At 41.3% G+C, this 121,896-nt stretch overlaps 2 protein-coding genes and 1 long non-coding RNA gene across 5 annotated transcripts; 2 read left to right on the top strand and 1 right to left on the bottom strand.

Moving 5' to 3' along the window:
- Positions 1 to 207: 207 nt before the first annotated feature.
- NARS1 (asparaginyl-tRNA synthetase 1) lies at positions 208 to 24,277 on the top strand. Of its 2 annotated transcripts, none has more exons than XM_081263762.1 (15): positions 208 to 351; positions 1,346 to 1,428; positions 12,033 to 12,098; positions 12,194 to 12,286; positions 12,593 to 12,682; positions 13,746 to 13,824; positions 14,626 to 14,696; positions 16,615 to 16,701; positions 18,710 to 18,931; positions 19,036 to 19,235; positions 19,620 to 19,755; positions 20,091 to 20,204; positions 22,408 to 22,539; positions 22,836 to 22,967; positions 23,531 to 24,277. In XM_081263762.1, the coding sequence occupies exons 1-15, from the start codon at positions 309 to 311 to the stop codon at positions 23,660 to 23,662; spliced, it is 1,680 nt and encodes a 559-aa protein (XP_081119888.1). In that variant the 5' UTR covers positions 208 to 308; the 3' UTR covers positions 23,663 to 24,277. The 2 variants fall into 2 exon arrangements, with proteins under 2 accessions (XP_081119888.1, XP_081119889.1); XM_081263763.1 differs by having other exon boundaries at positions 248 to 351; positions 1,349 to 1,428.
- Positions 23,532 to 35,019, bottom strand: LOC308632092. The gene is made up of 3 exons (XR_014018424.1): positions 34,842 to 35,019; positions 28,215 to 28,303; positions 23,532 to 23,672 (listed from the first exon to the last, which is right to left on the bottom strand). It is a non-coding gene; the product is annotated as an uncharacterized lncRNA (long non-coding RNA).
- Positions 35,020 to 35,104: 85 nt separating this feature from the next.
- Positions 35,105 to 67,492, top strand: FECH (ferrochelatase). 2 transcript variants are annotated; one of them, XM_081263764.1, is made up of 11 exons: positions 35,107 to 35,326; positions 39,079 to 39,205; positions 44,605 to 44,724; positions 46,016 to 46,164; positions 52,374 to 52,508; positions 55,414 to 55,520; positions 58,841 to 58,939; positions 62,427 to 62,534; positions 62,806 to 62,970; positions 65,834 to 65,893; positions 66,361 to 67,492. In XM_081263764.1, the coding sequence occupies exons 1-11, from the start codon at positions 35,260 to 35,262 to the stop codon at positions 66,493 to 66,495; spliced, it is 1,272 nt and encodes a 423-aa protein (XP_081119890.1). In that variant the 5' UTR covers positions 35,107 to 35,259; the 3' UTR covers positions 66,496 to 67,492. The 2 variants fall into 2 exon arrangements, with proteins under 2 accessions (XP_081119891.1, XP_081119890.1); XM_081263765.1 differs by lacking the exon at positions 39,079 to 39,205 and having other exon boundaries at positions 35,105 to 35,326.
- Positions 67,493 to 121,896: the final 54,404 nt, after the last annotated feature.

Genomic DNA, 121,896 nt, shown 5'->3' with positions numbered 1-121,896 from the left:
TGGTTTCCAATAGAGCCCGGCGCAGCTAAGCTAGGCAAAGAAGTGAACCACGGGACCAAATTGAAATCACGGCTGGTTCTCAGGGAGGCAGGGGAGGGGCTGGGCAGCTCTGGAACCGGAAGTTATCTCTGCCCTGACAAAAGATGGCGGCCGTGGCGCCTCTCGCCCACCTACCGTAGCCAATGGAACCCCGACGCTCGACTGACTCACACCTGCGACCTGCGGCACTACGTTGCATGATGCAACCCTGGAGTCAAGGAAGCCTTTCGCGCACGTTGGGGTGACTGGGCGGTGGCGGTGTTGGGACCATGTCCTTGGAAGTGACCAGGGCGACTGCAGGGATGGTGCTAGGTGAGTGAGGGGCGGTGTGTGGCGCCAGGCTCCCTGCTTGGCGAGGAATGCCAGGGCTGACTTTAGTGCCTGGCGCAGGGTGGCCGCTCCTCAAATAATTGCGGAACGACTGGAGGGAAGGAGGGAGGGAGGATGGGGCCTGCACCCTCGCTGGACCGGAACGGGTTGGGCCAGAGCGCGCACCCCCGGGCCCTGTGTGTCCCGGGGTTGCCGTGGCGGCGGCGGCCGGCGCTGCAGCGCCACGAAAATCCCGAGATTCCAGTGAGACCTCGGCGCTGTGAGAGGCTCAGACATAATGAGGTTCCCAGATAAAAATTTTTCCAAGGGGATCTTCAGGAAAGGAGTAAGAATTTTAATTCCCTTCCCAATAGCCCCATGCACTGAGATTTCTAATAAGAAAAAGGGGAGGGGTGATCTGGGATGTCGCTAATGTCTCAAGGAGGCTTCTACCTTATGCATTTTGTATAACTTCGGAGTTTCCATTTCTTTGAAAGACCATAGTGGACTGCTGTGCTTTTTGATTTTTTTCCCCTATCTGCATATCAATACTGGGATGTTTATTTCGCCCTCAGTACAGCCCCAGGGAGATAGATGTCGTTTTTTCTCATTTTATAAAGATAGAAGTTGAGAAAGGTTAACTAAATTCCCCAGAGTAACTCTGGCTTTTAAGGTACAGCGTCCAAGATCCAGTCTAAGTTTGGCCAACTTCAAAGCCTTTGCTGTATTACTCAGGTAAATGGAAGTAGTATCACAAGTTAAAATGACCCAAAGTTTCATTTTGAAAAGGTAAATTTGTAACACGTTTTTAGGAGGCAAATATCCTTGAAATAGGGTGTTGGAGAATAATTGTGATATTAATTTCTTTCTGACTGTTAAGTTCTTCCAGTCATGTGCTTGTTCTGTTTAAAGAATTGAAAAATGAATGAAGTAGTTACATAATCAAGTGGCAAGGTTATTAGCCAAGCAAATAACTTACTCTCCTTTTATAAAACAGCAGAGCTGTATGTCTCAGATCGAGAGGGAAATGATGCCACGGGAGATGGAACCAAAGAGAAGCCATTTAAAACAGGCCTAAAGGTAGAGTCTCTTCTCATTAGGAAAATAACTCTTCATTTGTTAGTGGCTTATATAAATGATTATGTAACTTGCCAAGAATTTACTTCAAGCTCTAGGTTGTTTTGTGAGATAGAGTTTGTAAGTCATCTTCATTGCTGTAACCAAAATACCTAACAAACAATTTCAAGGAGGAAAGATTTATTTTTGGCTGTTTCTCAAAAACTTTTTATTTTTAGCTTTTTAATTTTTTTACAGTGATGGGATCCAACCCAAGGGCTCACACTTGCCAGACAAGCACCTTACCATTGAGCCACATCCCCAGCACTTGTAGAAGTTTAGTTCATGGTCAGTTGACTTCATTGCTTTGAGACTGATATGAGGCAGAACATCATTGAGGAAAGCACAGGAAAGCCACTTAGCTCATGACAACCAGAAAACAGGGAGAAGAAGGGACCATGAACAAGATTAGTCCCCAAGGGCCCACTCTAAGGACCCATTTTATCAAATAAGGTTCCACCTCCTACATTTTCCACAACTTCCCGATAGTCCATTCAAATTATGAATCCATCAGTGGATTAATCCAGTGATAAAGTCAGAACTCTCTTGTCCAGTCATGTTCCGAAAGCTCCACATCTGAAAATCGCTGCATGGGGACAAGCCTTCAACACACGAATCTTTGGGACATTCTAGTTCTAAATCATAACAGGGTCTTACTATGTTGCCCAGCCTGGCCCTGGGATCAAAATGATCTGCTTCAGCATCCCAAGTTTCTGAGACTGTAGGTACATGCCACTATGTCTCACTAAAGCATCAGGTTTTGAAGGGATTTTTTCAAAAGAGGGAAAATATGGTAGAACGTATATAGATATGTGTCTTTAAAAGTGTTAGATAATCAAGGCCAGGTATGGTGGCACATGCCTGTAATCCCAGCTACTCAGGATACTGAGGCAGGAAGATGGCAAGTTCAAGGCTAGCCTTGTCAATTTAGCAAGACCCTATCTTAAAAAATACGAAGGGCTGGTGGTGTAGATCAGTGCTAGACACCCCCTGGGTTCAGTCCCTGGCACTGCAAAACAAAAGTGTTAGATGATCAAAGCCTAAATTCTTTTTTTTTTTTAATATTTATTTTTTAGTTATAGGTGGACACAATATCTTTATCTTATATTTATGTGGTGCTGAGAATCGAACCCAGTGCCCCACACATGTTAGGCGAGTGCTCTACCTCTGAGCCACAACCCCAGACCAAAGCCTAAATTCTTTTGAACATTTAAAATAAGTTTCTTCCTTTCTTTTTTTTAACCACAAGGCATTGCATGTTGGAAGTTTTCTCTCTAACAACTCAGGTTGCCAGTTTTTCTAAGAATGAGAAACACCTTTCCTCAGTCACACTGAGCTCATATCCGGATGGCTTTTTGGTGAATTTTCCACAGTCCTGACTATTTTCTGGAGCCTTGAGACTCAAAGCCCTGATTTATATAAACACACCAAGAATGGACTCATTTCTCAGAGCAGCCTTGTAGATCTGAAGTTTGAAAATGGATTACTGTCGCGACCCCCTTGCCCGCAAGGAAGACGCAACAACAGGAATCTTCTTTCAGCCGTTTATTCAGGTCCTTGATATTTCTTCTTCTTCCTCTCGGACGCCCCTCCCAGCCTTAATAAAGCATCTCAAGCCCCAATGCGAAGCTGCCACGTGGAGCTTTCTCATAGGGTGTTAAAAAACCACGCACCAACTCTCCCAATTAAGGAGTTGTTTGTCACAAACCACAGTCGAGCCAGCGCCATCTTGTAATGGCGACCGCAGCCCGCAGAAACGGCTCACTACAGTTCCCCCTTTTGTTTTCTAAAAACAATACAGGCGAGAGTAGAGGTCCTATCCCACTGTGCATAAGTGGCTGCATAGTATGGCTCAGGCCCAAGGAGGGCCCTTCCCCAGATCTGAGACCATATCAGCCGACGCTTTTCTCGTGGGACGGGGCGTGGACGCGTCTAACCCGCATGCAATAGGACATGCTCTCCTTGAGGTCCACTTCAAGGATCACTCAAGTGCAATGCCTTGCCTCGCATCCTGTATCGTGATGGACGAAGGGGGATAGCCGAGGCTGAACTGTGGCTGTTTAGAAAAACAACGACAAACAAGTTGGTAACACCCTAAAAGAAAGGCACGGGTCGTAAAGCGATAGAAAAGCACTAGTGTGGAAACCCTTCTGCGTGCAATGGCAGCAAAGCCGGCAGAGTGCAAGGGCTTTCCAACACCAAGAGAATAACAAAAAAAGACATGTCGTTCCCAGTGCAATGTTCGTAAAACTTGGGGTGCAACGACCATGTCAAAGATTTACTGTTTAATCTACGCAAGCCAGACTTGAGGTGAATTGCCATTACTCATACTAAGCCTTCAACCAGGAACCTTTATCAGACCCAAGCAGATCAGGACGTTCCCACATGACCGTTATTGGCTGAATATGAAAACAGACACCACCAATCTTTCAAGGCCTTGTGAGCTGGCCTCTTTGGCGTGCACACAAGAAACCAGGGCCGGTACCAAGCCCCGGGGGCCAGGGGGAATCCGAGCCAGCAGTTCCCCCTCTTTTGTTGCACGTCAAAGGGAATCAAGTAGCCCCTGTCTTAGGTCATCCACTGCCCTTACACTGCTTACCCGTCTTTGGGGAGGCCCCATTCCCCTGTCTTAGGTTGCAGTGCAAGCGTGAAAGTTGCCCGTCTCTGGGTACTACAAGATCAGCTTGTTGTTGCCAAGGCGTTCAGTGGTATCTATTCAGCCAGTCATTATAGGGTCTTTAATTGGTTCCGGTTCGACAAGGCATAGAGTCAGAGGAGAGGAATAATAAAAGTAAAGAAGAAAAAGGGTAAAAGGAGGAAGGCATGAAGCAGGGATTATTGTAAGAAAAATCATCTTCGAATTGGTCGGAGACAAACTTCGTCTGTGTCATCGGCACCAGCACCAGTGCCAGAGCACTCAGCAGGATGAAGATCCTCATCACGGGATTGCTGTGGTGTTTCTTGTTGCTGGGTAGCTGGCGTCAAGACTCTTCTTGTCAGACGTTCAGGAACCCAAAATGGTTCCGTACGGTCCTGGGGGAAAACACATACAGATCCTCGTGCCCATGTCAGCACGGGGTCGGGACCGTTCCATTGGCCCGTAAGAACATCTTTCCACTTAACATAGCCAATCACAGAAGGCTGAGGGGACACATGTCTATCGGCCGCAGAGCGACCATGAATGTCCAAATTCAAAAAGTTGATGGTAAAAAGGGCTAAGGACAGGCGTTCTTTAGGAGTATGTTCAGCTCCTATTCCCCCTTTTTGTTTTTGTAAAGTTTCCTTTAAGGTGCGATGAGCACGTTCAACAATGCCTTGTCCTTGAGGATTGTAAGGCAAACCATGAGTAAGCTGCACTCCCATAGCAGAACAAAAAGATGTGAATTGTCTGCCAGTATAAGCAGGTCCATTATCAGTCTTAAGGGACGTGGGCGCACCCCACGCCGCCCAGGCCTCCAGGCAATGAGTAATGACATTACGTGCCTTTTCTCCTGATAAAGCAGAAGCATGAATAATTCCGGAGTACGTATCAACAGAAACATGGACATACTTGAGGTTACCAAAGTCGGGTATGTGTGTCACATCCATCTGCCAGACAACCAATGGCTTCAATCCCCGTGGGTTCACTCCATAAGTAGGGGGATGAAGAAATGTGACACAATGGGGACAGTGTAATATAATCTGCCGAGCATCTGCTCTTGAAATGGAAAAACGCCTGCGCAGCGTCAAAGCATTAACATGGAAATTTTGGTGAAACAATTTAGCCTCCTCTAAGGAGGAAGCCAAACAGATCAACTTACCTCTAGTGGCTGAGTCCGCACAGGCATTACCCTGCGATAACAGACCAGGGAGAGAGGAATGAGCTCGGATATGCACTGGATAAAAAGGAGCAGTGCGGCTACAGATAAGCTGTTGAAGCTGATTAAAGTAAGCAGATACATTACGGGTATCACTAATAGCTCCCACAACCTCCAAGATTTTTAGTGCTTGCACCACATAGATGGAGTCCGAAATGAGATTAAAGGGAAAAGGACACTGTTTAAAGACTTCAATAACAATTTGCAGTTCTACCCATTGTGGATTTCCAGGAGCAAATTGATGCTGAACAGGGGGAGAATCATTAATTACATAAGCTCCCATTCCAGACTTGGAACCATCAGTAAAAATGTTAGCAGCCCCCGGAATCGGACTGGATGAAGTTACTTTAGGGAAAATGATAGGATGTTCCTTAACAAAATGAAGTAACGGATGAGAAGGGTAATGATTATCAATATCGCCTTGAAATGAGCAACACAGAATAGCCCAGTTATCTAAAGTAGCACACAAGACGCTAAGTTGAGCTTTAGTATAGGGTATAATAAGAGAAGAAGGTGACTGTCCAAAAAATTGAATGCTTTGTTGAATCCCTTTAAGTGCTAATGATGCAACAGCATCAGGATAATATTCTAAGGACTTTCCTGGGGACACATGTGGATGTATCCATAGCAACGGTCCTTCTTGCCATAGTACTCCAGTAGGCTGCCGCCTAGTGGCAAGCACACATAACTGGAAAGGTTTATCACTCTGGAGCCTGTATAAAGTAGCATGTTGTATAGCCTCTTCTACTGTCATAAGGGCTGCTCTAGCCTCTTTAGTGAGGCCACGAGGGGAAGTAAGATCTGGATCACCCTTAAGAATAGCATACAAAGGCTGCAGCATAACATTAGAAATCTGTAAATATCCTCGTATCCAATTAATATCTCCCAGCAATTTTTGAAAATCATTTAGAGTTTGGAGATCTTGAGTTCGTATGGTAATTTTTTGTGGTCGTAGTTTGTCACGCCCAATTGTTGCTCCCAAATATTTAATAGAATCCCCTGTTTGAACCTTCTCAGGTGCAATATGCAGTCCATATTGAGCTAACAACCTCACTAGGTCTTCATAGGCCTCGTGAACTGTCTGTTCTGATTTAGCAGCCAATAATACATCATCCATATAATGTATGATTTTGATGGAGGAATACTTTTGTCTGAGAGGTGCGAGTGTCTTCCCCACATACATTTGACACATCGTGGGACTATTAGCCATCCCCTGCGGCAACACTACCCACTCAAACCTTTGATCTGGTTCCTCGTGGTTACACGAGGGAAGGGTGAAGGCAAAACGCTGCGAATCTTTAGGATGCAGGGGAATAGAAAAGAAACAGTCTCTGATGTCAATAACAACAATGTGCCAGCCTTGAGGAACAGAGGAGAGCATAGGCAGTCCTCTTTGAATGGGCCCCATAAGTTGCATTTGAGCATTAACTGCTCGTAGATCATGCAGTAGGCGCCACTTTCCTGATTTTTTCTTAATGACAAATATGGGAGTATTCCATGGAGAAGTAGAGGGCTGAATGTGACCCAAGTCAAGTTGTTCTTTAACTAGAGCATGGGCTGCTGTCAATTTAACCGAGGGAAGAGGCCACTGAGGCACCCAAACAGGCTCCTCGGTGAGCCATGTTATGGGTATTTGAGTCTCAGCGGCCCCTAAGAAAAACCCAGACCAAATCTATCAAGCTTTTGATGATCCTGTATAGGATGTTTGCGTCCCTGCAAATGTTTTCCTAGTCCTAGACCTGGCTTATATCCCATATTTTGCATAATTTGTTGGGACACTGGGGAATAGTCATTACCAAGAGTGAACCCCATGTCCTTCATCAGGTCACGGCCCCATAAAGAGATAGGTAAATCAAGCACATAAGGCTGAAAACTACCACTATGTCCTTCTGGGTCCTTCCAGAATAGATGTCTGCAGCTAATCTGAGGAGCTTGGGCATATCCAAGTCCTCTCAAAGATTGATCAGAAGTCTGCACTGGCCATCCCTTAGCCCAGTCCTTAAGAGCAATGACGCTACGGTCTGCACCTGTATCGAGTAAGCCCACAATAGATTTACCCTCTATGCTTAATTCCAGAGTAGGGCGATTGCTCATATCCAGCGACAAATAAGCACAATTCCCTCCGGTGGTACCATTCTCATTCCCTGTTCGTGACCTTGAGTCTGCAGGGAAGTGATCATGTAGATTAGGCAAAACTAGTACTTGAGCAATCCGATCTCCTGGAGAGATGGACACAATGCCCTTTGGAGCTTCCACCATAACCTTTACTATCCCTACAGTATCAGGACCTATGACTCCAGGGAAAACATGAAGACCTTGCAAAATAGAGGATGCACGTCCAATTAGCAAACCTACAGTGCCAGGTGGTAAAGGCCCTTTGAACTCAGTTTCCACCAATTGGACTCCCATCTTAGGTGTTAATACGAGTCTGGAGGTGGAACAGAGGTCCAATCCCGCGGCACCTGTAGTGGCTCTCCGCGTTTCATGGGATGGCGTAGAGATGGCCATGTCTCGGGTTCGGGTGTAACATTCTCCACTGCCCCATATATTTGTGGGCCCTGGGGTCGAGGGCCCCGTCGGCCGTTTTTTGGCCCAGCTGAAATAGGTTGTCCATGAATGTCCCTCACTGATCTACACTCTTTTGCCCAATGCTTCCCCTTTTTGCATCTTGGACACAACCCCGGTAGACGAAAGCCATTGGAAGGGCCACCGTGAGGAGGTCCAGTAAAATTGTCTTTTTTGGGACATTCACGTCTGATATGACCGGATTGACCACATTGGAAGCATGTTCCAGCGGCAGGACCGCCCTTTTTTGCAATCCGAAGGACAGTAGCTGCAAGACCTGCATTAGTTAAAGGTCCTCCAATCTCTCTGCACACCTTCATCCATGCTTCTATGCCCCTGTTCTTATAAGGAGCGATTGCTACTTTACATTCCTTGGTGCATTGCTCAAAGACCAATTGCTTAATAAGGGGCATGGCTCTATCAGGATCCCCAAAAATCTTTCCAGCAGCATCCACCATCCTTGCTACAAAATCTGAAAAAGGTTCTGTAGGGCCTTGTGTAATCTTGGTCAAATTACCAGATACCTCTCCTCTATTTGGGAGTGACTTCCATGCCCGAATGCAGATGTTATTAATTTGATCATATACCTCAGGAGGGAATCCTGTCTGTTGATTAGCAAATCTGCCTTGCCCCAAAAGCATGTCCTTATCCCAATGCGGATGTCCTGCTGCATGGTTTTGGGCGGCTTGTTCTATTGCGCCCTCTAGCATAAATGCTCTCCAGTCCAAATATTTACCTGGGGAAACACAAGCCCGAACAAGACTAGCCCAATCAGAGGGAGTCATACAGTATCTAGACAGACTCTCCACCTGAGTTAGTGTAAAGGCGGCGTCCACCCCATAAGTGCGCACAGACTCCGCCAGGATCTTTACAATTTTGAAATCTAAAGGCTCATGGAATCTTCCCCTATTATCGTCCTGAAAAACTGGATAAGCAAGACCCATCTCAGCGTGAACAGCCTTCCATGTTTGAGCATGGAAAGCTCTCCCCGAAACACCCCCACCATACGGCGGTGGATCCGGAGGATCACATTTCTTGAGCCCCTGCTTATCTTTGCTCCCTTCTCCTACAGCTAAACTCCCTAGCTGGCGAGAAAGCCTTCCAAGCTCCTCCTCCTCATTCTCCTCTTCCTCCGACCCACTTTCACATGGGGGCGCGCGCAGCGCACCGAGATCTGGATACAAGTGTCTCCTCCCCTGTTTCACGCTCCGTATGCTTCCATCCTCCCGAGATACCTCATTTCCTGCCGTCTCTGATCTCTCCTCATGTAATTGTTCTAGAACTTCCTGTCCTTCAATAAGTGCGTCATGATATCCATCACCTGTGAGGCAACCACGGACTATTCTCCAAAGGGGCATCACCCCGCCCTCCAATATGCCCTGCTCAGAAGCAAAGTCAAGATCCCTGCCCAATTCATCCCAACTAGGTATGGTAAGGCTGCCCGAAGCTGCAAACCACGGTGCAGCAATACCTATCTTCTGCAAAAATTTCTGTAAGGTACGATGCTTCACCTTCAGGCCCCTGGAACGTAACAGACCATCTAGGGCCGAGAAAAGCGGATTTGAAGATGCGGCACCCTTGACACAACAGCAAGAAAAACACAGAAAACAAAAGACACAGACGACAAAAGAAACACAGAAAACAAAAGTGAAAGTACACATTGCAGCTGCAATAAAATATGAGGCTCTCTCTTTCTTTGTAGAGGAGCTGACCCCGCTTTGGTCGCGGATCCCACTTACTGGGACTATCCCCGCTTTGGTCGCGGGTCCCACTTACCTGGGACTATCCGGTGCACCACCCCTGACGACTGAAAGTTCTGGTTCCCGGGTCTCGGCACCACTTGTCGCGACCCCCTTGCCCGCAAGGAAGACGCAACAACAGGAATCTTCTTTCAGCCGTTTATTCAGGTCCTTGATATTTCTTCTTCTTCCTCTCGGACGCCCCTCCCAGCCTTAATAAAGCATCTCAAGCCCCAATGCGAAGCTGCCACGTGGAGCTTTCTCATAGGGTGTTAAAAAACCACGCACCAACTCTCCCAATTAAGGAGTTGTTTGTCACAAACCACAGTCGAGCCAGCGCCATCTTGTAATGGCGACCGCAGCCCGCAGAAACGGCTCACTACAGATTACCAGTTTATTGACTTTCTGTTAGATTCTAGGTCTAGAATCTTCCCATGCATTTGACACATTCTCTCTAAGCAGATTTTTTTGGAAAGCCAAATAGTGTCAAAGTGGTTCTTCAAGAGCTAGGACTCACGGTATGCATATTAGGTAACTAATAGTATCAGGTTAAGGTGTGATCCGAAACATCCCTCTTAGATCATCATGTACATGTCTGTTCAGTGGAAAGCTAGGATCTGTCACCTACAACTGCCACATAATGGAAATGATTAAACACTTCCCCCTTGGGCAAGCACTGTACATTCATACTTGGCCAATTCCCCTTCTTGTTAACTGTATTACGTTTAGTTGTTACCAGATTCTCCTAGCTTGGAAGCATTCTCTGTTAGACCATTTGGTAATGCTTTAGTGTGTCACATATGGGTCTTGCTTTTTAATTCTTAGAAATCTTTCTTTCCTTTCTGGGTTATTAGGGTGTTTCCTGGTGGTTTCCCCAAACTGAAAACACTTGTTTAGGTAAACCTCATGACACCATTAGCAAATTGTGCCATTCTGATTTGGGGAATAACAATTTGGCCCTTTAATTTTCACTGATATAAAAAGAGGGAACAGTACAGACTATCTGGTTGTGAGTGAAGTCTGGATGATCCACAAATGCAGTCTTGTACTGTTTAACCACTGGGATAGAGTGTACTTAACACACTAAGATAGTCATGATGACACTTGGCAGCATGATCTTTTGGGACCACAGTTGGAGGATGGCTCATTATTTACTAGAACATCATTATGTAGCACATGACTGTATTCCTGTTAACTTCTGTTAAAAAGATGGACTTTCATCTATGTTTTCAAAAGATCCAAGTTCCTTTCTACTCTGCAGCAGTCATTGTTTTGGGACTAATGTCCATTTAGAAAAGGTCAGTTTTTTAAGTTTCAGATCTTGCCATCAGGGAATAATTCATTGTATTTCCTGTTTGACTTATTGAGAAATTTTGAAAGAATAAATGAAGCAGTTTGTAAAATATTCATTTTTATATTCAGTTAACTATTTTTTAAAAACTATCACATAAAATGATGTATAATAAACGAGTCTACATGCAGAAATTTTTTAGCCATTTGTGAACTTCATCATTATGTTGTTATTTTATTGAAAGAATTTTAAAAATCTCTTACCTGTTTCTCTGATTTCTTGCAGAGCACTAACCTTGTAGGTGTCATCTGCAGTTGGTTTTTGCTCTTGGCTGTCTTTTCTTTTTTTCTTTTTCTTTTTCTTTTTTTTTAGTCATACATGACAGCCAAATGTATTTTGACATATAAAACACACATGGAATGTACATACATCAATCATATTGTCTATTCTGCTGCCCTTCCTACCTTCCCTACTCCTCCCCTCCTCTCCCATCATTTCTCTCTATCCAATCTAATGTGACATACTTTTTTCTTTTTCTCATTACAACATCAAATATGTATTCTGTATAACAGTGAGGTTCTTCCATCTTCCGTGCAACTCCCCTTCTCCCTCTTTTTCCCTCCCACCTCTCTTCCCTATTTAGTGGTAGTCTTCTTCTCATGCTCTTCCTCCCTATCCCATTTTGAGTCACCCCCCTTATATCAGAGAAGACATTCCGCATTTGTTTTTTAGGGATTGGCTAACTTCACTTAGCATAATCTGCTCTAATGCCATCCATTTGCCTGCAAATGTCTTGGCTGTCTTTTCTCTTGTCAGCATACCTGTGTTGGTCCCCATAGCCACTTCAGATCTTCTGCTTGTACCGGGGAGCTGTGTGCTGCCAACTGAGCTTGCTGGGATTGTTTGTGGAACGACTTAATGGCTTCTACTAGAGCAAAGTGCTTCTTAGTGCATTCAGCTAGTTGCTGTTATGTCAGCTTTCAGCTCTTGGGGTCTTTGTGCTGTCTTGGCTCTTGAATATGTTATAGATTGTTAAAGTTGTCTCATAATTGAGGGATTATTTTAAATATTGTGCAACATTAAAGAAATTCATTTTTTTCTTTTTCTCTATCTCAGGCTTTGATGACAGTAGGAAAAGAACCATTTCCTACCATTTATGTAGATTCACAAAAAGAAAATGAGGTAGGATGAATCAAAAACTTAAGTTATATTTTGTGAATAAGTTTTCATCAAGATATAGAGGTCTTGAAAAAAATTACGTATCTTTTTCTTTCTAGAGGTGGGACATTATTTCTAAATCACAGATGAAGAACATTAGGAAAATGTGGCATAGGGAACAAATGAAGAGTGAATCCCGAGAGAAGAAAGAGGTGATTAATTTATTTGCCGATGTGTGCATTGTATTTGTTTTTTATTGTATTTGGAGATAGGATCTTTATATTTTACTTTCTTATCATTGCATTACAATTATGGATAATAGGTTGATTATGGCATATTCATACAGGTACTTAACAATCTGATCATTCTCCTTCCCCAGTGCTTTCCCTTTCCTCCCCTTCTTCCTCCCCAGTCAGCTTGCTGTACTCCACTGATCTCCCTTCCGTTATCACTGTGTACATTTTTAAAGCAAACATTCTGGAAACCATTTTAACCAGTTGCTTTATTTTTAAAATTAGGCAGAAGATAATTTGCGAAGAGAAAAGAACCTTGAAGAAGCAAAGAAGATTACCATTAAAAATGATCCAAGTCTGCCAGAGCCACAGTGTGTAAGTGTGTATGTCATTTCCAGTGTCATGGACTTAGCAACTTTATATCATTATTTCTGGGTTTGAGGGGCATGACACATTTGTTCCTTCACATTGTTTGTCTTTCCTTTTAGAAAGGATGGGGAGAATGTTTTAGAATTATAAGACAGGGGTTCATTTTAATGTAGAGTTTAGTAATTACATGTTGAACAAATTCTGTGCTGTGTGGTATTGGTCAAATGATTTTACCTTCTCTAGTATCAGTGTCTTCACCATCAAATGTAGAGGTGGATTTTTTTTTTTTTAAATATACTGCATCCAGGCCCTCTCACATGCTAGGAAAAGCACTGTATCACTGAGGTTCATCCTCAACCTGAAAATCCATGAATTTTTAAACAGATAAAAAGTATTTGTGGGGGCTGGGCTGGGGCTCAGTGGTAGCACACTTGCCTGACATGTGTGAGGCACTGGGTTCAATTCTCAGTACCATATAAAAATAAATAAATAACATAAAAAGGTCTGTCAACAACTTAAAAAAGTGTTTGTGATTCTGTGAAATTGTGTTCACTCTTCTGGTTCCCCTATTCTTTCTGGAACCCAGATTGTTGGATTATGAATGGACATGCTGAATTCTCCTACTTCCTAACCTATGGAATTGTTTCTTTTACCATATTAACCATTTTCTTCCTTTACTCATCTCTCTCCTTCATCTTTCAAACAAAAAGCCTTGGTTAGCTTCAAGTCCCAGCACCGGAAAAGGCACTGGTAGGCTAGGATTGTTGCAATACTGGGAATCAGGTGCTCCACTTAGGAAAAAGTGAATTCATTTATTACCTGATTTTCTGTAGCAATGAAATCTTTTTGTGTGTCTTTATTTTCATATTTGCCCTAAAGTGTTAAAACAGTCAAAATAATGCAAAATTAGAGCAAGTCACGCTACTATAGTTTGAACCCAAATATTTCACCAGGTTGGGATGGTGAAAGAAAAAAATCCAAGTATTTTTTTAGTGTCCACTTAGTATTAGTGGAAATGTTGGTATGTGATAAATGACATGATCAAATATTATTTATTTTCATTTGACAGGTGAAGATTCATGCATTAGAAGGATATAGAGGCCAGAGAGTGAAGGTTTTTGGCTGGGTCCATAGGCTGCGTAGGCAAGGTAAATGATATCACTTTTCTTTTTCTCTTTTTAATTTTAAATAATACCTGATCTCAGATGAAGAATATAAAAATATTTACTTGGGCTTGTTTAGAGATCTTTTTCTTTTTCCTGGTGTGCTGACTTTTTAAAGGATGTAGTAATTTATAGCCTACTTTTTTTCCGAATTACTGCTGCCATTGAAAGTTTAAATATTACTTAAATGTTATTTTAACTGTTAGCAACCATAGTGATCAGGAGGTAGCCAGTAAATTCTTGTTCAATTGAACTTTGATTATTTAATGAAAAACAGGAAATATGTTATAGGAAAGTCAGATCCTATTCTGAAATTTGGCAGTAGGTTTACTTTTATAACTAGTATCTTTGCATTCTGTTTCTCCTTTCGTCCTGATGTTTTATTTTCTCTTTCTGTTATTTTATAACTTGTATTTTTTACTATCATGATCAAACCTTTCATAAAAATAAATTGGGCATGAATTTAAATTTCTCTTAAGCAACATGCACTTCCCACTGAGTACACCGGGTGAATGTTATAATCCCTTAGCTTATTTCCTACCATCTTGTTATTCCATGGTGATGTGGATAATGATAATCACATAATATTTTAAGGTATAGTGCAGTGAAAATAAAATGCTTTATAAATAAAGGGGCATGTTACAGGTGTGTATTTCAAAGGAAATGGGCTATATGGAAGGATTGAACTTCCAGTACTTAATCTTGATGTTTCTAAGATGTAAGATCAAATTATGAAAAAGTACTTTCTAGTCTCTAGTCTGGCTAAATTTCTGTATTTCATTTTAGGAAAGAATTTAATGTTCCTGGTGTTGCGGGATGGTACGGGTTATCTTCAGTGTGTCTTGTCGGATGAGTTGGTACATTTTTTATTTTTTTTTAATTAATGACAGAAGATTAGATTTTTTTCTAGGAGGTTCCTTTATTGTTATTTTTGGGGATTTTAGGATCTATGCACATATTTTAAACTATTATTTTCACAATGGATACGTTTGTCAAAACATCATATACATCATTAAAAGAAAAAAAATATTTGTTAATTGTAATTTAATAAGCTGGGGGGTGAATTTTGTAATGTAAAATTACCAACACGTTAAAAAAAAAATAGAACAACCTAAGTAACCCCATCACCAGCTTTAGTAACTACCAAAAACTGGTAGCTAATCCTGGTATGATATTGCTCCCTCAGATTTTATATTATTTTATTCATATATGCCTCTGTAATCATGTCTAAGAAAAAAATACTATTTTTAGATAGTTACCATTATTATCTCCCACTAACTTACCACAACTTCTAAATGTTATCCAATATCCTATCAGATTCTCCCAATCGATTTAATAATGCCATTATAGTTGGTAGATTTCAGAGTCTAAATAAGATCTCCATCTTATATCTGGTTGATACTGACTCTAAAAAAATCTCTCTTTTATCTATAACAGTGCCCTCATTTTCATTCTCCTCTTTTCTCCCCCAATTTATTTGTTGGGAAAAACATGACAAATTGTCCCTTAGAACTTCTCACATTTTGGATTTGGTTGATTGCATCCTGTGGTATCATTTAATATATTCCTTTGTTTTCTGTATATTTTATGGGGGGAGGTCTGATTAAGTTAAAAAGTGCCCAGCCTGACCTTGAACTTGCAGTCCCCTTGCCTCAGTTTCCTGGGATCATAGGCATGACCTACCATGCCTGCTTTCCCCATTACTTTTCTCCTAATAACTCTAGCAAGTATTGATCATCATAGTATATATGGTTTTTTTTGTGGATTTTTTTTTTTTTTTAATTTAAAGATAGGGTCTCACTAAATTGCTGAGGCTGGCTTTGAATTTGCAATCCTCCTGCCTCAGGGCACCCACCATCCCCTGCAAGTTCCTAGAATTACAGGCATATGCTACTGTGCCCAGCTTGCATTTGTGTGTATATTTTTTGCAGGGATACGCTACCACAGAGCTACATTCCCAACCAACTTTTTTTTTTTGGTACCAGGGATTGAACTCAGAGGCACTCACATCCTCAGCCCTATTTTGTATTTTATTTAAAGACAAGGTCTCACTGAGTTGCTTAGCACCTTGCTTTTGCTGAGGCTGGCTTTGAACTCTCGATCTTCCTGTCTCAGCCTCCCAAGCCGCTGGAATTACAGGTGTGCACCACCATGCCTGGCTTTTTAAATTTTGAGAAAGTTTTTAAATTGCTGAGGCTGGCCTTGAACTTGGAATCCTTCTGCCTCAGTCTCAAGGCATTTGGATTACAGGTGTGCCCTATTGCACCTGGTAGCCTGTTTATTGTTTGAATAGTCAGGATTTGAAAAAAATAAAAAAAGAACTGTAATATATTTTTAAGAAATGTGGACGCTATGACATCAGGTAATAAGATCTTTTTTTTTTTTTTTTTTTTTTTTTTTTTTTTGTGATGGTAGGGATTGAACCCAGGGTCTTGTGCAAGGTGGTAAGATCTTGCGGGGCAAACACTGTTGTTCATTGTTGATAGAAACATTATTTGGCATGTGGCTTTGTTGAAAGTTTAAGTTAAAATTTGCCCAGCCTGACCTTGAATAAAGAGCTATTCTTTATTCAGATTTAAAAAGCAATGGCAGTCTTATTTCCTTTTTACCAGTATTTGACCATATAACTTGACCATAAATAATCCTCTTAACTTTATATATTTTAGAATATTTCTATTCATATAACTTGTTTGTAAGTAATCCTTTTAATTGTATATTTTAGTGTATTTAATATCCACACAAATAACTTAATTTTGAACTTTGATCTTTTTACAGTGTCAGTGTTACAATGGAGTAGTTTTGTCTACTGAGAGTAGTGTTGCTGTATATGGAATGCTAAATCTTACTCCAAAGGGCAAGCAGGTAAGTAGATTAAACTGTTCTCACTAGTTGAGTGAATAGGTGTCTTTTTTTGTACTTTGGGATTTGGCATGTAAGTAGCCAAATGTTAAGCACTTGTAAATTTAGTGTACCTTGTTTTTCCAATGAAATGTATAAACTACATAATTTGTCTCAGTCTTTTTTCTGTTCCTATAATAGAAAACCACAAACTGCATAAGTTATAAAGAAAAAAATTATTTCTGGAGGCTGGGATGTCCAAGGTTGAGGAACTGCTTCTGGTGAGGGCCTTCTTGTAGTGTCATAACACGGTGGAAAGCCTCACATGGTCAGAGAACATATACCAGATAGAAATCAATATGGGGCTGAACTCACTTTCATAACTAACAAGTAACCCACTTCTAAGATAATCCATCAGTGGATTAATGGCATTAATCCATTGATGTGGGCAGAGTCCTCATGACCTAAACACTTCCCATAGGCCCCACCTCCCAACACTGTTACAATGGTAATTAAATGCCGTTGTGACTTTTGGAGGAAACAAACTTTATAACTTGGCACAGCTTGTTTGATAAGAATAATTCAGAAATTTCCAACCTTACAGAATTCTGAAGTGATCTACACATGTTGTGGATGTATTCATAACTTTTCAACTAGACGAAAATAAAAACCTATCCCAAAATTTTCAGAAAAGAACAGTAATCTAAACCTACAACTTTCTGGTCAGAATTTGAAAGCCTGTTTTCAAAAAGTCGTATAATTGGGCTGAGGTTGTGGCTCAGTGGTAGAGTGCTTTCCTAGCATATGGAGAAGCACTGGGTTATATCCCAGCACCACATAAAAATAAACAAAATAAAATAAAGGTATTGTGTCCATCTACAACTAAAAAATATATTTTAAAAAATATAAATAAATTTTAAAAAGTCATATAATTGATATTCAGAGAATTATTTGTTCTTTAGCCAAAGGGCACATAACCTATTTCAGTTACATTTACTTCTTGATAATTATAGTTCACATAATTACAGTTACCCTTTTTGATTAGGAAGGAAAACAGAAAGATGTAATATATTAGCCACAAAAGGGAGCAAACAGTCCTACTAACTAGAAATGTTGGTAAGGTATGCCATGGAGTTCATACAAAAGAGCCTGCAATAAAAATGAATATCGAATTCAAGCTCATTGAGTTTTCTTGGAAGGGATGAGACTGTAAAATGAGGTAGTTGTCTTGATGTTACTTGCTGTCCAGTGTTTGGCTCCAAGGTAATTGAAAATTTCATGATATGTGACTTTTAGAATGAATTACTTTAAATGAAATTATTAGGGAGAATTCTAATTTTAATATATATATTAAAAAGGTTAACCGTTTTTAGTAAAATGTTTCTATTTTAGGAATGTTTACATGGTTTCTTAGTCTGAAATAATATTTCATAATAATAATAAGTAGTTTTGTGTGTGTTTGTTAATAGAAATTTTGGTTTTGTTTTTAACTTTGCATTTAAGTTTTTCAGTGTGGATAAATATGTTAATTTGTTATTAGGCAAAGGCTGGAAAGAGACACCAAATGTTAATAGTAGTTAATAGTTACTCAAGGTCATAAGATTATAATAGTTTATTTTCTAGTTTGTGCCTTTTCATTTAAAAAGAAAGTGTGGCTATGTGTGTGTGTATTTACTCTGAAGAAATATTAAATGAAAAACTATCAATATAAAATTGAATTATTGAGTCTTCACTTTTAGAAGAAAATGTTACTAATGATGGAAGTTCTTAGAAATATCAGCTTACATTTATCTGCACGCCTGTATTCCCAGCTACTCAGGAGCCTGAAGCAGGAGAATTGCAAGTTCAAGGCTAGCAAGATCCTGTCTCAAAGTACAATTAAAAAAGGACAGGGGATGTCACTCAGTGATAAAGCAAAAGGAAAATTAAACAAATCAGCTTACCAAAAATTTGGACATAAAGTAAAATACTGTTAATTTTTTGTTTCCTTCTCCTTCCCTGTTTCTTCCTATCCTACCTTTTAAAAATGTAGGCTCCAGGGGGCCACGAGCTGAGTTGTGACTTCTGGGAACTTATGGGGTTGGCCCCTGCTGGAGGAGCAGATAACTTAATCAATGAAGAATCTGATGTTGATGTCCAGCTGAACAATAGGCATATGATGATCCGAGGAGAAAATATGTCCAAAATCCTAAAAGCACGTTGCATGATCACCAGATGCTTTAGAGATCACTTCTTTGATAGGGGGTACTGTGAAGTAAGTGTGTGATGGTCATCTTTTGCAGATAGTACCTCTTTGCCATTTTGTGGCAAACAGTAGTGCTCAGGACAGACCTACGTTTCCTCCTTCCATGCAAATAGGTTACTCCTCCAACGTTGGTGCAGACGCAGGTAGAAGGTGGTGCCACGCTCTTCAAGCTTGACTATTTCGGGGAAGAGGCATTTTTGACTCAGTCCTCTCAGTTGTACCTGGAGACCTGCCTTCCATCCTTGGGAGATGTTTTTTGTATTGCACAGTCATACAGAGCAGAACAATCCAGAACACGAAGGCACCTGGCTGAGTATGCAGTTGTCTTTTTGGTTTTATTTATATTTAGAAAATTTCTTCAGAAAAGAAATCTCTGTATTGGTAAATGATGTCTGTGTGAAAAAAAATCTGGTGGCTTATGAGGATAGTGTAATAACATGTTAAGTTTTGCCTCTTAGGCTACAGCTAAAATCTGTTTTTTCACTTTTCCTTGAGCTTTTACATGTTAAGGAAGAAAAAAAGGAATCTCTACTTGAGATAAAGAGGTATTGAAAACACTAATTGCAGAGTTGAGAATTGGTTAGTAGTGTTGGAATTTTACCTTTCTGGATAGTTTCCGAGTGTTAAAATTTTTACTTGAGAAAAACTTAGTGTAAAAAAAAGAAAAACAAAAAACTCTGAGTGTCTTGTCCTTCAGGTACACTCACCTGGAAGCTGAGTGCCCTTTCCTGACCTTTGAGGATCTCCTGAACAGATTGGAGGACTTGGTTTGTGATGTGGTAGATAGAGTCTTAAAATCACCAGCAGCAAGCATAGTGTATGATCTCAACCCGGTAGGTGAAGTGTTTTATGAAGGTAAATAAATCATATTCCTTTGGAAGACAATGAGTCTTCCTGGATTTTTGTAGATTTTATGGCTTGGCAAGCTGAAATAAGTGACTAATAATTTGAAGACAAAATTCAATATTAATCATTGTTAGTAATTTTATAATATTTTTAATGTGTATACAGAGGTTCATACATGTTTCTATTTTAGGAATGCTTACATGCTTTCTTAGTCTGAAATAATATTTCATAATAATAAGTAGTTTTGTGTGTGTGTGTGTGTTAATAGAAATTTTGGTTGTTAGTTTCTTTATGTACTCTGTATTTTTCTTTTCTCCTGTAGAACTTTAAACCCCCTAAACGGCCTTTCAAACGGATGAACTACTCAGATGCTATTGTGTGGCTAAAAGAACACAATGTAAAGAAAGAAGATGGGACTTTCTATGAATTTGGAGAAGTATGTATTCCTTTCTCATCGTTCTTTCTAAGGTAGTATAGTGTGCTGAAGTGGATTGCACGTGCTGCTAAATTAACTAGTAATGTGGAGGGAATCTGCTTGTCCTCAAATAAATGATAATAACAGAGCCTGCTTCTTGGATTGTCTGCGGGTTTATTGTAGAGTGAGCCTTAGAACAGTGCCTTTTTTGTAATACGCCACAAATAACTAGCAAGTTTTTAGCCTTCCTTCACATATCATCCTTTGTCTCCCCATGATCATTCCTCAGCCTCTATGTAAAAACTCTACTTATAATCCACTAGCCTGGCAGAAGTGTTCTAGAAAATTATGAAGCCTTTGAAATTAAATGCAATATGTTGGTTTGTGTATAAATTTGTTTTTCTGGCATTTCCAAAAGGGATTCATTCCTTCCAAAACAGATTTACAACTCCTTCCCATGGAAGGAGATTCAAAAAGAAGAGAGCCATTGTTTAAGATGCAAAACTGAGAGAGAAGGCCTTGGTGGAGAAGCTTTCAGTACAGAGGTTTAGCCTAGTAATCTCCCTCCCAGCATGCCTTGGGAGTGTGTGTTGGCAACAGTGTTCCAGGCCTTAGTTTCCGTGTAATTGTCCTTACATAATATTTGCAGATTTAGTTGTTTCACAAGTGAAATGTGAGTAGCTGCTACCAACTAGTTTTGTTTTGATTTTTAGAAGGAATTTATACAGAGGATAAAGAGTATACTATCTCTATAAATCACCCTATCTTGGGACTTTGGTTTGTTATGTATAATAGCACAATTTTGAACTGAAATCTTGAGTGATTTGTATACCTAGTGCTTAACAGCATTATTGAATAGAAAGAATACAAGCTGTAGAGTCAGAACATGTCCATCTCCTACGTGGGCTTAGCTCTTGCCTCTGCTCTGATCCGTTGTACAGCTGAAGGCCATTGACCCCGTCTGATTCTTCTCTCCTATGGAGGCAATGTCCTCTTGTCAAGCTTTGGGAACTAAATAAGCTAAATGTCTAGCAGGGTCCCTGGCACAGGGACCATGTCAGCTTGTATTGTACATTGCTCTCATCACATACACACAAGGGCACTAGAATATATAAATGGTTTTCAGGCTTTTCAGGTGTACAGTAAGACCCCACACCTCCTAACTTAATGTTACACAGATCCCCAGAATGAAAAGTAGCACAAGCTAAGAGACCAGCACTCTCCCGCTCATCTTATCCCCTTTGGCACCTCAGAGGGCCTGGGGCTCCAGCGACTGGAGCTGAAACAGCTATGCCAGGTGATTGCTCAGCTTTCTTTCTGATTTAATATTAAATAAACCAGTGAGTCTTGTTCAAATTTCAGTCAGTTTTTAGAAGGATAAGAGTTTTCAATTTTAACTTGAAAACTCTGTGGTTTACTGAAGGATGTTTTAAGAGAAATAGTCACTTGGTTCATCATCTTTTTCTTGGCTAACTATTCCAGATGTGATAGCATTTTAGGGGGGTGGCGGTACTGGGGATTAAACTCAGAGGCACTCAACCCCTGAGCCACATTACCAGCCCTGTTTTGTATTTAATTTAGAGACAGGGTCTCACTGAGTTGCTTAGTACTTCGCTTTTGCTGAGGCTGGCTTTGAATTTGCAGTCCTTCTGCCTCAGCCTCCTGAGTTGCTGGGATCACAGGCAGCTGTGATAGCACTTATAAACCTTATATTGGTTGTCTTATGATGTTTTACTACTATTGAAGGTATAACTTTATAATAGGAAAGGAGTTCAGATAACAGGAGAATTTAAAGATTAGTGTCGTTAATAATGTATTCTGTGGAGGTCAGTGGTGTAGTGGAGCATTGACAGATTACCTTGGTCTAAAGTAGACCATGACTTTAGAACTTGGTAAACTGGCCACTGAGAAAATAACTGAGCAGGATCTAGTCACAGCTTAGAGATTTTTGTTTGTTGGTGAGGCAGGATTTGTTCCTCAAGCTGAGACATACTAAAGGAGAAGACACATCTTTTTATGGTTTATTTAATAATTGTGTGAATCTATAAAATGTTTATTTCTTTTTTGAAAGAAATTGCTTCTTATGTGGATGTGTATGGGTTAGGTTGGTGTTTATCTCCATTGCATTGTGTGCATAAGAGGAAGGGCTGTGCAAAGGGAAAGAGCTGCTTCTCTCTTCTTGCATTTCCAGTCGTAAATGTTAATGAAGTCTTTTTAACCTCAGGATATCCCAGAAGCTCCTGAGAGACTAATGACAGACACCATTAATGAACCAATCTTGCTGTGTCGATTTCCTGTGGAGATCAAGTCCTTCTACATGCAGCGATGTCCTGAGGATTCCCGCCTTACTGAATCTGTTAGTTTGTGATTCAGAGATTATTACAATTATGGTTTTTAAGGGAGTGGGGACTGTCCTTTGGAATAAGGTACTACTTGGGGCAAATATTTTGTAAATCTAGAATGATAGTAATACTTGTGGTTCATTTCCTCCCTTGATTGGGGTTAACATGCTTCATCAGGGAATTTGAATAATATTTGAATTTTGCATGATTATTGTGCTTCTTTTAACTATAGGAGGTTAATTGTAGTTTTTATTCAAGCCTCACAGCAAAGCCATGTAATTGTGCATTTTATTTTTCCTTGTATTTAAAGGTTGACGTGTTGATGCCCAATGTTGGTGAGATTGTGGGAGGCTCAATGCGTACCTGGGATAGTGAAGAAATTCTGGCAGGTTATAAAAGGGAAGGGATTGACCCCACTCCTTATTACTGGTACACAGATCAGGTAAAAACAATTTTTTTTAAGTGTTTAATTTTTTTCATTGTAATAGTTCTGTATACACTGAAATTTTTGAAAGGAGAAAATTCCAGGTGGTACTTGGTGTTTGAATGAGTTATATTTGGTTTCATGGTATAATAATGTTGCATGTGAATGTTGCCATTTTTGTCTTTTACCAAGTTATATGTTAATTTTCATTTGAAAATACATTAATTTCCATTTGGAAATGGCCTTGCTCATTTCTACTGAGTTTTAAAAATATATTATTAGAAATTTCCAATTTCTAGTACTTTCATTTTCCTCTGGAGATGCTTAGTTCAGAGGTTGAAATTTCTTCTTTCCAGGGTGCTGCTTAATGTCTGATTTATTTTTCATTTGAATTATTTCTTTCCATGTATGTAGTTTATGAAGGTGTAAGACTATGGGTTGAATTCTGAACCACAATGAGCTAATTCCTCTATAGTGGAAATTTTAACTTTTTAAGATAAAATTTTATTTATTTTTTTAAGATAAAATTTTAAACTAAGCATTTACTCCTTCTTGCTCTTGATTTCTTTTTTATTTAACAGAGGAAATATGGTACATGTCCTCATGGAGGATACGGCTTGGGCTTAGAACGATTCCTGACTTGGATTCTGAATAGATATCACATCCGAGATGTATGCTTGTACCCTCGATTTGTCCAGCGCTGTAAGCCATAACTGATTCCTCCTAAAGCATGAAGAAAAGATGGTCATGAAAGGAACAGACTGCCTCATTAAAAAGGAACAAAATGCCAAATTGTCCCATGTTTATTCCATTGGGGTATAGCTTTCTGTTTTTTATTCCTAGCTACCATAAAACCATAAAAAGTAGTTCACATTATTTGAATATCAGGGGACATTGATATCATTTTAAGAAAAAATATCCACTACAAAGTCTGGGGAAAATATGTGGCATGTAACCGTAGTTATAGATACATTTTGGCATTTTATCCAGTTATAGCAATTGTGTTAAATATGCCATACATAATTAAATAGTTTTTAATTATCATGTAAGGTATCCTAAAAAATATTTTTAAAGCTTAATCTTTTCTGTACTTTTAAATGTAACTGGAATTCTTTAATTTGTATCATTTTATTGTATCAGTGATTTAAAACACATCTGTGGGGGCAGTTCACAATGTGGGCATAAAGATTTGCTAGTGTTAATCAGCAGTAGATTCTGGAATCTAATGAGTACATTGTTTGACATCAGTTAATCTTTTCTGAATCCACATGGCTGCTTTTAATTTTGAGGCATATGATTTGATATGGAAGAATTTGTAAAAGTGGAATTGCCTTAAAATTTAAAGTGAGCATAATTGTTGGGGAGAGGTGTGGTATTTAAATGATTGACAACATCCTTCATAGCATTAGTTTAAGATAAAGGGGTAGACCGAGCTTCCTTCTTTCCCGTGATTTTTAAATTAAAAATATGTTCCAAAAGAATTTGGCAGTTTGAATCTTAACAAAACTGACTGGCTGGTTGAGTCATCCCTCCCATGTCCTTAGAGCTGGTCTGTGCTACCTTACATACTTCATAGCAGGATTACTGAATGGCTTCAGAGCAGATTTAGTTAATTTTTCCCTCAAATGCATGCCATGTATTCTCAATAGGCTGTATTTTCCCAGTGATCAATAAATGGAACACTCATTAAAAACTCTTTGCTGGTTTAATTTTCTCAAACTAAACATTACTATCTCACATTAGTTCATATCTTATGCATTTTTAATCTTTTATTTTTTGTGGTATATATATGTAAAGTTAGATATTCAACTTAGTAGGTATTACTAATGTTATGGTAATTAAAGAGGCCAATTTTTAAAAATTAGATATTTAGGCCCTAGTTAGAACTTTTTTGCCAATTGCTGGGTTTCTGTTCTCACGACTAAAAGGCTCAGGGGTCACTCCAGTTAAACTGGGCTAACTGGGCTGCACGGAATAACCACACAAGAGACACAAACACCTTTTTCTTTTTCTGACCTTAAGGGCTCCCAGGAAGAGAGAGAGAGCACTCGCTGACCCCTTTTATTGAGGAGAAGCTATTCAAATGAGGCAAGGGGTCAGGTTTCAGGGGGCTGAGTATCTTCATGATGTCCACTGTCAGCAGGTTGACTGACACCTGGGTAGGCCACACCCAAGGGCACAGTAAGAGAAGGGGACACACACAAGGCACTTCCATGGAAGATCTATCCTAAACAGGGCAAGGGGTTATATTACAAAGGAACAGGTGAGCATAGCCTCACCCATGGGGCTGTAGCAAGACATACCCATGGACACTGACCCTTGCACCCAAGAAGAGTGCCACATTTCTGTGCCTGAGAGCCTCAGCACCCAGCTGGGGAGTGTAACTTAAGTCACGTGTTAAGGTTGGTCTCCCATATTTTTGTATCCTTTTTGTGTTAATTTCTGACACTAGATTTTATTCTATGTGTAATTAAGTGAAAATGGCAGATGGAAATGGGGCATTTGTAGTCTATGTGGCTATATCTTTAAATAAAAAGTACTTGGAAGAAGGTGAATGAGCTCTATCTGGCTTCAACTTGGCAGTTTAATTGAACAGAATTTAAGTGAATAGGTTAGGCTTAGTTAGCCTAAACTTTAATTGTATAAGTAGGTTAAGAGTTTTAAAATACTAAAAGAAAGCCAGGATTAGGCAGTAGGTAAGGGAGCAGAGGTCATGGTTACCTCAGGCCATTGAACAGCACACTTCTACACAGAGACTTCATTTGTTAACTGCGGCAGTTGCTCTGCTCTAAGTGCCACAGATACCATTCCTTGTCCCTGCCATGCACAGCTCACAGACACCCCTGGTTCTGAGTTCTGCTCTCATGGGACTCCTTACTGGACTCTTCATCTTATGGTTCTTTCCAGCTGGAAACTGTTGATGCCCATTCATTTTGGCTCTTGTGTGACAGACATGCCCAAAGTTAGAGACAAGCAAGAGGATGGTACTGTAGCTGTTCAAATTATAGATAGCGCTCAACTTCAGGATGGGTTAATTCATGACTTTTCAGGTTTAATGATGGTGCAAAAGCATCACCAGGCAAACATTCTATATCATTTTTAATGTAGCCAGTAAATTATAGGAGATGTTTAACACTTCATTATGAATAAGCTATGTGTGAGGTGACTTTGCCCAACTATAGACTTATAATGTTAAATATTTTGAGCACAATTAAAGTAAGCTAGGCTGAGCTACTAGTACGGTAGGTGCATTTAGTACTTTTTCAACTTACCATTTTAACTTATGATGGGTTATGGGGGATGTAACCCATCATATCAAGAAATATCAGGACTTATATACCAACTTTACCTCTTTAATGTTCAGCCATTGCTAGCAACCAGGTTTTTCTACCTTGTTCAGCTCTCTCCTACCTCACTGCCTCCAGCAATTCCTGAACATGTTTAATATATACAGTAGTTCAGTTCTGTCTTAAGCAACCTTGGCTGTACATTGGGATCACTTGGGGACCTTATGGTCCCTGGTGCCTGGGCCTTACCCCAGAACAGTTGAATCTGAATTTCAGGGACAAGGCAGGACATTTTTAAAACGTCTCAGGTGAGGATGTCATGGAGTTGATGGTCACTAGTACCTTCCTCCTAAGCTTAACCCTCATTACTGTGGGTCCTTAGTAAATGGTTTCATATTAATCATTGTAGCTGAAATAGGAAAACTGAGGTGATGCTGAGAAACTATAATGTTTCAATTATTTTAAACCTTCTTAAAATCAGTTTATTTTATTCAGCCCCTCCAGAAAAAAAGGACAGGGGTTGTGATATTCAGATGCTGTAGTTCATAGGCATGTGGAAATGGCTTTCCAGTAAGGTCACTAAAGCTTTCTTGGCTGGGTAGAAGCCTCCTCTGCCCCCATGTCAGTACCTTTAGGTCATTTCCGTGGGCTGGTCATTTTCTTATGCTGAAAAGCCTCCATCTTTCTCATCAGTTGTTATTAGCATAATGATTTGGTAAAGAGCGTTCTCTTTGAAGAGAGAACAGAGACAAAATGAAAACTGCAGAAGATAATGAACTTTGAAGAGAGAAATTTGATCAGAGATGAAGAGGTTATGTATGTGGGACAGACACTAGTTTCTAGAGTCAAAATCCAGTTTGATTCTGGTATAATTTAGCATACAGGCTCAGAGAGATGGAGGTATTCAAAGTTTTAGCTTATTCTTTAGATATTTACCTCCATCGGTATTGCTGAGTAACATGCTTATATTACACTGATTTTTTTTTTCAGTTTTAGACATTATCTATTGATCTTCTATAGAAGATGAGGATTTTGCTTCTTCCTTTTCCTGTCCCCACCACTCAACATGTACCCTTCTCATCTCTCCATTTTTTCCACTTAGTTAAATTTTAATTTTGGTTGGCCACATAGTAAATCAGTTTATTTCCCTTCCTGTCTAAATCTTGATTTTCCTTATGATTAATGGCTTTTATCTTGGTATCATGAATTCAGACATACTGGATAGTCTTGTAGTTACTTTTTCCTGGAAACTAGTTGCCCTCTGTTTTTAGAAAACAATTGCCATCCTGGGATCTATTTCATTGTCATCCTGAGTATTCCCTTTGCTTTTCTCCTATATTGGATATCCTGTTTGCTGTATCCCACGTTTACTCTTTCTTGGTTTACTTTCTACTTGTGCTTGAGTAGATCCTCCAGTAATTTCCTAAGAAAAAAGTTAATGGAAGGTAAATTTATGAAATGACATGCCTAAAAATTATTTTAATCTGTTGTCACATTTAAACCATAGTCTATGTATAGAATTTGGGTTGAGAAAGCATTTTTCCCTAGAATTTTGACATCTGGTTTCCAGTGTTGCTGTCGAGAATTCCTAAGCATTTTGATATCTAATCTTTTACATATGGCCTGTCATTTCTGGAAGCTTGTCCCAAAGTTCTGAAATTGCATACTATTTCTTGGGATCACTCATCCATCCTGATGGGCAGTTGGTGGGCCCTTTCAATTCAAAGCCATGTTCTTCAGTTGTGAAAAAAGTTTCCTAAATTGTTTTATTAGAAATTCTTTAAAGTTTCCAATTCATGTTTTCTTTTTGTATCATCCTAGTTTCCTCCAAGTTTGTTTTTGTGGTAGGTTTATGTCTTTCCTGTTAGAAGCTTTTTTCAGATGTCAATTGATGCTTAATTGTCTGCTCATAATGCAGAACAAGAGTCTGCAATGTCCTCTAGATGCTCCGAGCACATGTTGAAGATGTAAGACTTACTGTGCGCTGAGCTTTCTTGGCTGGGTAGTAGCCTCCTCTGCCCCTCATGTCAGTACCTTTAGGTCATTTCCTTGGGCTGTCTGGGTTTCCTGTGGAGGGAAAAAGGAGGAGAGGGTTGGGTTTCTGCACCTTCCAGAAGTATATATGGTTCATTATCCTCTGCAGTTTTCATTTTGTCTCTGTTCTCAAGCAGTGTCTGGGATCTGCCATCTAGAGCCTTCTGCTACTTCTCTAGGAACCAAATCTAGTTAGCCATAGAAAGGTGAGAATCTAGGCAGTCTGATGGTTGCTTTAACAGATTTTTGATCTATCTCATTCTAGCATCTTCTTTTCATCTCCACTTCAGAGGTACCTGCCAGTCCTGAGCCACTGAGGGATTCTGTTGTATAAATCTGGATGGTTGTTTTAGGATGTCCAGCTTAAGATTATTTTCTTAGATCTATTATATCAAATACTTAACCTGTCTGCCTTCTGGATTCTAAAATTCTATTACTATGGTTCCCTTTTCCGTATCATTTTAGACTTGTGCCTAAATACAAATAAAAAGCAGCACTGCCACCAAAACCTCTGTTGACATTTCAGTGGGATTTGGGAGTGAATAGAATAAACTACATTCACTAGTTTAAACCTCCCAACTCCTACCTTTTGTGGTATTGGGGATTGAATGCAGTGGCACTCTACCACTGAGCTACATCTCCAGCCCTTTTTATTTTTATTTTGAGACAGGGTCTTCCTAGGTTGCTGAGGCTGGCCTAGAACTTGTGATCCTCCTGCCTTGGCCCCCTGGGTTGCTGGGGTCAAGGGCATGCACTGCCAGGCCTGGCTCAAGCAATTTCTTTCCTTGGAGATCATTACTGTATTTGAGGACAATTGGAAGGAAATGGGCATAAGTAAAAGGGAAGAAAAGTTCAATTATTAGATGTTAGAAGGACAAATTAGTGAAGAGTGATGAGGTCTCTGTAAATGGGGAAAGAAAGTGTCTATAGAAAGGTAATAGTGACATTTAATGTTGGGTTGTGGGAATGGGTAGATAGGCACTAATCTTAGGTTATGACTGTTACAGTGACAATAAAAAGAATTTCCTTAGCATATTCAGATTCAGCTGTGAATCTGAATTCATAACTGTCTTCTCGTGGCTGACAGCAGCTCTAACAAACTCGAGACACTGGTTACAGGGATGACCAGTGAGTGATGGGACCTCCCTGGTCCCCACTTTTTGCCACCTTTTTCTGAGATGCAGCCTGAGGGAAGGGAGTAAGCCCTAACATTGGAACCAGATGCACCAGGATTCAATTACTAGTTTCTGCCCCTTTCCAATTATATAGCCTCAGGAAAGTCAGGGAACCCCTGTAACTCTTCCTCATCTGAAAAATAGGGTAACACTGCCTCTTTGTAAGATGGCTACAGTGATTAAGAATTACAGTGTCTGGCACTTAATGAGTAGAAAACATTATTACCAACTTTTTTTCCTGTTGGCTAAATATAGGCATGACCCAAAGATCTACCAAACTTTGCTTATTATAGTTAGTGTTGCTGAAACCGTGTCCATTTTCTTGACACTTGCAAAAGGCCCAGTGAATCAAGGACAAGTTGTTGGGGAAGGAAACAGACTTATTCAGTAAGCCAGCAAACCTGAGAAGGTGGTAAACTAGGGTCTTGAAGGACCCTCTTAACTCAGCACAAGTTTTAAGCTACTTTTCATCTTGAAACAAAGGAGGAAGAGAGGGGCATGATTTGGTTAGGAAGTGATTGATGGCTGTAGACTGTAACCCCATGGTTAGCAATCTGTTGTTCTTACGCATAGTCAGAAGGTCACAATGCCCCTGTAAATATTGAAAATCTCTTAATCTTGTTTTGCTCTCATCAGTCTTTAAGGGGGAAGAGAGATCAGGGAAGTTTAAAGTTTAGGTAAATCAGTCATGTACAATCAGTTTTGGACAAACATTCTTTAAATGGTTAACAAGGGCTGTGCTCTGGGTGGCAGAGGTCTTTTCTAGTACACCATCACAGAGGTGAAATTAAATACAGTATGGAGGATGTGAAACTAATTTTTCTTTATCTGTTTCTGGTCTACCTCCATAGTATCTCCCCACATCCAGAATATTTTACTCTTCCTCCTTTTATAAATTCTAATACCGCTTTGATAAAAAGCATTTCTTTGCCCACTCAGCCAGAAATCAGTTCTTACTTTTTTTGGGGAAACTTCTGCTCACCAGTGAGTTCCTTACTACATACACATTCATTGGATAAATATAATACCCTCCCCAGTCTTAGCTAAGTGTGAAAAAAGACATCTCAGGGCATCAGATTTGGAGGGAGGAGGTAGAGAGGTTCTCAAAGTCAGAGCTGTTAGGTTACAGTGACATAAAAAGAATTCCCTTTGCACATTCAGATTCAGCTATGAATGGGATGGGGCTGGAGGAGAACTGAACCAGGTAAGGCATTGAGGAATCTTTTAAAGTTTCATTCACAAACAGCATTTAGGGCTGGGGTTATGGCTTAGTGGTAGAGAGCTCAACTTGCATGTGTGAGGCCTTGGGTTCAATCCTAAGCACCACATAAAAATAAATAAATAAAACAAAGATTAAAAAAAAAAAAAAGAATAGCATTCTTATAGAATAGGGAAGCTCCTAGAAGGGCCATGCAAGAACAAGAAGGTGGAACTAGGCCATGAACTGTAGGAAAGGGGCTTCTGAGGCCTGTTGCTTCTGTGAGAAGAAATTCTGAATCCTGGTCCTATAGCTCAGAAGAAGACAAAGAATTTACCATCTGCCCAGAGCTCTGGATGTGGAGTAAAAGCTTTCTGGGAAGAATCTACTCCCTGGGTTTTGAACTCGCATATCTTCAAGGAGCAGGACTACCAAGCAGAGAAATTAATACCAACCTGTCCAAGATGGATAAGGTCCTGCAGAAAGCAGAAAGGCTCTCTAAGAACCCTTCCATCACCATATGGAGCAGGGAAGTCTCCAAACAACAACTTTTACCAAAACTGAGCTCAAAACAGTAAATGAAAAGTATTAGTGTAAATGAAAGTATTAGGTGGTGCAGAACATGTCTTAATGCTGGCTCAGGAACTCCCATGTCCCCTCTGCTCCACAAAGTGAACCTTCAGGAACCTGAGCATCACTACTATAGGGAGATCACCCAGAAGATCGTCATCACCTAAGTTCTGCATCAGTGGGCCTTTGTCTCACCCCAACCCCACCCACTCACTCTGCTCAGTCCACATGGCCTCTTTGCTATTCCCCAGCAGCCTATCACATGTTGAATTGTGTCCCCCCAAAATATGTTGCCATCCTAACTAATACCTATCTGTACATGGGACCTTATTTGGAAATAGGGTCTTTATAGATATAATAAAGTTAAGATAAGGCTGTTAGGTGTGGGATCCAATAGGATTAGTGTCCTGATAAGAGGGGAAGTTGGCATGTGGAGATGGCCATATGACATTGGAGGAAGGGATTGGTGTGTTGCAGTTGCTGCCAGCCAAGCAATGCCAAGGATTGCCCAAACTTCTTCCCTCCTTCAGATCCCTGCTTGGATGTTATGTTTGCAAAGAGGTGTGACTGTCTGACTGTGCTACACAAACTAGCCGTTCAAGCCTCTCTGCATTCCTTTGTCTCTGCTTTCTCTTCTAGTCCTCTAGCTATACTTGACATTATATTGTATATCTTTTATCTTTGTCCTCAGATGATTGCCTATCAGAACATTATTTCCATGAGGGTAGATACTCCAACTTATTTCTGCATGCCCAGTGCCTGCCACCCACCTGACAAAGAGCTGACTTCCCATGTATTTATTCATCAGTGAATGAGTTATTATTATTATTTTTTGGTACCAGTTATTGAACTCAGGGGCACTTAACCACTGAGCCACATCCCTAGCTCTTTTTTTGTATTTTATTTAGAGACAGGGTTTCACTGAGTTGGTTAGGGCCTTGCTAAGTTGCTGAGGCTGGCTGGCTTTGAACTTGCAATCCTCCTGCCCCAGCCTCCCCTGTTGCTGGGATTACAAGCATGCACCATTGTGCCCAGCAAATGAATTACTTTTGTGCACAATTTTTTTCTTAACTTTTTCAAGCTTTTATCCTCCATATTACCTGATAGAATGCTTTACTCGTGGTGGACATTCAGTAAATATGTGAAACATTCAGTTAAAAAGGGTAAGTCAAAATGTACATTGTTTTGACCTAGATTTGGTGCTTCTTTGTCATAAAATGATGGTGGGGACAATCGATCAGATTTTCTGAGTAATCACTATAGCTTACCATTTGTCACATGCAGCCACTGTTTTTCTTGCACTGAATCCCCTCCCCCATTCTTTTTCTGATTATAGGCACAGAGTTGAGTAATCTGAATTTAGTTTGTATAGCTCAGAGGTGCCAATCATGGCAAATAATGAATTAGAGGATCCTCTCCCTGCTTTCCTGAAGCATTGAGCTGAAACCAACAAATTAATTTTATTTAGAATCACTTGCTGAACTAGAATGTTGCTGGTGACAGGCAAGTGCTTTATTTACTAATTAAGTCACCCAGGCTGAGATAAACTCTCTCCCTTGTGGCAGGGGTGCTGCTTATCTGAGGCAGCCCAGAGACTGTTCCTTTTAGCCTTCTGTTTGCTAATGAAATTGGTATATAATTTTGTTAAAAATGTGTAAGCCAGGAAAAATGTGTGTGTGTGTGTGTGTGTGTGTGTGTGTGTGTATTGTTTCCCCATTATAGTTCTGCAAATTCCTTTAGTCTTTCAAAGTCTCTTCTGATTTTCTTAGTAAACCTGCATCAGAGCTCGTAATTTTTGAGTTAAGAGCCATATTTTCTACCAGTTTTGAAAAGGAGTTGTATAAAAGCATGTTTTATCTGCTTTCCTTTCATAGAAACATAAAAAGTTACTCTTTGGAAAGCTGTTGTCTTTGGTGCTTGTAAGAAATAAACCATAGATTAGAAATAACAATTGTATGTACTCTCTGTTGAAGCCAGATTGTGAAGTTCCATCTTCAGTTATAACCTATGAGTCCATAATAGGTGCACTACGTGAATAAAATGGTGCTAATTCATTTAAAAATATTGTTACATTGATACATATAATAAATTTTTGCTAGTTCCTTTCTCCTTTGTGGTTGAACACAAACCTAATCTGTCCCAACTTGATTTTGTGAAGTTTGGAACCTTTATGCCTTGTCACTAATCATCAGCATTTCCCTGGAAGGGGCCAGAAACTCCTCTTATCTCTACCTAGCAGGTGGGGCTCAGCACAAGCCTAGAGGAGTGACTTAACCAGGGCCTACCAAAGGTGACCAGGAAGATCTCATATAGATCTGACCTCTTGAAACTCTGGCCTTTTCTAATTCTCTTGTCTATACTTATTCCAGCACAGCATTTCAGAATATGGAGTGGAGTCTTTTTATGCAGTTTATTTAGAAAAAAAAGTGGGTTCTGGCTCTATGTAGAAAAGTATATTATCTATAAAGATCACCTCTTTAAAGTGAAACTTCAAACTCACATAATTTTGGCTATGAGTCAAGAATTAGCATAATGCCCAGGAAGGCAGTTTGATACTGCAGTAAATTTTACTACTTTTTCTCAAGAAATGCCAGGCTTGCAATAGAAGATCATGGAGGTAATATGAATGACAATCTGTTTAATTTTGACATTTTGCATTGGGCTTGTAGTTATAAAGAAACCAATAAATTAATTCAATCAAGAGCACAAATTTTAGCTGCAAAATCTGGTTTTCAATTTGATCTAGACTTTTGTCTTCCCTGAATATTCCACATGACTTGGTCCCTTAATTCCTTTAGGCCTTAGCTCAAATGTCAGTGGACTTCTCTGACCCATGGAACTCAAATTACAATAGCCCCCCTCCATCCCCTTACCTTGCTTCATTCTTTTTAACAGCTCATCATCAATCAAAATATTCTGTCAAGATTATTTCCTGTTTTTCTCCTTAACACTCTACAGGAGACTTGGTCTTCTCTGTTCACTGCTGTTTGCCCAGTGCACACAATAGGTGCTCAATATTTGTTCAACGAATGAATGATTCCTGAGACCTTTGTGTACCTAGGATTGGTCTTGTACCCCAGGCACATTGAACATATATGGACTGGTGGAGGTGCAGGAATGTAGGAATTGCTGAAAAAGTGTACGGCTTCCTCTGTACAAGAAAGTGGGGATGGGGCCGCTAATTTGGGAAGGTGCACGGAAATGACCCTGTCAAACCTTACTATAACAAGCTTCCAAGAAATGCACTTGCCAGCCGGGACTTCACTTTTCCTAACACTCTCATATCAGCGGTGTAATGCTCACTGTTTGATGTCACCTGCCAAACTGCTGCTTTAGAGGTGCTGCTGAGAAATCAAATAGTCACACGAGTGCATGATATAAAGCACTCCTTTTTTTCTATCTTGAAAACAAAGCAAAAAGAAAAAAAAAAAGAGTCTGTACACTTAGGCTATAAGTAGGCAGGCAACTGGACAATTGAGGCAAAATCATCCTCATATTTAGGTAACAGTGATGGAAATGTCTAGAGTCTCACGAAATCATGCTGCCATTCCTACCTCGGCTAGATTGGCAGATGCAACCAGGAGATTGGTCCCGGGCAAGGAGTTGAGTGGCACTTTGGTGCACTGACCTGAGATGGAGGGAAGGTGGCCACTAGCCCAGGCCTGGAGACTTTCTCACGCAGTGGTCAGCTCCCAGCCAGGGTCTCTTAGCCAGGACAGCGCTATCAGCCACGCCCTCCCACAGAGTAGGCCAAGCGTGGACGAGTCTCGGCGTGGGAGGTGTCCCCATCTGGCCCCACCCCGTGGTCCCTCCTCGACCCTACAGCGAAAGAGCTGACTTCCCGAGAGGGGCGTGCCCCCGTCGGGCCCCGCCCCCGTCGGGCAGCGAATGAGCGTGCGCGCCGCGAGGGTGCCGGGTGCTGCGGCGCCTGAAAAGGGATCGGTGCGCGGGTGGGGAGCGCTCCCCAGGTTCGGTGTTGGTTGGGCCGGTACCAGAGGGTGCCGCTGCGGGAGGAACTCAGGAGCCCGGTCGAGGCTGCCCCGGAAATGCTTTCTGCCGGCACTAACATGGCTGCGGCCCTGCGAGTTGCAGGAGCCTTGCTCCGCGATGGGAGTAAGTGGGGCTGTGGCGGCTGCAGTCGAGGCTGAGGTCCCTGCGTCCCCGGGGGCAGTGGGCGGTTCGCAGCGGGGCGCTCCGGCCTGCGGGCTCCTGAGCTGCGAGGGGCGTTGCGGAGGGACCCTGGATGGACACTGAGGCCGCCGGGTGGGGCCCGCGCACGGGGCGCGCCGCCGAGTCGCCCGGGCCCGCTGGGTGGACGTGAGCTGTGGCTGACTTACTCAGAGCCTTAGTTACTGTCATCTGTACTAACGATTGTTTTGGGGTTTGCGGGAAGGAAGTTACATAAAGGGCCTGTCACTTGGAAAGTGTCACGGTAAAGCAGGCATCACCATTATCACTACCATGGGCATCTGCTCAGCAATTCCCTCCCAGGTGTTTATTAATCTTCGCAATATAGAACTTTATTTCTACTTTTGAACTCGGAGGTACTCTACCATGAGCTACATCCCAGCCCTTTTTATATTTGAATTTTGAGATAGGGTCTGGCCAAGTTGCTTAACTTCTTATCTTCCTGCCTCAGCTTCCTGAGTCACTGTGCTTGGCTTCTACTGTTTATTATATAAAACGATGCATATTTTTATGTGCACCTTTTGAAATAATCCCAATCTCCTATGTGATAGAAAATGGTTATAATATATATTTAAGTCTTGTGTACTTTGCATTCTACCCTCTTCTGCTCTACCCCAAGCATCCAAAATATTAAAAATAATTTGCTTTTGAAGAACCAATGATACTCATGAACTTAAGTCACAGATACATTTTTGAATGCTTTTTCTATTGAGTTTTCCCTGGAGTTGTGGAGCTTTATTTTCTTATATCATCTTTTCTTCTTCTGCATACCCCTATTTGAGAACTTTATTGTTTATAGCTAGTCCACAGGTAGACCAGTTGTCCCTGTAAAGGCAGTGGGCAGGGCAAAGTTACCTGGTCCTAGAGTGTAAGTGGGCAAGTCTTATTACTGAGTACTCTTAATCTCTTTGCCTAACCACATGCAGTGGTCAGGTCTTGTTTTGGGGATGAGGCATAATTTTTCCCCCCCTCTAATCATCACAGCAGCTGTTAAGTCAGCCTTATCACCATTTCACAGATGGGAAAAGTGAGGCTTGCAATGCTTCAATGAATTGCCCAAGTGCAGCTTGTTGATCCTATGTGGGATTTCCCAGATTTTTCTGGCTCCAGAATACATACTTTGTATTTAGCAGTCTCAGCTCATCCTTTGAATGATTACTTTTAACTTTTTTTGCAAGACAAATTCTAATTGTTTGGTAGAAGGCACTTCATTTTTCTAGAACCTTTAAGCTCTCTAGGGGAGGAGAGTGTCTTAGAGATGCCCTGAAGAGAGAGGTGTATTAACCCTAAGTCCTGAGTAGAAAGCATCTCTTATTAGCAGCATCACTGTCCTCTCTACAAATTTGGTCAGCCACGGAGAAAAGAATTTTGTAAACAAGGGCATGGAATAGTTAACTCAAAAAACCACCAGTTCCCAAACTGTACTAGGAAATCCTAATGTACTAGATGGAGAATCTAGTCTTATCCCAACTTCCTTCCTTTTCCTTTTTTTTTTTTTTTTAGGTTTGTAAGAAGAAATTTTATTTATGACCAGTGGTCAAATTTTGGAATACAAAGTTCTGTTCTCATACCCCATGTAATTTGATGTAATCTTATTCATATATGAAATTAAGAACTTGGTGAAATCTTACTATGTAGTTTAGAATTAAACTTTTCTAAACTAAGGAGATGTGTGTTGCTTTGAGTCTTCATGTGAATGGAACTGAACTTTTTTTTTCTCCCCCCAGTATTAGTGATTGAACTCAGTGGTGTTGCTGTACCACTGAACTTTATCCACAGACCTTTATATTTTGAGACAGGGTCTCATCAAATTGCTGAGGCTGGTCTAATACTTGCAATCCTGCTGCCTTGGATTATAGTTGTGCACCAGTGGGATTATAGTTGTGCACCAGTGGACCTGGTAGGAATGAACGTCTTTAAATCAGTTTTGTACTTTCACTTTGACTTAGTTAGGATTACTCAGCACAAACCCATTTAATTGGCTCTGTTGGGAGTATGCACAATCTGGATAGTTGGAAATCTATGTGGCTTACTGATATAATTTTCCTATATTCTGTACACATGCTGGGTGATTTAAGAGAACTCAGAGCAGATGTAGTTTCTATTCTCTAGAAACTTACAAATGAAACTAATGATAGCACCAACCGCGTGGTGGACACTGCGGAGTGCTTCACTTGTCTTATCTGCTTTATTCCTCATAAGAGTTCCAATAGCAAAATGTCATATTATAGCTGGGAAGTGAAGGCTCAGAAAGATCATAACTTGGCCCTGGGTTACTGCTTATAAGTGATGGAACTTAATTCAGAGTCAGACCTGGCGGGTCCACAGCCTGAATTACTCATCAGTGTACTTCTGCCTCTTAGGACGACAGCAGGAGGCTGATCTCAAGCTGATTCCTCCTGTCCAAGTACTAACCAGGCCCGAACCTGCTTAGCTTCCAAGATGAGACTAGACAAGATGAGACAAGACATTCCGGGTGACTTGGCCACAGACTCAAGCTGATTTCTAACCTACTGGCCTAAGAGCGGGGAAGGAGGTCCTGTGTACTGCATGGGAAACAGTAGTACTGTCCCACGTTGCCCTCTTCAATACCTATTTGGCTTCAATTTAATTTCACTGTATGTCTGAGGACCAACACTCTCTTGCTACAACTGAGCATGGCACGTGGACTCTTGAATTCATGTGCCTTCTCCAGGCCTACCTTTAACTCTTGTGAGGCTCTGGTCAAAAGTATATATGGTCACACATATATAGCACATGTGGGATAGTAAGCTAATAAAATGGGATGTGTTTTGTCCTCTGACATAGACCTTGGTCTCAGCTACAAGGGTACACTCTTGAACTTGAACTCTCATGAGCTGCTGCAGAAATGTGGAGGCCTTGGGAAAGTCGACCTTCAGGCTTTCCTGCTTCTCTTCTTGCCGCCTGCCACCCCTTGGCCATGCTTCAGTTCCAGGATTGTTTATACTGATGGCACAGTCTGCCCTCAGGAGGATGGATGGGCAGACCTGCAGATGGGATGGGGCTTTCAGAACAGAGAATTATGGATTCCTAAGTCCTGGGATTTGGGTCTGGTGTGTGGGGTGTGGACTCTGGGGCAGGCTTATCTCCTTGGCCATGTTGATTGCACACTCCATGGGGTGGGTGGGGTGGATGGCCAGAGCTGGCCTGTAAAGCAGAGGTCCCTGACCCTTGCCAGGGCTCAAGGGCATTACTGGGATTCACAGCACTGGTGCTTTACTGGTGCTTGGAGGCAGAAATGAGATCTGCAGTTCATTGGACACTGGCCCAATTTTCACTCCCTAAATCAGTAACCCTTCATCTTTCTGTGGAGCCCTCACCTTTCCCCTGACCACCACCCTCAGTAACATTTAGAATGTACAGGGGTTCTTATGAGGGATCATATCAAAACTGCAGCCAAGGCAGGGAGAGGAGGTATGTGGCTTCCAAATTGCCTCCCTGCAGGCTCTCATAAGCCATCCCAGGGCAGCGGATCTCCACCCATCCCCTTGGAGAGGCCTTAAGTGCTTCTACCCGCCTGCAGAGAAATACTGGGAATATCACCTCTGCCATCACATCTCTTTAAATTTTAAAGCCAGGAATTATACCCTGAGGACCTCTTCAAAAGAAATTACTTTCCAGCTAGATTTCATGCTAGCACTTTAATTTTATCACAGTGGTGCATGGCAGCTCGAGGGCCCGTCAGCCATGGAGGTGTCAGTTGGGTACAGCGGCAGCGGCAGGCACCACAGAGAAGGCCCAACAGTCTAAGAGTACAAAACCTCAAGCTCAACTGGAAAAGAGGTATGAGTCTAATTTTAGGTACAAATAAGAATTTGTCTTTATTGTTGCACACACCAGTGGTTACAAGATACCTAGGAGGAGAGGTACTGGGAAAACCCAGGATATCAGAAGGGCTATGTTATTTTCTTGGCTTCCTCTAAATAGCTGTTAAACTACAAATTTTAATGCCCCCTAACCCTCAGCAGGGCTTTTGTTGAAAAGAGAACACATGAAACTAGCCTGAACATCATGCAAGAATTTGGTCTTGGAATATGTCACACAAATTATGTGTATGCTGGAAATGTATTTATGAACTTAACATAATTATGCCTGTGAAACATGTCCCATACAGGATAGAGAGGAACTAACTTATCAAGAACTCCTATAGAGGGGCTGGGGTTGTGGTTCAGTGGTAGAGTGCTTGCCTAGCATGCATGAGGCACTGGGTTCGATCCTCAGCACCACATAAATGTAAAATAAAGATATTGTGTCCACCTAAAAACTTAAAAATAAATATTTTTTAAAAAGAACTCCTATAGAAGACTCTACCATAATTAGAACATAATTATAAATGACATACTATGATTTTTAATTTATTAAATAAATCAAGTATATGTTTCCTTCCTCACCTCTGTTATTTGCTGGTGGAAGGCAGCAGGTATGTTGCAGAGTGTCCTCTTTGATAGCAGAAGCCACAACTGGCCTCAGGTCCTCCTCTGAAGGGCAGCTAGAACAAACTCTATAAAGGAAAGTTGTTTAGATCTATGGGTACCAAGGAATGGTAAGCTTTTACACCAGGCAGAGTGAAAGAAAGAAAGTAGCTGTGACCTGTGTAACTCATGTCAGTGTAGGAAAGCAGCCCTGAAAATGGAATATTCCAATTTCATGTTTGCTGTTTTTCATGGTGATGAGAGGTTCATTGATGGAATGCTAAGTAAACTGAAGTTTGTTAGGGATAGGACATATGGGTGGCAAACCATCTCCTCTCAACTCTCAGTCTTCCTAAAAGATGGAGTTAGTGAGGAGGATGAGAAGTACAGATGTCATTTTTGGTTGACAGTGAGCCAAGCAGGGCACTGGTCCTCCTGCCTTTGGCAGCGCCTCTTCCCACCTTATCCCTAAGTTCCTAGGGGTTGGAATAGGTATTGGTTTAGGGGGAAAAACTGATTCAGTGTGGGATCCTGGAAGGAGAGTTATTTCATCACTATATTATTCTAGTGGCAAAAGCCAATAACATAAATAGCCTTAATTTAAATTATTCAAATTAAATAAAAATCTAAAATAAGCCCTAGATTCTATTAAGTTACTTTATATCATATTTATAGAAAAGCAATAAAAATACAAATGGGAAAAATAAAAGATATCACTGATAATCTTACCATCTAACATTTTATCTCTGTTATCTATTTGTATTCACTCGATATATACTTACTGAAATGTCATAATGCTATACATACTATTTTATAATTTCTTATCTTTACTTATTATATCATCATATAATTCTAAATATTCTTCTGTATTATTTTAGTGGCTTAGGAGTATTTTATTAAATCATAATTCATCCAGTTTCACATTATAGTCATAGGTTATTTCTGGTTTTTCCGTATTTGAGTTGAAACAATACATACCTTTGTGTATTATTCTGATGGCAGACCTTTTGAAGGCATTGTGCTGTTTAACGCTTGGGCTGAACTAAATTAGAATACTTGTTATAGTCAGCTTTTTTGCTGCTGCTAAGAGACCTGACCAGAACAATTTTAGAGGAGGAAAAGTTTATTTGGGGGCTCACAGTTTTAGAGGTCTCAGTCCATATGTTTAAACAGAGGTTCCATTCATTCCTTTGGGCTTGATATGAGGCAGAACATCATGGCAAAAGAAAGTGGTGGAGGGAAGTGGCTCCTGTGATGATCAGGAAGCAGAGAAAGAGACTGCACTTGCTAAATACAAAATATATATCCTGAAGGCACGCCCCCATTGACCCACCTCCTCCTAGCCACACCCTACCTGCCTTCAGCTACCACTCAATTCACTGATTGGGTTAAGGCTCTCATAACCCAATCATTTCTCCTCCAAACCTTGCATTGTCTCACACATGAGCTTTTGGAGGACACCTCGAATTCAAACCATAACCATACTAGATGATGCTATTTTCGATTAGGGGTTGGCAGACTTGTTCTGTAAAGGTTTAGATAATAAATTTTTTTAGGCATGTAGGCCATATCATCTCTTCACTGCTCTGCACCTCTGCTGTTGCAATGTGAGAACAAAAATAATATATGAACACATGATTGGAACTGTGTTACAATAAAATTTCAATTTCCCCAAACAGGCAGTGTATATATGTGTGTGTGTGCAGATTTGGTGCAGATCTTATAAAACTACAGGCTCTTCTCTAGGTGGCCTAGATCCACAGGTCGGTTACATCTTGAAGGTTTAATTTAGGATTTGGAATTTGTTTCCTTTCCTTAATGCTGATTATATATAGTAGAATAAAATTATTATTTTCTTTATTAATTGATGAGATTAAGTTCCTAGTATGTCCATTTAGTAGTTCAAAAGAAAACCCATATATTTTGAGAGTCCCAGAATATAAGAATGGCAAAACATTTAAACCTTTTCAAATATGTTTTGCTGCATACAGTTTTATGTTTAAAAAGAGGGAACTCGACCAGTCAGACCTTGGTCTCAGGTGTGCTCTGTCTGGAGGGGAGAAGAGACGGAGACCCTTGACTAAAGCTTTGCACTTCACTTTCTGGAATAGAGCAGAGTCCGACTAGGGCTTACTAATACGCCATTCATCATGCACAACACAGTTTTGAATTAAGTGCATGTGTATTTGGGCATTTTCAAATCATGTGCAGCTCTTTCATGTGTAAGATCAACATGGGTCTGCAAAATCATGAGCAGGGCAGAGTAACATCCGCTTTTAAGCCACTCTTGTTCTGAGCTCAGGTGTTATAGATGAAAAACACAGTTCTAAATCCCGTTTGCGCATTGATACCCTCTGTGGCTTAGGTAAGTCTTTTAGCCTGGGGTTTCTTAACCAGTAATCTTTTAACTGGCAGCAATCCATGGAAAAATGCACTTAATTTATTGTGAGTCACAGATTTTGAGGGTAAAAGACAGGATCCCAGGAGAAGACTGGTGGTCTAAGTATAAAGATTAAAGGCATATTAGTCTCACAAAATGATGCTTCTGGAAGTTTGAGGTAGCAAGAAAAGAAAACCATACCACAATTAATTTAGTAATAGGACTTCTATATGGAAAAGTTCTATAATGACATCTTTAATGAACCAAGTGTCATCACTTGGTTCAGTCAAAAGAGGGTTAAACTCTCTTTTCTAAGATAGTGGTTATAAATGTGATTGGGGACATTTTATTCCTCTCAGGACAAATTGGGCACTATCTGACAAACCACTATTTGGTTGTCATCCTGGGGTAGGGTATGTATTGTTGCCATCTAGTAGGTAGAGGGCAGGGAGTTACAAAACATGCTACATTGAATAGGACAGTCCATCACAGTAAAGGATTATCTGGCCCAAAATGTCAAGAGTGCAGAGATTGAGAAACCCTGGTCCAAGATAATTATATAAAAAGTGATCTTAGTTAATTTTTAAAATGGGATCTAAATTAGAAAATCTCCAACTTCCTTGTAATGCTGCATCTCCCCTTTCCCTGTTAATTGGTTCTTACTCTAAAGTCTGAGCTGAGAATTCAGATTTCCGTCTCATTCACCTACAGTGTGTTTGATCAAGAAAGTAGTTTCCACCTATATAAATTTGACACATGCTGCTCCCTAACGTTATTGCCAAATGTTCTTAAAGTTGTTTAAAACTGCTGTTAAGATGTAATTGTAATATCATTACTTTCAGAACACATTAAGAACAGTCTTCCAAAAGAGAACCATCCCGGCAGGGTTGGTTTACTGCTGTGGGAGCCAGAGGTGGCCCCATGTTAGGTTTAGGAAGTGAGCCCCTCACCATTCATAATAATGGCACTTAGATAAACTTCTGCTGGCTATTTCTCAGCTGCTTTATCAGGAATAAATGGAGGATACAGCCATACAATAGGATATTATTCAGCAATAAACAGCAGTGAAGTACTGATTCTTTCCTGCAACATGGACATTTTATGCTAAGGGAAAGAAACCAGAAACAGTTGTATTTCCATTTCTGTGAGATGTTCTGAACAGGTGAATCCATAGATATATTTGAATTTAAAAAAGAAAAGGGAAACAAATGGAAGAAACACTCTGTTCCTTATTTTCTTCATTGCCATCACATGGCTCTCCATTCATGGGGGCATGCAAGGCCCCCAGTTCTCCTGGTCCAGTTCAGACCCTGACCTTCTAGTTCTGGGTCTCTCTAGTCATGGTCTTTGGTGGTTCCCAGAGCACATGGAGACAGTCAGTTTGCCCTGAGCTTTACATTGCCCCTGGCAGGGATTAGGAGTAGAGAACTCCCAGTTGGACTGACTTCAGGCCACATAGGCTCCAACGCTGTGTGGGATTTAGAAGTTTAATTTTTTTTTTCTGTATAGTACTTCTGTTTTTTTTTTTTTTCAATTTTCCTGAAGCTACTTGACTTAAAACATTTGTTAACAACTTTTACTTTATTTTTGCTTCTTCCCACTTATGCAATGCTTGATTCTTTAGCTTTGGACTAACTTAAATGTTAGTGACTTTTTTTTTCCCAGGAATTCTCTAAGCAGTGGATTTTCAGGAAAGGTAAGCATAGAGTGAGAAATGTAGTTTATCATAGCAGGGGTCATGGAAGAAAGAGTAAAGGCAGGCAGTGGAAAAGGAAGCAGAGTAGCAAAAAGTAATTGAAGTCAAGACTCATTTTATAATTCACAAAAGTGAGCAGATAAATGAGTGAGAGATGGGCTTATGCTGTACTTTGGAGGTTTAAAGTTACATGGGAATCCTTCTCTGTATCAGATTTATTATGTGCCAGATCATGCTAAGTAATTCAGTACTTGAGCACTGAATTCTCAAAACAACTTTTGACTTCTATTTAGCACATGTGAAAACCTGAAATTTGGGGAGGTTGAGAACTGTATGTCCATAAAGGCTCTGACATGTACAGATTCTTCAGCCTCAGGACAATGCTATATTTCTACTTTGACTCTCAGTCCCTAAAGAATCAGATATTTGTTTAGGGCTGACAGGTTAATAGGGAAACATTTGAGCCTGGTGAAGAGCAATGGATGGAGCTAAGAGAAGCAGGTCAGAGTCTGAGCTGGGAAAATGGAGAAGGGGAGGCCTGTTGTGTCCCCAAATAGGCAACCATGGAGTAGCAGCAAAAAGGTCTGTAGATTTTCCATTTGGATCCAGTTGAGAGTTTGTTAGCTGAATCAAGTATGTCCTAGAGGAAAATAAAATGTGTGACAAATGAACTGTTGCATTTTATTTTATACAGGAAGCCAAAAACCGGAATATTAATGCTAAACATGGGAGGCCCTGAAACTCTTGGAGACGTTCATGACTTCCTTCTGAGGCTCTTCTTGGACCGAGACCTCATGACACTTCCTATTCAAAAGTAATTTATGTATAAACGCCTGCACTTTAAAAAACATATGCAATGCATTTGGCTTTACATGTACCTCAGCTCTGGAGTTTGAAAAAATTGAAGAGTTTCAATACATATCTAGTAGTGGTTAGAACAGCAGCATTCCGTCATTAGGAACTCAGAAGTTGTGATACAGAAAGAACTAATAGGGTGGAAGCTAGTTAGTGAGCATTCTGCTTGAGTCCTCTCCTCCCCAGAGCCCTGGAAATTGCAGTTGTCTTAACACAATGGAAGTACCTTTAAAGATTTTTAAAGATATATTTGTACTTGGCATGTAACGGCTGATTAACACTCAGAGAAGCAATGATGATTATTCTTTTGTACTTGAATATGGATTACTGCTATTCTCCTTCTCTCTTTCATTCTTCCTTTCCTATGTCCCTCTTTCCTTTTAAAATAGGTTTTTCAGTGAAACATTTATACATAAATATGATTTAAAAATGTAGATAGTATAAATATATTGATGGTACAAACTAAGTGTCCCTTTTCCTTGAACTCCAGCCTCCCAGTTTCCTGCCCAGAGGTAAACACTGTTTCATCCAGAAATAGTCAATGCATATCTGAGTGTATGTATGTGTATGTGTGTGTGTGTGTAAATATTCCTCCCCAACTTTGTTACACAAATGTGAATGTACATATGAACATTATTTATCACTTTGCTATTTTTTAAAAAACTTAGCACTATATTTTGTTTTATATCATAGTACATAGATCTAGCTCATTTTTTTAAATGACTGTTTAGAATTGCACTATACGATTGTACCTTAACATAATTATAGGCTTGTGCTTCACTCATAGACAATTAAGTTGTTTACAGTGTTGCAATGTACATATTTTTTGCACACATCATTGATCATATTTATAAGTACATATCTATAAATTAACATTCATTTTGTTAAATTAAGAGCAGTATATATTTCCTATATTTTATATACTAATTCTTGTTAGGTACAAAATAAGATAGTAGCTAGTAAGGATCCAGGGCTCTCTGCGTGAATGTCAGGAGTCCTGAATCTTCCAGGTGTGCTGCTGGAACAACTAGTAGAGAGCACAGGTGATTATTCCTTAGAGAACATCTAGCTTCAGCTCTCTGTTCTCTGTCCAAAGAACTAGCTGTGTCAGTGACCTCAAGCTTTTATTTATAAAGGCTTGATCTTGTTAGGTTTGTGTTAAATTTTTGCTTATCTTTATTGAGTAGAAAATATTTCTCAGATTGCTAAGGTGGAATAAAATCCACTTACCTACATGTTAAATGGTTTAGTAAGCTGGCACCATTCATCGCCAAACGACGAACCCCCAAAATTCAAGAGCAGTATCGCAGGATTGGAGGTGGATCCCCCATCAAGATGTGGACTTCCAAGCAAGGAGAAGGCATGGTGAAACTGCTGGATGAGTTGTCCCCTAACACAGGTACACTGTTTCTTCATTAACATAATGCTAGGCTTGTTATTTCAAAGTAGTTATGAAATTCAAAATAGTACTGGATGCAGTGCTGTTGTGTGTATTGGTCACTCTAGATTTGTAAGTTTCTGCATAATATATGATCACTTAACTGAGTTCTCAAGGCATTACCCTTGAACTTTAGAGCCTTTTCCATTACTTTCTATGTTACAAAGGAAAAAGTGGAAAATTTGTACCATGAGTTTCAAAAGGAGGTTCAAGGTGTTACGTAGCTAGATTATAAGGCAGAAGCAACATGAATAAAAAATGCATGTATCATTGTATTGGAAAGAAGTCCTTCGGAAATGGATTGAGCTGCTGCTGTGGGCCTTTCTTTCTGTTTGGATAGCTAATTAGATCAACATCGAGAGCAGAATTAGCCACTTTCCACTGAAGCCATGAGACACTAAGCAGCATTCAGTGACTGCTTTCAGCTCTCAGCAGCAGCACCATTGGCAGCTATCAAAGTGGCACACTGGACATGGAACTAAAAAGAGGATTGTACACATCTGGTGACTGCCCTTTGAGAACTTTTAAGCAGAATAATCGTGTACAGAATGAGACACCAAATGCACAAATGAATTACAAGTGCCATGTTGAATCGCATCCAAGACTCACTCAATGCAGGACACCCCATTATTTCTGTACAATACTGAGAAACACAAAATACTGGCAATTAATTTTAAGACATCATCTGTTGTAGATGTGGACCAATACGAGACGTGTTAATATTGCAAAAAAATGTTCATATTAGGACACAGGAAATACATTCATTGTAGATACATTTTAGGGTTTCAGGACTCAGGACAGGAGTATGACACTGTAGAGACTCTCAAGGCAAATTAGCCCCCATTAGGCAGGACCAAAAGGAGTATTCCCCTCTCTGAGGAGAAATCATTGAGCATCAACTTGAATTGTTCTCAGAATCCACCGTTTCCCATTGTACGAAGGGACAAAGGTTTCTAGTCCCTTAGCAGATCATTTCACTTGGAAAATTGTTCAATCGTGCTTCTGAATATTAGGTTGCGTCCTGCCTGCCGCTGTGGCTCAAGGGCATTTCTTATACAGTTCAGCCACAGATGCCACAGTGCATCTTTTTAAATGTTAGTGGAAGAAAACTTGGCTGCTCTCCATTTACTCCTATTTGGTAGAGAACAAACTCTCTCATAAAAGGTTTAGTGTGAATCAGGTTTGCAGCTTATTTAGTAGAAAAAAAGAGGCAGAAAGGTGCCATTTTTTTTTGTTTACATGTTACTATGGTATCCATCAACATCAAGAGCCCTAATAGAGATGTCAGACTAGAGAAAGGAAACCAGATGGAAGAGCATCCTTCCCACCTCTCCTTCCACTCTGGTTTCTATGATTTGTCCAAACCGATCAAACCACCTTTTGCCTCAGTCTCACTGGTTGGCTGGGCAGAGTTCCCACAGAATGACCTGGATTGAACCAATGTTCCACTCGGTATCAAATGTCTGATCATTTTAATGTGTGTCTATGTTATGCAAAGACAGGAAGTTACAAGCTCGTAAATTCTGGGATTAATCGTTCTCTGCTTTGGTAGGCATCAAAGGATAATAATGTCCACTTCATGCTTACATAATCAAAATGTGAAAGTGGTTTTGAAAAAACAGGGATTAAGTGTTCTATCTTTTAGAGTCTTACTTTAAAAAGTTCACTACTCTTTATTGGAAGTGTGGGCCTAAGTTTCAGGTATTTATGGAGCCTGAGTCAGCTTGGTGGCTGGCTTGTCCCATTACACTCACTCCTAATGTGGCAGGAAACTGTCTTTCCTCTTTTGCTCATTCCATTCATTTCCCCACTTACACAGCCACTCTTTCATCCATGAATTCCCACATCCATCCAACAACCAGCCACCAGGTGTGCGTAAGCATTGGTCACGTGTCACACACAGTGCTGAGCGACAGAGGAGCAAGTGAGCTATGTGTTACCTTCATGGAGCTAACTTTTCTGGTGGTTTTCACGGAGGCAGAAGGTTACTTCTCTTGGGAATGCTGTAGATTTCTCTGGATCTCAGAAGCTCATCTAGGGTCCTGGTCCTGGGTGGGTGTTGGTAATTGGTGACCATTTTGGCAAATCACTATTCTCTGTGGCCCACGGTTGGCAAGCCACTTAAACCTTGATGGATGACCACACCTATCATGTTAGTGGGCCTGCTTTGGGGTATGGCAGTGGTGTTGAACATAGGCCAAGACCACCCATTCGTTCATTCCACAATGCTACACATTGTTTAGTGCTGCTATTCTGAATTGAAAACCGTGGTTTCTATTTACAAGAAGCTTCCAGTTCAGTGAGACCTTGCTGCTTCACGCAGTCTTCTTATGAAGCAGAGAGAAAATCTTTTGGAGACTTATTATAAAGATGGTACACAAAATGTTTGCAGGCTGATCAGCACAGAGTATGAATGTAGGATAAATGAAATAGTGTGTAGGCTTCAAAGCTTGGTGGGGGAGTTTTGCAATGAAGACCAAGAAAATCACTAAACGGGGCTCTGTGGCTCTCCAGATTGTCCAGAAGTAGGCTCCCTGCCCTATTACTTACATTTCAATGAGTGCACACTAAGCCAAACCCAGTGCCTTTTAGAGGAACCAACAGTCAGTTCCGTCCCTCCTGTTCCTCTTTCATGTTTCTCAAGTTTTCTTTCTCTAGTGTCCCTCAAAGTTTATGTATTGGAAATAATCCTAGAATTCATATGTTAATGACATTTGGAATTGGGCTCTTAAGGTTAGATGAGATCAGGAGGGTGGGACACCTATGATGGCAATAGTGACTTTATAAGAAGAGGAGAGAGCTGGGGTTGTGGCTCAGTGGTAGAGCACTTGCCTGACATGTGTGAGGCACTGGTTCCATCCTCAGCTCCACATGAAAATAAATAAATAAGCTGGGCAGACTGGAACATGCCTGTAATCCCAGGGTTTGAGAGGCTGAGGCAGGAGGGTCGTGAGTTCAATGCAGCTTCAGCAAAAGCGAGGCGCTAAGCAACTCAGTGAGACCCTGTCTCTAAATAAAATACAAAATAGGGCTGCGGATGTGGCTCAGTAGTCGAGTGCCCCTGAGTTCAATCCCTGGTACCCCCAAATAAATAAATAAATAAATAAAAGGGATTGTGTCCATCTACAACTAAAAAATTTTGAAAAGAAGAAGACAGATCTGTGCTAGCATGCGTGTTCTGTCTTGCCATGCAGTGCCCTCTGCCATATCACTGTGCTGCAAGAGGGCTCTCGCCCAATGCTGGTGCCTTGCTCTTGAGCTTCCCAGCCTCCAGAGCTGTGCCAAATGAACTCCTAGTCTATAAAAATTACCCAGTCTGAGGTATTTAGTTGTGACAACAGAAAATGACTAAGACATCCTCCCTTCTTTTCTATACAATTATAAAGTTGACCTTTGAACTATGTCTTTTTGTTTATTTCTACTAAGAAATCTTGAAGCAAGAAAACATGATTGTAAACAGATAAAAATGTTTCACACTGTCATTTTTTAGGGACATGGTTGTTGCTTGGTGGCCAGAATGGAAATTTTTGAGATTTGCACTGGTTTTGCATAGAATTGAATAATTACCTGATATAGTGAGTTATAGCAAGGGATATGGTTACATATAATTACAGGGCAGTATAATCATGTAGAACATAGAAGACAAAAGTGAGAAGTATAGTCATAGGATGAAAAGTCTAAGTCTAAAATATGTTTTTAAAAATTACAGCTTGCTTATGTGGGCAGTGACTGCTTTTAATGAAACTGAGAACACAGTTGGTAGGGGGTTGGGATTTGGGTCAGGTGGCCCTGCTGCTTCCTCCTGGTGTGTGACTTCAGGCAGTTTGCTTACCTCATTAAGCCCCCTTTCTGATAGAGAGATAGCAGAATCCACTCCTTGGGTCATTGTGAAAATTAAATGAGATAATCCTAAAAGACATTAGCAAGGTATGTGGCCAAAATTCACTAAATGTGAGTTTTTATTTCTCACCATTGGCCCAGAGTTTACCATCTGATGCAAATTAAAAAGCATCATGCTACATGTTTCAGACCCTTCTTCTAAAGGATCTTGTCCCAAATGGGAACTATTGTACATACTAAATTAATGAAGTTTTACTGTTTAAAATCCCATTTTTCTTTCTTCTCATAGTTCCCTCCAAAGTATGTCCATTTTGAGGCAGACTAGGCCAGGCGAGTGAGTCGTGTGCTTGGCCATCACTCTGGCCAGGTGTGGTGCCCACCAAATGTGGTGCTGGTTAATGTCTGAGAGGCTCCTTTTCCTCCTTGTGTCCTGCCAGGGATAGCCAACTGTAAGACATTCATTATGACAGCAGGGGCACTCATGAGCATTGCTTGTTGGCTCTTCAGGCTAGGCCAAGTCAGGATGCATGGCCACTTTTTCTAAATATGTGTTTGTAGGCCTTTAGAAAACATTATCTGTTCTTTCCAGAGTATTTTACTCTGTCTCATTAAAAAACATGGTCACCACCCCACCTTTATCTGCAAGAACAGTCTCTCAACCCTCTTAGTCTGCACTATTTGGGAAACTCCCAGACCCCAGGCATTTAGACTGCACTTTTCAAACACTGGACAGGTGAAAAGTCAATGTGAGAAACTGGTTGACCTGCAGCATCTGGGGAGCTCACTCTGTCAATCTGCTAATTGTATTGTCTCCAAGTAGATTAGAAAGCTGTTTCCACTGGCTTGCTAAACCTCAGCGCTGAGAGCCAAGGGTTGCCTAGAAATGAACTTGAAGATTTTGTGATGTTTGATAATTTTAAAAATGAAGCACATAGTTGTTGAACAGTTGGTCCTTTGAAATTTGCTTATAGGGTCGTGTCCCCTGGGGTGTTTTAACTACAATTCATCTATTTTATACAAGAGAACATAAAATTTGTGGCCTAGAAGGAACTGACAGTTGAAAATGATTCCGTTTATATCCTTCCTTCCTCTTTTTTTTTGCAGTCTCTAGCACAAGAATACTGAATCAGACCATTCTTACACACACACACAACCATTGACATCTTGTTTCTGCCCTTGGTAACATGTTCCATTATTTCATAGTTCCCTGGGTCAAGTTATGAAGGATATTGCCCATGTGTACATCCATGTATATATAGGATAAATTCTTTATCTTTTCTTTCACTTTTAACCTAATTGTTTCTAGTGGCAATTTTATGTCATGTTCTTCATTGCAGTCCCTGCAAATACTTTGAAAAATAACATAATCTGGGTTCTAACGTTTGTATAGTGTATGCTCAATATCATTCTTGAGTGTTAGTTTTGTATAATCTCATGAAAGGCAATGCAGTGAGACCAGGTGACTTTAGGAAGCTTTCAGTTTTATGATTTTATGAATGCCTGAATATTTATGTGATATGACTGCCTTTGGAATGCAGGAGGATAAAGAATATAGAAAGGGGAATTGGTGAAACCACAGAGGAAGAAGGAACACAGATGCAGACTCAGGCCATTTTAGGGCCACAAACAATTACTGTACATCTCACTTGATGCCTCTAACTTAATTAAGCATTATTTATGTATGTTATCAATGAACTTTTAATATGACTCTCAGTGCTTTTGCATTTGTTTAATAAAGTGAGTGACCTGGGGGCTCAGGGAAGTGGGTAGTGGGAACAGATGGGATGTAGAAGGAGATGGGCTTTGGAATGGGGGACCCGGGTTACAATTCCAACTCTTCTTCCCACCAGGTATGGTTTTGGGCAGGTCAGTGAACTTTCAGCATCTCTGTTTTCCTATCTAATAAATGGAGTTTAAGTGTGTGTGTTGGCGGGGACAGGGGTGGGGGAGAGCAGAGTGTCTCCTCCAGTGTCTAGTGTGCAAGAGTTGACACTTTAAGAACAAGAACAAGTGCTAGTTTTTCCTCCCTTTTCTTGAATCTCTCTTTTCTGAGCCAACAATTAGGAACAGAAGTATGAATTTTAAAAACCATCATACTAAGTAAAAGTGTATGGGTAGGCGGTTGATCTTAGAGAATAGTGACCGAAAGTCCATGTACCAGCTAAAGAATAATTAAGATCCCAGGAATATTCTAAACTTGCCCACACTATCAGCATCATAGGACATTACATTCACTGTTCTTTGTTCTGGGCATTACATTGTGTTTGGTGACTCTAAGGAATCTATATAAAGATTAATACTTTCTCCTTTCCACTTGTGCTTCCTAATAGCTCCTCACAAATACTATATTGGATTCCGGTACGTCCATCCTTTAACAGAAGAAGCAATTGACGAGATGGAGAGAGATGGACTAGAAAGGGCCATTGCTTTCACACAGTATCCACAGTACAGCTGCTCTACCACTGGTAAGGGTGGCTTTTTAAAATTTATTTATTCTAATTTGTTATGTATAAGCAGAATGCATTTCAGTTCATATTACACATGTAGAGCACAGTTTTTCATGTCTCTGGTTGTACACAAAGAATAGTCACACCATTTGTGTCTTCATACATGCACTTAGGGTAATGATGACTGTCTCATTCCAAGGGGTGGCTTTTTTGACAATGGGCAGGTGGATAAGACCCTGGCAAAGTTAACCAGGGAGTCCGAGTGCCGTAAAAAGGATAAATCACTTAGATTTGAATGGCAAATCCAGCCTGTCTCCTTTAAACATGAGAGTTCAGGTCAGTCCATTTGAAATCTCATGGTTCATCTGCTCCTTGAATTATTGGCTGGTCAGCTGAGAATTACAAATGGTGGGTGGAAGGCAGTGGTGTGTGTGTTCACTGCCTTAATGCAGTTGGATAACGCATCAGTAATGAACCTTAAGCCACTCTCTAGGTTTACCTCACATTCTTCTTCTTCTTTTTTTTTTTTTTTTCCAAAAATGTTTTTGGCGGTATTGGGGATTGAACCTGGGGGCTCTACCCTTAGTCCTTTTTTATTTTGAGACAGGGTGTTGCTAAATGGCCCAAGCTGGCTTTGAACTTGTGGTCCTCATCCCTTAGCCTCCCGAGTAGCCCCTGTGCCTGGCACACATATAGCCTTGTATTTATGGCTACTCTGATATTAATTAGCAGAGGTGATTGCTGTTTCCCTTTTGAAAGCAGATGCCTGTGTAGCATGGACAGTAGTGGTATTTTGTTGTTATTGTGCTGCATTCAGTGATAGTTGGTTGATAATTAAACTGAAATCCAGTTCTGGATTCCCTTTGCAGACTTCCCTCAGTGTTCTTTATTTTAGAAAATGTTACTGCTTGCTGTTCCCATGTACTTAACTGGAGCTGGAGAATAAGTTGTTTGGCAATCTCTGTGTCATTGCTTATAGGTAAAATGCCTACTGTCACCTACAAATACATTTATTTTTACTCCCAAAATGCTCTTAGGCAGTAATGTTTATTAATTCTATAACTATAAGGAGAAACAAAGGCTGCTGGTGGGAGAAACATTCAGAGTTTGTTGAGTGCCTTAAATATTTATCCAGAGCCCCTGTCAGGCACCCTCAAGTATTTGAATTGTGATTTCTTTTCAAAATGTACTTCTCAACTTCAAATTTTTTTGGTAATATATTATTGGAAATGAGTCAGATCTTAGAATTTTTAAACTCTACTTCTGTCTTGCTTTAAAAAAATTTACCTTAATCTATAAATGTTTGCTCTCAAAAGTAGGTAGGTTTAGAAGATTGTTCTTCTATGACAAAGGGTTGACTTTGGGTTTTGTTTTCCAGCTGGCTTTTTTTATGTGTGTTTGGAGCTTCAGAACATACTCAGTTTTTCTTGAGTGCATCTGTGTGTAAGGACAGGTACATCTTTACCTCTGAGGGTGAAAGCCTTTGAGATACACGTTTATTCTTTGAGGCCCTAGAGTGTCGTTTATCTATTTTGTCTTTTAGACATGAGCTGTCAGAGCAGAGCCAGTATAGTTTGGGTGTTATCACAAGCACTTTTCTCAGTTGTATTTACCCCTTCTGCTGGTTTATTGTTTCCAAGTAATCTGAATATGCTAATATAGCAGCCCAAATTCCTTTTATTATATCCAATAATGATACCCAGGTATTTTGTGAAACTGAAAATGACATGGAATATTTTTTGAAAATATTGGTTTTCAATATTCATATTGGTTTGCAATATGAATATAGTAGTAACTACTTTTGATTTCTAGAGATTATTTTTGACCATTGAATGGACTCAATTGGAATTCTTTTGATTCACTGTTTTCTACTCACAAAATTGAACCTTTTTATTTTTGTGAAAGTTGAGCCTTAGCCTAACCATATGTTTGAGTTAAAATATGGCTCTGTTCTTATTAGCCTTTTAAATGGGAAACCTAACTGACTAATAGTTCCTATGATTAGAAAACCCACTGGCTTGGTGATGGGAAGCAAGCAAATATTTTGGAACTTGTCCTATTTTAAGATTGAAGAAGAGGCTCCATTTAGGATTGGCTTCATGGGTTGGAGTTTGGCCACAATGCCCAGTTCCCTGGGCCAAGAAAAAGTTGCTTTGGTTGGCACCATCTGCCCTCCTGTAGGCTTCAATTTTTCATCTCCCACTTAGAAATACAAATTTTGTTAGAGTGCCTGTAGGGACGTGGTATCCATTAACTTATTCTAGGGATGATGATGTTGTAGCAGCACATACAAAGAGAAAGTCCTGATAGAAAGTGTGGCTCACCTTATTGTGATACCATGAAGATGTGTGGTGATAACGCTGTCATTGTAACAGAAAGAATTTATCTCATAATATTAAATAAAAATGCACAAATACTCAAGAGAAATATATACTAGTATTATAACTTTGTAAAACAAATCAGCTATAAAGAAAATACCTGAAAACAATTGTGTTAGAACAGAACAATGACTGCATTAGCATGCTGGGATAATGGCTGGTTTCTTTGTTCCTTTCTTCCTCACCCATACATTTTCTGTAAAGGGACTGATTACCCTCATAATGGGAAAAAATTCTAACCTGCTTTCAATTGTAAGACTTGGTCCTGATAAGTAACAACTGCTTATATTTCATAAATCTCCAACCATCACGTTTCTCACTAGAAATGGCCTCAATAATCTTTGAGAGTCTGTTGAAATTGATTGCTTTCTTGTGACCTTCATTTGCAGGGTAGTTAAATCTATATGCATTTTAGAGTATTGAAAAGATTGTAATTAGACTGGGATTCTGTATAGAAGCAGTTACCTACTTTGAACTTTTAATTACTGCCTTTCCTAGTCTTTTTAAATTTTCACAATAATCAAAGTATGTCTACTATATTTCAGGGAGCAGCTTAAATGCCATATACAGGTACTATAATGAGATGGGAAAGAAGCCCACGATGAAGTGGAGCACTATCGACAGGTGGCCCACACATCCCCTCCTCATCCAGGTAAGCCAGGACTGCCAGCAGTCACCATCACCAGCCTCTGGAGTGATCAGGTTCTTGTCCCTTCTTGGTTTGTGGTGTCCTTCTGAGCCTCCTGTTCTCTTGCTTAAATTACATGCCGGGGGTTTAAAAGACAGTATATTAGAGTCCTGATTTATTATGAAAAGAGAAAATAAATTTAAAGATTAAAATAGTTCTAATCTTTTCTTTCTTCACATTAATGCTCTTAGTTCCAAATCATAACAAAATAACATTTTGAGTTTTGTGTTTCCCAGTGACCAGAAGAATATTTAAGACTGTACATGTTTCGGCTAATTTACATTCATAGATTGAATTACTGATAATAACTGAAACCCTTTATTTTCTAAATATTTTAAAATATCAAATTTAAAAAATTTAATATGCCTACATGTTCTGAGACATGAAAATAAAAATGTTTCAATGGAAAAAAGTTTCATTTATTTAAGAAGTTTCAACTTTCTCCTGTACAACTTATATGTATAATACGTATATTAATGGGTACTTGATTTTAGGAAAATCATTTTAAACTACAATTCTAAAACAAATAGTTTTGAGTTGGTATTTTATTCTTTTATGTCCTTCAAATATGGGAAGGCAGTGGGTAAAATACTGCCCAGATTCATACAAATAAGTGTTTTGTTTTGTTTTTTTGTCAGTAGTTCTAGATTGTCCAGTTTATTTTCCATTCTTTGAACATTCTCTGACCTCTGGCAAAATACCCCGTGAATTAAAATCTACAACCACTAGATGGTGCTAGACATCATTAAAATCAGACTCACTCTCTCCAGAGCAGACCCGGCCCCTTAGGCTGGTAAAGGGTTAATTCCGGGGGTGAACTCCAGTTTTAAGTAAAAGGTGAATAGAAGGAGCCCCCATGGGGATGGGTGTCACCGAGGGCTCTGTGTTCCCTGGCAGGACCCTGCACTGCCCGGAGCCCCACATCCCTGACTGCAGCCCTTGGAGGCTGTGGCTGGAGGGAGGGGTGTTTCAGGTCAGCTTCGACATGTGGTGCAGAGTACCCAGGGATCTGCACAGCATCTGCCTGTGCTGATCCAGGGAGTAATTAGATTTGCATTAAAATTCAGCCCTTTGAAAAGGGGGGAAGCAGAAAGATGGAAAGGTCTCTTAACTGAGGAAGTCTCTGTTCATAAAATAAAAGGGAATTTTAGAGGCATTTATCTGCCCTCCTGGATGGTGTGATTGAAAGCTCTGAGGGCCGCGGTGCCTCTTTCATTCTGCAGAGGGCTGCGCTCAGAAGATCCCGCAGATGGGCTGTAGGTGATTTAAGCTGCACATTGCGTGCCCATGACGCCTTGGTGTTGAAGATGGTCTGGACACTGCGATGAGCCATGCTGAATAATGTTCGTGTTTGCAGTTTTGCGTGCTGAGGAAGGGAAAGAAACACTGAGCTCTGGATGAGTTAGGAATTTTTTTGGAAATGAAAACAAAACTAAAACCCATAATTAAACTAAAACTAAAAATATAGTTTAAAGAAACTAAACGTATGGTTCTTTAATCCACATTTCTACTTGTTACAGGTAATAATTACTCAAAATAGTCATTTTACTACTATGATCTCTGATATTGCTATTTATCTCACTGTTGGAGTAACTGGAGTCAAATTATGTCCCAAGCTACTTAAACTTCACAGTGGCCTCCTTATCTAGGTTGTTGCCCCCAAATAACCCTTTCTAAACATCCTTAGTTTCCAAACTCTGCAAAGACCACCGGAAAGTATAGCTTTTGTTTATATGAAATATTACCACATTTAATCTACTGTTAAATCATAAATTCTGAAGAGGGAAACTTAACTTTAGGTGTCTTCTTAGGTAATATGGTATTTATTTATCAAATTTGAGAGTTCTAGAATGATTGATAATACCTCAATATTCATTAGGGAATAGTTTGCACCTTTTACAGTATTGACTGGCTACTGATATAGCAGAATACTTACAAAGGCAGATTTGTATGGCTCTGGGAAATGACCCTTTATCAATTAAAAAATATTTTTATTTGGAAATAATCTCAAGGATTTATAAAAAATGATAAGCATAAGAAGAGTATAGCCAGGCTGTGGTATACACCTATTAGCCCAGCTGCTCTGGAGACTGAGGCAGGAGGATCACTTGAGCCCAGGGGTAGGTGGCCAGCCGGGGCAATAGAGAACCCTGTCTCAAAAAAAAAAAAAGTAAAGGGAATTTTCTTCTACTCTTTGCCTACATTCATGTATTGTTAACATTTATCCTACTTGCTTTATTATTTGCATGCTCTGTGTGTATGACTATGTATGTTTGTGCATACATGTGTATTTTTTCAGAACATTTTGAGAGTGTTACTACCTTCTACACCTAAACATTCTAAGACCAGGACTATTCTCATACATAACTGCAACACAGCATTCAACATCAGTGAATTTAAACATTGATACTCAATTTTATCTCATTTCTGTTCGTATTCCAGTTTTGTCAGTTGACCTGTTACTGTCCTTTGTAGCACTTTCTTTATAAGTAAAATGATAAAGAATGATTCAGGTGTGAGATGAAAGAAAGCCTCTTATGATCTGGCATTTCAGCACCCATCCTTGTGAATTGGGAAATGCCAGCTAGATGGAGGGAGTGAACTGGTCTGGTGGACAGAGGTTTGTAGGCGGGACCTGTGTTCTAGCCCCAGTTCCCAGATGTGGCTGGACAGCCTGACGTCCACAGCATCTTTCCCTGCTCTGTTCATCTAATGGGGGTTGTGCCACCTGTCATCTGTTGTCAGGGAAGGTGTGAGAAAGGCTGAGATTGCCTCCATGAGAATCCTGGACTCAGGAGGAAGATGTCATAAAAATAGAAGAGTATTTTCTTATTTCTCTCCTATTTCTAGCTAATGTATTTTCATGCAATATGCCTGAAAGCCAAAGAAAGGAAGATTAAGAAAGACCCTGCAAGCTGTTTTCCTGCTAACAGAGCAGATGCGAGGCCTTAAAACAGCTTCTCTTTCCCTCTGTGTTTCTTTTCCATCTGGAAGTGTGCCCTGCTCTTCCCGAGGGGAGGCAGATCCACAGCATTCATTTGCAGGGAGCCATTAGTGAGCTTCAGAAGTTTCCCATCAAATTCCCCAGGCCCCTCAAACCGTTATGATCCATTTTGATGATGGACCAAAGCAAAGAGACTGTACTGTTTGCATTTTTTTTAAACTGTTCTGATTTTTTAGAGTTGCTCTGAGACTTGGTATAACTCTTATTTTTGAAATATTTTCTTGCCTTCCACTTCTTTGTTCCTATTTCCTTGTTTCCTTCTTTCTTGGGATTCCCACAGTGCTTTGCAGACCACATTCTGAAAGAACTGGACCATTTCCCACCTGAGAAGAGGAATGAGGTGGTCATTCTGTTTTCTGCTCACTCACTGCCAATGTCTGTAAGTAAGAGCATTTTGTTGGGTGACCTAGTGGTTGGAGACTGGGTTGTTTTGTCTTCTAGATATGTAAAATGAATGTAGCTCCAAAAGGTTCTAATCCCTTATGGAAGAATGACTTCTAAAATTCTAGACTTAACTTGGTACAGATTTCGTTTGACTCAGTATTTTCAACCTCATAACAATACAAATTAAAATATTGTAAATATTTTCTTAGTGCTCTTAAAATGATAATTGGAAGAGATATTTAGAAGAATTTCTAAGAAGTAGGACTGTTAAAGGAAGAGTTTTTGCCTGCCCCATTGAGGCTGGTATTTAAGTGTGTTCAATTATACAGCCAGCCACCATTCAGACCAGGTCCCCCAGTTCTATTCTTCTGTTCTCAAGACTTGGTACAGGCCATTTGAATTCCAGGAAGAAAGTATAGTTTCTGATTTGTGAAGACTATTTTGGCAAGTGAATACATAGCACAGCAGATTGTGATCTGGTTGCTCGTTAGTTCATCATATTATACCGAGTTGTTTATGAAAGTACCACAAACTGGGCCATGAGAGTAAAATATTTAGAAACAAGATCCAGTTAGTGTGCCATATAATTTAAATATAGTGTGATGTTTGTTTTGGGTACTGGGGGTCGAACCCTGGGGCTCTTAACCACTGAGCCACTTCCCCAGCCCTTTTTTGTATTTTATTTAGAGATAGGATCTCACTGAGTTGCTTAGTGCCTTGCTTTTGCTGAGGCTGGCTTTGAACTTGAGATTCTCCTGCCTCAGCCTCCTTTGCCACTGGGATTATAGGTGTGCGTCACTGTGCTCAGCACCATGTAATTTATAGAAGGGCTTGGAATAAGTAATTAGTTTCATCAGCTCAAAACTGGTATTGGGTCCTAAAAACATTGCTTTTCAATGCTGGGTGCGGTGGTGTATGTCTGTAATAGCGGCTACTAGGGAGGCTGAGGCGAAGGATTGCAAGTTCCAGGCCAGCCTGGGCAACTTAAGAGAAATCCTATCTTAAAATAAAAAATAAAAAAGATCTGAGTGAAGTGGTGAAGTGCCACTGAGGTCAGTCCCCAGTACTGGAAAACAAAGCAAAGTAATAACAGCAAAAAATATTGCTTTCCAAGCCAGAGGGATGAGAATTATATTTTCTTAAGTGTGATTAAAGTTTGAATTTGATGGTTAATGGAGCCAGCGTGTCCTTGGTGGTCATCAGAGCCAAGCCCTGTGCAGCGTGTCCTCTCCTATACCTCAATTAGGCAGTCGCTGCTTGGGCAGTAGGCTCTGGAGATAAATTTCTCCCTTCTTGCCTATTTCATTTTAAGAGTATTATATTCTCTTTGCTGGTGTTAAGCAGATCCTCTTTTTTAAAAAAAAAATTTTAAAAAACATTTTTTAGTTGTAGTTGGACATGATATCTTTATTTTATTTATTTTTATGTGGTGCTGAGGATCGAACCCAGGGTCTCACACATGCAAGGCAAGCATTCTACCACTGAGCCCCAGCCCCAGCCCCAGCCCCAGCCCCATGCAGATCCTCTTCACGTACCCGTCCTATGTGTGATGAAACCTGAAGTGCCAGAGGGCAGCTCCTGAACGGGGCTAGGAGAACATTTTGCACTGGAACATTCCCTGTGCCTCCTTGTGTTCTCTCACCCTCGGTCTCCCTTCCCTTGCCTTCCTGCAGGGACTGGGCATGGTACTGTGCTTCTGGGTTTCTGTTAGGGACTGAGGGATGCCATGAAGTCACCAAGGCTAGGGAAGGTGGCAGGACTGTCAAGAAAGAAAACTGACCTAGGAAGCCCTCTTTTCACCTACACTCATAACTAATAACTTTTTCACTTTGAAATAATTTTTAAACTTACCAAAGAGTGGCCTGAAGAGTACAGAGAAGTCCCATATGCCCTTCATCCAGCTTCCCCTAATGCTAAATCTTACATAAAATAGTACAGTATCAAACTGAGAGATGAGCATTGGTGCTATTCTGTTGACTAAACTGCAGACTTTATTTGGATTTTACTCATTTTCCCACCAGTGTCCTTTTTCTGTTTCTGGGTCCCACGCTGTGTTTGGCAGTCTTTTCTCGCCAGTATCCTCCAATCTATGACAGTTTTTCGTACTTTTCTTTTATTGCCCTGCTAGGTTGAAGAGCTATTTCCCAAATTCCATTGTTTTTAGTGTGTCCCTCCATTTGGGGTTTATCTGGTATTTTCCCATGATTGGATTGTGACTGTGTGGTATTAGCAGGAGCACTCTTCTCAGTGAATCATGTAGGGCTCTGTGACATTGGTGTGTTTATTCCTGGTGACATGGTCTTTGGTTATTTGGTTAAGGTGGTATCTGCTATATTTATCCCTGGAAAAGTTACTGTTTTTTCTCTTTGCAATTAAAAATACCTTGGAGGAGATGCTTTGGAACTATGCAAAATTTTGTTATTCCTCAGATTTTTGCCACTGATTTTAGCATTGGGGGTATAGCAATCATTAATACACTGTCCTAATGGCCACTTTGTATTTCCTTCATTTCTTTTATATTTTGCTTCTAATGGCTTTTTAACCAAAGGTAATATCATAAAATATAGTTTGTCAGTATTTCATGTCAATAATACGGTATTTATTGAGCACCAATTATAATCTAGGTACTGTTCTCTCATAGGATATGAGAAGGAAGAAAACAGTCACAAATCTTTGTCTCTGGAGAGTAGCAGTAAAAGATACTAAACATAATACGTAAGAAAATAGCAATGTAGAATAAAAGGTAAGAGATGTCAGAGAAGAAGAAAATAAAGCAGGGTGAGAAGGTAGGGAATCAGTACACAGGAAAATATTAAAACAGTTAAAATATCTGCACCAGACATTTTCAAATGTAGTAGCAGGCTGTTCTGACAGAACGTGTGTCAGACACTTGCTGCACACGGAGCATTTGTCTACTGTCCGTTGTTGTGGGGAGAGAGGAAAGAGAAGGAAGGAGAAGACACAGGTCATGTTCCCCAGGAGCCTGGAGTCTGAACCACATGCTTCTTCCTTCCTCCTCTTGTTCCCTTGGAGTTTATCATAAACTTAGCAGCTGCGTATTTCATCCATACAGCATTTGTTCAGTTCCTGCTTTAAAATCATCCACTCACGACACTACACAGGTACAGGTTTCTATCCCTTGTTGGCTTTTCCTGCCCAACTTCTTTGTGTTATTTTTCCTATCAGAGGTGGGGTAGGGGGAACAATCCTCCATAGTTAGACTTTGTCAATCTCCTACAATCAACATTGTAGAATTGTTAAATCTTCTTAGGGACCTTGGAGGTGATTGAGTATAGTTGTTCTCTTTGGCCAGTGAAGAAATGAAACCAAGGAAGCGCCATGATTGCTCAGATGATATTGTCTTTAATGCCGGAGATAGGGAAGATTCTGGTCTGGGACTCATACCATGTTACTGCACAGTCAGAAGCTCTTGGAGCTTTTCATGATGTTGGCAACTGAACACCCTTGTGTCTCTGATGCAGGTGGTCAACAGAGGGGACCCCTATCCTCAGGAGGTAGGCGCCACTGTCCACAAAGTCATGGAGAGGCTGGGTTACTCCAACCCCTACCGCCTGGTTTGGCAGTCCAAGGTAGGTGACTTTCACACATTTGCAGTCCACCCTCAAGATCATCTGGTTCAGGACTTAGCTATAAAATGATTCAGTTCGGCTCGTCCACATAGATAGACTTCTCTATGACCTGCTTGCTCATCCTGGGCAGAAAGAATTCACTGAGCGAGTAAGATAAAAGATAAAAGGAAATCAAAGGATTAGTTGAGTTCTATTGGCTTAATATTTTATTTTTAATTGTAATGACAGACTGTTATTTACTTATTTATGTGCTCATCCTCCTTTCTCATAGGTTGGTCCAGTGCCCTGGTTGGGTCCTCAAACAGATGAGTCTATCAAAGGACTTTGTGAGAGGGGGAGGAAGAATATCCTTTTGGTCCCAATAGCATTTACCAGTGATCACATTGAAACGCTGTATGAGCTGGATATCGAGTACTCTCAAGTTTTAGCCAAGGAGGTGAGCACTCCCATCTGGCTTATTAAGCCCATTGTGATCTGTTTTAAAAGGAAAGTTTCTCTACAGTCATCTGTCATTCAAAAATATTGTTTGCTGTATGTGATTGCAGATACTCCAGCCTCATTGTTTTGAATAATGCTTCATCTGTGTGATAGACACTCAGAGTTACTTCTGGAGTTACTTTTGTGCCTTTTTAAACCAGGTGGCCCAGGGATCATTTTATTTAGTTCAGATGACTGTAGTATGTGAAAATAATAACAGCTGCATTCCTTTAAGAAAAGTGAATTATATACATTTCCTCTTTAGATGGAAAACTTTTCCCTGTTCCATAATTCCTTTTCTTTACCAATATGGTTGTATCATTTACGTAGGCTATTCTACTGTTTCTGTTTGGATTTCAGGGCATATAGGGCTTGTTGTCATTTCAGAGAAGAGCATGGAATGAACAAGAAGCAGAGTGTGTTGTGATTTCCTTGACCTCTTTTATGCACTCACTTAATTAGCTGTTTGCTACCATGTTGTGATCAATCTGATTATTGAAATAATACCACCTTGGTATCTCATAAGATGGATGTTCAGGATGGAGAAAAACTATTGCTTACCTATCTCATGGCTTCTGAGGGATGGCCTGAAAATTGTGTCCAATTTATAGTTGTTTCTGTGAGATTGTGGAAGCCTGGGGACTCAGAAAGCCCCTTCTCCCTCTCATCTTCGGCCAGAATTCCTGGTCATCTCCATCGACGGAGGCCTGGCCTTGCAAAGCACTGTAACCCCTCGGAACTGGGTGGCAGGTGCTGGGCATGGTGGAGAGTGGGTGGGGGCAGAACCTCAGCCAATCCCCAGCCTCATTATTTGTGTATACTTTGCTGGTCTCAAACATCCAGGAAGGTAAGAAGGTTCTAAACTTGCTCATCCACAATTAAGAAGAATTTGCAGGCAGGCAGATTGTAAGTGACCAAGGTGAGGCAGTGACATTGCTTATGCATTTTGTTTGATGATTCTTCTGTATCCCATGATCATGTGGGCCAATTGTGCACTTTATAAAAAGACTGCAGTAAAAATATGGTTCATACCAGTGTGTTTGGAAAACAAGTTTTTGTCTGTACTGAATGACAATCTCATCCATTCATATTACTTAATAACCAAAGCAATTATTAGTAGCTAATAAATTAGTCCCTATATTGATTAAAGAAAACCAACTAAACTATAGTTTATTTCATTATTTTTATGGCAGAATACAGTATGTTTAAAATAACTAACTTCAAAAAGTTTAAAAAATTCTCCCTAAATAGAAATTACTTTATTGCTTTTTGATAATAAAAATAATAAAGATATTAGCACAGAGAGTTGTATGGCATAGAGAATAGAATGCACTCATCTTACCCCAAGAGAGAACATCTATTCATATTTTGATAAAGATACATCCCTTTTTCTCCTAATAGGTAAATATGTATTTTAATAAAACTAGGTTTCTTGTTTCTGCTTGTTTATTCATACTGTTTTATAATCTTTTTTCTTTAAAAATGTATATTATGAACTCATTAGTAAATATAATTAGATCTCTAATTATTTTTATAGAGATTAGTATCCATTTTATAGAGATTAATATATATTTAAGGCATTTTTGATGTTTATTCTCATACACTACTGTAGAATAAATGTTTTCATTTTTTCAGTTATTTTCTTTGGAAAAGTTCGTAGAAAGGCATGGCAGTGCTGACAGTCCTCTCAGTTTTCCTGAAGATGTGCCCTGACTGTCCTTCAGCAGTGAGGGAGGCTGTCCTCCGCCAGCACTGGTCATTCTGCTGCGACTGACTTTGGCGGGAGGTTTTAGGATCAGCCTCTTCAGTGGAGAGCGAGGTTTTTGCCTGGAATCTTACTGCATTCTTGTGCCCATCTTCAGATGTTAATGCCAGTCTAACACTGAAGTGACCCATGAGCTCATCAGCAGGAAAGGGGAAAGAGAAGAGCATGACTACCCCCAGCGCATCACTGTCAGACAGTTCTCAATTATTTTGGGGATACTTAACTGGATGTTTTTGGACAGGGAAAAGAAAAGTGATACTAAAATAATACTCAGGTTAAATTATTTTTTTCTGTAGGAATATATTTAGAATATAAACCATATGGATCCAATCTAGACCCAATATATATCTTTTTTAAAAAATATATATATATATTATTTAGTCATAGTTGGACATAATACCTTTATTTATTTATTTATTTTTATGTGGTGCTGAGGATCAAACCCAGAGCCTCTCACGTGCTAGATGAGCACTCTACCGCTAAGCTGCAACCCTAGCCCCCCAATATATACCTTAGAGTTAATAAATTAATTTTCTTCATTTTGGCACTTGAAATGGAAGCAAGTAGGAAATTTTACTTAATTAAAACAACATTCTGAGGCTGGGGCTACAGCTCAGTTGGTAGAGTGCTTGCTTTGCATGCACAAGGCCCTGGGTTCAATCCCCAGCACCAAAAAACAAAACAAACAAACAACATTCTATTTAGGTAGAGACAGTAAGAGCATGCATTAGAAAAGTAGAATCAAAGAAATGGTTAGCAGATTTAAATTACTTGAGAATTCCATCAAGGAGTATCTCAAACATGGTTTGGAAGCAAACCACCTTTGGGAAGAAAATGGGGTGGGGGAAAACATAGAAATTAAAGAGTAATTTATGATAAGAATCAATCTATGTGCCCTCTCCCTGTGTGTCACTTAACACTGGAAGTCAGGCTGTGAGTTGTGTGTGCATGTGTTTGTTTATTTTTTGTTGTTAGCAGTCAGTTTCTTAAAAACAACAAAAAAAAAATGAAAATAAAACATGTCTGTGTTTTTCCTCCCCTTTCTCATTTGATTCAGTGTGGAGCTGAAAACATCAGAAGAGCGGAGTCTCTTAATGGAAATCCATTGTTCTCTAAGGTATCTGCAGTGTTACAACCATTTTAGTAGAACATTCCGGGGAGTAATCCTCTGAGAAACTCTTGCAGAATATTGGTTTTCTCACATATTAGAACATTTGGAGTTCCAATTAATTACAAAAATAAGATCGAATCCCTCATCCACTCCCTCCTTTCTCCTTTCGGTAGCCCCCATTTTCTTCTGTCTGCCCACCATAACTATGTCTAATTTAAAATTTGCTTTTCAGAGAAAAGGTAGAGTGGGTGGGGTAAAAGGATTCATTTTCTAAAATCTTGATTTTAACTTTCCTTAAACTGAGGAAGCTCAGTGAAGGACAGTGTTACAGAATTCAGTTCAAGGGCTGCACAACTCCAATTAAAAGAAGCCCAGATAACCAGAGCAGTCATGCAGACAGACAGGAGGTGGACGTCCCGGGGCCAGCGGACTCTGCGCTCCTGATGGCTCTGTGCTCCTTGTGTGTCTTGCAGGCCCTGGCTGATTTGGTGCTCTCTCACATCCAGTCCAACAAGCTGTGCTCCAAGCAGCTGACTCTGAGTTGTCCACTGTGTGTAAATCCTGTCTGCAGGGAGACTAAATCCTTCTTCACCAACCAGCAGCTGTGACCCTGCTAGAGGAGCCTGTGGGATTAGGCAGATGGCCAACATCCAGACACCACTGTGTGGAGGGGATGCTGTTCAGAGATTGGAAAGAAGCCATTTTAGTGGATACACAGCCTTTGGGCACAGACTGTGTGATTTGCTGAGGAATGGACTCTGAAATCCTTACTTCAGGACTTGTATTTTCATAAACCTGTATCAGTAGCATTTGTACTCCCTCTTTCTGGGTAAATTTACTAGTTTGTAACATCCCCTATGACATTAAAAAATGAGTTAAAAAATTTATCTGATGTGATACATACCAATTTAAAATATGTGAGATGGGTTTATAGCCTTGTGCATACAGGTTTTTAAATGCATATAGTTGAGTTTATGAAGTATCATTTGAAAAAGCAATATTAGCTAAACTTTCCCTAAACCCATAGGTTATGGAACGTCTCTGAGATGGTCTGGTTTCCTTCCATGGTTGCCATTGCTAGTGAGGCCACCATTTTTTGGTCATGTAGGTGTCTGCATGAGAATCTCTCTCTCCACCCTGAAACTGAATCAAATGCAAATTTCAAAATTGTTCTGAGATTCCCTAAGCACATAAGGCTAATAAATGTGTAGAAATCAGTGTTTGGTATATCTGCCTTGGTTTGAATCCATGGTGCCTTAGGGAAGGGGACTCCCGCTGCTTCCTGTCTCTGAGGACATCACTGCCAGGAAACACTGCTGATGGGCTCCCTCTTGAAATCTCCCTGGAGCCTTTCCAGCTGGTATCTTCTTGATCTTAGTTGAATGTCTCCTTTCTGCACATTTAAGAATTATTTTATCAAGTTGACTACATTTTGTAACCTTGGATTCTTTCTTCATTGACATTTTTATTATAGAAATATATAGCCATAGAACAACTGGAAAATACAGAAAGGAGAAATAACCCCTCGAATGCAACAACTATTATCATCTTATTGTATTTTATGCGTGTCTTTTCCTGTGGATATTTTCAGTGCCATTGTCACCTTGAATTTGTGAGTGAAAAGTTGTTCTAAAAATGTAGAAATAATATTGGATCAGAATCTGATCTTCTATAGTTGGATTTAAACGGCTTAAAAACTCTGATGGATCTATGAAGCATTTGTACTGATCACTTTTTCTTCCTCCAAGCCCCCAAACTTTGTTCTTCAAAAGAGCATTTCTTTGATTATTTTTAAAAAGCCAGTTCATAAAATGGAAGTGATTAGGGGATTCATAGATCTTCTATATTCAGGATCTGCTGTTAATAAATATTATGACATCATTAAAGTTTTAACCAGTTTGATCCATGCTGTCTGTTAAAATTGATCAAAATGATTAAATATGAGGAATTTACTTTGTAATACAGAGAAAGATATACACCAACTGCTCAAATCGTTTTCCTATACTGATAATGGCCCTCAAATTTGAGTAACGTCTAACACTTTCATTTCTAAATTGTCTTTTTTATTCGCTGGAGGTTTCTAGGGAAAGATAGAAGGCATAGATATTGGGAATTTCCTGATATCCTTTTCCATCACCTTTTTAGGGATTAGGTTCAAAGCAGACTGTGAGTGACTGTCCCACGGTGGAGTGAATTCTCTGGATTAGTAATGCTGCCTGGTGTTGGAAGGCAGCTTCCCTCATAGCCTTTCTCCCTCCTTCAGGATACTGGCTGATGATCTGTGTCACTCCTTCAACTGCTTTAAAGGTGAAAATATATTACTGTGGAGATGTAGAAAGTTTTGACACAGGGGACCCCTTGCTAGGGCATCTGAAGCCCCTCATTTGCTAAGGAAACCTGCAGATCAGCACTGACTGTGCTGTTTGGAATAATATTCTTAGTACTGAGCTGGAAGCAGGTTGGCCTGTGTAGTGAGAGGCCAGGTGGTTTGGGATCACCGCCCATGGCATTTGTTGCTTTAATTGTTATCTTTGACTCTTAACCATGAATGTATAAGAGCCATACATGGATGTAGAATTTGGTAGGACAAAATCTCTTTAGAGATAATAGTCTTTGAGGCTTGTTATTCTGTTTGTCAACTCTGAAGTACAAATGTTTGCTCTGGTAATTTGCAATGAACTGAAGGCAGTTTCTTCAAGCTGTGCTATGTACTGACCTGGCTTTTAATTGATGAGTCCACTTCTATAGAATACTTGCAGGGGGCTGCATTGGTGAGGCAGGTTGGCTTACCCGGACAATTCAAAGGACCAGGATCACATAGTGTAGAGAGGAGGAAAGAGCTCTACTAAAAAAAATATGCATTAAAGGAAATTTTTGCATTGAGAAATTAACTTATTATAAACCCTTGAAATGTGTATCAATGGTGAGTTGATGCTGAATAAATAGTAAAAATCCAACATTTTTTTCCTGATTTTAACTCAGAATATACATCCTTCTTTAAGTAATCCCATGATCAAAATGAAATGTTTCTCTAGGATTCTGTTAAAACTTCTTTTCATGGCTGAAATTAGATAGTGATGATCAGGTATAAAGAGAAAGTGGACCTGTAATCCCAGCGGCTCAGGAAGTGAAGGCAGGAGGATCGCGAGTTCAAAGCCAGCCTAGCAATTTAGTAAGGTGCTAAACAACTCAGTGAGGCCCTGTCTCTAATAAATACAAAATAGGCTGGGGATGTGGTTCAGGGGTCAAGTGCTCCTGAGTCAATCCCCGGTTTCCAAAAAGAAAAAGAAAGTGGAATTTTCTTCTTCCAGTTGCCCAAACTGAACCTGCTATAAGGTACATTGTATCAACAACCCTTAAGTAATATCAGGCCATTTAGATTTTTAGCTGATCTTTAAAATTTGGGTTTTTTTTAAAAAAATCTTTTTATTAGTGTAGTATGTCTATGCTCCTTGGTTTCTTTAGCGGGGAAATACACTGATGTAATTGGACAGGTCACTTAGAATAAAATCACTACCTTAGTTTTTCTCAGGTAATCTATTCCCATAAATTGGATATTCCATTTAAGAAACCATAACTTAAGGCACAGGCAGAAAAATGTTTGCTCAATCTGATACCATTAGATTTATCCAAAGTAACATTATGACACCATGAGGTAAGACCATTGAGGTATTCAAATGTTATAGGAAATTATCTGTGGGGCCATCAGTAAGACCTGCAGCATGGGTGTAGATGACCCATGGTGCTTACAGCCCTGGGGACTCTGCTGTGTTTGCTCTTCTGTTCTATGGGTGGGCACGGACACAGCAGGGGGCCACATTGTGCAGCTACATGAAGAAAGCAGGCGTGTGTGTGTGTGTGTGTGTGTGTGTGTGTGTGTGTGTGTACATGCTTCTCTAACCTCTTCACCTGGCCTGGGAAACCCTTTTGGTCAGGATCCTGAAAAAGGCCCCCAAACATGCTTCCCAACATTAAGTGAAAATGGGAAATTCATTAAGCAGGAAAATAATTCTGAGTTGGCCCTGAAACTAGGGCTTTCTGTTAAAATTATGCAGTTCAGCCAGGCATGGTGGTACACTCCTGTAATCCCAGTGATTCAGGAGGATGAGGCAGGAGGATTGCAAGTTGCCTCAGCGACTTAGTGAGACCTTAAGTAATTTAGCAACACCCTGTCTTGAAATAAAAAAAATAACAATAAGGCTGAGGTTGTGGCTTAGTATGGAATGCTTGCCTTACACGTGTGAGGCATTTGGTTTGATCCTCAGCACCACATAAAAATAAAGTTTTAATAATAATAATAATAAAGGCTGGGGATGTGAATCAGTGGTAAAGTGTTTCTGGGTTTAATCCCCAATACAAAAAATTATTCAGTTCATCATTGTTTAATAGCAATATGGGGATTCCTCAGAGGAAGATGAAAGCTAATCATTTCTTTCATTTCTAGAAGTTATAAAATTAAAAACATTTAATTAAGGTCATGTTGCAGGAAGGCTTTGCAATTATTATTCATAGGAACTTTATTGTAATTGTCTGATAATTTTAGAGATCCCTTTGTAACAAGCCCTTTCATTAACTCCTCCTGGAACAGATACTTTTCTATATTACATTTGAATTTCATTTTATAGAAACTAATAAATGATTTCAGAGTATATATGTCAAATAGATTAAAACTGAATGTTGGTATGACTCAAGAAACCTGAATTCTGCTTGGATCAGTGCCAGTTAAAATACTTAATCATATCATAATTATGTTGAGGTCTCTTGTGCTTCACTTACAGCATTCCTTGCTAATTCAAGCAGTGACATCTACAAACCTTTGATCTATTTTTTTTTTGTCAGGTTTCCTCCAGTTAGACAGTTGTGTTGTATGTCTATGATCTGACTGTTTCCTTAAAAGTTGCTCTTTCAAAATGCACTTATTTGGGAAATTGTAAAATGTGCAGAGCTACGTAGCACAGAGCCAAGTGCTGGGCGCTGTGGGTGTTCAAAGGAAGGAAGCTGATGTGCCCTCACGTGTTGAATGGCAGACACTGAGCAGGCGCAGGTGGTGCACCCTCGAGTGTGGTGAGTCTTGGGAAGAGGCGCTCTGGGGGCAGCTGCCTCTGGAGAATACTTTTGTAATATTCTCGGGTCCCAGGAGAGGAAGAGATGGTTTTGCTTTTGACGTGGAAATCTTATTAAGGCTTTCTACAGGGAAAAGGAAGTGGAAAACAAATGCACCCATGATAATCAGTTTCTTATAACATTCTTTGATAATACTGGTTTGGTTGTTTTTTTGGAAATCGTTAGCTTCCATTTTTAGTATAATAGCAACTATTGACTAAATTAGTCTACAGGAGGCCATTAAGATGGATGTTGGAATTAAAAACATTTTTGGAAGAAAGCCTGGTCTGAGCCTTTGTTATAAGCCCTCAGGCAGGGACCTGGGTCCTGTTCCTGTTGTCACTCTGACACTTCATTTCCAGATACACATTCTTAGTGACTTGCTCCCGGAAGAAAACAGGAGCACACAGACCAGCTTCTCCCCTTCCAGTATCTTTATGGGTCAAATATTTACTTTCCTGTCATGTTAAGAAATGGTAGATTTTACCCTGAGAATTTGTGATATATTTTATCTTTTTCTTATTTAAAAGGAGCTTCTAGATGTGGGATGGAGTTGACTATGTGTTATGTGCTGGCTTTTATTCTCCATTTTTAAGTACAACAGTCATTATATGTCTGTTGTCTGACTTTTGCCTTACATGTAACATTTACATGTAACAGTTATATTAGAAGCAAAAGTAAGCCAGGCATGGTGGCACATGCCTGTAATCCCAGCGGTTTGGGAGGCTGAATGATGAGTTCAAAGACAGCCTCAGCAGTTTAGTGAGGCCCTAAGCAACTTAGTGAGGCTTTGAGAATCAATTGACTATATGGAATATATAGGATATAGTATCTTATTATTATTTGTAGATTTTAAACTAGTGGCATTTATAATAAACGTGTACTCACTCACACATGTGTGCATAGATTATTTTTTCAGATTGCTGGTTGTTGACATTTCCCTGCACAACACTGCCCTCTAGGATACTTCTCCGGGTGCTGGAGATGACACAGATTTCACCCTTGAGTAATCCGGATTCACTAGGAGGCAGCTCTCCTTTATGTCACTGTCTGGAGGGAAAGTTAGCCCACTGGGACTAGTTATTTAGTCTTTCCAGTATGATTCCATTTGTCTCCAACACAACCTATGGGCCTGTTGTCCTACCTGAATCCCTGGAATCCCAATCAGCAGTTGGGCTGGATGGGAGAACTTTACGATAGCGAAGGTCTACCTGAAAAGTAGGGTTTAATTGATTTATCTCACTTTGCCCAGGAAAACCATCACAAGTGGGGCTCACACACAACAGTGGTGCTTGTTCATGGGCACATGAACTGCTCCTTCTTCAGACGAGGTCGTGGCTCTCTGTGTACCTGCTTCTGAAGGTGGCCCAGCTGTTTCCCAGGCACCAGAAGGACCCATCACCATGATGTCACCATCATACCCCAGTGCCTGAGGGTGTGCAGTTCCAGTTTGTCTGGAGGTAGAGCCATCTTTTCCCAGTTAGGCTCTGAAGACGAGCAGTTGCTTTTACTCATGTCTTTCTCATGTCAATGAAACGAGAGAAAAGAAAAAGGTGTCAGTTAATCCCACCTCTTCCTGTGCTTCAGAATTGACCAAAACAGAACCAACAGCTCCTTGCAGCCCCTTCTCTCCTCTCTGTGCTTCTTCTGAGCTCCCCTTCTACCCTGAGTGTCTGAGAACCTTCTTTTGTTTCCTGATACAGCGTTATCCTTGACTGCAATCCCTTGATCCTCAGGAGCTAGGAATATCTCCAGGATTTTAGGACTGATCCCTTCTGTATCCCCCAAAGGCCAAGTCCCAAGCTGAGCCATGATGGTGTCCAACAGAAAAGGTTACCTGGCATTACCTTCCTGAGAGCCGGCTCTCTTCAGGAGGATATATGATCAGATATTTTATTGCAGCCAGGTGACAGGAGGTAGGGTTTTGAGAGTATGTGGCTGCTTGATTACAATCTCTTCTCAAAGATACTTAAATGGATTCTCCCAGACTATGGTTCTGCGTGATCATTGCTTCTGCTTTTCTTTTCTGCCTCCATTAGCATCATCTGGACTGGATTATCTGCCGGTCATGTATGCCCACCCGAGTCGTCCTCAAGTGCAGAAACTAGGGATTATTCAAGTGCCAGAGGAGATGATCCAAGGACTGGGGGGCACCAAGTGGTGAGCAGGATGTTCCTCTGTCCCTGCCCAGAGCTTGCTTTGTCTTGCCTTAGTCATTGTTTGGGTCATTCAAGCTTGGACATAAAAAAAAGTGATAGATGGTTTTTCTTTAACTCTGAAGAGGAAACATATTTTTGAATAATATGTTGTCATTTTTATTTTTATTTTTTTAAAATTTTTTTTATTGGTTGTTCACAACATTACAAAGCTCTTGACATATTTCATACATTAGATTGAAGTGGGTTATGAACCCCCAATTAAACCCCAAATGCAGATTGCAGAATCACGTCGGTTACACATCCACAATTTTACATAATGCCCTATTAGTAATTGTTGTATTCTGCTACCTTTCCTATCCCCCACTATCCCCCACTATCCCCCTTCCCCTCCCCTCCCATCTTCTCTCTCTACCCCATCTACTGTAATTCATTTCTTTCCTTGTTTATTTTCCCATTCCCCTCACAACCTCTTATATGTAATTTTGTATAGCAATGAGGGTCTCCCTTCATTTCCATTCAATTTCCCTTTTCTCTCTCTTTCCTTCCCATAAAAAATGACAAAATCATAGAATTTGCAGGGAAATGGATGGCACTAGAGCAGATTATGCTTAGTGAAGCTAGCCAAACCCTAAAAAACAAATACCAAATGTCTTCTTTGATATAATGAGAGCAACTATGAACAGAGCAGGGAGGAAGAGCAGGAAGAAAAGATGTTGTCATTTTTAAATGACAGTCTGTATGGTCTATGCAGATGTAACCATACTTAAAGCAGGGATCTGGATAGACTGAATTCATTTCAATAAATAGATTTTTCTTTCTGAGGCTATCAGTGGTGTGCTGGTAAATGTTTAACAACTGGCTCTCTGGGAGAAAAAACTCTGATTTGTGGTGTTTGATGGTTTCCATCGTGTAAATACTCCCACTGCTACTGGTTCCAAGCTGTCAACACAACATCACCCACCATAGAGTTGGGAAGAGATGCCAATAACTGCTTCATGAGCTGCCATGAACCAGCCCTGGCACACTGAGCCAGCTCTGGCACCCTGCTGATTCTTCCTTGTCAGAGACCTTACTTACCATGGGTTGTGGAATATTCCTACAACCCATTTCTTTCCTGTCCTAAGCAGAGCAGAACCTTTGAAAACCTAAGCACTAATGAGTGGGAAAGCCAGAGGAGGAAGCAGGCCGATTCCTGTCAGAGAAGTTGAAGCTGCGTCTTCGCAATGGATATGGAGGCTTAGAGAGTGTCCTGTGGACCGAGGCCTAAGGCCGGCTCTCTTCACAGAGGCTGGGAGGGAGGATCTTGTTCTTTTGAAATTTTTCTGTGTATTTAAAATCCTTAGAATTAGAAAACATCTGTTCTGTCTGTCTCAGGTTCAACCTGGAAAAGTTGATGTGAAAATCACCCAAGACAATGTGTGGAAAACCACAGTTGAGACTAGAGAGAGCTTTGTGTATGTAATGGGCTATTATTAAGTTTATTAACATCTATCAATACTTGGATGGAGTACCTAGGTCATAATTTTTAAAACACTTCTCTTACAATGAATTATTTAAAAATTAAAAGTAGGAAAGAATAAAGTGGAAATTCACCTGTAATCTTATGACATTTGATTAATCCAGTATTTTATGCATTCTTTAGATTTACAAAAATACCCAGATGGTCAAATTGCTCACTTAGTAATACTCATATTTTATTTGTCATTACATATTTTACAACATAGTTTTAAATGTCTGCACAGTTATCATATGGATAAATTATAACCCATATAGTCACTTCTTTATTATTAGAGCTTTTATTATTTTCATTCTTTGCTTGTTACTAAGTAGTGATTTGATAAACATCCTGATAGATATAATCTTTGGACATATCCTCAATCATTTCCAGAGGAAAAATTCCTGGCAATGCTTTTTCTGGATCAAAACATATTCTTGCAGATTTTTTTAAAAGAAAAGTATTAAATGAAATTTCATGTATACAGTATTTAGTACAGAGCAGTGCATAATGGGTGTGTGTGTGTGTGTGTGTGTGTGTGTGCGTGTGCTTATGTGCATGTGTGTACATGTGTGCATGTGTGTTAAAGATCCAAAATATGGCAGCTATCTGTGCTATTAATTTGGTTAGCAGACTTTGCTACTGCTATTTATTCTCAGTTTTAACTATTCTAGATGGTGACATTCTGCAGTGTTTTGGGGTTTTTCTTTTTTTGCATTATGAGAAGAGAGTGATGGCAGAATGAATATAAACCAGAGTGCTGACAGTCTCCAGGAATCTAGGGATCAGTTCTCTTGTCTTGTTCTTTATGTTCCGTATTGTTGCTTACTTTTGGTCTCACTCATCTTGATAATGTCATAGGCAGAGACAAAAGACAGACCCGAATGCTGTCTATCTTTATTCATCAGTAACTTTGGAAAGATTTTGAATGCCTGGAGAAAGTTGAGTTTCAAGTTAGAACAATTTGGGGGATTATGCATGCCTTTCCTGCTGGCCCCTTAGCCTTGCCTGAGTATCTGCGCCCCTGAGCTGGTTCCTGGAGGGCCGAGCCGTCCATCAAAGCCAGGCAGGCCTCAGCCCAGGTGACCACGGCACTTACACATTGTCCCTTTACGGAAGGTCAGCAGGGAATGTGTTCCTTCCTGTTTCTGCCCTCCTGAAGGTTTTCATGTCCACGCTAACCCACTGCGGGCCTGGGCCAAGGCCAAGCTGCCCATCAATATTTTAAAGTAGTGGTGTTATAAATTTTATGGAAGACGCACAAAGGACAATTCCCTGAAGTGATGAGCCCGCTGAGAAGGGATATTGGCTAAAAGGAGATTTCCCACTTTGAAACAGTGTGAGATCAAGTACCAGGCTGGAGAGGCCCTTTATATGCATGGGGCTCAGAGCTTGGTGAAAAATCTGACCTGGTTTCAAATCCCACCTACAACTGTTAATTTATTTGGTTATCTATTAACAGTCTCCTGGCAGCTTACTTTTATGTTTAAAATTAAGTGCTTGATTGATTATTTTCTAGAACCGTGATGGGCTGTTGTTCTATACTTAAGCCAATCCATTAGTGGGCTCTCTCATTACTGATCTTGCCTTCCTTTCTTGGTTTATTGTGTGTGCGTGTGTGCATGCGGGTGCTTGTGAATGTATGTTCACCTGAGGGTCGTGGTGGGCCTGGAGAATGGAAGAAAAGCATCTTCCTTTGGAAAGTGGAAAGTAGTAGGGCTTTTACATCCCCTGAACACACATTCACAAAGATTTTTCAGTGCCTAGGGAGCAGTAATTCGTAGATGGACGCAATGCCCCAAAAAACTATAGTGTGATGATTTTATTTAATGAAAAATATCAGCATGGCTGGGTACTGTGGCCCACTCCTATAATCCCAGTGATTTGGAACGCTGAGGCAGGAGGGTGGACAGTTCAAGGCCAGCCTGGGAAACTTTGCAAGACCCTGTGTCAAAATAAAAAAATAGAAAAGGGCTAGGGGTGTAGCTCACTGGTAAAGTGGAAGAAGAGGAACCGGGGCTTGAGCCCTGATTGTTTCTGACCAGTCGGTGACCTCTGGTGACACCTACCCTCCTGAGGGGGTGTGGCACCTCTCGAGGGGCAGTGGAATGTATAGGGAGCAGTGATTGGACAGGGTGATGCCCTGGCCTTCCAGCCAAGCTGCTTTATAACATCCATCTGGCATAAACTCTCCAGGAAGACTCTGAGACTTTGGCTACTCTTATTTTTGATCAGCATAAGCACAATACACATATATTCCTTAGATAGGGCTTCCAAAATAGCACAGACAATTTTGCAGAATTTTTCAAAATAATATTTGCTGCCCAGGTATTATTTGAATAACAGTGTCTTCTCTGGCACATTTTATTTCACTTCTGAGCACGAAATGTGTGAAATCTCTAGATTGAAGAATAGAAAGAGAGAAGGAGCTATTTAGTCCACTCAATTGTTCCTAAATACATTCTCTCAGAAAACAGAGAAGGTCTATTAGCAGGAGAGAAGTTGCCCCAGCACCTGTGCAGAGCAGGCCGCCAGGAGCCCAAGGATAGTTATTTACAGATGAAGACATTGAAACTGAGAGAGGTGAAATGACTTGTCCAAGGTCACCCAAGGTTAGGTTTCTAACTGGTAGGCCAGGATTCTTTCTTTCTAGAGTTCTTCCTGGGATTCTTATTTCATCTGAAATTGCTTTGAGTTTCCACTGTTGAAGATACATTTTTTTTATTAGACTTGGCTATGCTACTGTTCAGACAGAGTTAAAAATATATCCACTATTCCCAGTGACATAGTCATCTGGTGCAAAGTTACAGGAAAGGAGGAGCCTGGATGAGGTAGGGCCGCCTGAGGTCCTTCCAGTGTGACCTCTGCCGGGAGGGTCCTGTGCACCTACACATTGTTCACATTCCCTACAGGAGAAGACACATTTTATTTGCAAGCCCAATCTTCATTTAAAAGTCTTCTTGTCTCTGACCAGAACTTTCACTCAGACTATTTGGCAAAGTTCTCAAGATCTATTTCCCAGCATCAGCATCTTATTTAGCATCTAGATACACATTCTCAAGTGTTTCTTTTAAGAAAAAAAAAAAAAAAGATACAAAACAACAGCAAAACTCCAGTAGTCATGAAAAACAGGGGCATATCCTGCTCAGCTCTCGGCTATTTAGATAGTATTTATCATCAACTCGGAGGCTAGTCTGATCTTTGTCCTGGGGGCCTGTGTGCCAGGTATTAGGGTGATTGAGGGGCAGTCTGTATCATATGGGAGATGACATCTGTTCTACAGAATGTGACCACCTTTGAGAGACCACCCTTTCACCTAGGCGGCAAGTCTTTTTTTTATTGGCTTCTTATGCTTCTGACTTTCAGCCTGTCACCAAGGATGGGTTTGGTGGTCAAGGAGAAAGTCCTTAACCTCGGATGAGCCTTCCATCCCTTTCCTAACGGGCTCAGCCACTGGATAAACCTCCGGCAAGACTTGATTTTCTGGTAGTGTGGTATTGGCGTGTGCCAGACTGTGTGCTGTGTGTGGATGGGGGAGGGGCTGAGAGAAAACCAATTTATAAATCACTTCTTGCAAATCCTTCCATTTTGAGCTGGCTGTAAACTCATTTCTTTGCTTTTCTCAAGCTTTGATTTATGTATGGGGATCACGGGGTCTGTGTCCCTTCTCCTGAGTGTAGGTCTGGATTTAGCAGGGCGCGCCATAAAAATGTTAGGTGATTTGCATGCTCTGTGCTGACAGAGTTGCCTTCTTTATAGGATCATTTTTAGATGGATTGTCGCTATGGGCCTCTGTTCTTTTGTTTTCCAGGGTTCAGAGGTTACATCAAAAACCTCCCGGCCTGCTGCCTGATGTGACCTTTGAACTCCAAAGGGCACAAGATCAGGAGGCCATAAAACAAGGCACAGACACTAAAGGTGTCATTCTGATTGTCCTCCAAGGACAGGAGTTTAGGGCTTGGTCATGTGATCCAGGGGAGAGGAATTACAGAGAGAGCCAGGAGCAGGGAGCAGTGCCCATCCTTCCAGATCTCTCAATCCATAGCCAGGGAGGATGTAAAAGAGCCCTGGGTGACACTGGGCCAATTGCTAAAAATGTCAGCTGCCTCTCCGTACAGTACAGCCGTTTCTGTTAGCAAAGCCCAAGACTGCTCAGACACGCCTACCTGCAGACTGTTAGGTGTGAGGTTTGTTTTCTCAGGTCACCATGAACAGGTTCATTTTCTCTGACTGCTTCCGCAGTCAGCATGAGGGCAGCGAGAGGTTATGGGGAGGGTCTGCATGCTGGCTCTGCAGGGTTCAAACTCACAGGAAGGGCATCAGAGCCAGACTGAAACCTGAGAGCCGCGTGGCCTGTGCGGCTTGGAAGGAAGAGCTCTATATTAGCTGCTGGTTTTTTAAAAGGGAAGAAGCACTGCTCCAAGTCAAACCTCCGAGGAGTATGTCATTAGAAAGGGAAGATCTATTTGGAATAATGATAAAGGTCTCCTTGTGGCCGGGTAGCATTTCAGGGCCAACCAAAACAAACATGCCAGGGAAATGCAGCGGAGCCCTGCAGGGCCCAGGTGGAAAAGTGAAGGCTCAGGATCCCTGACACCAAGTAAATTATCCAGAATATTCTAAAACCATAAATGAACTTCTACTGATTTATGCAGAGGTTTCCAAGGTCTTTCAAAAATGCATGTGAGGAGCATTTGCACTCCCTAGTGGCATGGAAAATGCTCCACAGCAGCAGAAAGGAGCAAAGCCAAGTGAGTGGCTGAAAGCCTGCAGCTACAAATAAGCTGCCATTGCGGGGGTGGGGGTGGGGTGGGGGGTGTTATAAACAGGCCCGAGAGGGGGAGGGGTTGTCCTTAGAGGTAAGTCAGAGTCCACTCTGACTGCAGAGGGGAAGAGAGAGCCCCAGGTCAGTGTGACTCGACACATCTGTCCCCAGATGTTATTTTCACTCCCAAACCAAGTGGAAGGAAGGGATGTTTTCAAAGGTGAAGTGGATGTGTAGAAATCTGAGCTCTTCCAAGGGCAGGGGAAGGGCATACTCTTGACTGAGACGGCTTCAGGCAGGATCAGTGGACATTCAGGAATTCCAGGCTTAATACTTGGGAGTTGGCTACAACCGGGGAACAGGAGTCCAGGTAGGGATGTGGAGAGAGAGGCTGAGGAAGGGAAGAGGGTCAGCTGGGGGGAAATGGGAATGGCCTTGGAGGGAAAGCAGCTGGGGTTTCTCAAGCCAGGGAGGGATTTGTAAATGGGGAAATGGAATGAAATAGAGAAAGCATCTTTTCTTTGGAACTAGTGGGTTTATACTTGCTCCAGGCCTGAGTGTTTAGGGACTCCCTCCTGGGAAGATCTGAGCAGCTGCAGCTGAGCTCTTGCCTATCTCCATCCAGCTAGAGTGGCCTCTGGAAGGAGGGGCACAGTCTGACTGAACAGTCTGCAGGTTTCTAGTGTTTGGTGGACCTATGCCTAGGAAAGGTGGCATCTCTGCAGAGGCGAGTTCAGGTTTCCTGTCTCCCAACTTTCTGACATCTGAGGTTCAGAGAGCAATCCGAGGACCCTGCCTGTGCCCTCCTTGTGCTTTCTTGGATTTGGGCCAGTGGTAGTGGATTTCATGATTGGAAAAGTAATTGTCTTGCAATAAACAGGGCAAGCAAAACCTCAGGCAATGGGAGAAGAATGAAAGGAAGAGAATTTAGGTTGGAGAGAGGGCAATGAACTTCTGATTGATGCTTCTTTTTTTTTTCCCCCACAGGGGTGGGGGTAAGCCAGATGCTCTTTGTCATGTACATACAGAGCTGGCTTCCCATTCAGGGCCCCAGGATGTCCTGCCTTCTCCACTGATTCGAAGCCCACTTTATTTTAAAGGACCAGGTTAAATCCTTCCACCTCTAAGAAGCTTCCCAGACCAGCTGAGCCTAGAGGGATCTCTCCTTTCTGATCACATGGGCTACCATTCACCAAGTGTGTGTCTCGCTTGGTTTCCTCCTATTAATCAAACAGAAGTACTGTGCATATGTATTTATATATTTAGATATCCACAGCAACATCTAAACCCCCTCTCTAGCTAAATTAGGAACTTTGTCCTTCCTCTTATTCATCCCCTCTATAAAAATATTTCTTGGTTAATCGATGTATTGACTTCTCTTGTGCACTGCACATCTTTTGATGGACATTCATTTTATTAGAAGTTTAGTTGGAGAACATTGATTAAAAATGCCTCTTACTAATGCTGTGTTCTATGATCTGTGGATGTGTAGGATGTCCAAACCAGTCATGGCACAGTTCCTGTCTCTTCCACACAGCAAATCAGGTGGTACTTTCAAAGTTTCGAGGTTTGTGCAAATTAAGGCAGGCTGGGATGGTACTGGGATCCCACCCGCAGAGATTATAATTTAAGTGGTCTGATTTGAAACCTTTGCTTAAATATTCTTTAAAAGCTCCCAGATGACTCTACTTTGTAGCAGGGCTAGGGATCACTAGTCTACACAGCAAAGCCGACTGTTTCCCATCCACACAGGCCTGTCCCAATCCCAAATCAGTGGAGGAAGACATTTGATTGGCTCAGCTGGGGACCAGGTATTCACCTTGGTCCAATTAGCCATGCCCAGCAGGTGGGGTCATGAATGAAAAACCTGGCCGATGAGGCACCTACCCCACTAGATCTGGGGTATATTTGCCAAGAATGGGAAGATTGTGTGCTTGACAGACATCCCCAGCAGTGACTAGCATAATTCCTTGTGTCATTTCGGTATCAAACCCTACAGCGATTGTTTGTTTTGCAGTCTGTGAGCTCTTTAAGGGCAGAGATTATCATTTTTTGAAACCCCATCTATTAATCATGTTTCTTATTTTCTATATTTTATGATGCTTTGACACGTTGGGGTCTTGTGGACTCACAGAGGGACTGCCCCTGCCAGGGTTAGCAAATTCCTAGAGATAGCAAACAACTTGGCTACAAGACTGCCTTTGATATGCTAACTAGCCAATCTCAAATCCTTGCTCTCATCTGCCCATCCTTTTATCGGGCTCAGGCTGCCCCAAATCACCCAGGACCTGGAGTCAGGCAACTTGGGACCAGTCCTTTAACCCAGAGCCCACCAAAGTCATTCAAATTGCTCAGCAGCTTGCCCGGCCTCGATTGCCTGCCCTTCCCTTGGGAACCATAATAAAGGATCTGGCTCATCTTCCTCCAGACTCTGTCTCCTGGCAGACCCTGGTGCTTCCCCAGGTGGCCCTGCATGTATGGTAACCCATGTCCCCTCTTCTTGGGAACTGCAAGTAACAGGCTACTTTTTTCCAATGGTGGTTGTGTCCTAATCTGTTGGCCTCATTACACCTGAATGAAAACAAACCCCCAAGTATATTTGAAAAGAAAGCAGCAGCTGGCACAGAACTTCCCACATAGAAGACAAGTGATGAATATTTGTTGATTAAAACAAATGGACAGACAGATGCACGGATGATCAGATGGATGGATGGATGGGTGGGTGAGTAGACTCTTGAGAAATTCTTGGGGGCTAATGTGAAGCTATCTATGTGCCTGACCCAGCCCTGGGTAACAGATGCCTGAGTATTTCCCCCTGTGCTCTTCCTGTTATAAAAAGAACCGTAGGAAATTATAGCAGAATAACAGACTGGAGGGGCCAGGTGACTCCCTGAAAAATGGCAATCAGACTGATGACCTGGACAGAGAAAAGGGTGTGAGTCCCCTGTCCCTGCTTTTGTGAGAGACCTTCACAGTGTTTGTAAGTGGAAATGATGAATGAGCACGCTCTGACATTTATGTCACTGTGCCGGGCTTTTCTTTCCTCTTCTCCACATAATCTTTCTCTAGGATGAAAAGAAAAAAGGCTAGGCAACAAAGACTTTTCATCCCTTCTAGTCAAAACTGGGGGAAACTGACAAACTCAATCCTGGTTCATTAGACCTGCGGATGAATTATGGGAGGTGGAGGGTAGTCGTGCCTGGCGCACATGTAATGAACCCAGGATCTCCAGTGATGGATGGATGGATGGAGGAGCACATTAATCCACTCTCACTTGCTCTGATGATGTCATTTTTAACCAACCAAGAACTTCACCCAGAAGCCAACCTGAAGACAGAGCGATGATAATGGGGAGTGGGGTTGCCGGGGGAGAACGGTTAACCAGATCCCGGAGCCCTGACAGTCAGTGCTGCCGAGTTCATTTAAATGCTCTGTTCAGCTCTTGAATTAAAACAAGACAGGGCTAAAACTTTAATCAATCCAGTTCAGCCACCACGCTCGGGCATGAGCAGGGAATGAAATGAAGGTCACGGCAGAAGTCTTGGAGAGAGGAGCTGACAGTCCGTGCAGATGAATGGGGTGATGCCAAATGGCCTTGGAGATGCAAAGGAGACCCGTGCTGCAGTACATTTAGAACAGCCGCGGCCATCTGTCAATAGCTGGTGCCAGAGTCCCCATCACCGCTTTTCCTGGAGCACATAGGAGAGTGTGCGGGTGTGTGCTTGTGTGTGTGTGTGTGTGTGTGTGTGTGTGTGTGTGTGTGCGTGCTCAACGGCCAGAGCGGGAAAATAGGTAAAAAGCTGCCAAAGGGAAGGGGCCGTGTTCACCCCATTGCAACCTTGTCCGTGTCCGCGACTGACTTTCGTGGAGGGTGGCTCGCATTTGCGTGTATATGCCACTTCTTCCTATCATCAGATTGCTTTGGTCTGAACTCCTCCGCTCCAGGAAGGTGGTGATTTCAGCCCGTGGCACATCCCTGGTGGCCAGTCCTGCCGCAGTGTGGCCTTCAGCAGCAGAGAGGGTGCAAAGCAGGGGAGAAGGGGTGCCCGAAGCCCAAGGACAGCCTCTTCTGCCTTCTTTGTTGGCGTCCTATGGGCAGCCTCCACAAGGACAAGGGAAGGCAGCAGTCCGCCGAGTACTGAGGCTAGGCCCAGAGGGAGGCAGAGGAAGGGAGCCAGAGGCCTCAACAGGGATCCAGGGGGGAGTTCAGGGCCCACCAGCCACATCCTTGTGAAGGCAGCTCTGACACCACCTGGCAGGCAAACTGTCCTTATTGCCTGAGCCCTTCAGAGCCCTCGGGGACTTAGATACTATGCTGGGAAGAGAGGCCCTGGGTTGACTATGGCTGTCTTGGTTGGATTGATCCATGGTACTCTGGTTTCCTGCTTGCTCTTTGATGTCCTTTCTCCCTCTCATCTCTCTGGCCACTCTGGCCTCCTTACAGATCTGATTTGCCAAGATGTGGTGCTGCCTCAGGGCCTTTGGACTTGCTATTCTCACTTCCCCAAGTACTCAGGCTTAAGTGTGCTCATGGCTCCCTTCCATTTCACTGTTCAAATGCCACATTTTCAGAGGCCTTCTCTGACCACCTTATTGAGAACAATACCAACATCCCTTGTTCTCTGTGATTGTCACCACTGACATTAGATATGCATATGTATGTTTACATAAACACACATACAGTTGCCTCTCGGTACCTGGATTGGTACCAGGTGGGAGGGGATTGGTTCCAGGACACCCCTGACAGAAATCCAAATCCTCAGATGCTCCAGTCTCTCATATAAAATGGTGCGGTATCTGCAAATAACCTGTGCATGCTCAATGGCGATAGTCCAGAGATGGACAGGTAAGAGGTGCAAGAGGAGTTTTTATATTGTATTGTCCAGGGAATGCTGACAAGAAAAAAGTCTGTGCATGTTTAGTTCAGATGCTATTTCCCCCCTTTATTTAAAATCTCCTGTTGGCTGAATCCAAGGATGCAGAACCCCGTGGACTCAGGCAGCCAGTGGTAGGTATCATTTGTGTGTCATGTCACTGCCTATTCCCCGCCCCCCATTAAAATTCCATTCTACAGAATCAAGGCCTGGGTCCTTCCCAATCACTGCTGCATGCAGAGCACTCAGACAGCGCCTCTGAAGGAAAGTTCCTGAAGGGTGGGCCAGGCCACACAGCCCTCCCCAGGGAGCTGCTGGGGCACCACTGCAGTGCCATACACCTTGCTCCTGTCGGCCCTCCAGGGCTCCTGTCCCTGCCCCTGCCTTGGGGAGCCACAATTTAGGCCCTTTTCTTCCTTCTCTGCTTCTCCATTGCCTTGGTCCAGAACAACTTTATCTAGCCTGGGGCAGAGCGACCTGGCTCAGACGGATCACGTATTCTTCCAAATCTATTATTTATGCCCTGAGTTCTTCAGGCCTGAGGCTTCTTCAACTCAAAAGCCAGGCTTTGAAACCCAGAGAGCTTGCCCCCCTCCACACTACAGTCTCCGCTGTGTTTCCAGAGGCCTGTTTTGTAACAGAAGTGAAAACTTGATTCCTTTTACTGCACTTTGCTATGTCATCACTTTCCTATTGCAGGACACGTGAATGTCCCTGCGGCTGCCTGTATCAGAGGGCAGGCCGAAGGGCAAGAGGCAGGGGGGGGTGCTGGATCAAAAGGTTTCCCACCACATACTCTGTAGTAGAGGAATGGCCACCAGTGTAAATGCAGCATACATGCCCTCAGCAAGATCTCCTTACAGGCACTTTCTCATCGGTGCCAAGGCATTCACAACCTAATGCTAATGCCACCCTGCTCTGCGGGGGATGGCAGGAACAGCCTGCACCACTGAGCACACCCATTTGCTCCACGATTCCTGAAGCAATAAGCCTGGCTATGAAACAGTTTGTAATCTTTGCAACCTGGGAAGCTGAGGCAGGAGGATCACAAGTTGGAAGCCAGACTCAGCAGCCTAGTGATACCTTGTCTCAAAACAAAGAGGGTTTGATGTGTAGCTCAGTGGTACAGCACTCCTGGATTCAATTCCCACTATCAAAGAACGAATGAACAAATAACAAATCCAAACTACCTTTTGGTCCTGGGGATCTGATGGATAGCATGGGTGGAGATGCGTGGATTAATTTGTCCCATCATACACCTTGAATATATTCAATTTTAATCAAATATTTTGAATAAAAATACCTAGCAAACAAATGGAATACTAGCATAAAAAAACAGAGGCTTTTCTCAATTATTTTTCCTGGCTAAAAAATAAGTGCCTCTTGTATAAAATTAAAAATATAATTTTTTTTCTTTTTTTTATTGGTTGTTCACAACATTACAAAGCTCTTGACATATATCATATTTCATACATTAGATTGAAGTGGGTTATGAACCCCCAATTTTACCCCAAATGCAGATTGCAGAATCACGTCGGTTACACATCCACAATTTTACATAATGCCCTATTAGTAATTGTTGTATTCTGCTACCTTTCCTATCCCCCACTATCCCCCACTATCCCCCTTCCCCTCCCCTCCCATCTTCTCTCTCTACCCCATCTACTGTAATTCATTTCTCTCCTTGTTTATTTTCCCATTCCCTTCACAACCTCTTATATGTAATTTTGTATAGCAATGAGGGTCTCCCTTCATTTCCATGCAATTTCCCTTTTCTCTCCCTTTCCCTCCCATCTCATGTCTCTGTTTAATGTTAATCTTTTCTTCCTGCTCTTCCTCCCTGCTCTGTTCATAGTTGCTCTCATTATATCAAAGAAGACATTTGGTATTTGTTTTTTAGGGATTGGCTAGCTTCACTAAGCATAATCTGCTCTAGTGCCATCCATTTCCCTGCAAATTCTATGATATTGTCATTTTTTATTGCTGCATAGTACTCCCTTATGTATAGATGCCACATTTTTTATCCATTCATCTATTGAAGGGCATCTGGGTTGGTTCCACAGTCTAGCTATTGTGAATTGTGCTGCTATGAACATCGATGTGGCAGTATCCCTGTAGCATGCTCTTTTAAGGTCTTCAGGGAATAGTCTGAGAAGGGCAATATCAGGGTCAAATGGTGGTTCCATTCCCATCTTTCCCAGGAATCTCCAAACTGCTTTCCAAATTGGCCGCACCAATTTGCAGTCCCACCAGCAATGTACAAGTGTACCCTTTTCTCCACATCCTCGCCAGCACTTGTTGTTGTTTGACTTCAGAGTGGCTGCCAATCTTACTGGAGTGAGATGGTATCTTAGGGTGGTTTTGATTTGCATTTCTCTGACTGCTAGAGATGGTGAGCATTTTTTCATGTACTTGTTGATTGATTGTATATCCTCCTCTGAGAAGTGTCTGTTCAGGTCCTTGGCCCATTTGTTGATTGGGTTATTTGTTATCTTATTGTCTAATTTTTTGAGTTCTTTGTATACTCTGGATATTAGGGCTCTATCTGAAGTGTGAGGAGTAAAAATTTGTTCCCAGGATGTAGGCTCCCTATTTACCTCTCTTATTGTTTCTCTTGCTGAGAAAAAAAACTTTTTAGTTTAAGTAAGTCCCATTTGTTGATTCTTGTTATTAACTCTTGTGCTATGGGTGTCCTATTAAGGAATTTGGAGCCCGGCCCCACAATATGTAGATCGGAGCCAACTTTTTCTTCTATCAGACGCAGAGTCTCTGATTTGATATCAAACTCCTTGATCCATTTTGAGTTAACTTTTGTGCATAGCGAGAGAAAGGGATTCAGTTTCATTTTGTTGCATATGGATTTCCAGTTTTCCCAACACCATTTGTTGAAGATGCTATCCTTCCTCCATTGCATGCTTTTAGCCCCTTTATCAAATATAAGATAGTTGTAACTTTGTGGATTAGTCTCTGTGTCCTCTATTCTATACCATTGGTCCACCCGCCTGTTTTGGTACCAGTACCATGCTGTTTTTGTCACTATTGCTCTGTAATATAATTTGAAATCTGGTATCGCTATACCGCCTGATTCACACTTCCTGTTTAGAATTGCTTTTGCTATTCTGGGTCTTTTATTTTTCCATATGAATTTCATGATTACTTTATCTATTTCTACAAGAAATGCCGTTGGGATTTTGATTGGCATTGCATTAAACCTATAGAGAACTTTTGGTAATATCGCCATTTTGATGATGTTAGTTCTGCCTATCCATGAACAGGGTATATTTTTCCATCTTCTAAGATCTTCTTCTACTTCTCTCTTTAGGGTTCTGTAGTTTTCATTGTATAAATCTTTCACCTCTTTTGTTAGGTTGATTCCCAAGTATTTTATTTTTTTTGAGGATATTGTGAATGGAGTGTTTTTCCTCATTTCCGTTTCAGAAGTTTTGTCGCTGATATACAGAAATGCCTTTGATTTATGCATGTTGATTTTATATCCTGCCACTTTGCTGAATTCATTTATTAGTTCTAGTAGTTTCTTTGTAGACCCTTTTGGGTCTTCTAGGTATAGGATCATGTCATCTGCAAATAGTGATAATTTAAGTTCTTCTTTTCCAATTTTTATGCCTTTAATTTCTTTCGTCTGTCTAATTGCTCTGGCCAGTGTTTCGAGAACTATATTGAATAGAAATGATGATAGAGGGCATCCCTGTCTTGTTCCAGATTTTAGAGGGAATGCCTTCAATTTTTCTCCATTCAGAATGATGCTAGCCTGAGGCTTAGCATAGATAGCTTTTACAATGTCGAGGTAAGTTCCTGTTATCCCTAGTTTTTCTAATGTTTTGAACATAAAGGGATGCTGTACTTTGTCGAATGCTTTCTCTGCATCTATCGAGATGATCATATGGTTCTTATCTTTAAGTCTATTGATGTGGTGAATAACATTTATTGATTTCCGTATATTGAACCATCCTTGCATCCCAGGGATGAATCCAACTTGATCATGGTGCACAATTTTTTTGATGTGTTTTTGTATTCGATTCGCCAGAATTTTATTGAGGATTTTTGCATCTAGGTTCATTAGAGATATTGGTCTGTAGTTTTCTTTCTTTGAGGTGTCTTTGTCTGGTTTCAGAATCAGGGTGATGTTGGCCTCATAGAATGAATTTGGAAGAGCTCCCTCTTTTTCTATTTCCTGAAATAACTTGAAAAGTATTGGTATTAATTCTTCTTTAAAGGTTTTGTAAAACTCCGCTGTATACCCATTCGGTCCTGGGCTTTTCTTGGTTGGTAGTCTTTTGATGGCTTCTTCAATTTCATCCATTGATATTGGTCTGTTCAAATTGTGTGTATCCTCCTGACTCAGTCTGGGCAAATCATATGACTTAAGAAATTTATAGAAGTGATGATAGTGGGCATCCCTGTCTTGTTCCAGATTTTAGAGGGAATGCCTTTAACTTTTGTCCATTCAGAATGATGCTAGCCTGAGGCTTAGCATAGATAGCTTTTACAATGTCGAGGTAAGTTCCTGTTATCCCTAGTTTTTCTAATGTCTTGAACATAAAGGGATGCTGTACTTTGTCGAATACTTTTTCTGCTCTATCAAGATGATCATATGGTTCTTATCTTTGAGTCTATTGATGTGGTGAATAACATTTATTGATTTCCGTATATTGAACCATCCTTGCATCCCAGGGATGAATCCAACTTGATCATGGTGCACAATTTTTTTGATGTGCCTTTGTATCCGATTCGCCAGAATTTTATTGAGGATTTTTGCATCTAGGTTCATCAGAGATATTGGTCTGTAGTTTTCTTTCTTTGAGGTGACTTTGGTTTTGGAATCAGGGTGATGTTGGCCTCATAGAATGAATTTGGAAGAGCTCCCTCTTTTTCTATTTCCTGAAATAACTTGAAAAGTATTGGTATTAATTCTTCTTTAAAGGTTTTGTAAAACTCCGCTGTATACCCATCCGGTCCTGGGCTTTTCTTGGTTGGTAGTCTTTTGATTGCTTCTTCTATTTTATCCATTGTTATTGGTCTGTTCAAATTGTGTGTATCCTCCTGACTCAGTCTGGGCAAATCATATGACTTAAGAAATTTAGCGATGTCTTCACTATCTTCTATTTTATTGGAATATAGGTTTTCAAAATAATTTCTAATTGTCTTCTGTATTTCTGTAGCATCTGTTGTGATATTGCCTTTTTCATCCCGTATGTTAGTAATTTGAGTTCTCTCTCTTCTTCTCTTCGTTAGCATGGCTAAGGGCCTGTCAATCTTATTTATTTTTTCGAAGAACCAACTTTTAGTTTTGTTAATTTTTTCAATAGTTTCTTTTGTTTCAATTTCATTGATTTCTGCTCTGATTTTAATTATTTCTTGCCTTCTGCTACATTTGCTGTTGTTTTGCTCTTCCTTTTCTAGGGCTTTGAGATGAAGTGTGAGCTCATTTATTTGTTGGTTTTTTCTTTTTTTGAGGAATGACCACCAGGCAATGAATTTTCCTCTTAAAACTGCTTTCATTGTGTCCCATAGATTCTGATATGTTGTGTCTGTATTTTCATTTATCTCTAAGAATTTTTTGATTTCCTCCTTTATGTCTTCTGTAACCCATTGATCATTCAGTAACATATTGTTCATTTTCCATGTGATGTAGGATTTTTCCTTCCTTCTTTTATCATTGATTTCCAGTTTCATTCCATTATGATCAGATAAAATGCAAGGTATTATCTCCACCCCTTTATATTTACTGAGGGTTGCCCTATGGCATAATATATGGTCTATTTTTGAGAAGGATCCATGTGCTGCTGAGAAAAAAGTATATCCATTTGATGATGGTTGATATATTCTATATATGTCAGTTAAGTCTAGGTTATTGATTGTGATATTGAGTTCTATAGTTTCTTTATTCAACTTTTGTTTGGAAGATCTGTCCAGTGGTGAGAGAGGTGTGTTGAAGTCACCCATAATTATTGTGTTGTGGTCTATTTGATTCTTGAACTTGAGGAGAATTTGTTTTATGAATGTCGCAGCACCATTATTTGGTGCATAAATATTGATAATTGTTATGTCTTGTTGGTGAATGGTTCCTTTTAACAGTATATAATGTCCTTCTTTATCCCTTTTGATTAACTTAGTCTTGAAGTCGATTTTATTCGATATGAGGATGGCCACCCCTGCTTGCTTACGAGGACCGTGTGCATGGTATATTTTTTCCCATCCTTTCACCTTCAGCCTGTGTATGTCTTTTCCAATCAGATGTGTCTCCTGGAGGCAGCATATTGTTGGATTTGTTTTTTTAATCCATGATACCAGCCTATGTCGCTTTATTGGAGAGTTTAAGCCATTAATATTCAGAGTTACTATTGATATATGGTTTGTACTTCCATCCATGTTTGATTATTTATCCTTTTTAAAAAAAATTTAGTTTGTTTCTCCATGATTATCTTTCCCCTCACCCTCTGTCTTTACCGAGGCACTTCCTACTGATGGTTTTGGTTATTGTTTTTCATTTCTTCCTCGTGTAGTGTTTTGCTCAAAATGCTTTGCAATGCTGGTTTTCTGGCTGCAAATTCTTTTAACTTTTGTTTATCATGAAAGATTTTTATTTCGTTGTCATACCTGAAGCTTAATTTTGCTGGATACAGAATTCTTGGTTGGCATCCATTGTCTTTCAGTGTTTGAAATTCATTGTTCCATGACCTTCTTGCTTTCAGTGTCTGTGATGAAAAATCCGTTGTTAACCTTATTGGTTTACCCCTGAATGTAATCTGTCTCCTTTCTCTTGTAGATTTTAATATTTTCTCTTTGTTCTGTATATTGGATATCTTCATAACAATGTGTATTGGCGTTGGTCTACTGTGATTTTGTGTGCTCGGTGTCCTGTATGCATCTTCAATTTGTATATCTGTTTCCTTTTTTATTTCTGGAAAGTTTTCTGTAATTATTTCATTCAGCAGGTTACTCATTCCCTTGGTTTGAATCTCTATACCTTCTTCTATCCCGATGACTCGTAAGTTTGGTTTTTTTATGTTATCCCATAACTCTTGGATGTTTTTCTCGTTATTTTTTACCAGCCTTTCTGAGTTGGCTAGACTCTTTTCAAGATGATATATTTTGTCTTCATTATCTGATGTTCTGGCTTCTACTTGCTCCACTCTGTTAGTGATACTCTCAATTGAGTTTTTAATTTGGTTTATCGTTTCCTTCATTTCTAGAATTATTGTTTGATTATTTTTTATAATCTCTATCTCCTGATAAAGATGCTTAACTTCTTCTTTTAGCTGTTTATGTAATTCATTCTCAATGTGTTCTTTCGCTGCTTGAATTTGCTGTCTTGTATCCTCTTTAAGGTTCCATTCCATCTGTCTAAGGTGTTCCTTGAGTTCTTTATATGACCATTTTTCTGATGACTCTAGGTCCTCCTGAATATTTAGGCTGTCCTGGATTGTTTGTACTCCTTTTCTTCCTTGCTTTTTGAAGCTGCTCATGTTACTTCTTGTTCTATTTGACTGATGAGTTACTGTTTACGCCTATAAATTTATTAGATGCTTGGGAGGAAAGGTATTAGAAGGGAAGGGAAGAAGTCACTAAAGAGAATGAGAGTAAGCAGGTAGAATTCAAGGAAGGGGGGATAAGATAATTGAAAAGAAATGAAAAGACAAAAGAAGAAAAAAATAGGAAATAAAAAAAGAAAAAATTAAAAAAAATAATTAAAAAAATTAAAATTAGAAGAAAAAAATTTAAAAAATTGTAAAAAAAATTTAAAAAAACAACAAGAAAGAAAAATGAAAATGAAAGAATAACCCAAATCAAAAAAAAAAGAGAGAAAAGAAAAAAAGAAAAAAAAACTAAGAAATGCAGTCTTAGAGTTTGATTAACTTCTCTTCCAGTAGGTGGCGCTGTGCCCACCAGGCCAGGTTTCTCCTGTCAATACGCGGGAACCAATCACTGTGCAGCAGCTCCTCCCAGACTGGGCGAGTCTCCAATCCTGAGTGCCTAGGGCGTCCTCTTGTGTCTAGTCACTTCCCACTTTTCCTCTAGCCAGGCCCCTCTCACTTGTGCCGCTCACCACAATACTGGCTACACGCCAGGTCTGCTGCTCCCGGGAGCCCTGTTTTCATGAACGACTGGGCACACTCTCCCAGTTTGCCATTCCCTCAGACCCTAAGTTTGTAGAGCTTGGGGCTGAGAATCCTCAGCGAATTTTACTTGCCCTCCGGTAGCCACGCCCCTGGTAGCTGGTACAAGAGACCTCAGCTGTCAGCACTGGTGGGAGCGGTAGCCGGGAGTTCCGCGCCGCGGGTCCCGCGCAACCTCTGATTCCCTTGGTCTGGCTATCGTGCTCACGGGAGAGCTGGGAAGGGCCCTTACGGGAGAGCTGGGAGGAGCCCTTAAGGTTTCCCCGATGTGTGGAGAGGGAAGGCTAGGGAATTACACACCTGTAGCCGCAGGTTTCAATGAAGTTATCTCCTCCGCCGCAGTCTGATGACGTCAGTTCTCCGCCATGGTGGTATCTCTTACAAATGGCGACAGTTCGCTTCCCTTTGCCGGGCGACCAATGCAACGGGTGGGTCCTTACTGTCTCTCCCAAGCCCCGTTTCAAACCTGTGGCCACTACCTATGAAGGCTCGGTAGGCATTTACCTCTGTAGGATGAGAAGGGCTGACCAGTTGTTTCAGCCGGATGGATTGGTGCTGAGTCACAGCTGTTTGTCTGCGGGAAGCAGGCGAACGGGAGCTTGAATTCAGCCGATCCGGGCTCAGTGTGTGTTCTGAGAGGCCCAGACTGTTCACCCCAGATCCACGTCAGCTCAGCATTGCCTAGTGATCCTGAGCAAACAGATTTAAGTTGTTTACGACTCCCTATGTCCGCACAGCTGAAGAGGTCAGAGACTTGATCTCTCTGCGCCCTCCGCCATGTTGGAATCTAAAAATATAATTTTTTGAAGTAGTGTCATTGTTGTCCCTGCTGCCAATCACCGTCGACATTACTTTCCAGTTCCTTTTTTTTCCCTAGGTATTTATTTGAACGTTGAAAATCTTACACTATATGCCATTTTGCAATAGCAGTTTTTCATTTTACACAATCTCATAGGTGTTTTTCCTTGCAACTAAAATTATTTAAAAATGTTAATATCTTTATACTATTCTATTTTAGAGGTGTGCAACAATTTATACCACTTTCCTGTTGGAAGTCATTTTGTTCATATTTCACTGGTATTATTTACCACTAAGGAATATCTTTTATAAACATCTCAGCCCGCATTTCTGATTACTTTTCAGGATAAAATCTTTAAAGAGGAATCACCAGGTCAGAGAATATGAGCCTTTCAAGGTTCTGGATGCCCATTGGCCAAACTGCCTTCCGAAAAGGTCACATCATTTATATTCCTCTCTCGCTCACCTCTGTAGCATCTGCACTATCAATATTTCTATTTTTTACTAACTTGATAAGCAAGAAGCTATATCTGGTGACATTATTTTTAATTTCTGTGATTGCTTTTATGACAGAATACCTTTCTTATATGTATTAGCCAGACATATGTATTTCCTCTTCTGTAAATCATCTATTTATAACCTTTACCCATTTTTCTATTTCTTTTTTTTATTGATTTGTACAGATGCCTTATATAGTAAGATTATTAACCTTTTGCCTGTCATGTAGGTGACTAATATTTTTCAGGTTTATTGTTTGCTTTTATTTATTTATTTGTGGTGCAAGGGATTGAACCCAGGGTCTTGTGCATGCTAGGCAAGCACTCTGCTGCCAAGCTACACCCCCAGTCTTGCTTTTATGTATTTATTTTTAAATATCTAGCTGTTTAAAAATTTTGTGTGACCTGATAAGTTAGTCTTCTCCTTTGGGACTTATTGCATTTTTTTATGCCTGGAAAATTCTTCTAATGCAGGGATCAGGCAAATATTTGCCTACATTTTTTGATAGTTTTCTATGATTTTAAGGTTTGATAATAGTAATATGCCTGGAGTTATTTCATTTTAGGATGAAAGATGAGAATTTAGATGTTTCCTTCCACCAAGTAAGTCTTAAAACCACAGTCAAATGATTTATTCTCTTCTCTGTGATATATAATACCCCCTTCATTAACTATGAGACTCTTACTAAAAAGTACAGATTTTAGAATCTATAAAACTGAAATAATAATCTGCTTCCAACTGCACAGAGTTGTAATGAAAATTGAACAAGACAAGTCTAAGTGAAACAGTTTCTTGAACTCTGACACATTCTACAAATGCTTTGGTGGCTAATAAAACTTATAAAAGAGAAGTAAGACAAAATGGATACCATTTTCTTAAAGAAAATATGCATGAGGACCTACATTCAACTGGGTCTGAGCTAGCAGAAGGTTAGAAGTCCCCATACCTTTTCCTCTTGCATAATTGTGTCTCTCTGTTCATAGTCACATCTTACCAAAGCTAGGAGAAGAAAAGATGAACTACTTTTTTCCTTGAGTCTTGTAAAGATAGTGAAAGAGGTGTGTGTCGGGGTTACAATAAAAGAAAAAAATTAACAGCAGAAATTAAATTTAGGTATTTTGTTTAGAAATTTCAGTTCTCTTATCCTCGTCCTCCAAATCTCCAGATAGGAGCGAATTGGATTCAACCGTTCAGTCAACTGAATACGGTTTCACTGAGGTCCTGCCATGAGCGCCAGTCTTAGAGACACACTAAGATGGGACAGACTGTGTGTTTGAGAAGACTGTATCCATGAGAAAAGCCAAGAGAGCTAAGCCAATGTGTGGCCAAGGGACAAAATGGGGAACACATAAGGACCAAGGTGAATCCCAAATGCTCCTGGTAATGAGAAGCAGAAAACAAAACAAAATAATAAGCTCATGTCACTTTGGGGGATGGGTCAGTTTAGAAAAAAATAAGAAGAAATAAGTGTAGTAGGTAAGTTCAGATTAAAAGCAGAGATGACCTGAAGTCAAGTTTAGGTCTGTCCCCTGGCAGCTGGCCTGAATGGAATGCGTCCCCTGAGGGATCTTCTCCACCGGGTGAGGAGGGGGGGGTGGGGGGGAGGGGGGGGTGGGGGGGAGGGGGGGGTGGGGTGGTGGAAGGTAGCAACAAGACAGGACTAAAGGGTGGAGAACCAAATAAATAAATAAATAAATAAATAAATAAATAAATAAAGTTAAAAAAAAAAAAAGAAAAAAGGGTGGAGAACTGGAGGAGTGGGCTGATTTGCTGTCCGTTCTTAGAAAGCTATTTCCCATGAAATAAAACTTAAAGGGGGGGGGACTGGCTTGGGGGGAAGAAGATGGGGATGAAATGGAGGCATCATCCTGGAGATGAGACTATACCTTTTGGAGGCATTTTATTTCATTATATATTCTAGAAAATCAAAGTGATGTCAACAGAGGATATGTTCCAAAGATTTCATCAGGTCTGGGCTGGTATGCCCCAACTACTTTATCTGTGATGTTTCTGGAATTCATGTCTCACTTAAATGGAAAATGCCTTGCACTGTTTTCCTGTGGCTTCAACCAGCCTATCAGGATCTACTGCTCATGGCCTTGTTTTCCTGGCTTGTCTTCCTTTTCAAAAGAACAGTCATATTGCTCTGTATTCAGAAGGCTGTGTGTCGAGACAGGGATTACTGAGTTTTTTTCCTTCTTTTCCCATGGAGGACAATGGTAAAAGATCTAAGATCCACTCCACAGAGCCCTGGGTAATCTTTTTTTTTCTGTCATCTTTAAGGATGATGCACAATGTGTGAATATGGCCCACAACTGAGGCCTAATTATGATTCTCCAGCGAGTGTGCTGCAGTTTGGAGGAAGTCTTAAACGAGCACTTAAGCAGTAATGCCTCTGAGCACACCACTGTGGATTTGGAGGAGAGCTTTGATTCCTGCACCAGGAGCAGCCTCCTCCCTTGCTGCTCCCACAAGCACTTTTATCACCAAGTTATTAGACCATTATGGTCTACGATGGTCTTTTACCGCCTTTGATTTTTTTTTCTCTTGTCAGACGTGAGGAAAGTGATGTGTAATATGATCCAAAAGGCTCTTGTTTGTTTTAATCTACTGTTTTAATATATTATGGCTTCCTGCCATTACCCTCCTCTGGCAGGGCCCTGGGGTCCTTGGAGATAGCTCGAGCATGGAAAGCACTGGGCACTTTGGGGCTCTGGTACAAAGTGAGGGCATGTGGGCTCCTGCCAGGTGGGGACTCAGAGCTGAGAATGGATCTAGAAGTTGGGTCCAGAGGCTTTGGAGGTCACTGGAAAACAGAGTGGCCTGGTGTTATAGTTTAGATGTGGTATCCCCCAAAAGCTCGTGTGAGAGACAATGCAAGAAGGTTTGGAGGAGCAATGATTGGGTTCTAGCCTTAACATAATCAGTGACTAATCCCTGGTGGGATTAACTGAGTGGTAACTGGAGGCAGATGGGGTGTGGCTGGAGGAAATGGTTCATTTGGGGCATGGCTTTGTATCTGGTGAGTGGAGATCGCTCTCTGCTTCCTGATCACTATGTGAGCTGCTTCCCTCCACCGTACTCTTCAGCCATGATGTTCAGCCTCACGTCAAGCCCCGAGAAAAGGAACCAGGCTTCTTGTGGACTAAGACCTCTGAAACTGTGAGCCCTTAAATAAACCTTTTCTCCTCTATAGTTGTTCTGGTTGGATCTTTCAGTCGCAGCAGCAAAAAATCTGACTAAAACACCTGGGGACTAGGCCATTGGAAATGGTCCACCAAAAGATTTCTCCCAAGCTATACATTCCATGAGGTGCTTGTGTGAGATGGGGGTCTACGTTAGACCATTTTCTGGTTGCTGTAACTGAATACCACAGAATGCATACTTTATAAAAAAAATAAATTTATTTCTTAGGGTTCTGGAGATTGGAAGTCCAATGTCAAGGGGCTACATGTAATGAGAGACTGTTTGCTGGTGGGTCTCTCTTTAGAATCCCAAGGTGTTAAGACAGGGTGAGTTTGCCAGGGAGAACTTGCCTTTATAACAAAGCCATACCCTCAGTAACCCATAAGCCAGGAGGAGGGTTTATACCATTCATGAAGGCAGAGCCCTCATGACCTAATGGCCTTTCCAAGGTCCTGTCTGGTCCTCACCTTTTAGTTCCTCACCATGGGGATTAAACTTCAACAGGACTTCTAGTGGGGACATTTAAACTATAGCAAGGCATTTTCTTCTTGGACTTGAGGTGGGTAGAGGATAGTTTCCCCAAAACATGTGGAAAGGGGATACCTCCAAAAAGTGCTTTAAAATGAACCTTTCATCAGGTGCACTGTGGTCCTCAGTGATGTAATGGGAGGTAATTACACACAAGCCTGAAAAACTCCACTCTTGGCTCTGTCACCAACTAGGCAAGTCCCTTCCCTCTGATCACTATGTGAGCTGCTTCCCTCCACCATACTCTTCCGTCATGATGTTCAGCCTCATCTTGGTCCCTCATCTTTAAAGGAAAGGGCACCAGCCTAGGCCTTTCATAATTTCCACCCTTTCCTGTAAGACCTGTTATCTCCCCAGCCTCCTTGGAATCTCAACATAGGCAGAGTTCCTCTTCTATCCCACCAGAAACTCTTGGCTTCTGAAGGCTACAGTCAGTGAGCTGAGAGCAAGACCATGAATAGCTTTATCTTTTTGCAGGTGGTGATTGCTAAGATCATTCTGGAAAGTTCTCTGGGAGAGCTGGCAGAGCTGATCTACTCTGCAAGTCATTCTGGGTGCTGGCAGGAAGGCTGTTCATCCTCGTTGGCCTTTAGCCCCAGAGCAGCCATGCCTTTAACATGAGACACTACCCTACCTTGAACCCTTCATTTAATCAACCAACAAATATTTATTGACTGATAACAAGTCAACCACAAGGTTTTTTCCTCTTTATGTTAGCCCCATGAGACATGTAGCAAGAGTGTTTATGCTCTCTTTAAAGATGAGGCAACTGAGGCTCAGAGTAATACAAGACCATCACTAAACTAAAAGCAACCACAGAGATCAGAATCCACTTCCTTTCACCATTAAGCCAGTGTTTCCAACTGGGTATGGTGGCACGTGCCTATAATCCCTGTGACTCTGGAGGTTGAGGCAGGAGGATCTCAAGTTCAAAGCCAGCCTCAGGAAAAAATGAGGTGCTAAGCAGCTCAGTGAGACCCTGTCTCTAAATAAAATACAAAATAGGGCTGGGGATGTGGCTCAGTAGTTGAGTGGCCCTGAGTTTATTCCTTGGTCCTTTCCCCTAAAAAAATAAAAGCCAGTGTTTCCCACTATATTGCAGGTGACAAAGCAGAAAACCCTCACTCCTCAATTCTGCCAAGGCACTTACTGTTAGGGGAGAAGGAAAAGGAAAGGGGTTAGTGGTATTTCTATATAGCCCATGAAAGCATTTCAATTTAAGACCTTTGGAGAGGAAAATTAAGGAATAACCATGGGCCTAGACTCTAGTTAACCTCCCATTGAGACGGATTAACCATTTGCCAATGAAGAAAACTGCTCTGACCACAGACAGCAATAAAAAGTTCATCAAGAAAAATCTAATTCAAAAGTCGAGTCATGTTTACCATCTTAGAGGCAACAACAGCTTTGGAGGAGGAGGAGGAATATTCTCCACCTTCTGATTCAAGATGGCAGACAATTGCAGAATTTCAGGAAATGGCAGTTAAAGTGTCTAAAAATGAAAACACTCTCACAACATCAAGAATGAAGTGGGGAGAGCGTACACAATTCAGAGATTCTAACTTCTATAAGAGAGCTGATTAATAAGCCAAAATAAAGCTATTCATCAAGGAATGAGCTGTGCTGCCTAGGGAAGGCTAAGGTTCCTTATGTGGATGCTGTTGCCCCCAAATAGAAACTATAAGAACTAAAAATGTAGGTACTGAGCATATGGGAAGAGATACTTTGGAGGTGCCAACCCTCAAGAACTGAGCTCATCATCAGTCACTACAATCACCTTGCTATAGGTAAGAGTTCAGGTCATACATACAAATGTACTTCTTGTTAGAGAAAACCTACCACAGCTTCCTATATTAATCAACCTAGTGTTTCTTTCCCAAATATGGGTGAGTAATTCAAGATCAATGGATCATGAAGGAAGCAAACAGCATCTAAGAGAATACTGACATGGAAAACAAAATCCAAAGGGAAAAAGTATTTCAGGAATGGAGAGAATTTTTAAAATCTGAGTAGAGTCTTCAGAGAGAGGCAGTATTTTGCCTCCATAAGACAAGAAGAGGATGTTATGAAAAAGATTCTCCAGAAAAATAAAGTAAGTCATTAAAGATGTGATGGCCAAAATTAAAAATTTAATAAAATGGCTAAGATGAATTTGATAAAATCTCTCAGAGCACAGAGTGAAATGGACATGAGATGAAAAGTATAGGTTTAGAACTAAGAGATAAAATATCAGTTCCAGAGATCCAGCATTCAAGTAATGAGACATCTGGAAGGAAAGAATATCAACAAGGAGAAATGAGCATGTGAATTATGGCAGTGTGTGTCTAACAAACAGAACCACAAAATTCAAAAGGTACTCTAATTTCTGAGCAGGAAAATGGAAACAAGGCCCATATCTTTAGGTGAAGCAACACATCACAACAATAAACAGATGATTCTAGACCTGAAGCATCCAAGAGAGTAGCCAGATGTCACATGGGGTTCCCGAGCGCTTGAAATGTGGCTAGTCAAAACTTTGTAGGGGAAAAATAATGTGATATGTCTAAATAATAACCTGTAAAATATTGATTACAAGTTGAAATACTCTTTTGGACTAATGGGTTAAATAAAAAAATACACTATGAAACTAATTTCACCTGTTGGTTTTCACCCTGTTTTAATATGGCTACTAGAAATTTTTAAATTTCATGTGTGGTTCACTTTATGTTTCTATCTTATCTTGTTATTGTGAAAGAATAGATATGGAGAGAAGTTGATTACTAACAAGAGAACAAGAATGTGATAGGCAGCAGACTTCTCATCAGAACACTGGGGAGCAGGAGATAATGGTCTTTCAAGTTTCTACGGGGGAAGAAAGATTTTAATATCCAGACAAACTATTAATCAAACATGACAGTGACATAAAAATTTTCCAGCCATTATAAATTCAGAATGAATTCAGGATCTTTATATAAAAAATATTCATCTAGACTACATGGGAGAGAGGAGCAGCCAAGGCCCAGAGTCAGTGCTACTATTCTAGGGATGATAATGGAAAGACTCTCAGGAGGGCGCCTCCAAAATAGGTCTAGAAACTCAGCTCCAATTAGAGTGGGAGGTTAGAGGACCCTGACTACACTTTTTTTCAAGAATAGAATGGGGCTGGGAGCACAGCACCCCTGAATTTGAGTGAGGCCCTGGGTTTCACCCCCAGCACTGCAAAAATAATGAAAGAAAAAAAGATAGAATGGACATGAGTTAGGAGACAGGACAATTAAGAAGATGAGGAAATCTTAGAGCAGTGGCAAGGAAGACTTATTTATTTATTTTTTCTTTACAGGAAAAAGGAAAGATAATTGGAAATGTGTCTGCCGTAGGGGAGGACAAAAGGAAAAATATGAGATAAAAGCCTTAGTTCAAATATGAAGTCCACAAAAATGTGGATGATTTTGAGCAATGGATGGAATGTAACAAAAGAGAATCCATTTGACCTTATCCTTGGAATATTCTCCTTTGAGAGATTCAGCTAGTGACATCTGATCCCATTTCTTTTTCAATGGATTAGATCACACTATATCTGCAGTGACTAATATATAATCACATTTACATAATTATAATTAGTTATTAGTTTCAGTTTTTATAATCAAAACTGAAGAATATTATAGCTATGTACTAGAATGGGTATGTAATAATTGACACTGAGTAGCTACTGCTCCAGCTGGTGGAATTCAAGTTGGGAGGGAAATTATAGAGGTTGAATTGTCTTCACTTTACTTTGGGAAGAGACAAGAGATACTGTGTTAAAAAACATGGAACAAAAGAAGAGGACTATATATATCAGTTAAAAGTATAAAGGCATGTGTATTATTTAAAAGGATAAAGACAACTAATCAAGGACACGCTGATATAACCAACAAAACCCAGAATAGGAAGAGACAGTTGCAAATGATGTAAGAGAACTAAATTTTTTTCCCTGTTAGCAGGTGGAAGTGACCTGATATTATCAAAGGAATTGATATTATCAAGGAATTGAGATCTCGGCATATTGGCTCAAATTATGGTGATAACTTACCGGAAAAATTAAAAACAAAAGATTCAAAGGGTAGGTGGGGAGGGGAAATGAGTTGGGGAGTTTACTATGCCTTTAATACCGGTCTGTACTGTTTGAATTTTTAGCCTTATGAATGTATCATTTTATAAGAGTTTAGAAAATATAAAAAATTGCTGTTAACAATAGGTGTAAAGAAAGCCTAATTAAAAAATGGCTCTTCCCTGCTGGTGACATTTGCTAGCTTGAGTCTTTAGCTAATGATGTATCTACTTGTCCTTTGGGGGTCCCTTCTCTGCGGCTGAGTTCCTGTTCTCTGCATTGACACACTCCATCATTCTAAATCAACGTGTGCACTTAACAGTGCTATTTAAGCCTCAATAAATATTGTATCATCATTCACGGGGGATGGTATGGAGAGCGATGGGAGCTCATAGATAACAAAGGGACTTCTTTTGTTAGGGTGTGTGTGTGTGTGTGTGTGTGTGTGTGTGTGTAAGAGATGGACATGGAAAGCAAACAAACTTTCACTGAGACTTTTGAGGCGATGATGGAGAAACTAACAGCATCCTTATTCGTTTCCTCAGGAATGGGAGAAAAGTTCAAGGATTCTCTAGGTTCTTGCTCCTGGCCCCGAGCAAATCAACCTCAATCTGTCTGTCTGTGACCTCTGAGTGTCCCCAGCAGCATGGTAACTCAGAGACCACAGTGTTGGGTGCTTCTTAAAGCCTTGCCCCCAATCTAGCTGACATCAGGACTTGCTTGTCCTGGCTATGAAATGGTGTGCTCCACCAGAAGCTAGCTCTCCAAGGCTGAGCAGAGGCTCAGGACTCTGCTTCCCAAAGAGCTGCCCCTGCCCTCTGTGAGTCTCTGCCTCCCACAGTCCTTCTCCAGGGAGCCTCCTGCTAATACTTGTCTAGTTTCTGACCTCACTTCTGTTGGCCCCTGGCTGCCCTATCCCTGAGCTTGACCCTTTCCATTCTCGTTGTTTCCCATTTACCTATAACCTCCTGTCCCTCCTAATCCGGTGGCCCCTTCCATACAAATTCTTCGCCTTTTACCTAGTTCTTGCCAAGAGTTTGGAATAAGTAGTTGATTTCCCAAGGTCATGACTATGAAAAATTCAACATGTATTTGAATATGTAGATTCTAATCTGTTTATTAAAAGTTCAGCAGCATTATTTCATATCACTAATGAGTTTTTGTGTTCTTTACGGTCAACTCAACTCGACTGGGTCCTGTTCAGAGTTCTACACCTTGTTGCTCATCCCCAAACAAGTTAGCCAGAGAGACCTCATGTAGGATTTTTGTGGAAGTCTTTTTTATTTGTCAAGACTTTTTTTTTTTTATTGTTGTTATGTTTCAGAAACCTGAATAAAATTAGCTTAAGCAACAAAGGGAGTTTATTAGCTCTTTAAGAATTCAAAATGGATAGAAACTGGGTCATGGCTGAGTCCAGAGGCTCAAACAGTGCCATAAAGGTCTGATGGAGTGCGTCAGTGCAAAGAACAGGAACTCAGCCACAGAGAAGGGACCCCCAAAGGACAAGGAGATACATCATTAGCTAAAGACCCAACCTCCCTGTCTAGCTCTGTTCAGCTTTATGCACTGGTAGGAAGGAAGGTGGTTTCTGGGGTCCTATGATGTATACTTTTGCAGGAAGGGAAATCTAGTTCTCTCTTGTTGCTCTTTGTATATTAAATGTTACAGAAAAACTTCTGATTGGTATTCCTTGGGTCATAAGTCCGTGTACTAATAATCCAAATGTAGGATAAGCTGTCTAATAGCCTTTGTGGGCCACATACCCCTAACCTCAGGCAGGTACGATGGCTGACAGCGCCATCAGTATTCTTTTTAAATATTTATTTGTTTTTTGAGGTACAGGATAGAACACAGGACCCAGCACATAATAGGCAAACACTCTATCACGGAGCTGCATCCACAGCCCCCTACTTATTCTTTTAGTCAATCTAAATCTTCAACTGATTTTAATTCCATGAGTATTGAGTGAATATTTTAAATCTCACCTTGTACTATGCATTGAAGATACAAGATAAATAAGCGGAACACCTGTTTTCAAGGCTTGCAAAACACAACTGAAAAGATCAACACCTGAACAATTTATTATAACACAGTTGGGTCAATGCTACAGTAGAAATGGGAATGAAGATCAGGGAGCGTGGGAAGGAGTTGAAGACTTGCTCAGGAAGGGGAGACATCTAAGCTGCACCTTTGAGGATAAAGAGCTCTTCAGCTTGTGCCTCCTGTTCGGTGTCCTCCTTTTTCTCATCTCTTACCTTCTTTTGCTTTGATTAGTTATCGTCCATTTTTCTTCTTATTAAAAAAGTACTTTCCATTCATGAGAAGCTCCTCTAGAAATATAATATGTGCCCTTGAGTTATCAAATTCTCATATTAGTCAGTGTTTTGGGAGGGCTTGTTGACCTCTGATTGTGTGTTGGGCATTATCTTTGAAAGGTTGTTTATAGAAATATATCTGAATGATGTTGTCTTCCTCTTCAGAAACAGGCTTGTTTGTTTGTCACACTCCTTAGGAATGCTGGCAGTCTGGGACGGCAAACTTAATGCAAATTCAGGGTTGACATTTCTTGGCTGAACATATGAGCACATGGGGACCAATTTGCCTGAAGCTGTCTAGCTGCCTGTGGTGTGGTCCTTAGCAGCACAGCTATTGCTGGGCTCCCAGATTCTATCATTTGTCCTCTCGGCTTTGCCAGAAGCACAATCCAGCAGCTCAGTGGTCTCTTCTGTATTAACGAATGCTCCCAAGGCAAAACGGCACCAAGTGACATGCTTCCTACTTCAGGTACCAGTCCCCTAACATGTTTTGGTCAGTAGTTCTTCACCACCTTCTCAGGTCGTTTGCTTCTAATAAATTATTTTTGTATTTCATCCAGATTTTATTATTATAAATTTTATTATTATAAATTATTCCTGAGGGAGGATCCATCTAAACTGCCTTGTCGCCTGGAGACTGATAAACTCATTAGGTGGATGAACTGGGTAAGGAGGTTCCCACACAGTGGGCAATGTATGAACAACACATGGGGTTGGGCAGGTGCACGGGGGTATCTAGAGAAAGGCAAGTGGTGACATGTGGCTAGAGCCCCAGGTTCAAGAAGGAGAGAAGCAGGACAGGAGGCTGGGAAGCAGGAGAATGTCACCTTCAAAGGCTTTGAGGGCCAGTTTTTTTTTTTTAATATTTATTTTTTAGTTATCAGTGGACACAACATCTTTGTTTGTATGTGGTGCTGAGGATCGAACCCGGGCCGCACGCATGCCAGGCGAGCGCGCTACCGCTTGAGGAGGGCCAGTTTTTGGCATTTAGATCTGTTCTGTGGCCAACAGAGGAGTAACAGTTCTCCAAGCGAGGGATGATATCATCGGATTTGCTTTGGCTCTGTAACTTTGTGTGGCTAATGTTTCAGAGGAAAGGAGAGAAGATGAGAAAGGAATGAGATCAACTAGGAGACTTGAGGCCTAGTGCTTGATGACGAGGGATGGGAAGTGGGGTGAGAAGACAGTGGGCAGAGACAGGATAACACCAGGAGACGGAGCAGCAGGACTTGCCGTCTCCCATACGATTCTTTGTTGAACATGGTAAGTGGGTGAGCAGTCCCTGTCGAGTCTTTCTGTAGAAATAAGAACAAGCGGATGAAGGTACAAATTTACTTGTAATCAACTCCTCCTGCCAGCCACCTTGAATGGCCAGAAATCAGCTCATTGGGGTTCTAAGATGTGCAGAAAATAAAGTAGCCATAGGGGAGGGAGAAGGCGCGGGGCATGCGTGCAGTTATCCCTGTCTCATGTTAATCTTCTTAGGAGAGTTGGGGAGCCTCCTGCTTGTGACAGACTTTTTTTTTAAATTTAGAAGTGGAAATATTTTTCTTTCTCTTAGATCTGGGAAGCCTGATAAAAGTGAGTTTTGTGTTCTATGATGGGAGCAATTTTCAAGCTCAGATAGGAAAAGACAAAAATCAATTGGAAAGTTAGCTGTCATGAACTGGGGCTTAGAAATGACAGCTGACTCCCCTTAACCCTGGAGAGAATCACCCCTACCCAGCTCCCAGCTCACTTTGCTGCTTTTGTTCCTCTCAAACTGAGGTCCTTGGAGATGTCACTCCCCAAAATAATTTTAGATGATAACCTCAGTGCTCTTCAGGGGCTGTTTACACCTGATGGCAGGAGCTGCCGAGAGCACAACATCATCAGTAACCAATAATTCAACAATGGGGCTATCTCTTGGCAGGGAGGGAAGACTGTCTTGGGAATTCTTTTCTGGAAATGGCCTTTAAAAAGCCCATGGCCCATTATTACTTGGGGCAGGATATTTAAGCTCTTTGTGAGCCATCTATGAAATGGGGGATAACAATAGCTCCCCCCATCATTTTCTTATAATAATTAAAGTGAGATAATACATGTAAAGTGCTTAAGGATAGCGTCGGATGCCTAGTAAGTTCTTTGTAAGTATTAACTATTATTTTCCTTTTGCATGTCATCAGTGGCTTTGAATCTTTTATTTATTCAACAAATGCTATAGAGTACTAACTATGTGTTAGAAATGCTAGATTCTGGGGATTTAAAAAGGAATAAAATGCAGCATTGGCTTCTAGGCAGCCTATAGTGCATCGAGGGAGATGGTGAGTCAGGGAGAAGGTCCCAGGTTGGCAGGAAATAGGACAACAAGGAAGGGCACAGGAGAGACCTCCTAGCCAGACATGTGTCTTGAAAGATGGCTGAGTTCATCAGCCAAAGAAAGGACTTCGGGAAAGAAGGAAGAGTGTGTACAGGGACTGTAGGCAAACGTGGATGAAGCCATTCAGGGCCTGTGGGTGGCCTTCTCCAATTAGGCTCTAAGATGGGAGGTTGGTGGTGAGAGGAAAGGCTGGAGAGGTGGACAGATTCCAGATGAAGGAGAACCTTGAAAGACATGTCAAAGCCTTCAGACTTTATTCTAAAATACTGGTGTTTTAGTCAGATACAGCCACCTTGAATGGCCAGAGGTCTCCACTTGTCAGATACAAATATATACCCAAAAGCCACATCCCAATTCCCACCTCCTCCAGCCACACCCCACCACTTCATTGCCACTCAGTTAATCCCTATCAGGGGATTAATTCACTAATTGGCTTCAGACTCTCACATCCCAATCATTTCTCCTCTGAACCTTCTTGCACTGTCTCACGCGTGAGCTTTTAGAGGACACCACACATCCAAACGATAATAATTGGAGAGCCATTGAGTTAATTTAAGTAAGGAAGTCACAAAATCAAATTAATGGTTTAGAAAAAGTGATCTGGCTGCAATATGGAGCAATGGGTTGGAGAGAGTGCTAGAAGTAAGATCGGGTGAGACAATTTTTTTGAGATCTGATCATGAAAGTCTTAAGCTGGAGCGGTGGTGGTAGGACAGAGCAAGGGGAAGATTAGAGATCTATGGAGCAAGTGGAAGTGTCACCCTTCAGGTAAAGGGATGAGGGAGAAAGAGGAGCAACTGAATGACTCCCAGTGTCTGGATTAGGCAACTGAGCGGCATGTGCTATTCACTAGAATGAAGAGTTAGAGCCAATTTGGCGGGGAAAAAGTGATGTTGAGTTTTAAGCAGGGCTTAGATACCTAATATATTTGTGTGAAGTCCAGGAGAAGCATTTGGGCTTTAGATAAAGATTTATGAGTCATCAGTGTGTGGGTGAGATCAGCCAGGAACATTCTTTGGAGGAGACAGAATGCTAGGGGCTTTCAATGGCTTCTCTTAGCAGAGATGAAGCAGCAGTGGTCAGAGATGTAGGGAAGCCAGGAAAGAAGGGTGTGTGGGGAGCCAAAGGAGCAGGGCGGTTCAGAAGGAGAGAGTGGGGGACAGTGCCAAGTGTACTGCCTAAAGCATCAGTAAAGTAAGGATGGGGAGGATCTGCTGGCTCCCCAAGGAGGAGGAATCTGGATTTTTTGGTAGGGCCATTTTCAAAAAGGTGGTCCAGATGAACAGTAGATCACAAAGGGGTGAAGGAGTGAATGAGGGTTGAGGCAGTGGTGACTGTGAGGTTAAACTGCACTAGCGTTCTCTAGAGGAAGACAACCAATAGAATACATGTACTTAAGGCACACAGACATGTGTCCTAAGAGATGAACGAGTTCAATAGCCAAACACACACACACACACACACAAAAACATGGATTTATTAGATCAGCTCACACCATCAGAAGCTGGATAGTCCCATAGTGGCCCTCTGTAGACTGGAGAGCTGGGGACATTAATGATTGCTCAGCAGTCCTGAAGTCTGCAGCCTCAAAATAAGAGGGACAATGATGTAGTCCCAGGTTGAAGGCCCGGAAACTCCCCTGGAGAGTTGCAGGTGCAAATCTATATTGAGACTGAAGAAGCTGGAGTCTGGTGGCACCAGGCAATGGCAGGAGCAATAGTTGCACCCACTCATGAGGCCTGGAGCTCACACTCCCTGTGGTCTCCTCCTCCTTCCATTGTTCCACCCAGGCCCCAGCATACTGAGTGGAGTCACCCACACAGGGACAGTTTCCTGCTCTCTTTGCTGTCCCACATGCTAATCGTATGGAAATACCCTCACAGCCACACCCAGAAGTGTGGCTTTACTAATTTCCTGGTGTCCCTCAATCCTGTCAAGTCGACAATATGGATTAATCATCAAGATGAATCATCACACTGTTGCTTCAAATATACTCACAGAGAAAGAAAGTGATATCAGAGGGAGATTGAGGGCCCATAATTGAGTTTCTCAAATTGTTTGCTTATTTTTAAAGAAAAGAAAGTGGGGCAGACATATGGCAGATAAAATGCAAGATAAGGTAGGTTGATGGAGGCAGAGCCAGAGGAGAAATGAGTGGCATCCAGGGCCCCGGGCATGGGCTTAGATGGAAGGGTAGTTCTTTCCTGAGAAGATTAAGCAGATACAGATACATATAAGTTCAGAAGGTGGCAATTAATTGAGAGATGTCTTAGAGCAGGAGGGGAAGCTGAGAGTAAGGCAGATGTGCAAGCACTCACCTGTGAGTTAGCAGGAGGCAGGGGGGCTTGACTTGCCATGGAGGTGTGTTGTGCCCTGTGAGGGCTGCTGATTCAGAAGCCCTTGAATCTGTGGAGGCAACAAACTGCTCTGCTCCATGGTTTTCTTCTTGGACGAGGCAGAGCGTGAGGAGATTCCCAGGCTGGGAGGTTCAGAGCATGCAGAGTGGAGGCCAGGAGAAGTAAAGGCATTGAAGAGCTTGGCGTGTCTAGAGAGTATGGGCAGTGCTCTAGGCTGAGTAGAAATCAAGATGGCAGGAGGCTGATAGGTGGTGAGAACAGGCGTAGAGTGCAACAAAACTTCTTTGAGAATAGATATTAGTTTTGATTAGAATTTAAAATAATTTCTAGTCTAACCTTCCAAAGAAGGTGGATGATCAAATTGAAAGCTGTTATATTAAAAACAACCACCATAGCCACGCTCTAACACTGAAGGGGAGCAGTTAATTTTCTTTTATGATTGTAAAACTAGCCCTGGAATTAGTCTTCCAAAAGATCCAACCACGTTTTGAGCCACAGCATTATTGTGGAATGAGGGTTTTGTCCCTCAACTTGCAATGCTGGACATAGAAATCTTAGAGAATTTGTTTAAAACATATTCATGTTATTTTATGGTATAATCTAACCATGTGATGTGTGTTCCTTGACTCCCGGTTGGATAATGAGCTTCTGAAAGAGAATGGGTTCTCTTAAACTTTCTGTTTTGCTTCTGGTTGCCAATATGGATGCTGGACCCAAATGAGAGTGCTCATAATTATTTGTGAAAGGGAAAATGAATCAATGCACGTCTCGAGAATAAATAGTAAATGCTGTGCTGCCTCAACTTTTACCAACAAGAAAGCTCTGGGAGCATGCATTTTTGATACTCTCTATTGCAAATCATTGAACGCAATCATTGAAATTCAACTGCCGTGCTAGCACGTTTGAAAGAGGTCTGATAAAAATGCAAAGTTTATGCTGTCTCCAATGACTTCAGCTAAGTAAAATAAGCCTAGAGGGGAAAATAAACCTTTTTCTAAAACTTCACACAGGGAGAAACCAGAAAGTTTCCCAAGTTTCTGAGCAATGACTAGTATTTCCGAAATGGAGTTTGATCAGGACTGTGAGAAGCCAAAGGTGGTTATGAAAACTAATGGGCCGGTTGGGAAGCACAGGCTACCTTCATCAGGCCTGGAGAGGGAGCGATAGAAATGCAAATCTAAAGCTGCCTCCAGATCCCCTGGTTAAATAGAAACACCTAGAGGCAGAATCAATTTTTCACTGCTCGATGATGACTGCCTGCACTGTAGGGTGAAAGCACAGAGGTAGGAAACTTTCAAAGTTCTCAGGAAATGACAGGTAAATAGATCAACAATCATTGCTCTCGCCTCTTCTCCTCCTGGAGAGGGTTTGGTGTCTCCATCCCACCCTTTCTGTCCTGGATACAGTTGGCATCAGCTATTTATTAACTTGGCATGTATCCTAATTCAGGAGGGAGAAGAGGCAAAGAGATTTAGTGCTAGAGGAGATTGGGCCTGAAGAGGCTCTCAGGGATGGCCTGGGGGACCTCCAGGGAGATCCAAAAAGCCAAGAGAGAAGGCCTTACAGATCAATTCCATCTGCTCCAGAAACATGCTTAGGGCTGGTCCTACATCACAGTGTGTGTGTGTGTGTGTGTGTGTGTGTGTGTGTGTGTGCAGCTGTGTGCACGTTATTGATCAGATGACTCTGTTTTTCTCAAGTTGAGCATTAAACTTATTTAGGGAATGCTGGGTCAAACTGCTGAGATTAGGACTTTCCTGGGAGCCCTGAGATGTTGTCTCTGTTGCAAGGGGAGAGGAATAGAGACAAGCAACTTTCCCCAAGATAGAGCTGCACCTCCTGAGCCCAAGCTTGCCAAGAACCCAAGTGGGGGAGAAGCAGTGCAGCTGTCACTGCAAATGGGCTCCTGAGCTAAAGATCTAGGCACAGTGGGAAGGAAGAAAGGGACCTCACTTCCTTATGGAAATATAAATATAGTATGGAAGTGGGGGAAGAGTAACTTTACAGTTTAGGAAACTGTCAAACCCAGGTGAGCAAGGACAACACCACAGTGATGTCATACTGGTGGTATAGAGATGATGTGGTGAGAATGGCTCTTCTGCCATCTCCCCCAACACCTAGAACTCCTTTGAATCATGAGGAAAACATCAGACCAATCTCAGTAGGACAGTCTGAAAAGTACCTGACCAGTACTCCTCAAGACTGTCAAGATCATCACATATAAGGAGAGTCTGAGAAACTGTCTCAGCCTGGAGGGGCTGGAGGAGGTACCATGCCTAAATGTATCATGGATCCTGGAACAGAAAAAGAACACTAGGTAAAAAACAAGAAAATCTGAATAAAATATAATTAATGATGATGTATCGGTTCATTAATTGTAACAAGTGTGTGATACTAATGTAAGATGTTAATAACAGTGAGAAGTGGATATGGGGTATATGTGAACTCTCAGTACTATTTGTGTAATTTTTCTAAATTAAATCTAAAAACTGCTTTACTTTTATTTTAAAAATGAATGCCTACCTGAAAAGATGCTCCGCAGCATCAGTCACTAGGGTGATGCAAATCAAAACCAGAATGAGATGTGACTTCACGCCCACTTAGGAGGGCTGTGATCAGAGACAGACAGTAGCACATGTGGGCAGAGAGGTGGAGAAATGGAAACCCTCACATATTGCTGGTGGAAATATTGAATAGTGCTGCTGCTCAAATAATTCATGGGGGGAAGAATGGTCTTTTCAACAAATGGGTGTTGAAAAAATATGAAAAAGCTAGACCTTTCCTTCACAGTGTACATAAAAATTCAGGTGGATCAAAGACATCCAAGTAAGGGCTGAAACTATCATACTCTTGGGAGAGAATATAGGTGTTGGGTTGGTCAATTTCCCATCACTGTGTCAGGATGATGGGGAACACAGCAGAGCAAAGCTACTCAGCTCATGGTAGAGAGGAAGAGGGAAAGAGAAGGATGGGAGGAATGAAGAAGGGAGGGAGAGAGGGACACAGAGGTAGGGAGAAAGGGACATGGAGGGAGGGAGAGAGGGAGCCAGGGCAAAATATAGTCCCAAGGGCATGCCCCCCAGGACCAACTCCCTCCAACAAGGCTCTACATCCTGAGTTTCCATCACCTCCTAATGGCCCATTAAATTATGACTCCATCAACAGTTTAACCCAATTGATGAGGTTTAGAAGTCCTCATGATCCAAGCACTTTCCAAAGGCCCAATCTCTGAACATCACTATCTTGAAGACGAAGGGCTTCACATGTGAGCTTTTGGAGAACATTTTAGATCTAAACCATAAGAGGTATGAATCTTCATGACCTTGGATTAGGGAATGGTTTCTTAGATAGGACGGCAAAACTAGAGCAATGGTGTGAAATGAGAGAGAAGAAGAAAGAACTAGAACCCTGCAGACAAGTTGGCACCGGCAGGCGAGCCCGACTCTTCATCTGTCTCTCGTGGGCTCTGGACCACCATCTTCACCATGCTGGTGCTTCAGGAAGAGCTGGTGCTCCACATGCTGGACTCACCAGGCCTGGGTTTGCAGGTACTGAAGGAGGAGCCAGGGTGGGAGCTGCAGGGAGATCCACTGCCTCCTACTAGCGAGGAGAGCCAATAGGTCAGTGAGGGCATGTGTGAGCTGCCCCCTGCACTCACCTTCTTAGTGCTAAACAAAAACAACAACAAAATGGGCTGGAGATGTGGCCCAGTGGTAAAGCACACGCCCAATCTCCGGTACTGGGGGCTGGGGCCTGGGGGCAGGGGTCAGCTACTGATTTATTTCCACCTTTTAAAATATCTTATGACTCATGCTAACACAGAATTAAGCAAAAGAAAGTTCTGGAACATAAAGATCTAAGTAGACACAGCCCAAACCCAGCACATGGCTTTAGTGTCTTCTCAAGAGCACTTCTGAGCAGTCCAGGCCCAGGGTGAGGTCCTGCATCGTCTTTACTCTTCCTCCATCCTCTGTTGCTTTCTTCCTTTCAATTATGACTTCATCGTTATTTTGCATGTCTGTTGGTTTAAAGGCTTATTATGTGTCTCCACCCTATTCATCTACAAGTCCTCCCAAAGCAAAGACTTTTTCCTTATCTACTTCTGAAACCCTAGAATCTAATAGTAATCATGATGATGATGACCACACACAATAATAGCAGTCACATGGATAGCCTCCACCTTGCACTGAGCCCCCCTCGAGTGGTTTCTGTATATTAAATTTTGCATTATTGATCATAGAGCCAGGTATCTGGCTAAGAGCAGGGGCTCTGCCTTCTCTCTGTGCTCCTGTGGGGTGCCTGTTGGGATCCCCAGGGCTTAGCTCAGTTGCCTTAAGATATATAGGAATGGATGAACAGGGATATTCCAGTGGTTACTCCTTGTTTTGAAGGAAACAAAGGAGAAAACTTATTGGAGAGTAAGTTGAGGTTTTTGCAAAATCGTTGTTTTTTAAACCTGAAGGAGATATTTCTTCTAGAAAATATTTTGTCCTGGTGCACCTTTGATGACACATGGCCCTCAAAAGCATGCCAACAGGGTTATGATACCTTTCAGGGGGCTCCCTGCAGTCCGGCCAGAGTCACTGATGTCCCTACATGGCCTTGCTGGCTGCTTAGGCCCATCTGCCTAACAGTTTGGGCTCATTGTCCACATTTGCTAACTGGGTAGGAATGGACTTTAGCTTCAGGATATTGAAGATGGCTAACTTTGGCATAGAATATTATTGAATCATTTTTAAAGTTGCATTTAAACACTGTTTGCTAATATATCACCGATAGGCTTCTGTTATCTGTGGTTATATTGCTTTATTGATCCCCCAGTCCTGCGGGCAAGCTGAATGACTAAAGAAGCATGCGTAATCAGGGCCAGAGAGCAGCGCCTCTCAGAAGAGTCTGAGTTCCTGCGTGCTTCTGCGTCTCTAGCTTGTTCCTCTGGATTTATGCTGAAAACGTTGGTGGAAAAAAGAAACATTTTTAAAGTTGAATTTATTATAAAAGTGTTTTCTAAAAGTTTAATAATAAAAGACATCAAGCAACCCACCAAATGGATTGCAGCAAATTTATGAGTGAAGGGAATTCTCCTGTTTCTGATGGAAGTTTTGCCTTTGGGTCTTCAAATCTCCTCTTTCTACCTGTTCCCCCGACTGGAGCCTTTCCAGTCTTAGTGCCCAGGGAAAGATGATATGACAAATTCATCTAGAATGCTATGATGGTCTAACATGCTTGTCTTAGAATGTGCATTTAGGTTATATGCGTTTTCAAGAATGCCTTTTAAATGAGGTATCTACAAGGCACTGCTGGTGTGAATAAGGCTGGGGGTAGCTTTTCTGGACAGCTGTCTGTCAACATTTGGTGAAGTTTACTGTACCAGGCAACCCGACTCATGTTATTTAAATTATACAGGGACTTGCACAGGAATGTTCTCTGCAGCAGTGTTGATGGTGGCTGGGAGTGGGAGACAATCTGGGGTCTGTTTCTGAGGGTGGTGGCTGGATTCAATGCAATGGTTCACTCCATGCTTTGCTGTGGAGCACTTAGAAGCAATGACTCCAAATGCATGCAGTAATATATGAAAGCAGAGTAACAAGCAAAACTATAAGAAGTGGAATGAGATAATTAATACAGCACTTGTTAACATGAACTAAAAATGCATGGACCCAACAATGCACATTTTACATGAATGCATACAAATAAAATGATGAAGTTGCTTTGAAAGAAAGGAATGAGTGTAGAGTAGTGCCTCATTCTTGGATGATGGATATTAGGCGTCAAAGTGTTCTTTGTGGTGGGGGCTGTCTTGTGCATTGTAGGACACTTAACTGCATCCTCTGGCCTCTACCTACTCAATGCCAGTAATACCTTTTCACTGTGACAATCAAAAATGTCTCCAGGTATTGACAAATGTTCCCTGGCAGGGTAAGATGGTCATGTTCCCTGGTTGAGAACCAATGGTGCAGGAAACAAGGATAAAAGGAAATGAGTGAATCCGGGCACAGTAGCACACACCTGTAATCCCAGCAGCTCGGGAGGCTGAGGCAGGAGGATCGCGAGTTCAAAGCCAGCCTCAGCAACTTAGCAAGGCCCTCAGCAACTAAGCGAGACCCTGTCTCTAAATAAAATACAAAAAAGGGCTGGGGAAGTGGCTCAGTGGTTAAATGCACCTGGGTTCAATCCCAGGTACCAAAACCCCAAAACAACAAACACTCCCAAGCAACAACAACAACAAAGGAAATGAGTAAAAATATATATGCAAGACACAAGCCTGAAGAAAAATATAAGTAAATAGAAGTTGCCCCACAAGGGCAACATCTAACTCAAAAGAACACATTGTGAATAGTGGGGCTTCAACATGAGTGTTAGAGCAGGTGGTACTTTCCTCACAGCCACCAAGGCCACTGACTGCCTGTTCTGTGTCTGCACAGGTTTTCCAATGTGCACGCAGGAGGCACAAAGTCATTTTTTTTGTGTGTGTCTGAGACTTGTGGTGTTAGGAATAAGAGGTTCCAGAAAGTAATGACTGAGCATGGCCTAATCCTGAGGGGCTAGAGGCTAGGTTTGTTCTGGAAGAAGCATTACTACTGAGGAGAGGCCAGCAGCTCATTAATACATGGGATCCTGAAATGTCCCTCTTCAGCAATATCAAGGATCAAGGCACGGGGGCCTCCTGCTGCCTGCTGGTGGAGGAGCCTGGTGGGCCACTGTACCCCTGCAGCTCTTGACCTCTTTTCTGTCTCTGTCAGACCTGCTATAAAATGCTGAGCAAACAAAGGTCCAGCCAGAAAGCAGGCAGCTGATGGGCAGTGGCCAGTCATGAGTAATTGGAAAGAAGATGGGTTTGGAAACTGTCCATGGTTCTGGATTTGACCTTGCCGTGGCAAATCATGGAGAATGTTGATATTTCACTTGGACGATTTTTCTTAGGAAAGGAATATCTCCAATTGTAGAATAGAAAGGTTTGGGGGGAGAAAAGGCTTACCAGCCTGCTCCTGCTCAGACTCCAATTCCTATAAATTTACCTTAGATCTTGTCAAATTTAAGCCTTACGAAGTTATCATTTTATAACATTTAGTACATTTGGGTTTTGTTGTTAGAGTAATAGTGAAGGCAGATTTAGGGACTGCAACAACAAGTCCTTCTCCTCCTCCTCCTCCTCCTCCTCCTCCTCCTCCTCCTCCTCCTCCTCCTCCTTCTTCTTCTTCTTCTTCTTCTTCTTCTTCTCCTTCCTCCTTCCTCCTTCCTCCTTCCTCCTTCCTCCTTCCTCCTTCCTTCTCCTTCTCCTTCTCCTTCTCCTTCTCCTTCTCCTTCTCCTTCTTCTTCTTCTTCCAACTTCTCTTGACTCAGCCTTAGTGAAGGAGACCACAGAAACTTGAACCCTGTCCACCAATTTTAGGTCTCATGAGGTTACAGCTGACACGGTACCTTACTCCTTTAGTCTCTTCTTTTTTTTCACATACCCCTTCTCCTCTTCTACCTCCTGTTTCTCCTCTTCCTTTTCTTTTTCATCCCCCTTCTACTAAATATTGAGGGCAAGTTATAAGAATATCTAAGATTTTTTTTAATAAGTGACAAATGAATGACAAGAGGTCCTGATCACGATTCAGATCCAGGAACATTTTCTTACACTGATGGCTATGGGTTGAACTGTGTCCTTCCCCTCAAACTCCTATGTTTCCTAACCCCCAGTACCTAAGAACATGACTTTTCTGGACATAAGATTGCTACAGATGTATTAAGATGATGGAAGTACAGTGGGTCCTTCATCCAATATGATTTATGTCCTTTTAAAGGGAGAATTTTGGATGCAGAGGGGAAGGCAGATTGGGGTGATGTGTGCACAAGTCAAGGAGTCCCAAAGGCTGCCAGGCCACCAGAAGCCAGGTCAGAGGCCTGGAGCAGGTCCTTCCTTAGCACCATCAGAAGGAACATGACCCTGCCCACTGCTGGACTTTATCTGCCCTCGGGAACTGTGAGGCAATATATATTTTTTTAAGCCTCTCAGGTTGTTTTACTTTGTTACAGCAGCCCCAGGAAAGTAATACGTTGGCCAGTTCCTCTTTTAAAAAAATTGTGTTAAAATGTATTTATTAGTCAATTACCAATGACCATACTTAGGATCGTAAAAACTTTTTAGAACCTGTAGACTAAATATTATCCTGGTGATAAACATTTGTCCCCAGAATCTGGCTGGTGGGCTGGTTCTCATGTTTTCCTGCCTCCCGTGGGTGATCTGTGGGTGACTTTGGGGATAATGCATTCAGGTTTCTAGAAGGGATTCCTCTTACATGCTACTTTCTTGCTTAAGCTGCAGCCACAAAGAGGTCAGGCTAATGTTATAAGAGGAGTAAGAGCTCCCCAGTCCATATTGTCATGCTTAGGTTTTTTGACACTTGGTGCCCTGGGAACAGCGGAGTTTATTTCTCAGCTGCCATTGTACCCTCCTCAAACTCCTTTGCAGTTTGGGCCCTGAATGTGAATCAGGTTCCTCTAACTAGATGTAGCTGTGTGGGATAGACAAGGTGAAATTGAATCAGAAGTCATCTTATTGCCCCTCTGACTGATTCTATTCACAAAGTCAGGTCTTGGTGAGTATTTTCTGGATTTCAAGAGACACTTGTGGCAGAAAAAAATAAATTCTTTTTTTATGCATTCCTGGTTTCTGGATCTGGGAAGTCCAGGCAAAGGATAATAAAGTACAATAATTTAGTAGACACCAATTCCTTGCATTAATTCCCTTCTTGTACAAATATTTTGACTGTGTTCTGTTTACTGTGGGCTGCATGAACTCCCACGGCTTATGGACAACATGGATGAATGATGTTCTCCACCCCTGCATGCTTTCTGTGGCTTGCATGATACCATTATATTACTAAATCCACACAGCAGCCCTGAGGAGTTCATATTATTATATCCAGTTTACAAGTAAGGGATCAGGATCAGAGAGCTTTTAAAATGTGTTTGCCCAAATTTGCTTGAATAATTAAGTGGCAGAACTAGGATGGAACTGGGATATTTCTGGTTCCACACCTGACACACCATGTGCAGCTTATGGTGCAGAAATCAATTTCCCAGGTCTCCCTCTCTCATCCAACCACTGAATTCATCAGGATTTTCTTCAGGTATTATTACTGCTGGAGCCCAGGAGAAAGGCCAAGGGTAGCCTGGATGAAGATGACCCAGCAGGGATTTCCTTCATTTCTACGTCCCACCCTGTGGCAGGCAAAATTCTAAGATGAACCTCCCCTACCCCCACTTCCTACCCCCAGATGAGTCACACTGTATGTAATCCCTTGCCTTGGATGTGGACAGGATTGGTGACTTATGACAGTGCTGAGATGCAGCTCCGTGAGTAAGTTTCATGATCTGGGAGTCCAGTCTTGGAGGAGACACTTTGCAGATGTGTGAACTGCCGGTGAAGCAAGAGGGTCCCATGACATAGAACTTAGAGGGGCCTGCAGGAGGTCAGGACAGCACCCCCGCTGATAGCCAGAAAGAAAACAGGAACTGAACTCTGCCAACAACCAGGTGAACTTTCAAGAGGACCCTGAGTTTCAATGAAGCATAGTCTTGGTGGATACCTTCATTTCAGCCTGTTGAGACCCAAGAAGAGAACCTTGCTATGCAATGCCCAGGCTCCTGACCCATGGAGACAGTGAGCTCCTAAATGTCTGTTCTCTTAAGCTGCTAGGTTCATGGAATTTGTTACAGAGTAACAGGAAACTAAGGTGCACCCTAATCCCTCTTCCAGATGACTAGTCACACACACTCCAGCTGGAGAGTGGGAGGGAGCAGGCTGAGGGGGATGAAGGTAGGGAGGCCTGAACAATTGGAGCTGGGAGTGTGAGCCTGTAAGAAGGGAGTCACCCCTTCCATGAGCTCACTGGAGTCAGTTTGCTTTCACAGGGCTCCCTTCAATGTCAACCTATGGTGTCAACCTGTTACCTGAAGAAAATGGGTGGAGCCAGGCCTGTAATTCAATGGCTCTAGAGGCTGAGGCAGGAGGATCACAGGTTCGAGGCTGGCTTCAGGAACTTACTGAGCTCTATTTCAAAACAAAAAGGGCTGGGGTGTAGTTCAGTGGTAGAGCCCTTACCTAGCACGTGAGATGCCCTGGGTTCAATACTCAGTGTTGTACATGTGCCCACGTGCCCACGCATGCATGGTTGAAAAGGAAATTCTGGAAGTTGTGATTATAAATTTAGCTGTTTCTTGGTTTTGTCCTACTCTCTGCGTCAGCCTGCACACCGTGTTCACCACTGTCTCCACCTTCACCTATACACAGAGGATGGTCCTGCGGGTCCTGCTTTGCTCTTGCAGGTTGTCCTGACCCAGGCTCTGCCTCCCAGGCTACTGAATGGCTGGAAACACTCGGGCCTTTCAGCCTTTGCCCAATTTGGAAACCCCCTTGGACAAAGTTTTTTTTTTTTTTTTTTTTTTTTTTTGGTGGTGCTGGGAATTGAAGCAGGGCCCTCACTCATGCAAGGCAAGCCCTGGTCTACGGAGCTATACCCTCCACAGTTTTAATTCAGTCAATACCTGTTATGGTTTGGATGTGAGGTGTCCCCCAAAATCTTATGTGTGAGACAATGCAAGAAGGTTTGGAGGAGAAAATGATTGGGTCATATCCTTGAACTAATCAGTGAATTAATCCCTGATGGGATTAACTGAGTGGTAACTGGAGGCAGGTGGGGTGTGGCTGGAAGAAGTGGTTTAATTGGGGGCGTGGCTTTAGGTATATATTTGCATCTGAAGAATAGAGTGGCTCTCTCACTCTCTGCTTCCTGATCCCTGGGCCACAGTCTCCTGCCATGATGTTCTGCCTCACATTGAGCCTCAACGAATGAAGCCTGCTGTCCGTGGATTGAGACCTCTGAAACTGTGAGCCCTCAAATAAACTTTTCCTCCTCTATAATTGTTCTGGTTGGGTCTTTAAGTCACAGCTGCAAAAAAACTAACTAAAACAATATCATGGATATTGCAAGAAAATAGAGCCACTAAATTTTCTTTTCTGATCTTTTAGAGTCCTGTCCAGCTGTGCCAGGGGATAGGATAGAGATTTCATTTTATTATTTTATGTTATCTCAGTCTCTTGCTATTCAAATAATTTGTTTGCAGGGAACAGCTAGTTTGTGGATTTATTTATTTATTTGTTTATTTTGTATTTTCTTCCCTCTTTCTCCCTCCCCAGTTTAGTGCCTGCTTTTTGGGGATGAGTGGAAAATGGGTAGAGTTAGGGGGATAACTTTAAATGGGTATTTTAGGTTACATTGCCTGGAAAATAGGTGCTGATAAATTCTACCTGCAGAACATTTATGGACAAGTGCTTTTGAATAAACCCCTGTGAGGAGTGAAGGAAAAGTGAACTTGCACTTTTGTGGGGAAGTTCAACTCAGGGGGCACATATTGGGGAAAATCCTGTGGTCTCAATTCCAACCCCATTCTTCAGTTGATAAAACTGCCTTAAAGAAGACTGTGCCATTTTTGTGTTTTATTTCTCTTCTAGTTCTAAACTCCGGGGGAGAAGACAAGGGTGTTATTTATTGGTCTCCTAAAAATCTAGCCAGAATGGTGAAAGTGAAAATGGTGATAACAATGATAATGATAACCCTGAGCCCATTTGAAGCTCGAGGAGGTTGCTCAAACTTGCCTCCATTAGGCAAATAGTTGTAGCCACTGATGCTACCAATACCAGGTTCTTTCTTTGTGCTTCGATTTGGCTGCTCTTGGTATTTCTTAAAAATAAATTTGCATGGGTAACTCAAGTACATAGAGCTAACGGTGAACCTTCACCTGCGTTTCTTTATGCTCCTTGTGTTTGGGAAGTACCAAACCATCATCTGTCAATCCGTGGAGTTCCAGGCACCTATCCTAGGTGGAGTTCCCCCAGCAGACAGGGAAGATTTAGGAATGTAAGCGAGCTCTGCCTGGCTATAAACAACAGCGTCCCAGCTGCAGGTGCATTTAGTGGAGATGTGGGAAGAGGCTTTGAATAGTTACCTTCATTTCTATCTCTGTGGTGGGCTACTTAGTGATCAGGACTCAGGACTTTCAGTTGGAAAACATAGACCTAGGAGTCCCAAGGTATGAGTATTAGCCTAAGGAAATATTCTCAAACAAATGCACTTATAAGAACTTAGCACAAATAAGAACTTAGCTTTCTATTTAGCCTGCTTAGTGTTTGGCCTGTAGCAAGTTACTTTTTCTCTCTAAACACCAGTTCCATTGTCTTTAATGTAAAGATAATTGTAGTATTTGCCTCACAAGGTGGTGGGAGAACAAGAAGAGAGAAATGGCTGGGCGTGGTGGCACACACTGTAATCCCTGCAGCTCGGGAGACTGAGGCAGGAGGATCTTGAGTTCAAAGCCAGCCTCAGCAAAAGCGAGATGCTAAGCAACCCAGTGAGACTCTGTCTCTAAATAAAATACAAAATAAGGCTGGGGATGTGGTTCAGTGGTCGGGTGCCCCTGAGTTTATTTCCTGGTACTTCTCCCCACCCCCCAAAAAGAAGAGATAGACCATGGAAAGTGTTTAGCACAATGCCCAGAACATATGTATAACCTGCTATTATTAGATGAGCAAGGAGATGATTTAAAGTTTTATGGTTTAATTGTTCAGTGGTAATAATAATAATACCTGCACCACAAGTTGTAGGGGGAAATGAAATGAGTCAATGAATGAAGATTATTTTTTAAAATGTAACTGCAATGTATCATTATTTATTTTGAAATTAACATATACTGTTCTATCTTTCCTAAGAAGAGTGTGGGTAAAGAGCAACTTCTGTTGCAATGACTGTCACTCACTCCAGCAGACCTCAGCATAGACAGTTGGGTGTACTAGGGTCTGTTCCAGCTTTGATCTGGGGATATAAGTCTACCTAATTCAAAAATATGCATCGACTTCATGGGGAGCTGATAAGCACCTTTCCCAGAAGAATCCCATCCTAGGGCAGTTTCTCCTAGTGATTCAATCACCTGCATCTCTGATAATGAGGCTCTTCAGATTAGCGTGCAGAATGCCACAAGGATTCTTTAATGTGAAAATAATCACCCATTAATTATCATGAGAAATGTTACAACTGGGCTCTGGTAAAACTAAAGAGCCTTAAGATAGTGGGCTGGATAAGCCCTACCCTGCTCCCTTGCATGCATGGAATATACCTTTAGACTGTGCCACTGGGGACTGGACTATAGGGTCAATCTCTAAAAGCTCCTACATCCAGTCCTTTGTCTAGTTATCTGCTGTCTGATGCTGTGCAAGAGCTAACAAGAGCTGCCTCTTGAACATTGCTAGGAACATCTTGAGTGCAGCTGGAGCTCCTAGGAGTACAGGACCTCAGACTTCATTGAAGTTGCACAGTAGGTGGT

This window comes from Spermophilus citellus, assembly GCF_964194105.1.
Source record: "Spermophilus citellus genome assembly, chromosome: 12".
Classification (NCBI taxonomy): domain Eukaryota; kingdom Metazoa; phylum Chordata; class Mammalia; order Rodentia; family Sciuridae; genus Spermophilus; species Spermophilus citellus.
This window is presented reverse-complemented; position numbering and strand designations above follow the sequence as displayed.

Excerpts from the sequence above, each read along its gene's own strand:
- NARS1 (XM_081263762.1), top strand. The coding sequence starts at position 309 with ATGTCCTTGGAAGTGACCAGGGCGACTGCAGGGATGGTGCTAG. Across the intron at positions 12,099-12,193 it reads ATTCACAAAAAGAAAATGAG|AGGTGGGACATTATTTCTAA; the intron begins GTAGGATGAATC and ends TTTTCTTTCTAG. Across the intron at positions 20,205-22,407 it reads CTTTCTATGAATTTGGAGAA|GATATCCCAGAAGCTCCTGA; the intron begins GTATGTATTCCT and ends TTTTAACCTCAG.
- FECH (XM_081263764.1), top strand. The coding sequence starts at position 35,260 with ATGCTTTCTGCCGGCACTAACATGGCTGCGGCCCTGCGAGTTGCAGGA. Across the intron at positions 52,509-55,413 it reads GTACAGCTGCTCTACCACTG|GGAGCAGCTTAAATGCCATA; the intron begins GTAAGGGTGGCT and ends ACTATATTTCAG. Across the intron at positions 55,521-58,840 it reads CACATCCCCTCCTCATCCAG|TGCTTTGCAGACCACATTCT; the intron begins GTAAGCCAGGAC and ends GGATTCCCACAG.